This window comes from Solea solea, chromosome 19, assembly GCF_958295425.1.
Source record: "Solea solea chromosome 19, fSolSol10.1, whole genome shotgun sequence".
In the NCBI taxonomy this organism is placed as follows: Eukaryota; Metazoa; Chordata; class Actinopteri; order Pleuronectiformes; family Soleidae; genus Solea; species Solea solea.
In genome coordinates, this window is record NC_081152.1 from 6,048,757 (window position 1) to 6,179,594 (window position 130,838).

The window sequence follows — 130,838 nt, forward strand, 5'->3', positions numbered from 1 at the left end:
GCGTTGGAAAGGGAAAAAACTGATTTTTTACAACTCAGTGGAAAACTGAGGGAGGGAAACACAATTTTTAAAAAGTACTACTGATATTTTAGCAATACAAAGCCACATGCAAATCGGTGAAGTATTAGGGTTGGAGATCCTGGAAAAACTGTTAGAGCAGGCTACATTTTGAATTCAAAAGTCAGGAGGAAGGGAGTTTGATTGATGCATCACGATCCAACGGAGGATTTTAAGAAATACAGTAAAAAATGCTGCATAAAAATGATCTCCCACACTACTTTTAAATACATATAAAAATGATTATTGATTATTATATTTAACTTAAACAAACATTATTATAGTAATATATTCAATTTCTGCCAATAAACCCTCCTAACTTCCTAATATACAACTTTTTTTTGTTTATTTGTTCACGTTAAAGCACAAAGACACTGATGTACACACTTGCTCGGATGCATTTTGCATTTCCTGTGGGTGGGAATGATCCAGAGTGATCAGGCTGCCAGAGGACGCCAGCCTGCAATCAGATTGCTCTGCGCTGTTCAGTGAAATTTCATCTGACATCAAAGATGTTTTTTCACACCCCTCTAGATTTGGCTTTTTGTAAAGGATCTTATTTCAAAAAAACCTCCAAGCTGCCTGCTGGCTACTGTGTACTCTAAAACACACAGGAGGCGTCTGGTTTGAACTGCTTTCATAGCTGCACATTTAAATTCTTTTGGGGACAGACATTTAGGATCATTTGCAACTTGTAGTTTAACGTGTATGACACTATTGTCAGAGAAAGGCAGACGGAGAAGGGTGCTGTATGTTTTGTTTTTGATTTCTCCTTATCAAAGTGCAAATATGTAAGGACTGTGTTTGTCTGCTCAAATTTAGGGTGCAAAGCATTTACACTTTAACTTTTGCATTCATTTATTGTAAATATTAAACATCACACGTCATTTTTAATTGCAAACACACACGTCTAAAATAGATATTTTACACTTAGCATCAGAAAAGGTGTCCCAGTTTGACTCCTGCTTAACTCGACCATTTCAAATCTGTCCATTAGTGATATTAAATGTAAAGGAAAAATGCCAATACATCTCAATATGCCATTCCAGACTAACTATATCACTCATTGTTGCCCAGTGTCTGAATTAAAGGATCCATTACTACAATAAAATAAAACCCTGCACATATCAGTTAGATCTCACTCTTTAAAACTCTTTCTAAACCTTTCTCATTCACCAACCTCCATGAAACACACACACACACACACACAGACTGGCATTTGTTCTTATTCCTTCTGTGGTGGGGAAAATGACTCTTCACTTTTCACTCTTCGGGGTATTTTAGAGATCCGGTGGGCCTTTTCTTGACTGTTGCAAGGAAAGTGATTGTGACTGCACAGCCCCTGAGGCACTAAACAAACCTTTCCATCGCTCCCTGTGGCCTTCACTTCACACAGTAGCTATAAGCAATCATTTATTTACCAGTGATCTCACTCCTGTTTCAGACACTTGAAGAGATGCAGTGAGGATACCACAAGTTTATCTGAAACTCCATCTTACTTGAATATGAAGACGGGGAGGTCATGAAGGGGTTAAGAGCAAATGACAAATAACAGCACAAAGAAGCCTGTTTATATTTTTGAACGATGGTCAAGCTTAAAGTTCATTAAAGAGCTGAAACAGAATAATCTCAGGCTTAAAAGTCAATAAATGCAATATAGTTTCCATAGTGTGGATTATTTCTCTAGTAATTGAGCTTTTCCACTACAAAGTTGTAATACGACTACAGTTTAACCAGGTTTCTTCAAAAAAAAACAGCAGCAAAATGTACTTTTGGAACTGTTCATGGGTGCTACTTTGTGTTTTCAGTCATCTGACTTTATTAGCGCAGTATATCTGTTGCCTCTGTCTGTCTTGGAGAGTCGTGTGGCGCTGATACGCTTAATCAGCATTGCGTGAACGGAGTTACGCACAACAATTTTAAGTATTAATTCATTTCTTCATTATTCTTATTTAATAAAGTATCTAATTTAATTGCATTTTTTTTTTTACCAATATAAAGAATATAAAACACTGTAAAAAAAAAATACATGAGTTAACTTTCAATGAAACATTCCATTCTACGAAATGCACAAAATTCACATAAAACAAACAACGGCCGCCTCATTGTGATGAAGCTGATCAACATTAACATAAACTGTGTATAAACAATATAAGCAAAAAAACAACAGCAGAAATCCAACTGCTACAGCCGTGCACTACAGTAAACCAAACGCTCCTCTCGACAGAGTGAATTTTCTAGTTTTCTGATCAAAAATGACCCCAACAGCACAATCATGGTGTCAATAGGAACGTATTTAACCCTGTGTTTTAGTTTTGTGACAATACTACTGCAGTTTTTTTTCCAAAACACTATAGTGTAAGGTGTTATAACAGTGGAGAAATCGCTCTGACATAAGACACGTTCTCTCTGTTACTCGCACAGTTTCCCCGTGTTAATTATGAGACAGAGGGCGACACAAAAGTCAATCGCTCTCATACTGAATTCCCATTAATCCTCAACCTGTCTATAAAATCAAAGCCAAAGCAGTTAGCTTCAACAGAGCAGTGAAGCAGGATCTATGTCATGCATCGATTCACTCGGTTCAATAAGTTACTTTGATAGAAAACCCAGTGGGTTATTTAAACACAACGAGAGAGAGAGAGTGGGATGAAAGAATGCAAGAGAGAGAGCAGAGAGGGCAACTTAGCTGCTCTCTTTGATGGCTTTATTTACTTAACCCTCAGCACAACCCTCATTCATAAATGTCAGGAATGACTCCGCGCACCATTTAGAAACCCAAATGTCAGCCATACACCAAACATAGGCTGCACTCCTGCGCGCACGCAGCCGCATAATCACGGGTCAGCAGCGACCGTGTCAACCCAAAACACGCCATTACAGCGCGAGGGATGCGTTTCGGCGTTCGTCCCACATCTGTCATCGCTCAGAAACGCTCCGCACGCCTCCTCCCGCTCTCCCGCAAGATATGCCAGCGCAGCAGACAAAGTCTGTCATAACACTTGACTTGTGGTTTAACAGACTATGGCAACACTGGAAGGTGGTAAATGAGATTGCTTTCTTTATTTGTATTTCTGCCTTCACGAATAAATCAGAGCGGGAGCATGCACGTTGCCGGCGCGTCCCTGAATAAAAATCAAGCTGCCGTGTGGTTACCCTGCATTTTTTTTTCCTCATAAAGGGATAACCACTTTGATTTTAAATTCAGTTGGACATTAGGGTTTTGTCATAAAGGCAAAAGTGTCCAGTTTCACGTCGCGCGTGTGACAGCTGAAGGTAACCGAGACGCAGAGTCACACAGGGGGTTGAGAGCCAGCGCTGCTGTCAAACCACTTTGTCAGGTTCGGATGTAACAAAAGGACCGAAGAGCTCAATTAAAAGGCCATTATTGTGTAAGTAAATCAGCGCCTATCACCGCCGCGCCACTTTAAACAAACGATCCCCCCACTCTAATTGACTGTACGCATGATATTTGACTGTAGAGATGAAGATAAAGGAAGCCGTTCATGTTTACACAGCATCAGCGAAATGGAGAGGATGAGGAATTACTTCAGATTAAAGCCGCGTTTCGTCTTCCTGTTCCCGCGCGGTGATTATTTACAGGCTAATTCTGACAAACAAGTGTAGCCAAAATGTAAAGAATCATGAATTATTCTGCTGATCACCCACCATACCTCCTTTTAGATTGTGGTGACAGAGTGCTCTATTTAGGAAGTTGGACTGTTAGATTGTCTAGGGTCTAATTTATCTCCCCGGGATGAATTCATGAATGTGAAGTAGTGCCATATTTCACACATATCCCCTCCCGCGGATGGAATATTATTACCGCTGCCCCAGAAAGTTGTGGAGGGAACCGTTTTTCACCTGAACAAGCATTACAGTGTCATGTTAAACATTATTCACCGTGTGCCGAGCGCTTTGACATGCCGTGAAATATTTTCTGTGCTGCCCTCAGATTTCTGCTGAAGTAGGACAGTTTCCCCTCCAGCTCCAAATGTATGACGAACTTTAGAGGGTGAAATAAAGCCAAGATTTTCCGCAGCATCGTAAATACAGATTACTCTTGATATCACTAAGTATTAGTCTCTTTCCCCCACTGGTGACATCCTGCTGTTTCACTCCCACTAATATTCATTTGGGACGGTGATTCAGTTCAGAGGTTTGGATATTGTCTATTAAAATAATTAAACTTGGATGCATAGCTACAAAACAGAATCCAGGTTCTGCTCATTTAATTAGTTCTTGCCATCAGGAACTTCTGTTGCTGTGATGATAAATAATTCTGGGTCATATCGCCATATGTTTGCCAGCCTGCTTTAATACTTTGGTCTATGACTGTACAGTATATAAGCAAAGATATTTATTGTGTTGAAAAATCTTAAAGAGAGTTACTTAAGAGCGTTGCACTTGGCAAACTCAACCTCAAAGCCTTTTAACTCATAACAATAATAATTCAAAGTGACCAATGCAACATAAATCTCGCCTTTGTTTTCCTTTCTTTTTCCTGTCCTAATTAATCTTTTTGAAATTGTATCTATGTGGTAGTAGATCATATTTTAGAGTGAGGTAGTTAGTTATTGGAGTTATTGATCAGTAATTCCATAATAACCTTTTAGCATAATTTAAATCAAATGATATCAGAGAGAACTAGACTTCCACACCTTCTCTAGGCTCTGTTTCCAGTCTACAGGAAATCTTACTGCATACTTTTAGATAAGACGATGGCATCTCATCATGTTCTTCATAATAACATTTTATCTGAGTCCTGTTCTGTTAGGCACGGTGTTCCACAGGGCTCTGTCCTAGGTCCGCTATTGTTCTTACATTTACATTTAAACATTTAGCAGGCGCTTTTAACCAAAGCGACTTATGGGGTCAGATCATGCACTCATTCGGGGTAGATTTTCATTGTTATGCTGATGACGTGCAAATCTTTTTTTGCCAGTTGTCGCAAGAAATGGGTCTGATACTGACTTACAGCGTGTCTGACTGCTGTTAGAGCTTGGTCATCAACCAACTCCCTGCAAAGACTGAGTCGATCGCTATTAGACCAGCAAAAATTGAGCCACCTGGTTGATTATTGTATGCTGTCCCTTGATGATTGTGCTTTTCGCTGCAAGGACAGAGTAAAGAATCTTGGTGTGGTTTTTTGAACAGGCTCTTTCATAAGATTAGCACGTTAAGGTAACACTCGGGCAGCGTTTTTTCTGTGAAAAAATAGCAAAAATCAGAACATTCCTTTCACTGAGCTAGACTATTATATAAACTAGCTGGACTATTGTAATGTGCTGCTGTCAGGGTTGGCCAAGAAGAGTTTCAGAGGCCGGCAGATGGTCTAAAGTACATCTAAAAAGCTTATAAAAAAAATACATTTTATATCATATAAATTACAAACCTACTTATGGGTAATATGTTACACAGTGGACCTGTAACGAATGAGCGTCTATCTGTCCATGCTCATTTGTTGGAAGGTGCTTAAGGACAGAAAAGCCTGAATAACAAAATTTTACAATTCAACATTAACCTTAACAGTCACATCAATTTCTTTTCTCACGATCTTTGACTAGGCCTTACCGACAGATGTTAATTAGCATGCTAGCTCCAGTTGTCACTTGGGCAGGAGAGTTCAGTGGTTGCTGGCTAGAAATAAGAAACCAGCTGCCACATCTGGTAAAAAAGCCTTAAACTTTAATGTGTTATTTTGTGGCTAAAGGTGCAAGTTTTCTACTCACTTCCTGCCAAATGGTGCCGTAAATTACTCACAGCTTGGCTGCATGGAGCAGGCACGGGTCCTCGTGTCCCATGTATCTATGATGTACATGTGTGCATGTGTGTGTGTGCCGAGAGGTTACTGGGTACCGTCACACGGACAACACAGCTAAAAGCACTTTCCTCCGGTGTCATTCATGATAAATAGCTTTCACAACAAGACTGAGCGTATATTATATCAACTGTAAGGTGTACACACTGCCGGGACCATAACTCTACTTCTTTACCTGAAAAAAATTGAAGTATAGCACTGTATATTTCCCCACTCGACACATTTACGAGGCCTCCCTGTTGTATAAACTCAGTGATTGGTATTTCAAAGCACCTTGTCAGAGTGAGTACTGAGTGCTGCCAGCTCCCTCAGCAAACAGCAGGGGCACTTCAGAGAGGCAAAGTAAGACTGAGAGAGTTATTGTCTTTGCAAAGTTGAGTGCCTATTAAAAAACTCTCTTGTGTGTGTAAATTTATAGTGTTTGTGCTCACTGCTGTTAAAATCAAAACCATGGCCTGGCCATGGTCGATCATTCCACTGATCCAGTTGGGAAAAATTTGTGCCTTATTACAGGAAAGCCCCAAATGTTGGGAAACAGTGGCCCAACAGGCAAAAACTACAATATTTTTCAGATAAAAGAGGCCTTTTCTTTATTGACATTGACAGTTGAGATGAATCATCAAGACAAGAATGTCATAACTGAAGTTCTGAGCAGGGTTTTGGTCACATAGTATATTTGGTTTTTACCCCCCCAGCTTTTTCCCCTTCTTTTACCGCATAATAAGCCGCGTCTCAGTCTGTTACAGTCTGTCTGAAAAAATGTTTATATTTTATTGATGCTTCAGCTCAGGGGAATTGTTGTTGTCTAAGTCTTTCCCGTTTCAGAGGATCAAAGTAATGGATAAGCCACACAGTTCACGGCCCTCCATGTGCTGACATGTGCTCAGCAGTATGACACAATATGCACACACACTCTCCACTTTATACTTAGTCCATATATCTCTGAAGGAAAATGGCCGATAAGGTATGGATAATAAAGTTTTGATGGTTGCAACCAAACAAAAAACTAGTTGTGCTGTTACTTGTCCTCATTTTTAGCACCATCACTAAGAATGTGAGGCTAAATAGAACAAACAAAAGCAAAAATAAGCTAAAATTGGCTTCCCTTCATTTTTCCATTGGGAAAAAAACAATGTTCAACTTCCTGGCTGAACCAAAAATAAGTTTTTTCTTATAATTAACTTTTTTCTTTTGTTGTCTTCTTGTGAAGTGTTTTTTCTTGATTTAACTACCCCCAAGTGGGTTTGTATAAGTGTATAATTTCTTCAAAATAAAACAAGTTTAGTAGCACGCAAATAAGCCCTTTATAGTATATGTACTTTAGGCAAGGTCCTTGCTTTACAGTGGCCGCCATCTTGTTGTGCCATGTTTCAAGCTAAAACGTACGACACACCCGAAGAAGAACAGGTCACAAACCAACAAAGAAGAAAACGGAAACAGCAGAGAGAGTGGAGGAGTGAAGGGAGCGTTTACATTTCCAGGAAAGTTAAGGATAAGTGGAGTGCTCAGAGTCTCAGAGTCTCACCATTCGATGTCACCAATTTATACACATTGGACCTCTTAAACCAAGGGTCTCAAACTCTGGTCAAATGAAGAAAATGACATCAAAATAATATAATTTATAATAATATTTCCCATAATTTCAAAATAAAAGTGTTTGTTTAAATATGTAACGATACATAGTTCACAATATAAGTGTATTTATGATGCTAAAATTAATCTATCAATAAAAACATTCAGAAATAACTCATTATAACTTGATATTAAGAGACGGGCCTAATAAAATTGATTAAACTCAAAGAAGCTTCCACAGTTGCTAAATAACTTTGACCTCAGTAGAAAATCTCCTCGAACATGTTTTGAACTGCTCTCATCCTGTAATTGTCCCCATGACTGTCAAGCAAACATCTATCTTTTTTTATTTAAAAATTGTGTGTTTTTTTTCTTTATATATATATCAAAAAAAATTCTAATTACTTTGTCATGTTGTGAATTCAGAAGAGGAGGTGAACCCGTCATTACAGTCAGCCAAGAACAACATGTAAATGGCCACAATCATCAAATGAAGTTTTTAAATTAGGCTGCCACCCAGAGCACACAGAGGAATATTATTTTGACACTCTGTCACCCGCCGGGGGGAAATGGACCTTTTTGATGTGTGATCCGCTGAGGCTTGCATCTGCTGGCAGATTTTATCAGCAAACAAGACAGGCAAGCAGAGCGCAGACTAAATAAAAGGGGGCTGAATGATAAAAATGTCAAGGATTATCTTCACTTTGCGCGGAGCTGTGATGTCGTATCAAAATGGATTCCGTGGAAATGATTTGGCAGGAGGAGAAGGGATGAGGGGAGGGGGAGGTGGGATGTAACAAGAGAGGGTGTGTGTGTGTGTGTGTGTGTACATGTCTGTTGGAGACAAATGATGATCCAAACATGTCTTTGTGAGGACATTTTGGCTGGTCCTCACAACTTTATTTGCTTTTTAAGGGGTAAGACTTCTTCTGTTGTCTCGATGTTTTCTCTGCTTGGTGAGCGGGGCTTAATGATCAATAATACTTTGCGCGCGGTTGCACGCACAGCCTACGCAAACGTGCACTGTGCGTGTTGGGTAAAGGGCCTTTAGGCATTTAGTTGTGATGGTAAAGGTCAGGGTAATGCATTATATCTACGAGTGTCCTTACTATACAAGAATATAATCCTCTCTTGATTTCTCGTCTGTCGACATTAATCCCATTATTGGTCATTTGCAGAAGCAGTGAGCAGTCAGCATTAGGTAGAAATACATGATGCTCCTTCCGCTTTATGCATAACTGGGAAACGTTGAGACAAAAGGCCCATTGTAAGCAAGGAGGACACTTGCATTCCTCTTCATTTTACAACTGACCTCACACACTGTAACTATCAACCATGTATCCTTGTTTTGACCTCTGATCTGGTGAATTTAAAACCTGCCAAACATATGAGCTGTTGATAAATCAAAGCCATTTCCGTGTTCTTCCCTCAAACAGAGGCTCCATTTGTTCCAGGCCGCTCCATCATCAGGGATGTAACGTGCTCTTATATCATCAGCAGCGCTGCCATCTCTCTGACAGAGTGACAAATGAGAGTGTTGCCTCTGGCACATCAGCCCATGTGTAGAGTACATAGAGGTATTTGGGAGCTGAGGTTCCCAGAACTGGAGTCATTAAAGGTGTTACTATTCCCAGTTGATGACCGCCTCCAGGAAATGGCTGGCAGTCAGAGGAAAACACTGTTTCCCACATTAGGTTGTTGGTGATTTTGTTTAGAGGTTTCTGCAATGTTATTCCAAAGATTAGTATCTTCTGAACCAAAACATGAACATATTGTAACATGCATTTTAACAAAGAACAGAAAAAAAAACAAAAAAGAAATAGTGATGATAACCATTTCCTGGTTATCATTGGTTTAGACAGAAAAACCACCTCGTTAGGGCCCAGAAAAGATCATGGTTTTTTTATCATAGTGTCCCAACATCCTTTGCATAGAAACACAGGCCGTGTGTGGTCTCAAACTGTGTGGCGAGGCCTTGCGGAGCGGATTTTCCCCTCATAAAACCACAAAAATCACCAAAAAAATAAAATGTTTTGACATTTGTTGTCAAACTCTCTGGGTCACTTATATGCCACCTCCATGTATAGCTTTGATTACTTCACAAATGTGTCATAAATCAAAAACAAACTGGTGGAGACTATATTCCTCGAAATACATAATTGAGAATGCAACTTAGATGTGTGGGAGCGTAGTTGGAGTTTGGTTCTCGCAGTTAAGGAAGAAAAAGATCAAAAGGTTAACATGTCACATCAAAACATTGCTTAATCTAATAATTAACACAGATTAAATAGATTCAAATAAAAACAACTCAAATCTGTGACACCAGGTGTAGATTTTAACCCTTTAACACAGAGCGTATCACAGACAACACGTTTGCACGAGCACAATTTGCATTACCGTAATTATGCGACAGTTTGTGCCATTGGAACATTTCCAACGGTTTCTGAAAGATGAGAAGTTGCACGTCGAAGCCAACATGGTTATTATGGTAATTTGCGCTGTTGCAGGAAGCAGGCGAATCAGCGTCTTTGTCACCAGAGAGGAGAGAGATGGAAAAACGCCATTATGTTGTTTTTTTTGGCCTGTTTTACTTCATTTTAAATTGTTGATACACAATTTTAACATGCAGTAAATTGTAAATAACTGTCAGATATTGAAAGTTATTCCGTAAAAATGGACAAAACCACTTACTCACAGGGCATTTTCTGGACCTTTTATGGTTAAAGGTTTCATTTGGGGGTAATTCTACAATAAATCTCATACAAAGTCACACTATTGACTCTACTGATTGACAATAACTTCCTCTAGATTCACCTATTTATTAATTTTATTTGGAAATTACATCATTTGGAACACACTTTAAAAAAAAAACCAAAAACTTGACTGTGTTTACTTTCTGTGAGTCAGATTGCACTAGTGAGATGTTACCAGTAAGGGATGTGAGGCATTTAAAGGATTGTGTGATTATTGTTTTGTCACTGCAGTCTCTGTTTGTGTGTATGTGTGCTGCCTAAGTACTGTCATTTTGCCGTCAGCCTGCCACTTAACATTGAGCGCGACATCCCCCCCCTCCTCTATCTGTCCATCACGATGTCACAAGGTCTGACAGGGAGGATTAGAGCTGAAGACGCACAGATTTGTGCATAAGTCTGTGTGTGTGTGTGTGTGTGTGAGCAACTGCAGCAAAACACTTTGTACTCTTCACCCATGACCCACATCTTTTTCAACACAGGGCCTGAAGGAAACGGGAGGCTCTCAGGTATGTGTGCCAGCGCGCGCGCGTCAGTGTGTCACTCCAAACCCTGTCATCCACGCTTGGCTGCATCCAGACTGCCTGTGGATTATCGCTGTCATCACCTGAGAGGAATGCAACTCAGTCTCATTCTGTCATGTTCACTGTTTTGATCTTTGACGCGTGACAGAGACACACGGTAACGTCAGCAGAGCGCCGGACAGGTTAAAGGCTCAATTGTGGATCATTTGAGGGAAAGTGGAAGTTGTAATAACAGGAGGTATTTGCAGGAGCCTGCCTGTTTGTTTGTTTGTTTGTTTGTTGTTTTGCATCTCAATGCTGACAAGCCCTGACAAAACAGGGATGCACAGAGAGGATATTAGGATTTTTGGAGGTAAAGTGAAGAGAAAAAAACCTGTTGCCACGCCAAGTGGAGGTGTTGCTTAAAAAGTGGGAAGCGCATCTTAGCCTTTCATGTGAAAAGGATTGAATGTGTGTGTGTGCTGCGTCACACCTTTCACCCCACTGGATTAAAACAAAGCACAGACCTTGTTTCTGTGGCTCATCGACAGTGACATCTGGAAAAGACGTCTCCGCTCTCCTCGGCTCGCCTCGACAAGAAAACATTTTCTGTCTGGCTGGAGATCAATTGGTTGTCTGACAACAAAATATTTACCTGAAAACCTCTCAGGTCTTTCAGGCATTTTCTTTTTTTCTTTAAAAAGAAAAAAAAAAAAGAAGACTTAGAAGTGGTCCATGTGTTTGTGAGATTAACAGACAAGGACAACACAATGGGGAGGGATGAGAGACGAAGAAGCAAACCTTTCTTAGAATGTAATTGTAATGAAAACGGCTAACTTTTTCACATAACATTAATTATGACATTGTGTTTGTGTTCACCCGTGGGACGTAAGTCCTATTTTCAGTCTCTCCTTACCAATTCCTGAGGGAAATATTTGGCTGTTTAGCCGCTGAGCGCTCCTCTGTGTTCACCAGAGATTCTCTCTCTGTGTGTCGGTTTGCTGTGTGGTGCGGAGCAGGTGGTGTACAGTGGCTTTTTCAGATCCTGTTCCCTGAAAACAGCTGCCGGCTGCGGGCCGAACGCAACGCGACGAGAGCGAGCGGTGTGAAGCAAAACTGAGACGAGCGTTTCATTGTTTCGCTGTCTGGCACAACAATGATCCCAGTTTATCCATGCGAGTGAGCTTTTCACGGGCGGCGATGCTTTCATCTGTGTGCAGCACTAATTTCCCAAATACCAGCTATAGAAAATCACACTGATCATTCCCTTCCACGGAATACGGAGCCAAATGAGACAAATGTCAGTTTCGCAATCTTTCTCTTTCTTGTTTTGACTCTTCCCACCTCTGCCGCCCCTCCGTGCTGGCCTGCTGTCCAAGCAGCACTTTAATAAACAAGACCCGGGGAGCAACATGCTTTTGAATGGCCGCGTCCTGCTGGCAGGATCTGAGCAGGCTGTTTATGGAGGGGCTTGTCAGCTGTTACCACTGCGATGTTGCAGCATGTGGAAACAGTGGGGTGAGTCGGCCTTTGATGCCTCTCCCTCTTGGTCCTCCTGCTCGACTCTTCTGTTCTTCTGTCTTCTCTTTGATGGAGTTCTGTGAAGTGTTCGACAGCGACAGGAGGCCGACATATCAACACCCACACAGGAGGAGGACAGACGAACACACACACACACACACACACAATGTAGCTACAGTCATGGACTAGCCACACACACATTCTGAGGCACACCTGTACAGCTCAGCCAGGCTTTTTCCTCCACATATTTTCCTCTTGCTACAGTAAAAAAAAAGTGCTCTTATACCACAGAATGTACATAAAAATGGATATTGTCGCTGGGTCTAGGAAATGAGGCCAATATGGAAACCTGTGTTCGCTTGAATGGTTTTAATAGGGCGACTCCACCGGTTGCAACTTGAGAAGCAGACTGTCAGGATGCCGAGGACTGTCCATAGCCCTCGTCGGGACCGGGTGGTCCTTGTCAAAATCAGCCTTAAGGCCCTGGTATAAGTGCGTGTCAGGGTCCTGTCGTATCCCACTTCACCATCAGGTGGCGTTACAAGTCTGGACGCAGGGAATAGGACACATTCCAACCAAAGAACAAGAGAACGATGCTACAGCTCCCTCAGACACGTCTGGTTCGAGCGGCTCACAGCTGAAAGGTGTCTGGGTGTCAGCTGGTTCGAGGGTTGCAAAGTCGAGGCTCGGATGACTATCCTTGGCGAGTACTTCTTCCGTTGTCCAAATGGTTTTCCCGCTTGGTGAGCGGGGCTTAATACTCCACCTACTGGTGAGGCGAAAATTCCGTTTGAATGCAGCTCCAAAATCTGGAAAGCCTGTGTGCAGCCCGTCAGTTGTGCGTTTGATGCCAAGACATTTAATCTCCTGTATTGTAAACAAATGTTGACTTTCAGTCTGTCAGCCAGTGGTGAGCCTTCTCATCTGCCCTTGATAGGAACTCACTTGTCATCTTAACTTGCTAGTATATATAGGAGAGTCAGGTGTATGGACATTGCTTGACTGGCAGCTAGTATCATCTACTACGAGATGTCAACTTAATAAGACAAAGTTAAACTCCAAACAGAGAGGAAGTATTTCACCATTCTTTTAGGAAATATGAGCTTTAAGGGAAAATAACTTGGACAGTGGAAATTACAATGACTGAGCTGAATAACAATTACAAAAAGTGCAGTGTCGAGCGATAACAGTCCTCAGAGACGAAATTGGTTCTGAAAATTCTGAGCCGACAGACCTCTACTCATAAACCCGCTGTGATACGGTTACAAGACGTTAGAATTAGGGGCATCGTCAATGCCAAGTGGAAAGAAAACATTGTCAAGATGACATTTATGTCAAGATGCAGTGAGGGTGATTTGAAAAAGGAATGACTTGTCAAGTGCCCACAAATGTGTGTGTGACAAGTATTAGGAGGAGGAGGACGCAGAGGACAAATACTTGAAGCAGAGGTCAGAACTGTTCTGTCAGCATCACAGTCGGGTTAATTTGACATATTAAAGCGAGCTGCTGGTGCCAAAAGCTCGGGTCAAACACAGAGCAGCTCCACATGCTGCCATGTGTTCTCAGTTTGGCGAAAGTCCACAAGGTCAAGTCCTCTCATAAAACATTTAATTGGGCTTTGAATGCAGAACACACAGAGTGCGTTGATAAATGTGGCGATCGGCCAGTGTTTTCATGTCTGGGTAAAGTTGTGCATGACACTGTTCAACATATGCACTTAGTTTTTTGGCGTTTCAATGTCAATGCAAAATTGCTTTGCCAAAAAGCATTTATATCAACTCTGCATTAATGGAGTAGTTTGACGATTTAGGAATATTTACTTACTGAATTAGAAGAGCTTAGTGACTCTCATCCCTGTGGGGATGCACGATATTGAACTTTTTGCCGATATCTGATGTGCTGATAAATCGGGAGAGCCTGGTCCGATAACTATGGTGGCCTGGAAGTGCAAGCCATTATTACAACATTTATACAAATCCCAAAACAAATCCCTTTTCCTCACGGAAAGGGAATGCACCAAATGCTGCAGGTGACCCGGAATTGATAAAAGCGGTCAATTTTTTAAGACACAATATTTAACATACAAACTGCCAAGACGAGGCTTGTGGAATAAAAGAAAGTGACATATATGTATTTTATAGAATTAACTAATACAGTGAACGTTACAGCAAAAGTTTGTATCAAAAAGACGAAGTTTAGTGCCTCTTATTTTGAACGCCAGGTTGAAAGGAAGTGGTGCTAAAAAAACGTCCAGTCAGTCGTACGTTCCCTTTCCGAAAGGACTGTGGCTTTTGTTAATTTGTTATGAGGGGGTTTTAAAAGTGTTGTTTTGTAATGATGATTTAAACTTGCTTCTCTTGTCACAGCAGAAAAATAAAGAATAAAGGTAAAAAAATAGAAATGTTGTAGAGGACACCAGCCTAGAGTCACTGTCAAGGAGGTAGCAGCCTATTTAGCCTAATATTGCAGTCATTGTGTTTGCCGTTAGCCGATAATAAACTTTAACGCTAATATCTGTGAATACCGATATCATGCCGATAACATCGCTCTGTTAACTATAAAGTCTAACGATAAAAAATAGCACCTAAAATCTACCTATGAACACTCAAAGTTCTCTGTTTATATAAAAACAAAGACTCAGTAATACCCTGCATATTTCCCAAATTATTTAGTTTTTGTGTAGACTAAACAAAGACTTTTCTGAATGCTGGTAGGTGCATTGTGTTACTCCAGTGAGCTGAAAGCTAAGCTAAGTAGCTGCTGGCTGCTAGCTTCATATTTACATATAAACACGACAGTGATCAATCCTCCTTATCTTTAACTTGACATGAAAGCAAATAGTTTAGCTACTTGTATCATGAAGTTTAATTAAAAGAAACCGACTTCACTGAACAAGAATGTCTATATGAAGCCTCAAGCTGATCATTTGGCTACATGACGGAAACCAAATTTACTCAACAGTACGTGCACACGGTAAAAGTGCCCCAAGGATGTGACTCCTGGCTACATCTCCAGTTCATATCTGCATGTACGATCCTTATAATCTGAGTCATGTGGATTTACGTGGAAAACAAAACCGACTGCAAGAAAAGAGAAATGTTTCATAAACTCAGATTCCAACAAACTGTCTACGACAATCCAAAAAGTTTAGCCTTCGCACAACACAACTGATTAGGACACCGATAATCTATTTTTAGGTTTAGAAAGAAAACTACTCACACAAACACTGATCCTTAGGACGATTTGAAAAACATTTTTTATTTTTGTTTCATAGTAGATAAAACACCCAGTGTTTAAGTTTCAGAAATACGGGTAAATGAACTTCAGGTATGCTCCTCTCTCTTCATTTGATTTATGGCACTTTGGAAATGAACTTTTCACCCAGAGAGAAGTGCAGTGAAGCTCAGCTGCACCCTGAGCAGCTGTCCCATCTGGCAGAGGAACACAAAGCAAGCTCATGGTTTGCGTTAGGGAACTGATGTCTGAAACGACTTAAATCTGAACACATTTGACTTTTGGCACCCTCGTCCTCTTCCAAGGACACAAATCTAAACCAGCGCGAAATCTGCGAGTTAAGAAATAATCTCTCCTGACGTTGGAGAACAGTGTCATGCATGTTTTTCTTCACAGGAAATGTTGAGAATGACTGGACTTCAAACATCAGGGCTAAAAATGAAGTGCTGCAGATAATTGCACTTTAGAAGTGCTTGAGATTTCCCATGTAATACCACTTAATACTTCTACTCCACTACATTTCAGACATAAACAATTTACTCCAAACTGAATCTAAAAGATGTAGTTGCTCTGTAGTTGAACATGCCAGCCTCTAAAGTATGAGCCGCTGAAAGCTGCTATTATATCTCGTTATCGGTCTTGTATAAAGTGCCTAAAATGGATACTTGAGTAAAAAGTACAAGTAAAAAAAAAAAAGGTACAGAAGTTTTAGATGTAAAAGAAAAATTAATTAAAAAAAGTGAGGAGTTCACTTAATCCCACATGTGAATGATTGAGAGAATGAACGCCGTGTGATAGAAAATGTGAATGGGTGAATGGCAAAAATGTAGTGTAAAGCAGTTTTGAATGGCCATCAAGACTAGATTCCAACTCTTCTTCTTCTGATTTTATTTGGTAGTTAAGAGCGACGAAGATAGTTAAGGGAAATGTGTCGTAGTAAAAGTACACAAAGGTTTCCTGTTGACCTTCATGTCACAGAAAATCAAACAGCAAACGGTGAGATGGATCTGTGCTGTGGATCTATATGTTTATTAGATGTTTATTAGACAAATTAGATGGAGCGCGGCGCTCGTAGTTGCTGTCCAACTAAGCGTATGGAGTAATCAGACTATGAATCGCATTATCCAGGTATGTTAGTCTGACTAAGACTACCTCGACTTTAGTCGGACTAACGTGTTTACATGACACTGGGAAAACCAAATTATTGTCTTAGTCCGACTAAGAATCAGACTTGATTAGTTACATGCCTGTACAAAACAAAACTAAGTACTTGCAGCTTCAATGCCAGTCCTGAACCTGTGGTCATAGTGATGGACAAGGAGGTTCTTTACATTCAGTCTACTGCAGATACTTTTTTGCCGTTTAAGGTATTTTTAAATGCATATAAATTCACTTATGATATGTCATAAAAGTTTGACATTTCCAGGATGGGAATCAAAAACACAATGCAGTAGCCTTGGGTTATGGGTTTCCATGGCCAGGTTTGGCCTGGCTCAAGGCCTAGTGCCTGTAATGCACTATTTTCCACTGCTGTGAACAGCACCAGATGAAAATTTCAAGGAACCAAAAGGTAAAATAAAATCATCAGTGGTAAGTTATAATTAACTTTGAATCATTAATTTTACGTTAAGCAGATGGATGGCCATAAAGAGACCCAAATACACCAGAGGAAAATAAAAAACGTCCATAAATAGACAAAGATAGTTTTGTGAGGTCCTGTGTTGGAAGAGCAAGGTGCCTATTACCTCTCTGTGCTCATGGGGCCGGGTTTTTAATCTGCCCTTCCATGAAGCAGAGGTCTTCCCTACTCTTAAATTGGTACTTTGGGGCATTTCAGACTTAATTCAAAATAGAATTCTTAAAGGATTCTTCCAAAACTGAAAAACTGACCCATGAGTTGTCAACTTAACCAGTGTGCGAGACGCTTCAGATCTCATAAAATTAACCAAGGCAGACAGTGAAAAGGAAGATGAGACACAGGCAGAGAGCAGACTAAATCATTAGGACAGCACTGTACCGAGTAAACCCTTGAAGCATTGTGTGATGAGAGCAAATCTCAACACCTGACACACAGAGAGAGACAGATGATTTACTTCAGATTAAAGAACAACAGACACATTGTTCTCTCATCTTTCTTCCTCTTTTCTCTCACCCCGTTTCCCCCCCCTCTGTGAATCATTGATGCCATTCATGCCCCTGAAATGCTACGCCGTTGTGATTTTCTTCTCCTTCTCCTCCCTTTGTTTCTCCGTCCGCTTTTTTTCTCCCAACCCCAAGCGTTCCCGGGGCACTGGAGGCTCTCCTCTCAAGATTTTCTTTCCGCTCGGATTAAGTGTGACAGATTAGCAAAAGGAGCACATGACAGGAGTTCAGATGGCAGACAAGAATAAGATCAGACATGTGATGTGATATTAAGAGGTCATAAGAGCTGACGTGCAGACACACACACACACACACTCACATACAAACACGCACTGATTATGACCAAAGGATCCATCGCCGCATTATCAAAGGATTCCATATTTGCTCTTAGTAAGATCTTATCTCTGGTTTATCACAACAAAAAGGGAGCAGGAAAGTGCACGAACCGTCAGCAGCATGGGACTAGAATTTAAAGTGAAGGTTTGACATTGGCTATAACAGCTGTAATTTGATTAGACTTGGGTGACATTCTTTCACACAACTCAGAGGGGAGAACGGCATCTGCTACTGCCAAACGCATTAACTTCTATGAACCCGGAGACAGGAAGAGTGAAGTATTGTTTGAATCTACTCTCTTTCCATTTGGTCAAACAACAGGCATTTTAATACTTTCAAGACACTCATGACAGCTCGGCACAAGATTTATAATGCTTAAGAATTGTGAACACATGTAACTGAGGAGGGTTAGATAATATTACCCAGAGGAGATAGACGAGTAACAAGAACCTTTAATAGTGAATGTGCAGGGGATTTTCTGCATGCTGGGTCTTTAGTTTATTACATTCATTGTGGTAACAATGAAATACTGTCTTCAATATTTGATGAAACGATGCTCTAATTTTCTTTTTTTTTTTTTTTTTTTTTTACAGTCCTAAAACAGGAAGAAGAAAAGACGAAAATGCAAAGCAGTGGATAGTTCCACAGGGAAGAAATGTGGCCCCGGCCTGCAGGGTCCAGCAGGAAATTCAATAAAAACTCTTCAAAAGGCCCGGCCCTGACATTGAAAAATAGCAAAATTATAAAATACAGCAGGGTAACGAAAGAGAGGAGTTATTGTATTTGGCACAGGATTGGGAGGAGAGAGCCCAGGGCCGCCACGTCAAATGAGCCGTCACTGACAGAGGGAGTTAAGCCTTGTGGTGATTAAATATAGGCCTCAAACCTGCTGGCTGCCAGGCAGGCAGAGAGCAGACATGTTTGTGGACAGACAGCAAAATGGACAGAAAACAAAGAGAGAGCGAGAGGAAGGAGAAGAACTCATTTCAAACTCCAGCACAGAGAACAGGAGTAATAGCTACGCCGAGGTAAAGGGGAACGACTACTCAGTTGTGTGAAGACAGTTTTGGTAACGAAAGAGGAAGTTGGATGATGAGGAGTCAGGTTGTTTTCGGGGGGAGAGAAGGATTAATTCAGTTTAAGTGAACAATCTGAAAAATGAGAGCAGTTACTCAAAGTTGTTACATCAGACGAAGGTTGGATGAGATTAAAATGGCTCTCAGCGGAGCAGGGATCTCTGCCAAGGCCAATCATGGATTCAGCTTCTTTCAGATTGGGCTTAATATTCAGATCTGTACCAAAGATCTTAACTTCAAATAAATATGTTCAGGAGTTGAGAAATAGGCAAATGGACTTACTTTATTTAAGTTGAAGACTATTTTTTTCTGTAGGCTAGAGCATCTAGAGCAAAGGTCTCAAACTTGTGGTCCTTGGACCACATGAGGCCCTCCAGTCCATTAGATGTGGCCCAAACTAGATGCTTGGTGACCCCAACATCATTTCAGTTTGAGCCCTGGTCTATAGAGTCATTAGCCCCTTTTCCACTACCTCATAATTTACTACTTTGCATCGCGCTTGGGAGGAAGCGCCGTGATTCACAATCTGAATTATTCGCACTTTAGAACAGACCTTTAGAACAATACATGCTTTCCACGTCAGTTTCTCCAAAAGTCTCTAATAACACCAGAAAAAGTCGGTAGATTTGTCGCTAGTCGAGTTGTCAACAAGGAAATGGCTTCAAAATGTGTTCCACCAATCAGTGTTCTTCAGCACACAGCCTCATCCCATTAAAGTTCCTGGTAATCTGAAAAGTCCCATGTCACGAGTAGATACTTCTTTCCGGGAAAAGTTTGGGGTCGAGGGAAAGTTTTTTCCCCCAGGTAATTTTAGTTTTTAAAATCCTGGGTAAATGAGAAAAGTTCCTGCTGTGCAAAAGGGGCTCTTATACCTAAAAGTCCACCTATATTCCTGCATTAACCATAAATATGTTACTTCCTGAGACACTGATGGAACACGGGAAAGGTCTTTCCTGGTTCATGGCCCAGGTTCAGCTTTTTTTCCATAATTCAGCTCATAAACATACACACACTTTACTCAACCTTCTTCAAAGAGTTGATAGGAAGGGGTGCTTTGCCCCGTCTGAAAGGATAAAGTAAGCCTGATCCCGGTTAGGTTGTGAATGCATCATCGAAGGAATAACATTCAAAGATTTCAGATCCGGCCACACCAGACAACAACAGCTCCCGGAATGTCACCATCAGTCGTGTCTCGGTTTTCAACTTGTCTCTTTCTCACCGTCTCTGTCTGTCTCCTTTTTCTCGCTGTCTTTCTCTGGCTCGCACTCGCCCTGCCGACGAGGTTACTGGATACTGTGTGTCCTAACTCCACCTGACAGGGTGTCGCTCCAAGCAAAGCAGCTAGTGTTACAGCACGGCTTAGCAGCCAGACGAGGTGGTTGAAAATAATGAAAGCTCACATTTGGCATTTGACATTAAAGATGACATCTTACTTATTTTCCTTCTCCTTTCATCACTCCTCACATCTCTTGATATTGAGAGGCTGGCGGGGTATCAGCTGCTGGAGCCGGTCCACCCGTCTGCACACGACGCTAATGGCGCGTATTTGAAGAAAGACGGCAGAACAGAAAGAGACAAGCGTGCAGTGTTTTACACAAAATCTGCTGCAACACCAGTTTGTGCCGATAGCTCGGAGCCAAAGTGTGACACTGGCAGCAGAGTGTGTTTGACAAATCTTGGAGAGTGACAGAAAGAACAGGAGCAGAGAAGCCTTTTGTGCTCCGAAAGCTTATTCCGTCGCAAGCCTCTGTCATCAAAGCTCTCCACATCTATTTCATCCTCCTTGTCTCTCTTGATTCCTGACTTGGAATTTCGACTGATAACCTTTGAAGAGGAGCTTCGTGGTGGGGACAACAAGGAGGAACAACTCTCTGTCAGCACCACCGTGATGTGAAAGGAATTAAGCTATCGAGCATTTTCGAAATCCCCGGAGTGTAATTAATTCAGAGTCTTCTCATCTCGCTGGAATATAAAGACGGATAACGCAGACAACGACTGTCCTAGATGGCATTGCGTCAGCCTCTCTCGATATGGCGTGACTGGGCCACCTTGTCTGTCTGACAGAGCTAAAACGTGTGATTGTTTGGCTGATGTGAGCCGGATGATCCTCGCTGTCACACCCTGAACTGAATCCTCACTTGAACATGGCCTGAGGGGGAAGGAGCAATTTAAGGACAGTGGCCTGTCTCTCAACTCAAGCAAGGCTTCACATGATGAGTTAAGACCCCTCTCACACCTTCTAGGAAGAAAGAAAAAAAACTAATCAAAGGAGGGCTGATCCAGCACAAGCACGCACGCATGGTGAACTGTGGAATCCTGCTTTAAGATGATGTCTCTGGACAAAACTTGCTTTGAGTCTACATGTCAAAACGAGCATGTGACAAAGAAAAACCCTCCTCACACATCCAACAACAACAAAACTGGAACCATTTCACCACAATCCATGTGATTATTGACTAAAATAACACAACAATGAGGTAATTACAGAGTGAAATGCTGAGTCGGCAGCTTAGCCCGAGAACAAGAACCCTCAGAAGAAAGACATCAGGTAACATTATTTAAAGCAGAACTATGCAGGGTTTTAGCCTAATCCTTAGCCTAACCCTTCTGTTATCTCATTACTGTAACTCCTAGACCTTTTGTGATATCTCTAAAATTCAAAAACTATGGACAGTCCAGCGTGCACCACACCTTTCGCCCTATGTCAGCTGAGATTGGCACAGTGGTAGAAGACGGATGGATGGATACCGGAGAGCAGAGAAATAGGGCTTTACACCCATATACTTGTCATTACGGTAGCCCTCAGGACTTCCGCAGAACGACCGTCCTATCACAGACAAGATTCACCAGAGCGTCAGATGTTTGTGTATTCCTAAACTTGAAAAAAAAAAAAAATAATTTGACAATTCTACAGCCATACAATCAGAATAAATCCAGGCAGCCTGATCATGATAGCATCATGATGGTCATAAGAGGGTTAAACAGCTTCCAAATCATTGCGATGGTTAAACCTAGCCTTGTAAGATCAAGGCCGCCAAGTTCTCAGAATCAGAAGGTATTGCGAAGTCTCGGCAGAGCGGGCAAAAAAAGAGCCGAGAAAACTATTGTTGGAGGAAGCAAGGAAGAGGAAGCGACTGTCTGACCAAGCGAGGGGCCACACACACGAGTAAACATCGGACTGGCCTTTGTCAAATTGCGAGAATTGAAAAACACGGAATCTTGCAAAACGGATGCCGACTGGCATGGACAGAAAACAAATGGGGGGAAGGGAGGGGGAATCATCAGCGGTGAGTTTTTACAACAGCAGTGACGATAAAGTGGATGGATGTATGTATGTTTACGGTGGTGTCGCAACACTATCTACTCCAAAACAGTAGGGGGAGCTCCATAGAGAAAAAGTCAAAAAAGGGACCATAATCGTTAAGTTCCACTTTAAAGCTGATTTAACACCTGTCATTTTAACTACAGGAAGCAACAGTCAGCTAAATGAGAAGATGCTGCATTTAACTGAATGTTTTTTTGGTCATTTTATTTGTTCATGAAAAAAAACAGATTTGGTAGTGCTAGAGTTTAGGAACCCCAGGTGGACAGGTCTGGGACAAGTATGTGAGAAGAGACTAAGTTGTGATTTTCTGTCACAGCAACCACATGCTGTTATTTATTTATTTATTTATTTATTGCATTGAGGTGCCTTTTGATGGTTTTATACTGATCTATTTTTACACTTTTGCTTTTATAGTCGTTTTATTTTTATAGCTTTTTTACTTACAACAGATTGAGTACACGTTCACCGACAGCTGAGCACCGCGTTTTGTACCTCTCGTGTCTTTACACGGTCAGATTGACAATAACGCTTCATTGAATCCCACGTTCTGAAGAAGAGACAGGAGAGTCAATTTCAACAATCCAAGAATACTGAATTTTGCTAAATTTATTTTCATTTCGAGCCGCTTTGGTGTCAAAATGAAAGAAAGCATTAGTCGAGGTTACATAGGAGAGCTTTTGTGGCCTTGTACTTTAATCAGGTAATGCTTTTCAGGTCAGATTGCAATAAATTACAGTTTCTAAAAGCTGCGTGTTGGCGGTAAATCACTGGCTACTGCACAGGACGCCTCAACAAAAGGAGCTGTTAACACGGTTTAATAGGGCTCTTTGAGACACTCAAAGGTGGGACGAAACCCTAGAGACCTCACAGCCAGTGAGCAGGTGCTGGCTTAGTGCACATGAAGCAGCTTTATCTTTAACGCAGCCACATCTATTGGTCCGATTCTAACAACAAAAAAACAAAAGCGAGAATCGCTGTCAGAGTAGATAAATGTGAAATGTCTGATGAAGGGGTGAAAAGATGTTTGATATCTAATTAGCAAGTGTCTGCTCGGTAACAGAGGCAACTTTCTGCCAAATGACACTACAGAAAGCACCAGGGGTGTAACAATACGTGCATTCATCGCTTTCCGTCGCGGTAGGAATGTTACGGTTCATGCGCGCGGCTGTACGGCGAGTACATCCGACGTTGAATGTGTCAAAGCGGCAGGCACTCATGACAGTGCCCACGCTTTAATCCAGGGGTGATGGTCGCCAACCACCACTGAACATGAAACGGAGAATAAGTCCACATGAGACAACACGGCACAGAAAGAAAGAAGTCTAGCGGGTGAACAGAGCAGAGTAGGAACATTCAACTTAATGTCTCTTCTATTATCGTACCTATCTATCTATCTATCTATCTACCTACCTACCTACCTACCTACCTACCTACCTACCTACCTACCTACCTATTCAGAGCAAAGAAACCAGAACCTATTCTCTTTTAAAAGTCGAACCAATTATCCAAGTTGTTCTCAGAGAGACTTCTCTTCCCCTGCAGGCCAGAAATCACCCTAAAAGATAAGTAGAGTGATATTTGATATATGTTCATATTAATTATTAATAAATATTCCCCCCCATGTGCTTTGCTTATTAGATTTTATGCACAAGCAACACTTTTTGTACCAGGAGGAGCTGATGAAGAGGGTCAGCATCTCGAGTCCCAGTGTGTGCTTATGTTTGTGTCGCAAAAAGCTATTAGTGTGACTCCATCTATTTTTGGAAAACGCCCTGAAGTTATAGAGTCCAAACAATCTGTGCAGCTGGTGCACACTTCAGAGAAACTCTGCAGTTCCATGTTCTCCCGTTTGGCCGTTCACAAGCGAGATTCTTGCTCCTAAATGGCAAAAACACGATAAACAAGTTCCACTTCTGTGATCCTCACAAGCACAGAAAAAGACTGCGGTGCTGTGCAGACTCCACACCTTCATTTAAATCGACCGACTTTGTCATACATTCTAACAAATCAGACTTCAAAAAGCTGAATGCAATAAAATTATACAGCTGCCTGTCCTTGGGAAACATAAATCCATCACTATGTCTCTCTCATATGAAAGGCTCTAAAAAAGCACTTAGGTTAAAGTTAGTGACAGAACTGTGGCTTTGGTTTATGCCCTTTAAAAAGTAAAGTCATCATGTGTCATAGTTCAAGACTGTTGACTTTTTCAGTGGCAAACCAAGATTACGATCTTTTCCCTGAACTTCACCATAACCACAGGCAAGTCCGATCATGCCTGCTATGGCTGGATTTTCGGATTGCATAAGCATATACAGTAAATGAAGCAAGTTTACTGTTTTTAAAAACCTTCAATATCGACTTTCTGTGCATTATTTGGAGGGACATTGACCGTGTCACACAGCCACTACCAGGAAAATCCCAAAATAATTGTTCAGTTAAGTCAACTGACCTGGTAATATATAGTTCTTTTAGTAAAATATAAGAGCTAAAAAGTTGGTTTTTTTATTGATTCACTGTGTAAACTTCAATAAAGTATATGAGTGTATGACGAGTAGAATCTGATGAGTAATTAACCTAGTGTCTCCGCGTAGACGCTGCGTTTACTATTTACGACAGGCGTGTGAACGCATCACGGAGGCTAGTGAAGCGACCCACAATACTTTTCTGTACAACTCAAAATAAAACCACGGTTGGTTGGATTTTATAAATAGTTATCAGCAGTTACAGCTCAACAAGAGTTAATGAGGAAGAACAGATGGTCGTTCACGGTGAGTCTGAAATTTTATGACACTCGTAAGACCTGGCGATAACTCATAAGGTGTGTGACGCGTGTATCTGTGTGTGAAGCTGCTTCCTCCTTGGCTGTAACTATAACCTTTGTTGTTGTTTTTTTTTCCCCCACTGTGACAGAAAGCGTAAAAAGCGTAGCTTTCGCTTTCCATGACTGTGCCAGATTTCGGACAAAAAATATGTCACGCCTGTCTGGCAGCTGTTCAGGGGGAAAACGACCGCTGTAGGCGGAGCATTTACATGTTCGAATCACGTTAGCGAGGCTAAAATCATTTTAATCATGATAAAAAAAAAAAGCTACGATTGTGAAGTTTATTTTTAGCGGTAGAATAAACTTCTGAATCTTTTTGTGGGGGTTTCTTGTTGTTTTCAGCTATACGAAGCTATACTGGCTTTACTCACACTGTGTACTTCTTTTGCCTCGCTTGCTCAGTTGCGACGTAGAACGCTTCACTCTCTGTGCGCTCTCTTCAAGGCCACCGCCGCCCCATCGGCTTCAAATTTAACAAATGAATTGGACAGTAAAAGGTCCATGAATGTGTGTGACAGAAACTTGCAAAAGTTATAGTCACAAGAAGGGAAGAAGCAAAAGTAGCTTGAGCATGAAGAACACCAGAGTGTACGATTGAAGAACAACAGGCAGCCCATAGCTGAGAGGAAAGAAGGTTTCCTGTTCAAATCCCAGGACGGCTTAAGGGCTGGGCTGCCACTGAGCAAGGCACTCAATTGCTCCCCCGGGTGCAGATAAGTGCTGCTCCCTGCTCCTGCCCCCCAGCTTGTATGTGCAGAGGTCAAATTCCATATCCTTAATTGTTGTGTGTGCACAAATAACTCATTAAATTAAAACAGTTGCAATAAGATATGTGTAAATATAAGCTACAAAGAGATTCACAGGCAGAGCCACATGTCATTTTGCGGTAAGTGCCAGTAAACTTCAGTAAAAGGAGGATATACTCTTCTTTTATATACTCTTCTGGTGTAACCAGCTGCAATCTAATTGCAAAGTGTGGAAGGAGAACTTTCAGGACATTAACAGCAACTTCATCTGTATCTCTCTGATCTCGCCGCCTCGCTGTCAATGGAAGGGAGGCTCCACAACATGACGTAGGTATAATTTAGCATGTCAGCCTTCCTGATGGCAGCCGGGGTGAGGAGTTCACCGAGACAAACAGATGCTGTGTGCGCAAACAAGCGCAACCCTGCTTAGATTTACTGTATATGAGGGACATTTACTCTTTAATTACGGCAAAAAGAAGCATCTGAGTGTTTGACAATTTACAAAACACAGGGGCGATTGTTCGGAGACGTGGCCACCAAGAGGTCAAGCACAACTGTAGCACAAGCACATCTATTCAAAGCCTTGAAAAACCAAGTGTGGCCGTCCAACAAACCCCCTTTTATTTAGATCCCAGCCCATTACATTGAACCTAGTGTCTCGTGTGCTATGTAGTGACACTAAGAGAATGTCTTTTGACAAGGGTGAACAGAACTAAAACAGAGGATGACCCAAGGCTGGAGCAGCACAGACTCGACACGGCGCTGGGGGCCCCGGAGGCTGTGAATCCATGACAGTCGAAGAGGCCAGAAAAAGAACAGAGTGAAGCCACAAACCGTGAGTGTGATAATGGATTCCCACATTAGGTCCATCAAAGTCTGATGAGAAATGGGATATGGCAGCAGCTTGGCACAAGAAGTAGAAAATCTGGTTTGAAGCGAGGCGGTTAGAAGGCCGGTGACTCTGTGCTTGGTGGCAGGCGCTTGGAGCTCGTGTTGGGGATTTTGGAGACACCGTCAGGTCACAGTGCAGGATGAAAACACATGGTTTCCACTCTCCTATATTCAGAGGACATTGGTTCTGCATCAACAGCTATGGAATTATTTAAGACACAGTATATGCTTAATGTGGGAGACGGAAATCACAAGATTTCAGCATTTCTACTCCTGTGTATGTACTGCTCAATCCCAGTATGTTTGTGCGTGTGCTGAATTCCTGTAGAGTTCATAGGAACCGCTGGTTGCAAGCCTACAGGGTTCAAAACCATAAATCACCTGAGAGGGACATGAAGACACCAGCAACCATCAACATTTTTACTGCGAATTTCAGAACAGCAGGGCGGCGTCAATCTTCAGTCATGTAGACTGGAGGGGGTAAACGCACAAGCACAAGTATATACTGCACCCCATGCACATACACAGAGCCAAAGCACTTTTCTTTCAATAATTACAGGACAAAATGTGATAGATGAGCCAAGGCAATCAATCCATCTTTGACACTCTGACTAAAAATAAATGCACATTCACTGTCAGTTATACATCTACAAACGCATTCACCACCTGATTCTCTTTTACTCTCCTTTTTTTTTAGGTTTCTTTGCAGCACAGGCAGTTAACAGTTATGCATGTGCTGTCCTAGCATGTCTGCAGAGAAGCTGTACTGGATAATTCCAATACAGGACAAGCAGTGGATCAAACCAATGTGAAGCATATTAGAAGGGGAGCGCCAACTTCCAAAACTTAAATCTTAATGTAGATGACTGTACTATTAACATAGTCATTTTTACAATGATACCGAGGAGGAATACTCAATATCACCACTGCAAAATCCGAGACAACCAAGAAATCTGTTGTTTTTCCTGCTTCTTTCTAACATCAAAAGCAGTGTTGTAATGTAACAAAGTAAAAAATACTTAGTTTTCTGTACGCAAGTACAAAATTCACATATCTGTACTTTTACTTTGTTATTTCTAGCAACCTTTTCTTTTATTCCATTCTATTTCCTCCTTCATCTTTGTTACTCGTGACTACCAAAGAAAATCAGAAGAAGAGTTTGTAATGGTCTGTATTTATATAGCGCTTTTCTAGTCTTGTTTACACTACAGTTTTGACATTCACACATCTTTCATACCCATTCACACGCTTCAACATGGGGTTTCGGGTCTTGCTCAAGGACACATGTAGACTAGCAAAGCCAGGAATGGAACCCACAACCTTGCAATTGAAAGACAACTCGTCCTACCACTCAATCCTAACTCCTTAGTACATTTTATATCAGAAAATTACTTTTGATACTTAAGTACAGTAAATGTCATATACTTTAAGACTTCTACTTAAGTAATAATATAAAAAGGCACTGCAACTTCAGCCAAAGTCATTTTCTGGTAACATACTTTTAGATATTTTATACAAGACTGATCACAAGCTCATAAACTTGGCATAGGAATATGGCGAGAGCCTCGGCGAGAAGCAGTAACCTTCTCCAGCTCCATCAGAGATGGTATCGTCCTGTCAATCCAGGAGAAGTTCACACAGATGTACCCTCATGCCATCCTGAGGAGAGGAAAGCTAGACTGCTTTGAAGCACAGGTGCTGGACAAAACTGAACCACAAGAGAGATTTGTGCGCCTTCTCAGCCTCCGAGTGTCGTGCGTGTGCCAGCACAGTCGAGCATCTAAACAGCAGATGTGAGTGTAGCGGAGGCCATTCCCATAGATCTTGAAGGTTTAAGTGAGGAGGAGGATCTGGAGGAGAATGCAGGTTCTACCAAACAGCCAAATCCTTCGCCTCCCGCTTCTGAATCTGCTGCCTTCTGCAAAAGATTCTTGTAAACAGTTTGGACTACATTTCTTTTCTTTTTGTGCTTCTTGTGCCCCGGGCCCAAAGATGCAGATTTATTTATTTATTCTTCTCCATTCATGTATTTATTTATTTATTTATTTGTGCATATAAATAAAATCTTGGTTGCATTTAAGTTAACCTGTTCAACTTTGTCCTTGCACCTTGTCTAAGGTATTTAAGGTAAATTCAAAACATTTATTTTCCCCATGACCACATGCACATATATCTGAAACCAAAATATATGATAGAAAAAATGTAATAACTCATTTATATTTTTACAGAGCATCCACACACTCACCTAAAGACACTTGCTAATGAGTTCCAGGTGGACGTAGGAGTCGTAGGAGTTTGTGTTTTCGTTTGCCCCCAGCAGGGTGTTTGGGCCATTGAAAGGGTAAAAAAACAGAACTCTCCAAACTCACATACAGACGCCTCAAGACATGAGGAAAAGAAAGGGCGCTCTTTTAGTCTTGGTTGGTCTAGACCCAGGCTTGAACCTCAAGCCCCGGGGCATGCTGGGAGTTTAACCAGGGTTATGGAGGTCACAGTAATAGGCAGCAAAGTGAGGTGACAGAGGGGTTAAAGAGGGGTGAGAGGGAAGCGCAGCTCTTTTATTTGCCACATGACATGACGATTATGTTCTTCATTATGATTTGCTGTGAGTCACTAAGTCAGCACTGTTTTTATTTTATTTTGACCCTATGGAACTATGGGATGACAGCCACGGTCCCCGGGGAATGAAGTTTACTGACTTCAGTGATTCACTGAATATGGACGGCGGCAGTTTATTAATATTCACTCATTTCCATAAACCTACGACATGTTTACAGCCGTCTCACAAATATTAGCACGCTAACAGGGTAAAATTAAGATGGTTAACATGGTTATATATTTTCTTCTCCTGCGAACCGTGACAAACGTTGCATTTGTACACTGTACAGGGGAAAATGTCTGAATGTTCCATGTTGTTTCACTTTATTTTTTATTGTTTCAATTGTTTCAACATGTTATATCAACATTTTTAACTGACAGTTTTCGCTCCCTCTCTCCCTCTCTCTCTTTTTGATTTAGATGATAGGGGACTATAAATATAAGCCCTGTTTCATCTTAATAAAATGTGACCAATGCTGTGTATAAAGAACATCATGCCGCAGCTATAACTTGCAATCCTTGTAAATGGTCTGTGTTTGTTCAGCGCTTTTCTATTCTTGATGACTGCTTTTCACTACAGTTTTGCCATTCACTCATTCACACCCATTCACTCACTGCCAGCACAGCCATCAGGAGGAACTTGGGGTTAATGGCACTTTTCCATGATGCAGTTCTAGCACCATTTTTTTGTTTTTGTGAGGTTCCAAGCGAGCAGAGCCGATACTAAAATGTGACATCGAAAGACTGTCGGCCACTGATTGGTCAGAGAGTGTCGTCACTGGAAGAGTCCGACACAAGAATCAAGCCCAACAATGCCGAACTGTAGACCGGTTAAAAAGATTGTAAAATCCTGAAAACATGCATTTATCTCCAACATTTAGCAAGAAAATGTCTAAAATTTCAATATTTAACAGAGGAGTCTGGTGTGTCACGACAGTTTCACGCAGCCACGCCCACGTCGAGGAGGTACCATGAAATAATGGAAAACTACGTGCCAAGTCATGCTAGGACTGTAGAGAAAAGTGGAAAAGTGTCTTGCCAAAGGACACATGTAGACTAGCAGAGCCAGGAATCAAACACACAACCTTCCAGTTGAAAGACGACTCGCTCTACCACTGAGCTACCGTCGCCCTTGTCCTTTTAAGAATAAGACACTTCATATAACTGGAGGTGAAAATCCCACACAGAGGTGGAAGGTTCAAGCAGCTGACCACAGTTCAACACATCACTGTGTCATCCTGGTGTGTGTGTGTGTGTGTGTGTGTGTGTGTGTGTGTGTGTGTGTGTGTGACTATGCTTGTTGCAAAAATAACTCACTTTGAATGTAAGTCTATGGGAAAATAACAGCACTTCTCACTTGATTTATAACGTCAGTTCACATTTTCCATGAGGAGTCAACGGTCTCAGTCACCAGTTTCAGGCCCTCCAATAGCACACGAGGTTGATTCTGCAAACGATGCTGCCATTTAGAGGAAAATAGACGATAAAGCACGACACAAGAGTGGACACCAGTGTGATCGCTTCAAAACAAGAGTTCAGATCCCTATGGGTGACAATCACAACAGTTTACTACTTGGTTTTTAATTCTTTTCTGTTTTAAACTGAGTTGAAGGTGTTATGAGAACATAATCCTGGCATACTTTAACCCTGTGTTGTTTTTATGAAGAGGATGTTCACGCTTGAGGAAAAAAACAGATTTTTTTCCTGGCCTAACCATCAGTTTCCTGGTCAAACCCTAAATACAGGTTTCCCACTGTGCCAAAACCTAACCTCGCTCATGACGGGGAAGTCACCCTTTCAATTCAATAATAAGGAAATAAGTGTGCCGCTTCACTGTTCCACACGTGGTTAAAACACTGTCTTGTTGTAATGCACATACGTAAACAAGTAAATCATTTTTGTTCAGAAATCCGAGTTTCACGTATGTAACATCCCATGCCACGACAAAGCCACTGCTCCACTTGTATGTTTAGATACACAGAGTGGAAAAGGTCAAATGGTCAGTAAGTCGTTTTCTTTAAATAGAAATAGAAAATAAGTTTTTGCTGTACGTGCATTTCTATATTGAATCCTGCTTCCACTGATGTGGAGTCTGGCTGCCTGTAGCTGCACGCCTCATGGAGCCAGTCTGCATGAGATGAGTTAATACACAGTCTCAACAAGGTCCTCACATCACACAGCCATAAATCCCCTTTATGACAGATTAGAGAGAGCAATGGCTTTTCCACTCGTTTACCTATAAATACAGCAACACGCTCAGCTGGTTTATGCCTCTCTGCTCAGATGATGGAATGGGTGAGCTGATGTTTATAGCTGTCATGGACCAGCAGTAAAAATGTCTCTTACTGGCTATAGTCCAGTTGAACTTCAAAGCAATAAGAAAATAGAGCCGCTTCATAATGGAAAAGCAAAACAGCTGTGTGCAATGATTTAGCTGATGTGATGTGTTTTGCCGAGAGAAAGAACAACCAAAAAACTTTAGAGAATATTTCCTGCTGCACACTGAAGAGAAAAAAAAATGAAATGTTTCCCATGCCAGAGTTTTCAAAGTTCATGTCACACATATTTTATATTTTTGAAATTGAGTGAGATGCAACAATGTAGAAAGGGGACTGTGTGCGAGACAGCGAGCAGGTTAGAGAAGGAGCCTGGCGAGCTGTCAGATCTGATGTAGGCGTTTTTTTTTTTTCCCCTGACAGCTGTAATTCTCCAGCCTACAGAATTTCATCAGCAACAGCAGTTGCATTTAAGCTTTGCCGCAGGGCAGCGGCCCTTTCAAGTCTCCTTCCACTGACAGGTAGATTTATTAGTCCTGAAATTTGTACAGCTCACACGTCACTCACGGCGAGCTGTCGGCGTGTCAGAGACGCCTTCTGGCATTCTTAAGGTGGATCTGCCCGGAAGAGGTTTATCCCTTTCTTTCTCACTCCTCACCTTACTTAGTTTGTACCCATCAATTTTAAACGTGTGTGTGTGTGTGTGTGTGTGTGTACAAAAAAGACTGAACTTCAATTATTCCAGCAGTAGACCAGGTACTTTGACTGATAAGAAAACTACGGGGTGTAAAAAGGACTCTATTAGAACATTTTTAATACATGTTAATGCTAATGTAGTCTGTGGTTATGTAAAATATAAAATATAAAAAATGGACTTTGGGTATTGAATTCAATTTTAATCAGATATAAATTTTCAGGAGAAAAAAGTTTCAAGGGAAAAACTGGTGACTATTCAGCCTCTGAACAGAAAGGATGCAACATTATTCTTATGGCGTGTCATTCATCTCAAAACATCTGTCAATCATTACTATCAGATGTGACAGAGGGAGCATGTGTGTGTATACAGAGGCAGCGCAGTGGAAGATGGAGGGTCTGATTTATTTTTGGAACATTCCATGGGTGTTTCAGTCATACTTGTTCGCAGCCATCTCGCTTTACTAGCACAATGCTACTGTTGCGTCCCCTTGTCCCAACATAAAACGAATCACTTCCTGTGTGCAGCGTGGGTATCGAAATCTAAACACTGCTACACTAAGAAATGTTAAATTAATAATCTGGTTTTCTTAATGTTGTGTAAACACGTTAGTCCGACTTAAAATAGAACTAGTCTTAGCCAGACTAATGTGATTCATAGTCCGATTACCCGTGCATGTATATGCTTAGCAGCATCCAATTTGTATCACGATTAACAACAGGTACGAAAACATACACAACCACAGCATGATCCATCTCACTGCTCGCTATTGTTTTTTCTGTGACGTAAAGGTCAACAACAAACTGATTCAATACACACAAGCTTATAGAGAGATACAGCATCACCTACGAGTCAGACGTGGACTTGGACTTGGTAAATTGTCTGATTGCTCGTCTTAGTCAGACTACGACTTTAAAAACTGTGCATGTAAACATATTGATTCATTAATTTGTGTGTCACCATGTTAATAATTGATAATCATGACTAAAGTGTAATTGTATTTGGTTAATGAAAGGATGATTCTGCCGGATGTCTGCATGAACAGTTTTGGTAAAACTCGTTTGACTACATGTCCACTCTTAAACACCAAATAACTGATTACAATGAAGTATTACAGCCAATCATGGAATTTATGTAACACTCATGTAATCATTTGTTTAGTTGGCAGGTATTTTTTATTTTTTTTTAAGTTGACATAAATCCAAGTTTGGAAAAAAAAAGAAAGAAAAGAAATGGAGTGTTTCTTTAAGGCAAAGTCATTTATTTAGCTGCTTTCCAAGTCTAAAACTAACAGCTGTGTCGATTTGCTATTTCAGTCAGTACAACATTTACGTCCACGTAAAACACCCTGTCACATTATCAGCAGAATTATGGCTGAATGTTGAAAAGGCACAAAGAGAAGAACAAGAAAAATCACAAGCAACAGTTAGAAAAATGAAAGAGCAAGACGGAGAGGGGGAGAGAAAGCACTCTGGGGTCCATCTTTCAGCTCCACATCTGGCCCTGATATTTCAGAGTTAATTAGTCATGCCGGGGTTGTGTGTAGATAAATCTATCATGCTGCAGCGCACAAACCATTTGAGAAATGAAAGGAAGTGAGGAGATATACACAGTCCGAGCTCCTTCATAAATCACTGGCCCAGATTAAAAACAGACACAGCAGTGATGAGAGGGAGGGATCAGGATGAGGCAGGCCCTGGACTTTGTCACAAAAGCACATTTTAATGCACACACAAACATATATACTGTATATACACACAAAGAACATATAAATAAATGCTCACCATACAGTATACACATTGTAACACGAGCAAAGCGCCTTAGAACTGTTAAATAAAACACAGTATTGGTATGTTATTAAAATCAACAGACAAAATGTCATCAGTAGGTCACATGGTGGATTAGTGGCTGGCGCTGTTGCCTCACAGCAAGAAGGTCACCAGTTTGAATTCCTGTTCAACTGAAGGCCTTTATGTGTGGAGTTTTCATGTTATCCCCAAGACAATGAATGAATTAATAACCTCATTAGTTTTAGTTTAATTAAAAAGTAATTCAGGAGTTCCTGTCTCATGCAGAAACAAGTTATCAAAGCAATGTGATTCTGGATTTCTCCCTCTATTTAATTATAAAATATTCTATGTATTAAAAAAAATTAATATGAGACTGAAAAATAGAGATAGAAATGACCTAAAACTTCATGTAAAATAATTAGCAAGCAAGTACGGAGCTAATACATTTGAATTATGGAGGTTATGCTTAAATATAATGGATAAATACTTGAAATAAATAGCAAATGCACAAATTACAACAAATAGACTTGGATAATGGATAGTGGAAAACAAAGGAAAAACTAATGCGACTGGTTTAATGAATGACTTTTTTTGCTAATTTGCTACTTGCTAGTTCCAATTAATTGATCACGAAGAGTTAATTATGAAGTTTTAGAAGGTAGAAAAACTGAAGTCACGACTACTGAAAGTAATCTGTCAATCTAAATACTAGAATGAATGACTGGAATCAGTGATGTTAGAGCGTAACGGTTAGTTAAAAAGAGTGCACGTGGTTGATGTCTCATAGATGTATGAATGCAAACCTGACCAACCATTTTAAACAATGACAGTTAAATTAAAATGATTAAACCTTTTGTTTTACATCAGCAGTGCAATGTGTGCATACATTAAATCATACATATCTACACGCTACACATTATTAAGGTAATTAAAGGGGGGGGGGGCATATAGTTGAAAAGTAAATCTAAATTAAACTATAGATTCAATACACAGTTTCGCCGCAGGTTATATTTCAGTGACGTTCCCACTGTACTGATAAGTTAGAGGAGCTGTTAGATGTTTGCACAGTTAAACAAACACGTGGCCTCGCCATCTGCTCCTGAACCTGACAGCAGCTCAGACAGCAGAGGGAGGAGCTGAGGGAGTGACCACGAGGCGGAGTCACAGCAGACAGTTTAGACATGTCACGGTAGGACAAGCACAGGTGCTGTCAATCAGAGTGACTAATTAATATCATCATTTACACCTGTGACACATCCAAATGTCTGCCATTAAAAACACTGCACCTGTCGCAGCATGTCAGGCAAGACCTGAGGACACTATGCTCATATTCTCCGTAATATTTCTGTGAATGTGTGAGATTGAGTGTAATATTTTCAAACAAAGATGTACGACATGTAAAGGAGTTTGCGAGACATGTTTGAGGGCAAAAAAGAAAGACTTCCAGCAGCGTTTCGGTCAGTATGAACTTATTATGTCATGGTGAAAATAAACCACACTAACTTACCCACACAGACCAACATGCAACATGTTTATAACATCATTATAAACCTGTTTCCTTTGCTCTCTGTTACTTAACAACCAGTCCACTGAATATTGTTCAGTGTCAGAATAACCAATAAACAATAAACAGTATATAATGAAGTTTAAAAAGCAACTGTACAAATAAAATAGTTCTGCACTTTTACACTGATTAAACTATAAATGATTAAAACTATTATTCTAATTCTCGGGAGTTCTTCTGGAAAAAAGTAATGTTTCTTTATTTTACCAAAGATCAAGAGTAAACAATTCAACAAAAATGTACCTTGTTAAGTATGTGGAGAGTTAAAAGCAGGTAACTCATATATTTCTTTGGAAATGTGATAAAATAACACAATTTTGGAAAATTATATATAATTTATTACTGAAAATACTTGGCTATAAGATGTCAGTATAGTACTGTATCTGTGGAACCTATGTGAAGAAAATATACAAAGGGCAGATATTTAGCTAAAAATATTACTAACAGAAAAAAAGCTATTACAAAGAAGGGGAAAATAGGATCAATGGACACAGATTGTAGAGGAAATTTACATAATGGAAAAGATGACACAACGGAAGCTCAAGTTAGAAGAAAAATGGATAAAATGGACATAATTCAAAACAAGAACAGTGACGGAGACCATGGGAAAGAAAGAAGAAAACAGGAACATGGACAGATAGCTTAGAATGTAACTCCCACTTGTCTGTTTTTGTATATATATATACAGTATATATATATATATATATACACAGTTAGTTTGACACCTGTATAAAAGAAAAAAAAACTTTCAATAGAAACTCAAGTTTTACCTGATAATTAGGCTAGAACATAAATAAAATTGTAGCTGACAGCTAATGAAGTGAACTTTAAATCACCTCAGCTTTTATTTCCAGGCTGGTGTTGGATTTATAGGTTTATAAAATTTATGACGAGGTTGGGTTTGGGGTACGAAAGAAGGTTAGGAAAAGGACAAGGTCAGAGGTTAAGGCAGGGAAAAGTACAGAGCATTGAGCGGAGCATGTGGTTCAAAGTGGCAGTGGAATGAGGGTAAGGTGGTTTTAAAATAAACAAAACTTGTTTTGATTTAAATACTGCAACAAAGACAAACACGTGGCTTTACTCAAGATGATAATGAAGCGATTTCAATTTTAACTGTTAAAAATAAAGACAACTGAGCTCCGTCTAACATAGTCTCATCTCTGAAGCCGCAGATTTAAGGTTTACAGAGGTGAAAAGGTCATAGGTGATATTAGACTTATCTGGTGCGCATTTTGAGCAAATCTGGGCCTAATCACACAGTGTGGACAGGAATAATCCCTGAGTAAACCTGGAGACTTTGTGGGCCCCAGGGCACTTACCCAATTTGTTTGGGTGATAATAATAATAATAAAAGGGTTATATATTATAACATAAAAATGTTAGTATAAAACATCTGAGTGTTATAAAATTACAGGATTTATTCATGATATATTGATGCTTTTATCTTAAAATCAAGGTTTTAAAGACGGGATCTGATTCTGTCTTTAAAAACAGAAGAAGCAACACATTTTTGGGATACTTAATTTGTTTGAAAGGAGATAGAAATAATGACTTTTTACGACACTGAGATTATTCAGAATGTTTTATGATTTATATCTTGTGTCATAAGAAAAGCCAAAGCTTTCATTGCCTGGTCCAGCACTATTTGGCATCGACACATGTACCCAAATAAAATATGATTCCCAGTGATGGAAACTATTAGCGCTGCTCTTGAGTACAGTTTTATGGCACAGTGTGTCTATGTTTTGTTACTTAATTTTATGTCTGTTTTACACACTGTTAAAGGTAAAATGAGTGGATTTCCAATTTGTCTACCTTGTAAGACGTGTAACAGTTTTCAGCAGTGCTACTAAAGGGACATTTATTTATTAAATATTCAGGTCTCGGGAAAAGAAATAAAGCATATAGTGGATCATAAAATCATAAATGACTCATTTAGTTTGAGTTAACAGCTTTTTAGCAAAGTAGTTGTTTCATCTCACAAAAAGACACTTCTCAACAGCAAGGATATGATCAAAACTGGACATAATAAACTCCTTGTACATCATAAAATACTACATTAGAATGAACAGTCTCATATTCTACCATAGAATACTATATCACAGGGAATTTTACATTAACTTTTGAAAATGTCAGTAAAAATCTCCTCTGCGTGTGACACATTTTTTCCCCGTATTCTGTCCTACAGGAATAGAGCGGACGTGCAAGGCGACCGATAGCCATCTGACTGGGAAACACTAAATCAAAGATGAAACAGCAGGGAGGAAGCTGTAAATAACACGTTACAAAGAGCCTGGTGAAAGCTCAGGAACATTGTTCTGCCATGACATCGTCCCTCATCGCCTGCCTTCAAAGCCGACTCGGGCAGGAAGCCGTCATCCCTTCTTCCTGTCTGCGTCACCCAGGGGACGACGCCACAACCGAGGTGTGAGGGGAAAATCACATGTTTTAATGTTTGGATATATTCTTCCTCTCAAGGACATGCGACTCTTTTGTGACTCTGCTCACGACTGTTGCTCTAAGGCGATGAAAAGGGATTACAATGGCACCGGAATCACATTTTTATGAACGTGAACTCTGACCATGATAAAGCTGTTGTCGTGGAAACACTCATGATGGGGTTTGTTGACGTCAGGGTTTGGTTTAGTTCAAACAAAGGAGGACAAAAGACTTTTCCAACTATAAACACTTGTGTGTGCTTCTGTGTGTGTGTTCACGTTTGTATATAATGTGCAGTATGTGCACATGTGTTAGTTTTGGGGGGAACATGCAGATGCAAAACTGCTGAGGCAGATTAGAAACGTGTGATTTTGGACAAAGGTATTGGACAAATTCAAATCTTGGCATCGAGGTGAGAGGTTAAGAGATTGTAAGCACATCAACTATTAAAGGAACCTGTACTTCTGTTTCAATTTTCATGTCAGCCGTCCAATTGTTGGGGTACATTTCAACAGAGGCGGAAAGAGTACTGACATCTTGTACTCCAGTAAAAGTAACACTATTTTATTTAAAATTTACTCAGAGTAAAAATTACTTTAAACCTTTACAAATTAAAGTGCTGACAAAATAAAATATGTAAAAAGATAATGAATCAGTCAAAATGGGTCAAAGGTCACAGATGCTTCAACTTTCTCACTCACACACTCAGGGACCTTAATTAATGCCAATTTACCTGTCACCGTTCACCTGTTCCCATCATTCATTCACCTGTCATCATTCATTCACCTGTCCTCATTGTTCACATCATTCATTCACCTGTCCTCATCATTCATTCACCTGTCCTCATTGTTCACCTGTTCACTTCGCTCACCTGTTCACATCATTCACCTGTCCTCATCATTCACCTGTCCTCATCATTCATTCACCGGTCCTTTTAGTAACAGATGTAATTTAAAACATAGAAGTACAGTACTTCCAAAACTACATACTTAAAAGTAAAATTAAAAATTTAAAAAACTGACTAACAAAAACGTACGTTTTTTTTTTACAGTGACGCGAGTAAATGTAATTCATTACTTTCCCCCAATTTCAACAAATCAACTGCATGGCAGCACTGGGGTTAGCATCACCAAGGCCAAAAAGGTACATTGTCATGGTGCCATGACACAATTTATACTAGTTTCATGGTTAAACATCAAATAGTTACTCATATAAGGTTGCTTTAAACTACTAAAGCAAGTTCAGTTGCCATTATTCAAGTCTGTAGGACACAATGACCTGGGTGACAGAAAGCGTCAGAGGCAGAAAATGCTATGATAAAGGAACAGGGAAGCAAAAGTCTTCAGGCAGGATTGGTTTGGACATTTCAAGCTTGTATGTGTCTGGTTCTTTAAATCTGCTCGGCCAGTGCTGTGGGTCTTTAATACCCAGACCCAGAACTGGGTGAATTCAATGTACAGGTGAAAATGGACAATGTGACCTTACTAAACGGTCTTGTGTACAGAATGAAGAGAAAGGGACCAAGGACTGAGCCCTGGGGAACACCACAGAAGACAGAGGCTGTTTCTCAGTATGCATACTTCTCTGTACTTGCGTACTCATGAAACGTTATCAGCCTCAGTCCAACTACTGTTCTCAAATGGGCGGAGCAAGTGTTCTCGCTCCGCCCATTTTGCATCGGGTGGTGACTTCATCGGGTGCATACTTACATGTATCCCAGAATGCATTTTGCCAGAAATAAATATAACCTTAAAAATAAATCTTTTCAGATTTAAGATCGTTTTAGGTGGTTAGGGTTAATTCAAAAATGTGGTTTGTATATTAAGATATGATGTAATTATAGTTGTCGGAGGTGAACAGCTCCGCCTCTGTGGACGCCCAGTAGTTTATACAGTACATAATACTCTACACTGCTGTAATATATCTATGTTCTATTTCCCACATGGTACTGTTATACATCCTTGCATACTTGGGTATTGAGAAACGACCAGAGACTGAGGCAGAGTTACAAATTTCCAATTATCATTTGGCTGTTTGGTTATAGGAGGACAAACAGTTCAGGGGAAAAGACACAGAAAAGACAAGCTCATTTTTCAATTTTCAAACTTTTCATAAAGCCATTCATTATGGTGCATAAACGCTTTAGAAATGCTGACTTATCAGACAGTGCTTTTAGAGACAGAGCTCTTGTAAGGCAGCACGCTGCCCAGAGTAAGGTGTTGCTAATGATGCTGATTTTGGGTGTGTTTGATACGTGTCACATTACCAGGATGCAGTTGGTAAATGTGAGCTCCATTAGCCCCAGATCACCAGACTTGTTAGCAGCGGCAACGTCCGCAATAATTTACAGCCCTTTCATTTCAACAGAATGTGTTTCTTGTAGACTGTAATGGAAGTAATCCATTCTGCCTGTCAGAGCTGGAAAACACTTTGTTTTCTGTACAAATTGTGTTTTGGGTGGAAGACGCTGGTCAGGCGGGGGCGGTGGGGTTGTTTGGGCGGTGCATGGTGGAGTGGTGGTGATATTTTGCCATTGGTACATCGCAAATATGCAGGGTTTTGTTACCAGGAGTCAAAGAATAAAGGATTATGGATGCAGTAAATCTATTCTATGAACTTAAAGGCTTATGCAGAAACATGGATATTACTGAGAAAAGACAAATCATCCACAGATGTTTGGTTTCAAAAACAGGAGATAATCAAATAATTAAGACTGAGGTAAAACTGTGCTGGATTTTACTGGTCCTTTTTAAAGATATATATCATAACTTGCTTTGATTTAGTAAATTAAAAAACTATGACAATTTGGTAGTGATTATACAGTACAAACACATGCATTTATCATATTATAACATGTTTTCTGTTTCAAGTCACTTTGATAAACCACTTCAGTGAACAAGTAAATATCACTTAAATAAGTAGAAAAAAAACCCAAAAAACATACTGCTTCAGCAAACATGGCGCAAAGTTAGTTTTCATTAGGAATCAGGTATCGAATTTGGTCGTCACCATCTCCTAAGTGAAATATCAGCCTCTTCAGCTGCTAAACACTGCACTATTTCCACCAGACATTTGGTGCCGGGCAGATTTTTAGAGCTTTTTTTTTATTTGTCTATTTATTTATTTTGCTGAAACAACACTGTGAAGAGAGTCGAGAGGCGTGAATCAGAAGCAAAGCTGCAGGAAGGGAAAGAAGTTTCTGTCGAGCGAAGGGGGAAACTTTTAATCAGGTTATAATTCAAACTAATTGTTTCACATTGAATGTGGCCATTTAATCCAGAGGCCCTATGGAATAGTGTGTTTTACAACAAATAAAAATACATGGGTATTGTTTATACAATATCATCACTTTCTGTTTTATATAGTTTTCCTATGTGTGGAAACATAAATGAGCTTTCTTCCCTTCTTTCTGATCATGTCGCTGCTGTACGAGTGCAGACTCGGCTGCCGATGTACTGCAAATGATGTCGGAACGTTAGGCCATTATTCAAGATTACAGATTAAAAATTGTACATGATTTATAGCCTCACAATTAAATATTTGTGTACGTGAAAACAACACAAGATTTGTGGCTAAAGCTTTTTATTTACAGCCTACTTTATTTTTATCCCCACTTTCAAACCAAAGTGCACCCCAAAAACAACAATCCATCTCTCATCCTCGCTCATATATTCCTCCCCCTCCTCCTTTCTCACATCCACCCACTCTCTCCCTCATTCCTCTCCTTCTGTATCTCCCTCAGCCCCCACAGTCCCCTCCATAAATCGTGGGACAGCAGCGCTTTAATGGATAATTAATTGATGCCGCTGCAGCACTGTAATAAGACAATAAATTACGACACAGGCTGGTGTGCTGTGTCAGTGTGTGTTGCTAATGGCCCTTCAGGGCTGGGGCAGGAGGCTAATAAATTAGACAGGTATTAACTGTTGTGTGCTAAGTAGCCCTCCACCACTACGACGAGAGGAAGTGAGGAGGAAGAAAGAAGAGGAAACGAGGTGCAGGAGAGGAGTGAAAATGAGCACTTTGAGTTTACAGTCAGACTGAAAAATGATGTTTATTTTTGCCACAAAGTTAAGTTGAGAATGAATTTTGACTAGACAATCATGAGTCATATCACATCCCATCTCCATTGTTTAAAAAGAACTTCATGCATAGTCATGAAATAAGGACTGACCCCATTCATTTTAATGGGAAATGACAAGGAAATTACTCTTAAATCACAGAAACTGTCTTTCCAACTCTTGATTAGAAGTAGGGTTTTCTTGGATCATTGAAAAACTATTTTCAACGGAAAATACGCATATTCAAGGTCACTTTAATGTTAAATACCTTGTATTTCCTATTCTGTTGGAATTTTACGATACTTTTTTGTGGAAAAACAAGAATCAAAATCTCAGAATCACAAAAGATAAAGTTCATCTGAATGGGAATATGAATGTTTGAGTGAACAGATACTGAGAATCTGAGACCCTATTTTGACTCACTTTGAACAGTATTACAGTATTTAGGGCAGCAACAATCATTCAATTATTACATTAATTGTCACCTATTTTCATAAATGATTAATCGGTTTGAGGTTTGTTTCATTATCAATACTAGTTCTCTGATTTTTCTGCTTCTTAAATGTGAACATTTTCTGGTTTCTTTGCTCCATATAACAAAGAAATCATTAAAACTAAATGATTTTGGTTTGAGACCATCATCATTTCCAGATTTCATCCTATAGCTTTGACTCTAATTAACATTAAATTAATATTTTACAAAGAGACAATGATGTTATGGTGGTGCATATTATACTTTACAGTATGTTCACTACAAACTCCAGATTTAGACTCACAGGTCCCACTCACAAGTGAAAGGGATTGCGTCGCTTTCCAAAGAGGGAAATCACATCTTGGCAAAAACAGACAAAGACAATATCTCTCGCTTGGAAATGTGGAATTTCAGCAGATAGTCTCTAATCCCATTTTAATGGTTGTCTGATTAAGAGGTGAGAAGGATTAGGGCTGTGAGTGTATCCATGTGCATGCACACCACGTATATATATGTGCCTATTAAAAAACTCAAAGACTAAAAAAAAAAAAAAATGTACTAAAAGAGGAAACCAGGAGAAAGTGAAAAATGGCAGAGATTAGAAGTGAGAAGCAGGAGAAGAAAAATGGCTGCTCAGTTACGTCGCTACAATTAAAAAATGCTGCAAATCTCTCATCTGCTAATGTTAGCGCTAACGAGCGGAGCTTAGTGGCAGTTATGTAGATAAAAACTCTTTCTGATTGATTCCAACGGGCCGTTGAAATTTGCCTCACTTCACCTTATTGATCACAGCCAGCTGGTTGAAAACTGCTAATTAATAATGATAATAAAAGTGCCACAGCTCATTAAAATCAACCACATCAGGCTGAACGTGGTGCCGGCCTTCATTTACCTTCTCTCTCGTAAATATCTCAACTGTTCACATCAGATCCAGTCGTGTTTTCAGGCTGAACACGCAGAGTGCTGAATCTGAGATAACGTGTGATGTTGGCAGTGTCCTCCCTCCCCCACACACACACACACACACATACACACTCCTACGTAAACAATAATAATGGGCAGCCCAATAATAATAATAATAATGGCTTCGGAGTTTCGGAGCGATAGCTCAATGGAACTCGTTCCCCCAGATTTTGCAGATAAGGGAGAACATGCAAACTCCATGAGACCCTTGTTCCGACCGGGTCACTAACACAGGTATTCTTGCTGAAACAGTAATAGTGCTAACTACTACACCAACCGTGTGGCCTGTAGTTATTGTAAGAATTTAAATAATTGCAAGTATCTTAAGTTCGTTAGATTATCTCCGAGATATTAAAAACAAGTTCCAGACCCACGGACAGCGACTCCAAGCCCAAGTGTCTACTTCCGGTCCATTGAGCGGTCGCTCCAAAGGGTCGAGAAGCGAAATTCGCGATTATTTCAAACAAAAAGTGTATTTTCAAGCACAATCATTTCGAATGATTCAACCGATATTTTAATTGCAATTTGATTTTGTGGTTGACTTTTGTTTGGCTCAGTTCATAAAGCGTTGCTTGCTTCGTGAAAAACGTTGTTGACACAAATCTAGTTCCACACAAATCCACTGTCCCAATCCACACCAGCGTGTTCATGATTTACATGAGCATTGTCTTAAAGTCTGATGTTGCAGACGTAATAAAAGCCAACTGTAGGTTTTGACAGAACACAAAATCCACCTTGCTACATAACCATTAAATCTTCTATTCAGCAAAAAAGAAAGTTTGCATTAAGTTTAAGGATTCTTGCTGTTTTTCCTGCGGTTACATTGTCCTCAGAATCTGCCAAAGTCTCCCACTGACGTGGAGCGTGGAGGTGTCAGCGTGGAATGAGGTGGTTGCTGCACTTGCGGTGACTGTGGACGACGATGACGATGATGAAGCTATTTGACTGTGTCACAGGCAGTCACGCTACAACCGCACTCTGCAGGGAAGTGAAGCGCTTCATATATTATCAGTGGACACGAGTGACACCGCCAAAGACAGAGTGCCCGGTGCAGAGCTCTCGCAGCCCGAGACCTGGAACATTCCCCCATATTTTTCACCGGCTGTCAGGACGTCTAATAAAGCGGGGCAAAATGGAGGGACGGTGCAGAGCTGAGGGTGGATGAAGTATCTTGCACTGATGTAATATGGATTATAAATCTAATTTAATTACCCAGTGTGGGGACAGGCTGTAGAAGCCATGAGTGGATTTATTGTGTCTTAACTTGGCATCTTAACGACTTTGTGCTTTTAATATCATTACCCTGTAATTTATTCTTTTTCGTGCACTCGCTCACACACACATACACACACACACACACACAGTACATCCACAGTGCAGTCATAATCTTTTTAAGCAGAGAGCTTTACAGATCATCAGACTCCGGAGCAGTGACAGCTATTGATCCATAAACTCCCCCTTTAACTCATCCCGTGCTTCTACTGTATGTCATCGCGGTGAATATCGCTTATGCAGGCTTCATTTACATCTCACAGTAACATTTCATCACTGAAGAGTTCAGCGAGCCCTGCGCGTGTCACCATACGCAGGTTAATATCTGTGATAATCTGACATTAACAATCCAAGAGGTAACTGCCTTCACCAAAGCCTTTGAAAATAAACTGAGTAAAAACAACCCTCTGTCTTAGGTGGATTCATTCTGTATTTACCTACGATGATTTATTCCAATCCAGTTGTTTTAGTGTGTTGTCATACTCACGTTACACCAGTGGTCTCAAACTCACTTTTTGTGGCACCCAATCAACTTCATATGGCCGGTCACTTACTGCTGTATGTTTTTTATGACAATTTCAAAAAGTATTTATGTATTTTAGTGTGAAACCTCAAGTTAAAGTTAAATTTAAGACAATTCCAAGACATATTTATGTATTTTAGTGTTAAATAGAGTTAAATTTAAGAAAATTGCAAATTTATCTGAAATTTCTACTTAAATTTAAATGTACGACAATTCTGCAAAATAAATGTGTTTTTATTGAGAACTATATATCATTCCATATCAAAACAAACCCTTTTATTTTGATACTCAGTGAAATATTATCAAAAATAACACACATTTTTGCACTAAACATGATGATATAGTTTTAAGATCATATCACCAACATGTATGGAAATGCTGCTTTTTCCCTAAAAAGTTTTTTTCTAATTGACCGTCCCCCTCGTGACCAGACTAGACGTCCATTGGCCCCCCAAGTCATTTTGAGTTTGAGACTCCTGTGTTACACCATGAAACATGGTATGATCCTTATCAAAAAACACTATTTCACACCTAAGGATGAGATAACAAGCACTCACAGATTACATCTTCTATCAACAGGAAAATTCCCTTTTTTTTTCCTTGGCTTTTTTCACACTGCACCACTCTTTGTTTGTCCCTCATTCTCCATTATTGTTTCTATCGCTGCAGATCACCCAGCTGCTCGTATTTCTTCTCATTTCATGCGTCTCCTCCTTTCTACTGCCGTTCTCTCGTCCTTGTTCTCTTACCGGCCGTCCCACGCCCTCCAGTTCAGCCTGTCGGCTTCAATATAAAAAGACAAAAGGTGGACAAATAGACAGAAAGAATTAGAAAGAGATAGAAAATGAGGGATGGGACAATGAAGGCAGCTTCACTACTCCTCCGTCTTCTCCTTTGCCTCCCACCTTGTCCCATAAATAGTTTCCAGAGGCCCCTGTTCCACATTAGCTTAGCTTGCTATTCAGTTGAGCTATCGACTTAATGCAATCCCCTAAATGCCTGCTGTATGGCCTCAGTGACAGTGACATATTTGTTTTGCAGTCTTCTGCAATCTGATGTCTGCCACCATACTAAAGGTTTGATTAATGCGGCTGCTTTTGAGTCCTGTAATTGGCCGCGACTGAGCTGCCAAACAATCACAAAGTCGTCGCCGCCTGCTATTGGTTGGCCAAGTGTTGGAAAAACTAATGAAGCAAAAGCTTAATTCAGCCGCACTCACCAGAGGCGACATCTGACAAGAAACAACCAATCACTCAAAGACCATTTGTTGCACATGGAGTGTCCAGATGAAGTGTTGTGTGTATGTGGCTGTGGTGAGGGCAAGGGTGCCATCATTTACTATTTTATTCGTTTGTTTATCTGCTGACAGTAGAGCTGCGATCATTAGCACGAGAGTTGTCAGTGGTTAATTGATCATCAGTTAGTCGCAGTTTGTAATTTAATCAATTATAAAGACATTCACTGATAATCGGAGACAACGGGGACGAGCTGTGCGACTGCGGTCGTTGCTAAGTAACATGTACAGTTGCACAAAAAAAAGCGAGGCGAAATTAAAAGTGAAACACCAAAGATATGTGGGTACATTTGATAAAACTGTTGGATGACTGGATGAGGAAAATGAGGAAAATGTGCTTGGGATTGTCAACATTGACTTATCCAGGGACAAGGAAGATTTGTAAGTGTGTTTACATAGAATTTTATATAAATAGTTTTTTTTGAATGACTGTAATGACACAAGCACACACCTGTGCACAATGTGCATTGTGTAATGAGCTGTACTGTACTGTAATGAAGTACAAATACTTTGTTACTGTAATTATATTTTACAGAATTCTATAAATCTGTACTTTACTTTTACTTTTTATTTGTCAACTTTTACTTTTACTCCACTACATTTCACCTCACTATCTTCATTACTTGGTTAAGCGGAGCCGGGAATCGAACCCACAACACTCCATTCGAAAGTCGACCACTGAGCTACCCTAGCTCAATTCCAGCTCCTCACTTTTTTAATATTTTTACTTCAAAAACCTAAGTACATTTATAATATCAGAGAATTACTTTTGATACTTAAGTACAGTAAATGTCATATACTATACATAGACTTTTACTCAAGTAATACTGTAAAGTGTACACTGTATAAACAAAAAAACCTTATATAACCTTATATTCTCTGCTATAAAGGGAATTACAAGTGGTACAAACCATCAACTATTAGTGACCACAGTATGCTCTTCTTTTCCATTAAGTGGTTACATTTGCATTGAAGCAGAAACTGACAATTATTTTTACTTGTCAGACAATTAATTAGTCCACTTTTTAAAAAATATTCAGTTTAATATCTTGAGTGACAGAAATTAAACAGCATTAAACCATTGTTGTGAATGATCAAAATAGTTGTTTCATGTATATGATTTTAATTTACTGATCAGTCAGCGCTAATGTTCCTGTTAGTCGTTTAAAATGTCACTTTTAAGGCAGTGGAAGGTGCTGTTGGGAAAACTTGAAGCTCATGAGATTTAACCTCGTGTTCAGGACGCGACCTTATCGGGTCACACAGGCCATTAAAGAGAGGTCAAGAAGGGAATTATTGACCCATTTTAAAGTCAAACAAAGAAGAAAAAAGAAAAAATACTGAGAGAAATTATTTAATTTGTCCTCATTTAAAAACTTTTTCATGCACCGAATACAAAATGGTGCATGTAAAAATACTTTCCTTGTGCTCATATGTGGTTGAAAAGTGAAGATAAATCACATCAGACTCGATTTATGAGCTTCTATCTTAAGATCCCAGGGTTCTAATGGGATTTATATGTTTTCTACAATTATGTTGTTTGTTCTTTGGTCTCTTGGGGTGCTGTTTTTTTTTTTGGTTTTTAATCACACACAAATAAATCTTAGTTTTATGGCTTTTCAAACTTCTCCCAGCTCTCAGTATTTTGCGGTTATTGCCTTCACGCATCCATGTGACCCAAACACTTTAAGAAAAGCGTACGCCACAATGTCCTCTATTGTTTGCAGCGTCGCTAATGCAAGTCACATTCGGGCGCTCTCGCTGTTGTCTGTGGAGATCTCATGGTTGCATACAGTATGACTTGCATCACAGTGATGATTTATACCCCGATTTTTCGCTGTAAACACAATGAGCGCGAGCCACCATACTGCGCGCACGCATGCAGCCGCCGTCGTATTTTACATCATTAAAACACCAGCTGTTGCAGCGCCGTCTGCATTTATTACACACAATAGGACTATTCACACAAGCTTGTCAGTGTGCATACAGTAATACACACTCACTGGCAAAACACACGTGTAAGCGATTAAAAGTCAAGAAGCGAATGAGTGGACGAACACGCCGTGTCTGCATTTCCGTAGATTTGCAGCAAATAAAACTGCAACTTAAAGTAATTTATGTTGTTTTGCAATTTGGTTGAATTTGTCTCACAGGATTCAAGACGTTTGCAATAATTTAAAAGTAAAAGTGAAAAACTCCAATAACCCTTAGAACATAGAGCATTTCGGCTGCTTTTTTTCATTACTATGTCAAAAAGTACAGAGGCTATAAGAATGTGCAACATAAGTGAGTGTCTTTTATCCTTTTTTTTCCAGAACAACCTAGGTGATCTGATGGAAAAAAAATTCTATATAAACACTGGAATTAGATTTGCGTCAATATTTTCAAACAACACTTTTTAAGAAGCTAATAAAATAATGTATAAAAGAACAAGTGTCCTTTTCAAACAATAAAATACAATATTTTTGAATGATTAAATCGATATTTTATTTGCTTCTTAAAGTGTTGTTAGCTTCTTAAAAAGTGTCGTTAGCTTCTTAGCGCGTTGTTAGCTTCTTAAAAAGTGTTGTTCGCTTTTTTAAGTGTTGTTAGGTTCTTAAAAAGTATTGTTAGCTTCTTAAAAAGTGTTGTTTTAACGTGTGGTTAGCTTCTTAAAAAGTGTTGTTAGCTTTTTTAAGTGTTGTTAGCTTCTTAAAAAGTATTGTTAGCTTCATGAAAAGTGTTGTTAGCTTCTTAAAGTGTTGTTTGCTTCATGAAGTGTTTGCCTTTAAAAAAAGTCTTGTTTGAAAAGCAAAAAGTACTCAAAATGTTTAAAATCTGACTTAATTTGGAAAATCGTTCACTTGACTTGTTTTTATGAACAAAAAGAAAAGAAAAAATTGGTCTATTTTGTGACTTCTGCACAATTCTGCATTACTGCGACTTTATATCATTACTAAGAGTGCAATATAAAATTAATGATAACTTTGACTCAACAACGAAAGCGAAGACAAATGCATTTTTTAAAGTCTGAATATGTGACCTATAAACTCACCCCCCCAGGATGTCCATATAAGGAGTTGTGTATTATTCCCACGGCAATTTACCATGGATGCACCTGCGGCACAGGTCTGTGCTGTGTGAGCACTAAGGGTTAAAGAGACAACTTTTGTGTCCCTAGCGGTTCCTGTTTGGACGCAATAACGCAGCACGAACAAGAAGCTGGTAAAAAAAACTGTACTTTTCATTGGAGGTAGTGTTGTGTATAACACGTGTCATAATATCCAGCATGCACTGTCTGAAAAACATGAACCTGATGAACACTTTGTTTTGTCCTTATTGTTTTGGATAGAGAGTGATCCAGTTTCGCTTCGGCTGTAAATCAGCTTGACATTTGTTGGCAAAAAACCTGTCATGATGGCCAAGAGAGTGCTTAGAGGAAGCTACAGGGGACCAATATAAATGTGAATTATGTCATTTTTTCCCTATCGTGAAAAACGTTTTAACAACAAGCTATTTCAGCTTTAACTTCCATGATACTGAAATAGCTAAAGGCAGATTAAAAGCTCTTAAAGGTGGGATGGAGCGGGTTCCTTTTGCCCCCAGAAGAAACAGTTGAGTGCATTCTCTCCCCATTTAATTAATAGTTTCAGAACGGTACCTACCTTGATAATCACTGAAATAACAATGTGAAAGAACACCAGTAAAAACATGAGGGCAGCCACTCCCCCACTCCCCCACTCCCCTCCCCGACCTGCCCGGCAGCCATGGTCAGCGTGCGGTGCTCTGTCAAAACACGTCAGCGCAGAGGTCAGGGCTAGGCGAAGAGGAACTGGCACTCCTCACCCGCTCTGGGCAGGGGAGGAAAGTGGGAGGTTTGTGACTGACAGAACCCACAGAGAGACAGTCGATCAGTCACAGAACGGCCGGCCTTGGCCACAGAGGAACAGACGGAAAGAGCAACCCGGCCGCTCTGCCGCCAGCTAAGTATTACTGGACTATGAGTGGAAAATCCAAAAAGGTTACAGGAATATTTGCTTCTTTTTTTCCCCCCTTCATCTCACACTAGTCCTAGACGAGACTAGGCCTTGGCATGAGAAATACAGAATGGAGTTAGAAGTAATAAGATCCTTCTCTTAAAGAGGAAATAATTGAATTCAAGCCAAATTACTGACACAGCAGTAGGGAAATATACATAAAGTGGCATAAAGGAAAGCATATTAAATAAAGGATTAACACATGGGAACCTAAACTAACCTGCCTATTTCTACCAGACACTGTAATAGCACTTTTCCATTATGCAGTTATAGTACAGTATCTCTCCACCGCTCTACTCTCTACTCTCTCTTCCAGTGATAACACTCTCTGACCAATCGGTGGCCAGCGGTCTGTTGATGTTTAAGCAGGTACTATCACTGATGGAAAAGCCAAAAAAAAGGCTCAGATTAGCATGTTACATCATGTTTGGTTAATCCAGTCATTCCAATTCATTCTTATATTCTTATAATTTGTTTCATAATAACCCAAAAAAATTGTCTCTTCACTCTTGATCAGTAAAACGTTTTCCACACTAAAATTAGCATGTGTACCGAAGATTTTTTAAACCCGAGTGATGAACTAATTTTCTGCCTTCACCCATGCGTGAATCGCAGCTTCACGGCCGCGCCCGAAACAAAACAAGCTGGAAGAACAATTGCATGGTTCTTAATGATAATGTTACCATAACTACTTTGCATCTTATCTAAATATAAACTACTGAGCACTGTCCCATGTTTTAGAAAAGTAAAGATTGCTACACAACATTAACACAAACGGCTATGCAGAAAGCCAAAATATGAATGCACGTTACAGAACAGAAATGGAAGAACAAATGATAGCATTCACCCAGATCCGACGTTGCTAATGATGCTGATCGGAGAACAAAGCTGATAAAAATCTGCTTTGTGACATGGGAGTGAATGCCAACGAACACATTCCTACAGGTGAAGAAATGTTTCCTTATCTAAATGTTGGCGAAACAAGTTCCTCCAAAGACACAGATTTTTCATTTGTTTAGCAGCCACAAGCCAAACATTAAGCCAACTACAAATTAATCTTTACAGTAGGGCTGCGCGATATGGCAAAAAAAAGATATCACGATAAAAACAGTCAATCAGTCAATATCATCATGTTATATGACATACAGTATATGTTATAAAAACAATTGCCAGCGTCCAGCCCCTACAGTGATATATTACATTTGATCCCCGTTTAATTTTTAATGTAAAATCTTAATTTGCAATCTCACTGTAGCTCCAAAATACATGAAATTTCAACGGTAAATTGGTTCCCAGTCAAACGTTAAGTAAAAATACCTCTGAACTGTTATTGAGAATAGTAGTGAAGTAAATGAACACGGTTACTTTCCACCACAGAAAGAAAGAAAGAAAAAAAAAAAACACCTCCAAGTGACCAGCGTGAAACAAAAGACAGACCTTGTGGAAATAAGCTGTAGGAGATGTGTTTTTTGTCCACATATAGGTTTCTAAACATGTGTGTGGCCACATGTTTGTGTGCGTGTGTGCGTGAGTGAGTGTGTGAGAGTGAGAGAGAGTGAGTGTGTGTGTGTGTGTGTGTGTGTGTCTATGCTGCCAAGTGATTTATGGGCCCTGTCTTCCTCTGCCAGCAGTCTGTCTCCTCTAGCATGGAGGATGAATGGCCCACTGTCAGCCCTGCCTCAACCTCTCCTACTGGCTCTCTCTCTCAAATTACCTTTCTTCTTCTCTGTCCCCCACTTCTCTTTATCTTATCTCCCCACATGCTCTTCCTCTCCATGCACCTTGTCATCCTCACTTCCTTTTACTCTGGCCTATTCTCTCCTCTGCTCACTTAGCTGATTTGATCCTTATTTCCCCTGTTTCGTGACCCCACCCCTCCGCTGCCCCAGCGATCTCCTCGTCTCCTCTGTGGCTCTGGGATGTGTTTTGACCAGATCACGACCTCTAATCTGATTTCAGGGACACTTCATTTGAACTGGACGTCGAACATTTTGGCAAGTCGGTGTCGTCGCTGTATCTCCTTTTTCCTGCACTCGTGATGTTGACTTTGTTTTTTACGCTTTTACAGAGCCATGAGCAAACTGGAGGAGGATTTGTTCTTCTGTGCCATGATGGACTGCAAAAATGTTCACCAGCTAAAACTATACTCTATTAAATGTACATCCCCACCAATCAATTGCATTTCGAAAAAAGAAAGAAAGTTGCGACTACATCAATATGCAGAGTCCCGGATCGATCCACCAATTAATGGCCCACTTTTACAGAACTTCGATTGATTAAAGACCACACTATAGCCAAAGTGGCATAAAAGGTCAAACTTCTGCACAAGCATCAGTCACAATCAAACAGTTTCATTCAGGGCTGTCAAAGCTAACGCGTTAATCGTTGCGATTAATGCGGCCGAGATTAACGCGATGAAATAATTAAACGTAGTTAACGCAAGTTTGTTTGTTTGGCGAGTGTCGACCTCTGACATGAGAGCCGGGAATTATCTGCACGAAACAGTCACTTGGCCTGCAGTCAGTCAGAGAGGAGAGACAGAGAGATGGTAGCTGAAGATGGAGAGAGGTGAGGGATTGCCGGGCGGTTTAAGGTTTCATTTTAAGAAACGGGTGTCACGGTAGAATTTATTGACAATGACTGGAAGTCACGATACTTTGCCTTGACTGTCAAAAAAAACAGATTAACTACTGCAACTAATTGCTGAGACCTGCGCAGAGGAATTCCTCGACATCATCAACGTGTGGAAAGTGAGTGGCAAACTAACCACTCCAGGCATCGATAGTGCCCGGAGACTTCCATTAGGACACCTACCCTGCGTGGCTGGCTGTTCTCTCGCTCTATCACGTAGTTCTGTGTTTAAAAATAAAGATGCAATTAAACAATGGTGTCTGAAATGCTCATTCATTTAGTCATTAGAAGAAAAGAAAACTTAATTCTCATTTGAAAATGTGAGATGAATTAGTTATTATATCTATTGACAGCTCTAGATTAATTACATACTGTTGAATTCATGTCAAACAATACTGACACAGCAAAGAACTTACAGTCCACCATCAAATGTAAAGTACAATAATAGCATGGCAGAGTTAATAAGAGGTCTCATGAAGTGACAGAAGATACGTGGATTCCCTGGTGTTTTTGAAATGTTTTTTATAGAATTGGCTTATTCTAATTCATATAGGCAAACGTATCCTCCCAGAAAAGGAAAACATCATGACTTGTGTATCTAAATATGTGGTGGAGTTGCACACACACACACACACAATAAAAGGCCACTGCCACTTTCAAAGTGGCCACTAAATCCTACACAGAACTAAATACAGCCATACGTGTCCCCAAGCAACAGGGCGTCAACAAAGATTCTGACGTAAAATCAATGACAGACTCCGCAGCAGTGAAGGTCACGAGACACTTCATAAGTCACCAGCCACCATAAAACAAACAAACAAACAAACGAAAAGGAAGGAAGGTGACCTCTAACAAACCAACCAAGAACCAGAGCACTGAGTGTTACAAGACAGAAGAACAGAGCGCCACGGGGCAGTGAGTCAATGAGCCAATAAATAAACATCTGATCATCTTCACGGCTCTCACTCATGTCTTCCTCACTTACCTTCCTTACTCAGATTAGCCTGATCACAGGCCAGGTAAAGGCAGTGTCTTAGGGTGCATTTACACCACCCTTTCTTAATCCAACCCTAGTTTGTTTTCATGGAACGTCCAGTTCATTTGTGGAGGTGTGAATGTGTAATCGAACCCTCTGGTCCGCCTAAAAACATAGGTCTCGGTTCGCTTCAAGGGAGTCAAATGCAGAAAGCGGACTACAACGCAGGGCATTGTGGGTAAACACAACCAAAACATACGATAGCCAGGAGAAATGGCTGAGCCCATTGTCGTAAGTTCACATAAAACAAAATAAAAAACCGAAGAGCGATAGGATTTGATGCAGCTCCATGTTTTGCTCCAATGCGGCACAAACAGAAGTTGTCCTGCATTAACCAATAAATGAGCGAGTTTTCTTGTTCATCGTTTGTCTTGTCTTGTCCTTCAGTAACCTTTGATGCAGCTCCGCCTCAGACGAGGAGGGGAACACGTTATTCGAAAGGTTCGGTTCGTTTCTCTTAAGTGCAGTGGCTGAATGTGGCAACCCCCAATTGAAAACGACCTTACATTTGACCATTTGAGTAGGGATTGCCTCCATGAATTGGTCCCCACTCAGGAGATTTAGAAGATTAACTGTAACTACTGTATGATTTACAGTAATCTAACCATAACATACTAATCCACATATTTCTGATGAGACATTTATATGTATTTTCTGAGGACGGTGGAAGTCCAACTTTACTTCAATCGCTTTAATACACTTGAGATTCTGGAGAACATTTACAGCAAAATCACTGAACTAACTGCTGGTAAATTACATTTGGATTTACTGGGGAAAGTTTTCTTTATGCTTCAAGATGCTGTTGGATGGAGGTTTGGATTTTACAGCAGGTTCATTAAATCAGCGGAGAAGATTAGGTTCCAATGTAAATGTGAAATGTTTAGGTTTTATTATGATATAGTTGAGGCTATGAACATGGTATCAGTCTGAGTGCATGAAATAATACAGATTGACACAGTGATGATGTTCCAGTTCAAAAAAAAACAAATACTGCAGATCGAGTTACAGCCAATTCAGCCGGGAGTGCAATTTTGTCGATTACTTACTTATTTGTCCAGGAGCTGGTTTTGATTACTCCTGGTTTTTCTTGGGTTTGTATTCTAAAATACAGAGACTGCCCAGGGAGAAAAGTTTGGGCTCATGTGTAATCAGCATAATCACATTTTAGGGAAAAAGACGGATAAACTAACAATGCAATGATTAAGGTCAATCAAGTAGAACCTTGGAAATGGCAAGGATGAAGAATAGCAGCTACAATAGAACGATATGATTAAAAAAGGAAGAAAATGGATGGGACAAAACAAAAGATGGGGAAAATGAGCAAAAAGGCCAACAAGTGTACTAATGTACGTACTAATGTTAGTACATAACATTAGAGCGATTGCTCTAAGACAGCAGGGGAAGCTCAGCTTCTTCTAAAATGTCGTCAAATATGCACTCTGCTGTATTTATGCGGCATAAACATCACTTCCACAGAAGCTCAGCTTCTCTCTGTGTCAATGGAGCAGTGGGCCCTGCCCTGGCACATTAGATGCGCCCAGACCTTTGAGCAAAAACAATGGGAGTCCAACTCAACCTGTGTTAGTTTGTTTTGCTTCGAACTTGCAGGTGGGGGTTGGAAGTTCAAATTTGAACCTTAAAATCGGCTTAAAGTTCAACAAATACAGATGCACATCAGACCTTTTGAAGAATTTCATGTGTGCAGAGGGTGCTGTGAGTGCAGTTTAATTTTAAATCCAAAATTAAACAACCAGAAAAATATTAAAGTGATATAAAATAGTTTGCTGTGAAAATGGAGGTGAGCAGAGAAGGAAGTGTTTAACCTCACATGACTTGAGTGATGAGTGTTTGTGGTAAGGCAAGAGAAGACCTGAAGAAATAGTGTGTCATGTACTATTCATTTAAACTTGATTTTTGGTAAAAGTGACAGCCCGATACATGCATACATCTGCTGATGTACTATGTTCATGATGACTGATGTACTATCTCCTGTGTGTATTCCTTGCAACACATATTCTCAAAGGCAATATCAGTACAGCAATAGGTAAATGAGACATTTTTATGTCTGCTTGGAAATGTCCCAGATACTATTAAATAATGAAGTTGTTCAGTCACTTTAACGTTGGACTAGAAAAGCCATTAGATCAGGTGATGACCTTCCTTCTATTTCCATGTGGAAATCTGTGAAGGTTGACGATCTATGCCAGACTTTGATTAAATGACAGTTAAAGGGACTGTGAGAGCATTATAAAACAACAATTCTCCAGCCGGAGTTACAAAAAGCACAGCTCAACACCTGACTAATACCATCACTACGATGAATGAAGGGGGTGGCCGTACTGTGCTATAGGCTGCTTCTCAACAGCAAGGTGATCATTGTTTAAACGGATAAATACCATCAAATACAAAGAGCTTCTCCAAAATCCAAAGTGCATGCAACCTGATACGAGTCAATAAATTATCTTTCATTCTGACAACGATCCAGTGCATGTACTGTACAGCCAAGACAATGCTACAGTCAAAACATGGACAAGGTAGAGGAAGAGCCTTGAAGCCTCACAGACACAATCCAAGAGAAATCAAGGCTGTAATTCCTGCCCAAGGTAGTTTTACTAAATGCTAAACCCAGGGTCTGAATACTTTTGTAAATTACATATTTTTCCAGTACGGAAATTGCATTGAATCATTTGTGAAGCCACTGTAATTTCAAAAGGCTACTTGAGTTCTTTTCACTTCAAGGTAAACAGATGGCAGTTTCAGCATGAAACATCTGATGCTGTCACTTTACTCGTGGGAGGACAGTTTTGACATGACTGCAGGCATTCTCTCCAGAGCATTTCCTCTAAATACAGAAGATCCACATCTCTGTTCAAAGTTCCATGCAGAATATCCTCGATAGGTCGCTCCAGTATCCATAAGTGTCACCTTAAAGAGCATTAGCACACTGTACATGGCGAGTACCACGAGCAGCTGGGAAACGCCAAAAGGCTGAAGAATAATGTCTCGCAGTGTCATTAATTGTGCTGTCATTACCATAATTTAACATCCTGCTCACCCCTCTCCATCTTTATCAGTGCCGTTGCTGTTCGGTCATTAATCAGACTGCAAGAAGAGGGAGGGAGGAAGGCGGGCAGGCAGACAAATGAAATTAAAAAATGACCTCTCTATCAATCCTATCTCCGACACATTAGAAAGGAAACACTTTCTCTTCTCTCCCTCCCTTTAGCGCTCTGCCATTCAGTGCTAATGGTAGATATACAGTGACATGGTAATGATCTGGCCACGGCTGCAGAGCACAGCCTGTATTGATCACGGGCTGATTTATTGCAGGTTACGGCTGATTATTGGGCCATTAATCAGTCTAGGATTACCCTATCAATAAAACTGCTTACGTTTGTTTGTAAAGTGCTTGCCGGGGCGCAGCGAGGGGCGATGTATGTCCAGGGCTCCAGTGACACACAGCTACTATTTCGACTCAAGGATTAGCTATTTAAAGAGGGAAATTCTTTACCGTGTTCTCTGAATGTTGATACTGGCAACGGAGAAGCACTGCTGTAAAAATAAAGAGGTGGGTAAGTCAAACAGTTAATCTCTCCGACATGTAATGTAAGAGCGGTAAACAAAACAAAAGTCAGGAACACAGAGAACATGAGTTTTTTCAACATTTTATAGACGGATAGAGAAATGAATCAATTGCTCTGAAAATGATAAGCATATTATTCATACTAGTTTCATATCAAACGCTTTTTTGTCTCACTTTCTGTCTTTATCTTGTGAAACAATGAACTGAAAGTCACTACAAAGCTCTCAATAAAGATATGAATCTTGTTTTTGTTGTGTTGGATGAAGGTGTCGCATCCCGTGAAATAATAATAACATAACATCATCTTTCCAAGCTAAGCATACACTGTAAATACCTGTATTTGAAAAAGAAATTATAAAATATAGCCTCGGGCCTTGAGTCAGTTTCAGGGCTTGAATTCAGCAGCAAAAACTCTTTATCGTCTTAAATGAAAACAGAATGGGTTGTTTACTCTTCCTTTCGTGTTCCATATCCTGTCACATAGAACAGAAATGGAACAAAAACAGTCATTACCTTATGAAAGGGGTTTTAAGGTCACATTCACTTCTTGTTAAGCTCATTAATAGATCTGTTCAAGGATTTAATAAGGACACATTTTCTTGCACTTTTTATGTAATTTACAGTCAAAATCATTTTTCACCAACTGATAACGACGCATAAACGACTTGAAGCCTTGGGAAATGACTTATTAGCTATTCGTTGCAAGAATTACGTGCAGCTATTTAACCTCAGATAAAGTGTTATTAGACAGAAATGGCAAGCGTGAAACTAAAAACACTGACAACACATGAGGAAAGAGCGGCGCATCAGGCAAATTCAAGAAAAAAAAAAAAGCCCAGTGCCATAAATGTAATTCACAACCTTAATCTCCTTCCTTAAATTAGCAGCCAGATAAAAAGATACTGCAGCTGTCAGCCTGCCAACAGCTTTACAGCGGGTCATAAAGCATGAGGGTGGGGGATTTTGTGGCGTTGCTTAACCCCCCAACTCACAACCACTACCTGCAACACAACTTTTATAACAACGAGCAAATTGAGAATAGTGATTTTCCAATAAAAGACCTCAAGAACAGGGGAGGCTGGATCCGCCTAGTTTAATGAGAAGGTTTGATGGCTATTCTTGTCACACAGACGGACTTTCCTGCCAAACAGCCGTCTCTCTTTTTATTTGTGAATGTGTTCAAGTAACTGATTAAACATCCCAGAACCTCTTGGGCGCGCCGCCAGCAGTCCCCTCGCTGCCTCCGAGTGCCACGGTCATAAAACCTGACTTGACAGTGGTCTCGTAAAGCAGACATAATGCTGTCATAAACATGTCACGACACCTGTCATAAACATTAATGACTGTTTATGAATGAGGATGATGAATTGGAGCGCTCCGGCGGCTTTCTGGAAGCGGCTGGAGGAACACAAAGCTGTGTTATGGTCCCAACGTTTGGCAGGAAGCTCTAAACAAGTCGGTGCTTCAGCTGCAGGATACAGCCCCGGCGAAAAAAAGTCAAAGCAAAGTCATCGAGTCCAGAGCTGGGCCGCTGTTTCCAGTCTGTGGTTAGCAACGCTAATAACGCTCAACTTCGCTGGATGTTAAAAAAAAACCTGAATGAACACGCCAGCCACTTCATCATCGCCGCTAGGTCAAACAACTTTGCATAACAAAGTGGCAGACAGCATGTGTGCAGCTGATGGAAGCATGTAACTGCACAATCACAGGCTCGGCGCCCAGCATGCCACTGAGGAACAGATAGCTCTAATCCCACTTTCCCACCAGGCGGTCCAGCATGCCTTTCTGCGGTACTTAGAGATAAACATCGGCGTGCACTCGGCATGACCCGGCACACACCTGCTGAGACAGGCTCCATCGTAACACATGCATGCAGGTGCAAAGACGGCAAAGGCTGCTTTATGTGCTTTGTCAGAGTATGAATTACGGTACGTGGCGTGACAGTTTGCATTTAAGTGATGTCAGCAGATCCAATAAGGCTATGTGGAACAGATGTATGTGAGCTTTATATACTTTGTGTGCTTGTGCTGTCATACGTCCCTGAGGGGACAGTCCAAGACAAATGTGTTGGTAATTTACAAGTGTGCTTAAATACCCATTATTCTTTCTGCGGTGAGCTCTCTCAGGATCTGCTGTGCTCATTTATCATCAGCTACACAGAGGCAGACACACACCAATGCGGGGAGAAAAATGAGGAGCGGTGCCAGAGTTGTCGCTGTTTGAATTGCGTCAGCGCGGAGGCTTTAAAGGATCATTTCAACTTGTTATGACGTTCGTCCCATTCTGTGAGCGGGGTGATGATAACATTGTACTCACCAAAGAGAGATCAGGAAACGCCGCGACTCTGCCACAGCTTGACGGTCGCCTGGAAAAAAAACAAGGAGGAAAACAATTGTATTGTTGACATGCAACTGGCTGATTGGATAATTGCATGAATAAGCCGCTGCACAGGTGTTTCTAATAAACTCCTCAGTGAGAGAATTAAGCTTAATCAGTCTGCTGTGCACTTGTTAGGCTCTGATTGGACAATCACTGTCCTGGGAAGAAGTTAAACAAACAATTAATGGAGTTACGTGAAACTGGTAGAGACGGAATATAAAATAAATATGCAGATTTGTATTTATTTTGAGCGTACGATCACCTGAATGTATGAATTGTTGTTTTCATTACCACAGAATGAGGAGCAGGTCTTGTTTAGAGAAGCCGCCATGTTGGACCAGCATGTTTTTAATGGACAAACTAAACAAGGGGTGTCAAACATGAGCCCCCCAAAAACATTACATGCAGTCCACCTCTTAATATCATTATATTATAATGAAAACATGGCCCACAACCCCCTCTTCCTAGAATATAGACAGAATATAATACTAAATATGCTTGTTAGCAATATTCTTTCTTTTAATCACAGTTGACCACATTATTATTTATTAAGTTTTCAGATTTAATTCTCTGTTTTTAGTCATTCTGCATCAGTTTTTATTGTGTATGCATCGTTCCATATCACAACAAGAACTTTTACTTTGAAATTCTGTATAATGGCATCCTGAATATCTTTATTCCAATATCGGAATATGGAATATTGTGTTATAGTTTTAAGCTCATATTGCTCACACACTTTGTTTCTCTAAACCAGTCCTCTCTTGACCAGACCAGACGCTCATTGGCCCCCAGGTCATTTGAGTTTCACACCTATGTGCTAATCATTTAAAGCTAACTAAAGGCTACCATAGGTTCTCTTGCATGCTTAGAAGGGAAGGTAATGTTCTTTTTCACCAATAGATGTTGTTAAATCCTACAAACTTCCCTTTTAAATGCTCTAAACAAATAATTCCCATCCATCCATCCATCTTCTACCACTTTATCCTCCACATGAGGGTCGTGGAGGGAGCTGTGCCAAATTAATTCTATCTAATAAATTATTTTTTTGATTGTGGTCGACACAATTTGAATGAACACGGGACTCTAATGCACAACTCAGACAATAAAAGTTCCGCACGTAAGGTTGATCCGCAAAAGGTCATTCAACACGGCAGAGGCATAAAACTGCCGCAGGCTCGAGTCAAAAAAAGACAAGACACTATAGGTACAAGAAGAAGAACTTGCGAGAAATACTGGGAGCAGGAAAACAAATCTGAATTGCTATTACTCCGATGGCAGGTCGCAGTGACTCACTGCCTGCGGCTGCCTGCTGACAGTGACAGCAGCACGGAGATTGGAATTCGTCGGCGGGCCCCTCATTACTGATAGGGATACATTATGAATGGAGATCATTACAATATTCAAATGAGACAACTGTTGTGAGGATAGCCAGAAAATACAGCGGCAAAATAAGTTTAACACGGGTACTTTTACTCATTTTATTTAAGCACAGTGTATTATGACTGGAACTTACTAACATAAAGTGTGATATTACGGGGTATCTTATCTTATCTTAAATGACAGGGTGAACAACAGGGAAGCACTCGTTCAGAGACGCACTACATTTCCCTGTCAGTTCTTTTTATTTATGGACCGGCGATCTGTGGGTGTACACCGTCTTTTGCCCCATGTCAGCTGAGATTGGCACAGTGACCCCCACCCCCCCGCACGACCCTCATGTGGATTGGTAGAAGATGGATGGATGGATGGATGGATGGATTACTGTTGGAGCAGGAGAACAGGTTCTTCACAATTTCTCAGACAGATTATCGTCAATCTTAGATTGGGGGGGGAACTAGTGAGGATGAGACCGGTTATCTGATTAGTATGAAACACAGAGGGGCAGGAAGTGAAGAAAAGCAGATTGAGAAGGGAGAAACACCCAAAATACGAGGTGTTTGGTACAATATTTTCACACTTTATTATGGTGCTGGAAAAGAAAAAAGAGTGTTGCTAGTTTAGAGGAATGTGAAGTTTTAAGGCTAAATTCTGAGAACAGCACAGCAGTTATTCATCTATTCAACAACTGGGCCTGAATCCTGACTAAGTGAATCTTCACTGCGTTGGATCAGGAGAACACTGAACTCACCCGCGTCTTAAGGACTTAAATGTGACTCTCGGCTCCGAAGCCAAGCGAAAAAACCGCCATTGTATTCAGTGCCGTTTCCATTGTGGCGAAAGCAAAAATGAAATGTAATGTGTGATAGCGTGACGAGGTTGCAACACAAAACAGTCGCTGGCGCATCAATCAGCGCTCCACGGAGGGATGCTGCTGTTTATAGCAAGGTTACAGTAAATCACACGGTGACGGTTTAATCCCGAGGAGAGTTTTACAGGAAGAGAGGGAATTCAATTTCCCAGCAAAGCTTGAGCAAAGGTATGCTAATACAACACAGGCAGGGATACATGGAGGTGGGGGGTGGAGGGGGGTGGTGGCAGGGACGAGGGCGGGGGTTGTTTTCTCTGGGGTCTCACACCTCTCATGCTGTTCGGAGAGATTACATTTCAAAAATGCCACAGACACGGGATAATCAATCACGTGAGCAGCTAACACACACTGCACTGGCTGTGTCTGTCGGCAGGAGTCATAAATCAATGCTCGCGTTGTCAGAGGGTCCGACGTCAGCGGCGGAGAGAAATAAAGCAGTGGTACGGTCCAGCTCCACTCTCTCTCTCTGTCTGTGGCTGTGTATGTTCGCCAGGCCAAGTGACAGAGGACAGATAATGCTGCGTGATCTACCGCGTGTGTGTCCTTGTAGCTGGCCACAGTGGCAGACAGCAACCTCATTAATGTAACACAGTGGAGTTGGCTCATGGGTGACCTCATTATTCTCTTCCCCAATCTCACAGATAACAAAGTGTTGCCAGCATTTGCCCTCTATAACTGTGAGTGTGTGAGTGTGTGTCCCGTTTCACAGCCATGAATCAGATCCACCCAACCAACGTCACACTGTTTTTTAATAGGAGCTCTTTCCTGTTTAGCTCAGTGATTATAACGCGCAGACAGGCTCACATTGCTCCGGTAAATCTTTTATTAAAATTCCACTTAATGAGCGTCACAGCTCCGAGAGAACACAGGTAAACAAGAGCAGACCACGGGAGGATGTTGTGAAAGACCATGAGGAGTTGGAACTTTTTCCAGCCAGTGCTTTGTCCTTAAAATAGATCCTTCCATAACTTACAAATGTGTCCTTCTCTTAGTTGTCACTGCTAAAAGGGACACTTCAGTAAAAGTACAAATATGTTACCAGAAAATGACTTTATAATATTACTTAAGATAGTTAGAGGAGAATTTTGTACTTAAGTACAGTAACAAAGTATTTGCACTTTGTTACGTTAGATTAAAACACTGCATATTGCTTTGGTTTTGTGTGTTTTCGGGTATTCTGTACTTATCTGATATTATTATTGTTGTCTTATTGTCTTCCATTCACCATATACTGTCTGCAGTCCAATGAGCAACAGGGACGCAAGAATGGGGTTTGGGTGAGACAATATCAACCACTGTATTTCTAAAACTAGTAAGTGTTTGGCCAAACTTGATCGACAGTATCAACAGCATCAAATTGCAGAGACATTGTAATACAGTAGGTGTGTTCTGTCTCTTTTGTCCTCCACACTGACTGTTTACAAGCACATTTAACGTGATTGGTCAAAATACAAGTGGAAACCAGAAGGCTCTTGTCCCTCAACTGCAGATGTCCATATGCAAAATATAGCAGAAGGCCAGTGCTGCTACTCTACTGTTCGTCTTCTTTACGTAACTTAAATGACAACCTTGTGTCAGAGTGACCTGGTTTTGCTTGGTTTTACTTTAAAACTCTAAAAAGTGATTTAGACAGTTTTAGTAAGTAAATCAACAACAGACCTATGATTTCCTTTATTATCAGAATAGCACTGACTGCCAATTTAAGATAAAAGTTTGAGTTTATCAGTTGCTATGTTATATAACCATACAGGAAGTTATTTATTGTAGTTCCTACTTACCAGAAGGAAATAGCTTGGGAGATGTTATAATACATTACATTACACCTTTGTTGCTTCAATTATGTAATGGTTGGATTGACTGCTCTGACTCCACTTGTGACTTTAAGCAGTTGATGACAAATATGAGTAAAATGGTGCATGTTGTGCTGATAAAAAGCAGTTTTTTTGTTGTGGTTTTTGCATGAGACTCAAAAGATGCACATATGGCAAAAAAAAACAAAAAACAAACAGCAAAAACAGAGCCCATATCTAAATGTCCAATGCAATACTTGAATGCCACCCGTCACAGTTAAACGGGCATGTCAGACCAAAACAAAAGCAATTGTGACAGCTGATTTCCAGGCAGTTATCACGGCCCATTGTTGGTGGTCACCACTATAAATAAACATGTAACATAATGCAGGCAACGAGTTAGTCCAAGTCATTTCTCAGCACGTAGCGCTTTTCATCTTTTTAGACAAACAATGAGTTTTCTCTGGAAGTAAATCCAGGGAGTCACGTTCAGTTTACTTTCTGTGTCTAGAACCACACTCAAGTAAAAATACCACTATGTTGAGAGCATTTTACTTCAGTACAAGTAAAAGTACTGGTCTAAAAATGCACTCAAGTTAAAGTAAAAAAAGTAGCTTGTTTAAAATGTGTGTAAAAGTTAGGGTTCTAGGGGACACAAATCTCAGACAAACCTTTACAAAATTAAAGTGCTGACAAAATTAAATATGTAAACACATAATGTATCGGTCAAAATGGGTCAAAGGTCACAAATGCTTTAACTTTCTCACTCACTCACTCACTCACTCACTCACTCACTCACTCACTCACTCACTCACTCACTCACTCACTCACTCACTCACTCACTCACTCACTCACTCACTCACTCACTCACTCACTCACTCACTCACTCACTCACTCACTCACTCACTCACTCACTCACTCACTCACTCAGGGACCTTAATGGACACCAGTTCACCTGTCCTCATCATTCACTGCCAAAGTTTTTTTTTACCCAGTAACGGATGCGATTTAAAACATACTTAAGTAATGTTAGAAATTACTAAGTACAAGTACACAAAACAACTACTCAATTACAGTGATGGGAGTAAATGTAAATGTAAAATGTAATATTGCATATTGGATCTTTAATGGCCAGTTGTGACTCTGAAAACTGTGATTCGGTGTGGGGGGGGGGGGGGGGGGGGGGGGGGGGTAGTGGCCCTTTAAGAAGCTACAGTGACGAAGCCAAATGTTTTTAATGCAGGACATTGAAGAGCAGAGCTCTCTGGGTAAGTACATGTTTGTGCTGTCAGTGCTGTGATGTGGACAGCTGAGAGCTGTTGTAAGGAGATCTGCTGCTGATGATGGTGATGATAGTGTGGCTTATTGGCCTGTAACTTTGCTGTCTGCTGTAATAGCGGCGCTGACAGATACAGACCACCCACACTCTCGTGGCCAGAACACATTCATCATAGTCCTAACTTTTGTTTCCCCCCCCCCCCCCCCCACCCCCACCACCACTACCACTACCACGCCAGTGTCTCAGCCTGAAGCAAGAAAAATATATACAGAACATGCAACATGCACGTTCCACTGTTGAAGCAAAGGGATGTTATAGATTTGCAGGACGGCCAGAATAACACAGTATCGTGATTTCAAGGATCTGGTTTATATTGAAGTGTCAGCCACAGCACAGCAGGCTTGAGTTGTGGTATGAGATGTGGGCAAGTGAAAGGAGTTTCTATCACGCTCAATCTTTTGCTTTTATTTCCCCTGTCTTTTTTTGTGTAACATAAAGTCCAGCTGTAAATAAATTGCATTTCTTTTCTGTTATATAAAACATATCTGCTAAATCACATGTCTTTGTCAGAAACTGAAAGGGTGCAACTTATGAGTTGTATTTTCCTTTTTTCCTTTTTTCCTTTCATGGTGGTAGAACCGGCTGTATCTCTTTGTGAATCCAACGGCTGTTTGTGGCAGGACGGTGCCGACTATACACTTTACCATTTGCACCGCGATGATTGATTTGTGAAACATATTAAATGAAAAACCTCAATCATTTGAAAACACAAACGAGGATTCCCTTGTTTCTGTCCTGTAAAACAGTCTCATTAAATAAAACAACGCTGGCCAAGGAACAGAACCTTGAACACAGAACACATTGTGTGACAGCGGTTATTTGTGTTTTCAGAGGACTGCGATGAACACCAGTTTTCATAAAAGGCCCTAGACATAAACATCACAGCTCAACAGCAGAGCCACGTTCGTGAGTGAGGTGACGGGTAACGGTCAGCCCAGACACGGCTCTCTAATAACAGAAAACACTCAAGTTTCTTTGTTTTGTCTTTTTTTAAGACATTAGTAGAAAGTGTTGGTGAGGTTTATGGATATGAATAAGTTACACTGTGCCCACACTGCTGCAGCTATGTCATCACCACTGAAACTCTGAGGCTCAAACAAAACAATGATAAGAGACCATGATTGAGGCGAGGGTGTCCATCAGGGTTACAGATGTCTCTTTTATAAGGGGCGGTCAAAGGGAAAATCACATGTGACAGGCTGCACTCACCCAGCCTTCCTTTAAATGCTACTTGGGATTTCTGACAATACAATCGACTTGCAAGAGTACGTCAAAAGGTTCCACATCTGATGCATAAACAAGGGGCATGAATCCAATTTTGGAGCGTAACTTTACTATGAAGCTATTCTTACTGTCCATAAATGTTCATTTCCTTTCAGGTGACGTCCCTTGAAAAGGAAAGAGGGAAACCATCCATCCATTTTCTAGAAAGATGAATAGATGTCATGGATAGATGTTGCTAAATCCTACACACTTTACCTTTAAATGCCAAACACAAATTAATTCCATCAACCCACCCATCCATCTTCTACCGCTTTATCCTCCACGAGTGTCCCAGGGGGAGCTGTGCCAATCTCAGCTGACGTAGGGCGATAGGCGGGGTCACACCCTGGACAGATCGTCAGTCCATCACAAGGACACATACAGAGACAAACAACCATCCACTCTCACATCTATGGTCAATTTAGAGTGTCCAATTGACTTAGTCCTCAAATCTGCATGTTTTTGTGACTGTGGGAAGAACCTGGAGAAAAACCCACGCACACACGGGGAGAACATGAACCTGAATATCTCAGGGGAAGAAGGAGCGAAGTGTTATTCACCCGATCTGACTTCTATCTGTCTAGCAAACTGAATTCCCACTTGCACGGTTGTCATTTTCAGAGCGATGACGAAGGAACCAAGCGCAAGAATACGTTTTCTCTTGTGCTGTTTCCTGAGTACGTCAAATAACTTTTACCTGTGTACATTCAGCAGACTTTCCCGGTCCAACTTTTTGTTATTTGCCACATGTTAATACTGGGTTTGAAGAGTTGACGTTCCGGCTGGAGTCTTCTGGGAGCGGCTCGACTGGTAGTAACTCAATGCACAATCCATATTTGTTTAGTGGTCAGAGCGTGGTGTATTCACTTCTCTCTTTTGACCAGGACTTCGCCGCTCCACTGACTCACAGCCCTTCAGGATGTGATGTCGCAGCTTCGTATCATCAACAAAGTGAAGGCCGCAGAATGGGCTGATTCATCTCATCTCTGCAGAGAGATTCCTGCCATGTCTGCTGCGCTCCATCTCGCATGTCTTTCATCTTCCGTTTCTCTCCGTCATGACAGTGATTAATGACCTTCAGCTGCTGTGTGCTTCCTCGCTGACACTCCCATCTTTCTTTCTCCCCTCTTTTCACTCCGTCTCACAAGAAGAAGGATTAAAGTGGAAGAGTCTCGCCAAAAAAAAAAAAAAAAGAGAGAGAAGAAAAGATTGATGCCACATGTTCTCGGAGGGGGGAAAGAAAGTGGAAAAACCCTGGTATTGGTCAGCAGAAACAAATCCAGGTTATTTCCAGACGTATACAGTAAATAAGTGTAGAGTCAGTGCCGGGACAACAGTTGGAATGAGGAATGTCCCCGGGTTTTGTTGTGACTGAGCGAGGATCAACAGGTCAGACTGTGCACGGCATCCCTCCTGATGCCAAGATGAGTGGTGACCAGCAGGAGAAGGAAAGATGGGCAGAGCTGCTTGAGAAAGGAATGATGCATACACTTAATATCTGCTCCATCCTCATCCATGTCATACTCGTCGTACAAATCAGTGGAGAGCGCAGTAAAGTGACATTTCCAAAAGCACATTTCCTAGGGTTTTGTTTTCTGCTCCTCTGCAACAAAAACATCGCGACCTGGATTTGTGAAGTTAATTAAAAGAAAAATATTATGCCACATATTGCTTGCATTGCTGACAGCACAAGTGTGCTAAGCTGCCATATTGGAAGAAAATGATACAAATCTGAACACAAAACAAAGCCAGTGACTGAATTTTATGGTAAATTATTGACTAAACAAAACTAGGGCAAGGAACAACCTATATTTGTGATATATTGTGCAGCCCCAGTGCGACCTGCACTAAACTGGTGCATTTACATGTATGAAAAGTACTATATAAATAAAGATTTATTGAGTGATTGATTGGAGGAACACTCTTTGGCTGGACTCTTTAAGAAAATAAACATTTTGGTTCTAGTTGTTCCAAGTTTAATCTCATAAATACAGAATTATTCAGATCTAATTCATAGTGTGGTTTCCATTGACACTTAAAAATTGCAATGCAGTGAATGAAAGCTTTGTGGACAGAGATAATAATAATAATATCAACGTTGTGCACAAATTGCAAGCAATAGTACGTCTACTGTGATTAGAATCAGACGGGATGAAAAAAATATCATGAGATTACGGTTTTAAAATGTAATCAAATAATATCCAAGGGAATTGCAAAGATTACGGGGTCAAATGTTCATGCAAATTACAGTTTGGTGAACTTTTCACTCTTAATCACCACTGATCTCTGAGGTCATGAGAACCAGGAGTCAACAATCTAGAAGTCAAGAGAATGCTACAGATGAAGGGACACAAAGACAAATGTTGAGATTATTAATGGTTCATTATTGTTCATTAAAGTATTAATAGATGCCTGAATTTCTGAGCCTGGTGCCGACAGCAGTTACTTTCACCTCCGTCTGCAGTGACAGATCTTCAGTGTCTCACCCACTAAGTCTCAAACGAGAGGTTTTCTTCAGGATGTGTAGGTGATGAGAGGCTTCCCGCTCTCTGTGTCACTTCCTGTTTCTCTGTCATTTGTGTTTACCTATGTCTGCGCCTCCATTTGTCACACAGAAGTGTCCGTCCTCACTCAGCTGTCCTGGGAAGTGACAGAAAGCCGGGGCGAGTGGTTGGTGAGGACGCAGCGTATGCATTTGTCACCGTTTTATCTCCATATATAATCCATCCAGTCTTTTCTTTCAATCCTTCACTGTGACTTCACAGCACAATGCATCAGAGGGTCGGCGAGTAAATGACTGTATGTTTCCATCCATGGCCTGATTGTGCACATTTATGCTTTTAAACTTAATGTGAGCAGTCAAATCTGATCTACTTTTTATATGAATTGGAAAGGTCGACCTCAGTCTCAGCTTTTGTGTCACAGATTTGGCTGGACGTAAAAAAACGAAATGACTCAAAATGCTGTATTAAATATGCCAGGCCTGTAAGTGGCGCAGTAATGCTCCACCAGTAACGGAGAAGAAGGCATTACACATTAGACATGACAACAGAAACTCGCTGTGGATGTGCAGTGCAGCGACCGCGTGTGGAACGATCTGTATTGTTGACACTATTCAACTGAAAAAGGTGTCTGTGAAAATAGGTTTTTGTTTTCTCGCACTTTATTTTACGATTCAGCTTCACTGTTAATCTTCAACACTTTTTTTTTTTAACTCTGTGTGTGAAATCGCTAAAGACAAGATGTGTTCTAGATATATCTAGGGTCTTCGCAGGCTGATTAAATTTACTTTTCATGAGTTGTGTTTCAATTATAGTTTTTCACAAAATAAAAGCAACATTTCTAAAACTTCACCAAAGTACAACTGCTACTTGCAGGTGTTTCCATTGAAGGGTGTTTTGCGTATGAGCCATAATTCTAGTCTTGCGTCATCCCATTTTTCTCATAAAATCACGTCCTGCGATTGTCGCTACTGTTGTTGCTATGATTGTTTTCAACAGAAGACGAAGGCAGTGGGTGAACTACATACCACGCCATCTTGTCTGAAGTGAAGTGGTCATGTGACCCCCGTACGTCATGTCCGGTGAAGTGTAAATAAAAAAAAGTGTTTCCATTACACTTTTGTGATCAACTTTTACATGCTTGAAACAGTGTTTCCATTACCATTTAGGTTTTGGGCATTTCTACGGGTAATGGAAACACAACAAGTGACAGCAGTTGGTAACACTGTCAAACAATCTCCAACCCGAAGACAACAAATGTCAGCGTTCACCGTCTACACGGAAACGCAAGGCAGGCGTCTTGCAAAATGACATGTGGACGGCCCCTAAGTCAACGCATACTCCGTCAACAGAAAGCAAATCACGTGCTCCCTAAACTACTGCCTGCATGTGCCAAGTACAACAAAGCTGCTGCTGTTCACTGCACCACGCAGCTCCAAGTTTCATAGATATGGTCTAGACAACATATGCTAAAAATAAAAAAATATACAACACATACATTGTGTGTGAATGTGGGAGGGAAAGGAGGGGGCGGGGGTTTGGCAAAGTTACACAGTGAAGCTTTAAGTAGAAAATACAGATGAGCGATTAATCCATTGTTCAAGCTTTGATGAACACTGTTTTATTTGCATGTTTGTTGGGGTAACATCCGATCTACAAGCATAATATACTAACAACAGCCTGAATAAATAGTGTGAAGAGAAAATAAGTGAAGACTGGGTCCTGGTATCAGCACCCGCTGGTTTCCACAGGGAAGGAGCAGCGAGATAAGATGCTAAAGCCTGTGACCGTGAGCTCAGGATTATTTCAATCAGTGTGAACAAGCAGTTTTGGGGAGAAAGGGGGGAGGTTTAGAGACGATTAAGCCCTGGTCACTCAAGCATGTCTGCAGAGATAATATCATATGGTTAGATGCCAGTCCCAAACCTTCCCCACAAATATTTAGGTCAGCGTCGAGTCTGGCTCTCACACTTTATCATGATTCCCCGACATCCTTCACACCAATCCCCATATTTCTGTCCGCTGCCCACTCATCCCGGCCCTTCTCTTCCTCTCAGCTGTTCAAACACGTTGCTCTTCTATTTATATGCATTACCCTGAGAATATATTTACTCATGTCCAGTGAAGCGGTCCAGTCTGAAAGAGGATCAGTTTAGCTTGTCAAATTACCCCTGTGCCTGCGCTGCGCTGCCTGCTAATGACAGATAATTGAGCTGTTGGCAGGTTCGCCCGTTTGGTTTTGTGCCGAGATCCGAGCCTCACATCACTTCACTGTAGCTATGTTAGCTCGCATGGAGACGGCAAAAACAATGATGATTTATGTGCGTCAGTGGTGAAAGTGTGTGCCTCTCAGGTATTTACGTTTTATTTGATTCATAAAGCTAAATCATTTGTTTCTTTATATAATTAGTTCTCTGTGATTATTGGAGGTGATTCGCAAATCGTCAGAAATTCACCATCTGGATGACAAAAAGTAAGAATTATAGAGTAGGACTATTTATATCATGTAGTGCAGTTAGAACCTTTTTACCTTAATAAAAATAGGAAATCGAAAAACAAAATTAGGGGATCAAGTGGCTATATCTGACCCTATTGGGGTGTCTGACCCCATACGCTGTCTCCGCCTCCTCCGCCAGCTCCATGACGGCCCCCTGCAGACTTGCGCCTGCCTGTTGTTCCTGTGATTGTCATTATGGAGTATTTAAATTACTTGGCAAAAACTGATAAAGCACACACTGAAACTTCACACATTCCCTGAATGTGTGCAGCAGATGCCTTCTTGATGGAGCAGTGAGCACGATTCAGTGTCACATGACTACACAATCACATGACCAGTGGACACAAGGAAACAAACACGACAGCGGAGCCTTTTCTGCCTCAGTCCTGCGATGGATTTTTTTGCAAGGGAAGTCTGTCGACAAATAGCTGGTCGTAAATAAAAACACTATTATAGCATTTCAGTTTTACATAATTAGCGCTTTTCCTTGTTCTAGTTATTTGTTTGCAGAATTCATGTGTAAATAACTGGGCCTGAAATGAGCTTCCCCTGTTTTAAAGACGAGCACCTGCCACTGCACATGACCTAGTTCAAGTTACAAGTCTTTGTATTTTTATTTGAATGCTTAAGTGTAAAGAAAATAGATTTGATTAGTTGCTTACAAAAAAGAATTAGTAAGGAATAATTCAAATTATATACTGAGATATTGTTTTTCACTCATATCACCCACCCTTTATTCTTGTATGTATGTATATATATATATATATATATTTAGAGAGAGAGATATATATAATATATCTATATATATTATATATAAAAATATACGATATATCCACTATAATAGATAAATATATTGACTTACTGTTTCTGTATTAAGTTTTTAAATGAAGATCAGCAGTTGTTTATGTTTCAAAGAGACAGGTGCTTACAGCAGCTTTGGGACTTGGACGCATTCATAATAAATAAGACACAAAGCGAGGAGGAACATGCAGGAGTCTGTGTTATTTTATTTTTTTTTCCCCTTTCTTTTCGCATCGTCTGTCCCCCTTTACATTCTGCCGTGCAGCTGGAGCCAGTTATCTGAGGTATTCTCAGCTTTTCCTCCTCCACTAGTGTGGGCCACACAGGCCAATTTATAGTTAGTTTGCTCAATACATCCAGTGTAATTTAATTCATTGCCAACAACCTGTGAAAAAGTTTAATGGCGGTATAGACCAAAAAGAATTAGTGATAGCAAAGGAGATTAGAGAGGCATTAGGATGTGGGAGGCTCGGTCACCGTGCTTAACGACTCCTCTGTCCTGAACAAATCAGTTTTACAAAGCAAAGCTGCTCTCAGCAGAATTACAGCCACTGTTAGCCACTCTTATTGCCTGCCCCCATTAACTGTGTCTTACCTGAAAAGTGATCTCTGGAATAACAACATTAATCCAGGCTGCTGCCTAACAAGTTAGTTCCTGCAATAAAAAATAGCTCTTCTGGCTTTTTCTCCCTATAATTGCAAAAGTATGACTTTTTAGCCCCTATAGCTTTGGTATGGTCCAGACCAATCTCAGCAACATACAACCATTTATGTGTGCGTGTGTGTGTGTATGTATGTGTATATATACACATATACATACATACATACATACACACACATGGAAATCTGAAACAAAAACAGTAACTTCTGCTGCGTTTTTTTTTAAATAAGTACTTAAAAAACAAGTATTTGTAGTAATTGTGGGTAAGAAAGAAACTAATTTGTTGGTACATTTATTTTTCCAATGCGGGTGCAGGTGAGAATTATGTGTGCACGCCGAGCTGCTTATTTAAACAATAAATAACAATACAGGATAATGGAATGAGTAACAAATACTGACTGGGGTTTAAATGAAGCACTTATTCATGTTTATTCGTTTGGAAGTCAATAACAATAAACGCTACGAGACCGGGAAACAAGCAAGGAATTATGCAAAACACGGGTAAAGCCGTGAAACGCACAATTAGCAGTGATGTAACGATATGGTTTGGTTCTGGTGCTTTGGTGGACCTGTGACGGGGTCTGGGAGTGCATTTGTGCAGATCTAGTGCAGCTAAAATGGCTGATGCTGGAAGATATAATAGATGTAGGAAAAAGGAAAAAAAAGCATATGGAAGCGTTTGGTTTCCTTGAGTCAATACAATAAGAAAGGGGAAAAATGCAGTGGATGAAAAAAATAATTAAAGCGGACACTGCCAACAGTGGTGACCTTGGATGTGGAGTAATATCACAATATGATGATAATTATCATACATTTGACTTTTACCACAGTTTTATCATATTGTGAGATCTTGATACTATTACATCCCCAGTAATTACCAATGAAAAGCATAGTTTGGCAAATACAGAGCCACATTAGGTGGTGACACACTTTAAATAAACGTGCTTTGTTGCATTCCACCGCTGCACATGCGACTCCAGGTCCTACTCCATGTTTCAGGGTTCTTAAAGGGCCGACAATTTCTGTTTTCTCACATAAAACTGGGCAGCAAAGACGTGCTGACATGTAAGAAATACAGTGCAGAGTGGAGAAGGAGGCGGAGGAGAAGCAGGGGTGATGTGGCAAGAGAAAAGAGCACGGGGTGAGGTGGTGGGGGGAGAGGGGAAGGGCTCGTATTGATCATCCGCCAGGTGTGATGGATAGCGCAATAAGTGGCAGCGGCCAGCGGAGGAGAGGAGAGAGTGATTTCTGCTTTTCAAAGTCCTGATGAATGAGAGCGTCGGGAGGGAGGCTGGCGTCCAGAGCCCGGCGAATGATGGACTGCTGTGTCAGGCTGAGAGAAAGTGGAGGAGAAAAAGAAAGGTGAGGAGAACTGAGGGAAGACGGGAGGTTTTTTTAAAGACAGCAGGAGAAGAAGGGGAACTGAGGGATAGATTAAAGGGGAGGAGGGCATGAAGGAAAATGTAAGGAGAGCGGTAAGTGAGACGGGGTGAGATTTTAGGAGGAGGGTCAATAAAATGCAAAGAGAAGGAAGACGACGGAGAGAGAGAGAGATGAGGGCAAGAGGCGACAGCAGAGTGAGTTCATCTTTATTAATGGCCAAGGAGCAGAGAGGGAGTTATTAAAAAGGAAAAAGATGAATGAAAGAATGAGTGTGAATGAGGAAGGGGGGGGTGATGAAGGGAGATGTGATATATGCCTCCTCCTGGCTCTCTGAAATCCAATAATAATAGTGAGGAATGGGCCAGCTGCTGGACTGAGGGGAGGAGGGGGAAGAGGAGGCACGGTCATTTAGAAAGAAAGCAGCCAGTGCAGACCAGGCAGGGGCAGCAGAGATACTCACACACTGATAAATACTCTACATTTATACTATACATTCATTTAGTCCTCTTTATTATAATACACTACAGTCATCAGGATTCCTACCACTCATCACCTCCTTCTCAGGACAGGACGACTCAGCCCTAACAGCAAAATGTTAATTGCACTGTTGTACATAAACTAAGCACTTTACCTCTATCGATGTAAACAGTGAAATAGAATTTGTCCTAAAGCTGAAGCGTGTGACTTTGTTGTTGTTGATGTTTTTATTCTGCCTCCGTCTGTACAGAAACAATTCAACATGATTTAAATTCAGTTTGAATGTTTGCATGATTCTAAAAGTCCACACGTTTTTAGGTCTTTTTGCATCCACACAGTAAATGTTGAATGTGCATTTAAAATTGACGGTAAACTAATTCTGACATTGTGTTTCTTTCATTTTATTTCTGCGCAAAAAAATGCACACGCTTATTGTATATGACCTCCCAGTGGTTGTATAGAATATAATTTTGTAGAATTTGAAAGGACTTTCTAAAGATAACACACTCCAGTGTACTAGTGGCCGGTCCCAAGCCCAGATTCAATGAATCAGGAAGGGCATCCGGCATAAAACCTTTGCCAAATCAAATATGTGGATCACTGAAAACGATACTAATGTTGACCAAGAGGGTGTCGATAGGAATTGTGGTTACTTCTGGTTGAAGACTAGAGGAGAGGAGGAGGGGGAGGGGCATGTGTGGAGGTGAGAGGAGGGACTTAAAAGGGAGAGAGCTGTCTGATTTGATGAAGAGAAGAAACACAGATACACTAAGAAAACACCTTCACAGGGCAGAAAAAAGGTGTGTGAAGTCACAGCGGACGGACTGTTGACTATGTTCAGCCTTGAGTCTTAAGTTGCATTCACACCAGCACTTCTTAATCGAACCCTAGCTAATTTGCTCGGAAAGTCCGGTTCGTTCAAATACTACAAATACTACAAAGACTACAAGGCAGGGCATTGTGGGTAAACACAACCAAAACATGTGCGTGTGTAGAGCATGAAATGGCTGAGCCCATTCTTACAGCGTATAAGTGGAGTTCACATAAAACTGAATAATAAACCCAATGCAACGCCACGTTTCGCTCTTATGTAGCGGAGTCTTGTTCATCGTTTGTCTCGTCTTCTCCTTCAGTAATCCTTGATGCAGCGCCGCCTCAGGCGAGGAGGGGAATATGTTATTACTGAGCAGCTGAATGTTCCAACCCCCAGCTGAACCGAGTCTAGTGGACTATAAGGTGTGAAAACGACATAAGTAAATGCTAAAATCACAGATGTTCTGAATATATTGTTTGACTTTATTCACTTAACGTTTATTTAAAATGATTTAAAATGATTTCCCTTGAGACATTGGAGATATCACATAAACGAGAATGATACAGACAGACAGACGGAGGAATGGAATGACATCATGGCTCCAGTCACAGGTGTCACCAGTGCCGAGACAGTAATTAAACTTTTTTTCTTTTTCTTTTTTAAATAAGGAGGGGAAGGGGGAAATATTTAAAGTGAACACATAATGCTGACTGTGCAGATCCAGCCCAGAGTCTGGAGTCAGAGTCTTCAAGACTGTGATGCAGACAACTTGACAGTCCTGACACCAACGACCCAGACATCCTGGACTCACACTTCTGTGGTGGTTCATCACAGTTCAACCTGCCAACCTAATACAGAGACATCACACACTCGTGCCACAAGTCCGGTCCTGATTCTCTGCACAAACTGTTGCCTTTGCATTCTATTAGAGTTTATTTATGGGAGGTACAGAAAAGTGTAATCAAAAACTAAAAGTGCTCATTGAAATGACACAGGTTTTACCTCATAGTCTACGAAGGGCTACGATCAAAGACGAGATTATCATCTGGATTTTCCATTGTGGGACGTTTCAAATCACGGGCCTAAAAAGACATTCCTGCACTCGGATGCCAGGCAGCTGACAAATGCAGATGTATTTAGCAGCTGAAAAACTATCTCAGTGTGACATCACTTGATGCATGCCTGATGGTGTAATAGTGAAGACAAATGCAGCAATACGTACAGCATCTAAATGGCTCCGGGACAACAAGCTACATCACCATCGGCTTTTTAAAGAGCATATTTTAAATAGTGTTTCAGGATAAATGTTCCCCCTGACGTCTCGCTCCCCTGCACAAGAGACAATCAGCCATCCAGCTCTCTGCCAGTCTTTCATGTTTCTCTATCCACAGGACATCATCCATCATGGCTGAGATTTCCAGCCTTCAGGAGCCTCATATGTCTCATAAATCACTGTTGGGAACTCATTCCGGACTGAAATGACACCAAAGCATAAATACAACAAGCTGTGTGGAGCTCGGCGCGGCTTTACGTTCAGTCCGACTCTACTTTCCACTGTCGACGGTTGGAATTCTGTCACAATCATTCAACAACTATTCAGCAGACACATACTGTATGAAGTGACCAGGTGACCATGCCATTGTTTTCCACGGTGACTCCATATTTGCACAGCTGCAAACAGCAGCGTGCAACAACAAGCACGGGGTCAAAGAGGCGGGGATTATATGTGACTACAGCGTCCTCCTCACCAATGTGCAATGTTAAAGCTGCTGTAATCAATATTTGTTGACTTAAAATTGAACAAATGACTACCAGACAAAAAACATTGAAACTTTTTTAAATGATGCAAAGCATGTATGTTTGTGAGGAGTGGCAGGCCTGGTTGTTTTTTGTTTTTTTGTCTCTGTAAGAATTCAACTAAATAATTACCTGTCAAGCAATAGGCTACACAGATATATTCATTCATTCATTCATTCATTCATTCATTCATTCATTAATCCAAATCCAGTTTTTTTTTCTTTTCTGCCAAAAAAAACTGGCCGTGCATGCAATTTTTAGAAATCAATGTCACTTTTTTTCTGAAAATCAAATTATAAAAAAAAATATTATGTGACACACTACTCCTTCAGAGATGTTCCCATATATTGTCCATCTTCCTGCACACACACACACAAATGTGTTGACATTACTCTCACTACTAGTCATGCAACATTTGTTGCATTGTCTTGTTATTCTCACCCTCTGATTGGTTGATGTGTTTCTAGGCTGTATAATTTGAACTCAGATGGGGTTTTAAAGCATTTCTGACAATACAAACTAAAACCGACTAATTTTTTTATCTATAGAAAACAAAAGACCAGTCAGGAAGTTATGCATCCATCCACTGGGAGAACACACACACACACACACACACACACACACACACACACACACACACACACACACACACACACACACACACACACACACACACACACACACACACACACACACACACACACACACACACACACACACACACACACACACACACACACACACACACACACACACACACACACACACACACACACACACACACACACACACACACACACACGGGAGAACATGTAAACTCTATGCAGAAAGGCGCTTGTTCCGACCGGGTCGTGAACCCTGGGTCTTCTTGCTTCTTGGGCCCAGTCAGGAAGTTATGTTATCTGTAGTCAATTACATGGCAACCAGGACACAGGACAGGGAAAAATTGTCCCATAGCACGACTAGATGCATCATTGTTGTGCTAAACATGCAGTCCACTGATGGAACTGGGACATGGGAATTGACTTAACACTGAATTTATCAGAAGGAAACGTGGAGTTTATAAAAACTGTGCAGGAGGAGAATTAAGAATAAAAGGCCTGGTTCTGAAGTGAATAAAAGTCCTGGCCACTATTTAAGAACTTCTGGTAAATTTCATTTAGTTGATGAGAATTTTTTTATATTCTATAATTTTATTTTCAAACAAATTGATACCACAAGGGTAAGACTTTCATCATAAAACTTATGGCCTCGGCAGCCAAAGCAACAAATGTGGTCTACGTAACCAGCACAGAGCAGTTAAAACAAAAACCCCCACCACCACCACCACCACTCCCACACACACACACACACACACTGCTACGCCTGTGCAGAGCTGATGAGGTGTTATGTTGGGGATCCATGCATCACCTTTTGTGGGACATGTAAGGTGACTCCTGGCAGCACAACTGGAAGTAGCAGCACATATATCTCTTAATAGAGTCAGTCACTCAGGGCTCCTCCCTCCCTTGTTTATTTCTCTCTCTCTCTGTGTTCAACACACACACACACACGTTCATGAGCTGGCGCACAGCTCATTCATCTGTTCTTCCTAAAACAGATTAGCTGCTCCAGCACCGTGGCAACTACTCATCTACCATTATTACCTTAACATGTTTTACTGCCCGTACATATTTACTGGCCCAGCAGCATGGCTCTACACTGTCTGACACTATTACCCACTGGGAGTGGTGAGATGCTTTATTGTTTCTTTATACTTTGCTGCATTTTACGGATTATATTAACTCCTCGTTTACTGCCGTTACTGGACGGCTATAGCCTTTTGTTACAGTGCAACTTAGTGTGCAACTTTTAAATATAAACAAATTAGTGACTGAACGATTTGGGATAAATATCTAACTGATTATTTTGACAGGAATTGTGATTACAGTGATTACGATTATTGTGTGACATTTGTGCAGATCTGTGAGAACCAAAGACGTTTTCTTCAGTCTGTAGAAAACGGTGTGTATAGATCAAGACAATTATTAACTAAAATGATAATGGCTTTAACAAATATTGCGCCTCCTGCGAGTAGGCTGTATTGCGGTTTCAATAAAATTTAGAATTTCGTGCCATTCAAACCACTGTCATTGTCGCCATTAATGTCACAGAAGAGGTTGTGACAAATTTCAGAGGTGAATTCTACTGCTGCCAAAAAAACAAACAGATGACTCAGCAGTTTGACGAGATAAACACTGCTTGTTCTGCACCTGTATACACACAAACACTCCCTGAGTCAGGTCTGATAGTATTGCTTGGCAGAGTCGGCTTTCAGACTTTCATTTCTGTTCACAAAGACATAACAGAGGCAGAATAACAACAACAACAACAACAACAGAAATCACCACCAAGGTATAATGCTTTTAAATGACCTGACTTAACAGATAGGATTTTCTGTTTTCTTTGTAATTATTTACATTTAATTTTAATCACACCATAAAAATATAATACAATATGATACTTTATTTACTCCCCTTGTTTATCTTGTCGTTTTTATTAACTATAGCACCTCTTCAGAACATTATCTTTTCTTACATTAGTGCGTTTGCTGATTATATCAATAGGTCAATTAGCAGGTCACATTTATCTGCATCCTCCACATGTTTGATTCTAAATTGTGCCTCTTTTCTGCATGTCACTATCCTAGTTTTAAGCTCAACCTGTCCCCTAAAATAAAGGCAAAATGAGTCAGACGATTAAGGCTGAACCCCAGCCCAGTATCACCAGACTAATTGGCCTTAGCAAATGGGTCTGGAACGGTCCAGAATGCCTCTGGAAGTAATTGGATAGACCGAGTCAGTGCAGAGAAATGTGTGACACTGCCTTCAATAAACAGTGTGTGTGATAGTGAGTTCTTCTTTTAGACTAAATATACCATCCAGCCTACTTTACCGGAAACTGATACTTGTAATCAAGAATTCCGAAACAGTGATATTGGTGCTTTTACTCGAGTAACTGATCTGAATACGTTCTGCTCAAATGGGTGACTTAAGCTTTCCTCCACCCACTGTAAAGCACATCATTACCTAAATAGAGAGAGAAGTCAGAGGTAGCTGACAGTGGGACAAGTGTGGAAGGGGGAGAGGGGAGAGAAAAAAAAACGTGGATGTACATGTTAAAAGATTGGAACAGTCAGCTGAACAAGGGATGAGAGGTGAGAAGAAGAGAAGGGGAGAGAAAAGAAGGAGCTGAAGCCAGACAAGCTCATTAAAGAGAGGGCAGCGGTGTGACAAATGATGCATGGAGATGGCAACACCCCCACCCTCACACATCTATAGGGAGACTGTCTGAGTAAAAGGACGTGCATGGAGAAGTGCATGTGTGCAGGACTGAGAAATACTGTGGTGCCACGGCTCTAATGGAGAGGGCCAGGGCCGCCAGGCTGCTGACGGATGACTTGTCAGTGGAGGTGGAGTAGGAAGGGAAGAGAGGAGAAAGAAAAAGAGGAGAGCTAGTGATTAGATAGTTGAGCTAATGCTTGACCTCTTCTACCCCGGTGTCTGTCCTTTATGGAGGGTGAAGAAGGGGCGGAGCTGAGGGGGGGGGGAGAAAATGAAAATGGGGATAGGAAAGTATGATATTTTATGCTGAGACTCTGGAGGGAACGTGGAGATTTTAAACCCAACATTAGCTCATTAGTGGGGATCTGTTTGTACAACATGGATTACATTTAAATTGTCAATAGTCATAGTTCTGTGCAGTCAAGCATCCTCTTTACTCAGTATATTAAAACTATTCCTGTGTATTGCATACTTGTATGTGGGGTTTTTTACCACTTAAATACTTCATAAATGGTATTTCAATTCAAAAAATAAGAAATGTATATTATTTCATCATAAAATCCCTTCTAATGTTCATGTGATCGTGCACCATCTACAAAAACAAACAGGCGCGTGCAGTGGAAGGCAATTCATGTGGGCTAATTTGAAACCATTAGTTTCAATTAGTGTCATGAATCCTTCAAACCTGAGCGCACACGCGCGTGTAACACATACTTTTACATTCAGTGTGACTCACAGCTTCAGTGGGTGTCATGCTCGTCGGTGTCCATCGTGGAAGAAAGTCCAGAAATGTGCTTTTAGATGTCGCGTGGGAGTTCACTGCTGAACTCGCCTGAGAATCCTCACGTTTTAAGGTTTTCTTCGTCATAAAAGTTATTCGTTGACAGTTTACTGTTCATCCGTGAGTATGTTGCAAACTGGAACGTCTGATGGCGTATTCGGCATACTCTATAATGTGTCAACATGCTATCATGTCGTGAAATTTGGCATTTTAGGCTAAATTGAGCCCTCGTCTTTGGCGTGTGCTTCCTGATTGCGTCGCGCGATACCTTATGGGAAGTGTAGTTTCAAAATGTAAATCGACAAATGACTAAGTCTGTTCAGAGTATTTTATTTTAAAAAAAGAAAAAGCAAAGGTTTAATAATACATTATAATGAAACGGTTTCAGATGCCATAATAAATAAATTAGGCCCACTTTTCACTCCTATTGCTGGGTTTAGACTATGTATAATATGTTTTATTTGTAAAATTATATTTGTTGACTGTGTGGTAGGCTATTGCATCTTTTACTTGTGTATAGAAATAAACAACAATCTCAATTTTTTAACTGTCAGATATGGAAAAATCAGTCAAGTGTATTACAGAAAATTGTATTTCATCATTTGAAGTTCAGCTGACTTACTCAGTCTACACATTTTTGACAATTATTAGGCCATGAGTTTTGCATTTTTTATTGAATATTCCGTCCTCCACTGCTGTACTTGAGCCGCATTATATCTTGAGGTACTGAATACCTAAATTGCAGCCTAAAAAAAATGTGTGAGGAGATGTACCAGGCACGGTGCCACCAGTTTGTGGTTGGCTAAGAGCAGTGACTGAAGCAGTCTCGCGACTGGCAGCACCAAACAGGCAGCTGCTGTGAGTAACATCCAATTTCTTAGGAGAATCTTAACATTATCAAAAAATCGAGTTAAACGTGGTGCCAAACTAACAATACTGGAGCTGAAAGTGACAATATCACTACTGTCACTATCTTATAATATCATTTCATGGCCCACTTATTTTTATGACCACTATGCTGGTAATTACAGTGAGAACATGTACACAACTTTACAAATGTTGCCCTTTTCTATTTCATAGGTCAAGTTGCTCTTTAGATTCAGATTAATACGATCAATAAATATATGTACAACTTTTTTGTGTATCTCAAAGACAATTTAGTTCTGAAATGGAACTTTTTTTTCTAAATAAAACGTTTACTTTTATCTTTTTACTTTATATTTTAATGCTCATGTTTTGTACTTTTACTCAAGCTTAAAGTGTTCCTGTGACTGCATTTAAAGTGCTGAACTGCAGTAAAATGCTGCTGACTCTTGATTAACTGTATTTAATATAATAATGTTAAGGTGTGAACTGACATCATTTAAAAGGTTTATTTCGCTAAATATACTTCTTTACCTCTACTTAACAATGAAAGCAGGGCTTTGTGTTAAAAAAAACTGTAGTATGTAACTTTTAAAGGGTCAAGGAATTGTATGGTTCTTTGAAAAATTAGGTTTATTCTGGGGGGTTAGCGACACTAGCAGTGCGTTAGCGATAGAAGTTCCACACTGAAGCTTTAATGTGTGATTATAATATATTTAATTCACACAAACTGTCTTTGAAGAATACAAAAAAAGAAGAAGTTAAAAAACATAGAACATGACCAGCAGTAGGATATTATATGTTAGAATAACAGCACTTCTGTGTCAGAGTATTTGATGGTTACATGCAAAGATACAAATGTGTGTGTGTGCAGGAGATGAGACAAGACAGCTGCGGGAGCAAAACAGAAAGAAAACAGTTTGCAAACGAAAAGGCAGCAGTCATCGAGAGAAAGGAGGAGGAGAGAGGGGAAAAAAAAGAAGAAGTGGACAGAAAAAAATGAGTGGCTTTGTTGCAATTCAGGCAGCCACACTGGGACTATCATTACCATACATCAGGACAATGAATGAGGCTTTCAGCAAGCGGTAATAAGAATTTGATAAATCATGAGCCAAGAATTAACTAGACGTCAAAACAATGAGAGCACCCCTGATAGATGAAGAGAGGATTATGGCGTAGATTAGTCAGAGCAGAATGTACAAGACAAGCCCGGGTGGAGATGAGAGGAGATGAGAGGAGGAAAGGTCACACGCAAGGTCAGGTGAGGTCGGAGAGGGAGGGTGAGGACGGTCCGGCCACAAAGAACAGACAGACAACGAATGGAAGAAGGAGAAAGAGTGTGGTACCAGAGAAGAGGCGCAGTGAAGATGTGATGGAGTGGAAAACGGGTAATTGGGTAAGGGTCAGGAAGTGGTGAGGACATTATGATGATACAGGAATACCTGCACATTTGCACCTCAAGAGATTATGAATTAAAACTTTCACACCACCACGAGCCGATTGCAGGTGTTCTTGCGGTGAGTGCGGCTAATGAAAATGTGCAATTAATCTTCTTTATCATTATAGCATGCTAAGAGTGGAATTTTAGACATTTTGTTGTCAAATTCCAACTTAAACTCTACATGTAATGATTGTAATGCTACAACCGGAGTCCTCACACAGCCCGCCTTCCTCTTTGGACACTCCTGGCTATCAACAATTGTCAATAATGATTTGTTTGAAAGCACACAGACACTCACAGGTCAGCAGCAACAACAAACTAGCTAATGAAAGGTAAAAAAAATGATGTCCTGCCAATGCTTCCTGTGTGTATTGGTCCTGAAGGGATGAGGAGGAAATGTCAGCAGGCCAGAATTCCTGTCATGTCGGAAATTCTTCTGCCGTTCCAGAGCAGATGATCAGTCCTCACCTCCCACTGTACACTGCACGACAAGCTGAAATCCAGCCAGACTCTCAAATGGGTGGAGCTGACTCAAAATTGGGTCAAAAATATGGGTATATGCCATGAATTCATGTGGAAAAAATAATGGCAATGCATCATCATCATCATCGTCGTCCTCTGTTGATGTTCTTCTGATGAATATTGAGATATTTCACACGATAAGTTGAAATGTGCGGTGCATGGACTTAATACATTATTTGGTAAGGAGTTATGCGTCCAAATGCAGCCGCACCACATTTCTCATGGGCCATGGTAACTCTGGACACAAATGGACACTACAAAGTCAGAACTGTGATGGATTTAATGGAATTTCATTACTTTAGCAAGGACATTTATAAAATCTCAACATTTAGCGACAGCACTGTCGAAAGCCGGCGATCGTGAGCTGAATCACAACCCGTTCCGCGGTATTTTAGTTCAGTGACTGTGTCGGACAGGAAGTACTGATTCTGTGAACAAATCTTTTTGAGTTAACTGATTGCCCAGTCACTAGTTTTAGTGTTTGTGTATCGCACAGCCATGCTATGACGACCTCGCCCAGTAATACTAGAACTGTATAATGGAAAAGCGCCACCTGTGAGGATCATGAATAGCCGTACAAAATATCCTGCCAGGTCGTTCTGGATCCTGACTCAGAGGAAACTGGCCCGGCAAGCCATTCCATACCAGCGGCAACGAAGATTTCGTAACGGCTTTGACTTTGACTGACATGTTTTTCATTAACATTCCACTTTATTGTCCGTCTCCCTCATAATTTCTCTCCGCTCACCCCCCTCTGCCTCAGTGACTCCTCTACTCACAGGGTGAGGGATGTGACAGGAGGATGTTTATTTAATGAGAGTAGTCTGGAGGGGGTAATGAAATCTACCCTAACACCATTAACAACCAGCCTTATCAGCTCCTGCGACACGCGTCAGCATGCTGCAGCCTTTTGTTCTCTGGCACGAGGCTGCCATGGACCCAAAGGACAGACAAAGCATTCTCTGAACGGCCCTGGCACAAATGACAAGAACTTAAAAACTGACCACCAATCTCTGTTTTGAGGGATCATTTTTCACATGCTGTGGCTGCTTCTAAAATGCCATGAAAGGCAGAGACGAGACAAGTTAAGAGGACAGGTGTCTGCCGGGGACATGTAAAGTATCTGTACTGTGTGTGTTCAAGTGTGGGAGGTGGTTGGTTTGTTACCTGACCACACAGACACAATCAATCCACCCTCCATGTCACGGTAATTGATGCTGATGGACAGACGTTGACTTTGCCTTTGTCTAACATACAAGCTCAGACAAGTCTGCACAACAACACACAGCACCGGACGTCTGTACATGTACGGGACTGCAGAGGCGCGATAAAGGAACGTCTTCCTCCTCGCGCCTTCTCTCCGTTTCCCCGTCCATGTGTTTTGGCCATAAGTGCCGTCCTGTCTCCAACCATCGAATCGCACAATACTCTCTCTGAAAGGCTCATTTGAGCAGCATTACATTAAAGCGGAGCTGCTGATGGCCACACAAAAGCCATGTAAATGAGCTGTGAGAGAGGCCCATCAGTCACTCTGCCTGCCTGACGCATGCTTCCATTATTATTTATGGCCATAATTGGCCTGTGTTTCCTCAGGCAGTGACTCTGCACTGATGGATCTGATGATAACTTTGCTCAGCCCGGCAATCAGACAGCAGTCAGCGGGAAAGGAGGATGAGAGCGAAAGAGGAGGTTTGCATGTAAATAGGGCACTGACAACGAGCTGGAAGAGAAAGGCTATGTTGACATGTGACGCAAAAGGTTTTCTCAGGCTAACTAAACTGCAGATGGAAATCTGGCCCCCCCTTTACACCTGGCATTAAAATGCGTTTTTGTGTAATCTGATAGCGCCTGACCACTTGTAATTACAAGACGCACTGAGGACGGATTGTTAACCGATCTGCCAAACCACTTCGGGAGGTGGTCGGAGACGCATTGGGACCGCATAGAACAGACGTTTAAATGCAACGAGTCCAACGTGTGAGTGGAAATACATGAAAGTGGTGACTAAACTGCAGTGTCCTCAGCTCTCATCAGTTTCCCACTTCTTCAAAGAGGAGTCCATGCAAGAGCACGACTTCATGTAAATGGTCTGTATTTATATAGCACTTTTCTAGTCTTGCTGACCACTCAAAGCTGCTTTACACTACAGCCATTCACCCATTCACCCATTCACTCACACTTTCATACAGTGCATCTTCTATCACTCATCTTTCATACTCACGCTGCCGGCACAGAAGTCAGAAGTGTCTTGCCCAAGGACACATCGGTATATAGACTAGTGGAGCCTGGAATTAAACCCACAACCTTGTCTTGTGCGACTAATGTTGTTGTTGATGTGGTGGCACACAGGATGTGACGCTGTGGTCTGCTGCTGGAAATCTTTGCAGAAGATCGGCAATTTGATCTAGATGTGGACACCGGAGACCTTTGTGAATACCAGGTGTAAATGCATGTGGTGAAGCGCCAGAAATCGCATTCTAATGCCAGGTGTGAAGGCGGCCTCCGAGTTGCGAAAAACTAGATTCATCCAAGTAATGATGGAATCAATTTGCTGATTCCAGTGGTTTCTGTCCGTTCGGGTCAAACACTATTAGTCTGTGAGAAGAGTGACTGTGAAAAATGCATCCCTCTCATTTTATATATCTGGTGATACACGGGCCTCTGGCCAAAAAACTTGTTCAGCAAAAAAAGTTCAACCAGGCTCATTTTTAAATGCAACACAATTGAACTTGGTCCAGTAAGTTGCTGCATCGGCCAGTCAAAATGCAAGCCCACGTCCCATAGTGGACTGCTTCACACTGGCTATTGTATCCCCGCTGTTTACCACAATAATACAGCAGATGTCACTATAACTTTGGGGTCACTAGTGGAGTTTCCGTGCATGTGCGCTGCAAATGTTATTCAAATACGCCGCATATCAACAAAACAAAATGCAAATCAGTGTGTGTCTCTGTCCACCATCACTTTGCTGCCCACACCAAGACAAACAACATGCATCAGTAAAAGTCTAACTCAAACTATGAGGAACAAAAAACATTAAATAGAAGATTTAATAATAATAATTGTGATTAAAGCAGCTTAAATATGTATAAAAATATAATAACGATTTAGAGCGTCTAATTAACCTCTGCGTGTTTTTGCACTGTGGGAGGAAAGCAGATTACACGGGGGAACATGCAAACTCCATGCAGAAATGCCTTCGGTCAGACCATGCCGTGAACCCAGTAGTCTTCTTGCTGCAAGGCAAAAGTGCTGGCCACTACTCCACCATGTCGCCCACATGTCACATTCAGTTAAGCGCAAAAAATGTATTGCTTGTACAAAAATTCCACTCACTCATTCACTAGGGAGCAGCTCCACCATTAACATCTATTGATTCTCACAGTGATAATCCAGCACAATCGGTTTACTCTGAGGATTTGCTGATTCAAGGATATTTTATATTGATTATATTTATAGGTGAGATTAATTATTTGAAAAATGCAACTACCAATATCTGCCAAAAACTGTAGCGTGCCATTTTTAAATATTTGTATTTATACATTTTTAAATATTTGTATTTAGAGATTTTTAAATATTTGTATTTAGAGATTTTTAAATATTTTTATTTATAAATGTTTTAATATTTTTATTTATAATTGTTGTAATATTTATTTATACATTTTTTAATATTTTTATTTATAAATGTATAAATAAAACAACTCTCTGCATGTGCCAAACACAACACGGCTGCTGCTGTTCCTGCACCACGCAGCTCCATATTCCCTGGATGAAGTCTGGAAGTGTAATGACTTCAGTAGTGAGGGGTTAATTACTGCTGCTTGCACAACACAGAAAAGTCACTGCTTGTCATTGAAAATGCACCCCGGGGGGGGGGGGGGCCCTTTTCTTCGGGGCCCCAAGCATTTGCCTGGTATGTCTGTCCTGTCAGTGCCTCTGGTGTAATGCTACGTTACGCTGTCTCTGAATGTGTGCTTGAGTGTGAAGAGCCACAATGGGAGAGAGAAGCCACAGTGTTTTGGTAATAGAAGTTACACACTGGAGCTTTAAATCACTGAGATGTTTTCAAAGTGCTATTCACTGAACATCTATTTGTCTGAGGGCCTGATTGACGACTCTTTCCACAAATTCATCCATCATTCAGGGCTGATTTCTCTCCCTAAAATGAGTCAATGTGGACCAGTGTGCATTCAGTGGCAATCATGAGAAACAGTGGAGGGATTGAGACGTGGGTTGTCAGGGAATCGAGGATGAATTTAGTCGGCCGAGTCTGGAATTGACAGGCAGAGCTGAGAGGTTGTTGGGTAAGTGGTCCCATCATGGCGTCTCTCTGTGTGGTCCCGCCTCAGCCTGGGTACGAGTTAACAGCTTTCTGTTGAGGCAGACTGAGTGGGGTGTTTGTATCGAGGCGGCAGAGATCCTGCGTGTCACAGTTTGTCGTCAGTCCTCACAAACGTGTTGACACGTCCTGTCAGTCTGCCTCTACCTCCTCCAGTTGGCAGGTAGATTCCTTGTTGGCAGGTTTATTTTCCCCTTGTCTCACAGCGAAGGGCACCACATCATATCAGTGTGTGTGTGTGTGTGTGTGTGTGTGTTGCTGCGTGCAGGTGCAGTGACTATGCATATCTAATATGTGTGACTGTGCCAGGCTGGCTTGGATAATGTTTTCATTTGGCCCAGAAAATGCTGACCTCTGAAACTGATGATCAGTGTTTCCTCCAAGGTTTTTCCCCCCTTTGAATGTTTGCTCAGACCGAGAGACAGTACTCTGCGTGCAGATTGTGGTCACCTCTCCGACCTCCTTATTGCACAGTTGATGGATTCAGACATTTACTGTAACTCTATGTCCAAGGACGCTACAACATCAAAACACTGAAGTGAAGATAAGAATGGATTTATATGCTCTGTCTGGATTTATAGTCCAACACCAAGTCAGCATAAATCCTGAAAGACTGATATGATTTAGTTTTATGTGCAATCACTCATGAGAGGAACCTACAGTCCAGACACAGGATATTTTCTGTTTTCACTTTGGAAAAATGTTGGTCTTTTGTGGACCCCTCTCACACGATGTTATTCAGGATCAGAGGCTTTGTTTTACTTTAGCATTTAGCGCGCGCACAGAACCAGGGAATGGTTGCCCTCACTCACTCTATTTGTATATGTAAAACAATGTTAGGGGGATTGTTTCACCTGAGCCACAGATGTGTTCCATGGAAGAGACAACAACCTAAGCCTGTTTGGTTTACCAGAGAAACACCAGGCTGCTACACCTGATAATCATACACGTTATTGATCTTTAACCTTTAATGTGCTCGAGCCGTCCATCCAAATCCAATGCACTTGAATGTTTTCAGCTACAGCAGCAGAATGGCTCAAGATTATGATGAATCCTAATGACTTTGAACATCCTCTAACTTTCACTGTAGCATCAAGCAGCAAATCAGGGCAGGCAAATCAGGAAATTGCCTGGGGCCCCAAGATGGGAGAAGACCCCCTTGAACAGATTGCACCCTTAAATTTTATTTTCGGGTACTGTATGTACAATTAAACTTTGGTTGAAGACATCATAACTAGGCCAGTGGCTACTAGCAAGATTAATTTTTTTGTGTCATCAACCTGCAGCCCAGATTTTGGAGCCACACGCAAAGAGCGTGTTCTCTTCTTCTTTGGTAGGAATACGGCCTATTCCCTGCGTCCAGACTTGTACCGCCACCTAATGGGGAAGTTGGATACTGCAGGACCCTGACACGGTATGCAACACGCTTTGGCAAGATAGACGTCCAGTATAGATTATGAAGAATGAAAGAAAGAAAGAAAGAAAGACAGAAAGAAAGATTTTAAGGCTATAAAAACCAAACCATTTCTATAGTAAAATCATTGTTAAGACAAGGTTTACTGCTCATTGTTCGATGCATACAGCTGTACAAGTAACATGTGTATTGGCTGACACAGACTGATAACCTTGTTGAAAGGCCTCTGTTTTGTTGCTCGCAGTATTTATTGTAACGTGTGTTATCGTACAAACATAATGACACTTGAAGATGATGAAAGCGGTGGCCAATTTGAGTAAACAGTAGATGATTGGTTTGATTAATGGAAGAAAGTCCATATTATAGTAGTATGTGAAATGAAACATCTGCGGTGGGTCGTTTCCAAATGACGTCACCCCCCCCAACTGAACTTCTAACTCTCGCAGAGGAACTCAGCCCAGACGGCAAAGGACACAGTCCGTCACAACATACATTGTAGTTTATAAAAGTTAAAAAGTGAAGTGAACTTTGGTGTGTAGGTAACAGATGTGACAGATGTGCAGTCGTAGTCTGTAGGCTGTATCTTGGCTGCTTCCACTCACTTGATGATATAATAACACAGGAAGACAAAGTTGCCATGGCCATGAACTGTGTCATACTCCACAGTGATCGGAAGAATGACCTAAAAGTCAAATTTGCATTGCCAGCAGCATGGGATCAAGGGATTGCATTGATTATTCATTATTTCGTTTGAATAATCATTGCAATCCCTCAATATTGCTTCCAACACTTCAATAAATATCAGATGGATTTCCATTAATTGTATGAATATGCATGATCAACATCAATCCTGACTATTTCTCTGGCACTTTTATCTCCTTTTTATTTTGTACATCTAGTGTCAGAAAAGAACAGAATATGATGTATGTACTTGAATGAATTGTTGATGGTAGTTAGTCTCTGTGTGTTTGCCCTGCCCAGTGAATGTCTTAATGTATGTACTTTATTTAACCGTGTAGTACATGATAGTAAGTTAAAGGTGCAGTAGGCGGGATATTTCTGGCATTACTGTATGACAATAATTCTATATTACTGTTTATCTTGGGATCACACAACAGCAATCTGTTCAACGGTGGACTCACAAGTAAACGCAACCGGATGTGCTCGGACTAGTGCCCGCACCAGGAGGCGCTACGGTGGTGAGAGGAGTGGTGAGGTTTTCTGATGACATCATCAGCATAGGGAAGTGCCGATCCGCTTCGCAGAGCCCAGGAAAACAATAAAACCCTATTTTCTCAGCAGTGGCTGAAACTTTAGGGTTTCATAAACGAGGTAATGACGCAGATACACACACACATACACAGCGTTAATTGGAGCTTCCGGTCTATGTCGCCTTTAACACTCGACAATGGGCAGGACTGACGCTTAGTTCTAGAAGGAGCTGTCGGAAGTGAGCAGTGTCTGCCATGGCCAGTGATGTGATGTGCACTATGTCCACCAAAAAACATCAACAACTGGGAGAACACGTTTGTCCAAGAGCTACATTTAAGCCGTATAATGTTAGCGCTAAATGCATAAATGTGATTTGATTGGCTGACGCGAGCTGGCACAAGCACGCACTTGTGCCACAAAGTTATTCAACCACGCAATGCAAGCAAAGTGAAGTTTCAGTCGTCGACGCCACCAACACCACCTCAGAAAACCTCGCTCTAAAATCTCAACGAGAAATACTTAAAGCAGAATGTCACTGTACAACTTTCCAGCACGAACACGCTTCCCTCTCTCCTCACTTGCAGTCCTCCTCCCCTTTCACTCAGGCCTCTGCTGTCTCTGCCTGTAACACATCTTTCAAGTGACGGAGGAATCTCCCCGTCAAAATGTGCTTGCTATTCCTTCCAGGAGAGGATTGATGTGCCTCCCCGTCTCTGTGACTGACAGAGCATAAAAACAGCTAAATGCATGGCTCAGAGCTGGCTGGCAGCCGGGCTCTGTGCGCAGGCAGCGGCTGCACTCACACTGATGTCCTGGGGGCCTGTGAGAGATGAACGAAGGCCGGGGGCTGGCACTGTTCTCGTACGCCTACACCCCTGATGTAGAGACACACAGCGCGGGCTTCTATTCTGAGCCGTGCATGTAATTTGGCGGGACGTTTCAGTGGAATTAACTTGTAATCTTAATTAATTCATGAACATTTGGACACATTTTGGAATCACGTCCAATGTCTCCAATGATAGATGTCACAGCACGTGTTCAATTCCTGCTTTGTGATGCCCAGAAGGGAGGAAGACTGATCCAGACAAATTAAGAAATGCAGTCATAAACCTAATTTTATTCCATATTAGGACATTTTGTAACACAAAAACAGAGCACAATGATATACAGGTTACACCAGTATCAGTCCTATTCTCAGTGATTCCATTTGCCCTACTTGTTTGCTTGCAACTCTTTGTTAGGCCACTCTCCGCTTTAGGCAAGCTTATGTCTCCACCTGCTGGTGACATTCAGTATCTCACCATAAGAATTCAGAACTGTTTTATGCAGCAGGAATTACATCAATAGATGTATATCTATGTATAATTTAATCATGTAAAACTAATCTAGAGTACCTTGGGGTTTTTTTTATAGTCAAAATGATTTTTCCTGTACAGTATATCATTAAAATATGTAGATAGTTTATTGCAAATGCTTCATTAACCCCTTAAATGTTAATATTTGGTCAAATGTTTCGACAATTCGAGAAAAGGAAAATGTATTTTTAGTTGAGAAACTGTTAAATATGACAATATACACTGTTCTGTATGCGGTGTTTGTTTTAGTTTTTGTCTGTTTTATGAGCTTTTCATGTTTGTTTAAGTTGAGAGAAAGATTTGGATGGTTATAAGGCAAATATTTAGGTAGCATTTCAATGTAAAATATTCTTTCCAGCACTGCAAAATAAAGAGACATCTTCATCCTTTCAATGTTTTCTTTATTTTCTCTATTGTTTGCATCAAAACAAGAGGGACTAAAAAAAAACATACAAACATACATATTTTCACACATTTAGGGAACGTTAACAAATGGGATCAGTAACTTCATGTAACTTCATGTACATTTGTGTACATCTTCAAACGCTCCAGACTCCGGTGTGTGTGATCTGTCTTAGACAAACATGTTCTGTTAATGAACTATAAAAAAAATAAAACATTTGCAAAATCTATATACAGAGTGTGCATATCTGTCGTAAAATAAGAACCTCACAACAAAAACAAATACTGTCGTTAATGGACTCTAAAATTGATTATCCATACGTTGCATATTGTAACACAAATACATGTGTGAGACATTAACTCTTTATGTCAATGACAAAGTGACTGCAGCCGGACAGACTGGAGGACCGTTAGTCGACCACCTGCAGGACGTCAACAGCCTTGATGTGCTTGGACTAGGTGGAGTCGGCCTTGTTACGACCCCCTTTCTCTGCTGCACTCGTTTTTTCACAGTAGTCTTGCTGACCGCTCTTTTGGTGACCAAACTCAAAGCCGATCCTGAGTTCTCCCATCTGACAGCGGGGGAGAACGTCCGGGATCCACTCGATCACAAACGGACTGGCCTCCTTCTGCTCGGGCGTGCCGGGTCCTGGCGGACACACAGTGTGTAGATGTGTGAAAACTGAGTCTCGTATCACCTCATTTTGAAAATGTGTGAAAATGTGCGATCTTAAGGTCGCGCAGGAAGTGAAGATCAGAGACGGAGCTAATTTCCAAAAGGATGGGTGTGATTTAGTTTTCTCCAGGTTCTCCGGTTTCCTCCCGCAGTCCAAAAACATGTAGATTTAGGGATTAGGCAAATTGGACAATCTAAGGTTGTTTTCACACCAAATAGTCTGCTAGACTCAGCCGGTCAGAGTTTGCTTTCACACTTTTTGAATAACGTAATCCACTCCTTGCCTGAGGAGCTGCATCAAGAATGACTAATTATTACTATTTATTATTAATTGAAGGAGAAGACAAGAAAACTCACTCATCTATTGGTTAATGCAGGGCAACTTGTTTCCTCCACATGAAATCGGTCTTGGGTTTGTTTTTATGCGAACATACGACATACGCACTGCAACAATAGGCTCAGACATTTCTCCCGGCTATCGTTCTACACGCACGTATGTTTTGGTTGCGTTTACCCACAACACCCTGCATTGAAGTCCAGGATAAAGTGGTAGAGGATTGATGGAAGGATGGATGGTGTATCGATAAATGTATCGTTAAGGAATCAGTATCAAAGTCCAGATATCAATATCATATTTTGAATCAATGCTCAGCCTTAACTGACACTCACCGACTTTGAGGAAGGTGCGGAATTCCATCGGTCGTATCGTCTGCGGCCGGTCGGTCCTGTATCCCTCTGGTAACTCTGGTTCAGGCGGAGGGTCGGGGCAGCGGAAACATGAATAAGATCCATCCATGTTTTTGACGAAACTCTGATGGAGCTCCAGAGGAAGCTGTGTACGGACGGAGAGGTGGAGAGTTTTATTGGCTAACTGGGTAATTACAGGAATCATTCTCTAATAAAGCTTCAACACAGGCAGGGCTGTATGTAGCTTAAATCCAGAGCCTTTTGCTGAAGTTTATTGCCCTCGATTCAATTTTGTATAAAAGTAGATGAACACTAATACATGAATCAACTTACATCTTTGACAGCTTTATCAAACAAGAAAATTATCATTCAGCTATAAATGTCGTTGGCAAGTAGAGGGTTTTATAAAGGACACGTCGCTTCATTCTCAGTGATCGTTCTCAGTGTGAGGTAAAGTGTGTTTACCTCTGGAGTGTCAAAGATGCGTTTGACCTGCATGAGGTTGGTGATGTGCCAGGTGTACTTGGAGAAAGAGCTGACAGGAAGTCCATCGTTCCTCACAAACGCTGACGTCCACAGGAAGAGACACAGAGGATCCACATTTATCAGAATATAAAGAGATTTATTTAAGATCAGTGGTTCACAACATAGGGGACAGGTCTCTTTAAAGATTCATAGGATAAATATGAGCAGTCAGGAAAGGATTTTCAGGTAGACAAATGTAGAAAAACCTAAGAAAATCTACTGATCATAACTTAGTGACTATATTTCCACACCTGTTGTAAAGTTTGGCAGCCTCCTCTTCTTTGATCCGAGGGACAGACGATGCTGCAGCGCGTTAAAGAAGTCTTGGGGGACGTGGTACACGAGAGGCTGTGGTTTCCCTGATGGGCAAACATGGACGACACACTGTTAAATTTGATTTCACATTAGATGAGAAGGATTATTCCACTTTATATACATATATATACACATATATATGTATATAAAGTAAATATACATATGTATATATATATATATATATATATATATATATATATATATACATATATATAAAGTAAATATATATATATATTGCTCCTTATTGTAGCAATCCTCTCTTCTTATCCTCTCTTCTCTTCTTATATTCTTATATAGCCTTAGCTTTACCATCACACTGGTAGTGCATCATCTGGTGGATCCTCTCTGTGACGCTTGCCAGCCACTGTTGGAAACCCAACGTCACTGTGTGCTCGTCCACTGCCTGTGTCCCACCTGGAACAGAAACACACACACACACGACACGATCAAACATCTGCAAAGTCTCATTCACCTCTGTAACAGTTCCGTTACAGAGGTGTGTATGTGCTCTAATACACGTGTCAATCACACTTTTATTAAAACAGTGAATGAGAGTTAGTGCTGTGGGACCAGACGTCTGAGATAGTGTATTGCTCTTTGACAAAGTGGTTTTTATGCAGCAGCAACACAAGGAGGAAAAGAGAGGGAATGAACATGTGGGACAGAGAAGTATTCATTGCCTCCAGTTCACCAGCACCAAGTATTCCTCCAGCCCAGAGGCAGAGATCACTGAGGAGACTCCACCACAGGCAGGAAATTAAAAGAGCAACAACAGAAGCAGAAGGAAGGAAAACGGAAGCTTCAAACAAACATGCAGAGCAGAAATGGCATACATTAATAAGTGAGCATGCTTTTTATCAAGTCTCTCAGTAGGCATCATGATGAAAGTACCAGAAAGGGATTCATCTTGACGAAGTTTCTTTGCTTTATGAAGAGAGTTGGCTGGTTCGGCCTGATGCAAAGTCTTATCGCTGTGACCGGTTAGAACAGTGGAAGCAGCCGTCTGCTCAACTGAGTGAGAGGAGAAACACACAGTGACACAAACAATACTCAACAGTAGTGAATTAAAGGAGCCATTTCATGCCACAGTTGTTATTGCTTTCTTGCCAAGGCGACAAGATTATTATCTTATCTTAGCACAAAGACTGGAAAACACCCTTGACACTTCAATTTATCATCACACTCTCTCATAATCTTCAACCTAGGTGTTCCTCTGAATAATTGAATAGCTAAGGATTATGAGCATGGAGAATTTAGGTTCTTTTTTGTCCTATAGAATATTTCGCAGTAGCACAACTAAATCAGTGACATCTGTAGAGATTGTGGCTCCATGAAGTGTAAGAATGAGTAGTATGCAAAACGCTCACTCTTTCTTTCTCTATTCAATTTCTGCAACTAAGTCTTGCTAAATGTTACGCACTGGACCTTTAACAGATACTGTCTTTATCCAGATAAAGATCATTTAATTTATCCACAGCAAGCAGGGTTTCCAGCATGAACACAAATAAGAATGTTTCCCAAAATGATTATTCTCTTAAACGGTTTGACGTTGACAGTGAACATACCACTGGGCGTGTAGCCGATGAACGGAGCGAACTCAGAGGCCAACTTCTCGTCACTCGCAAAAGCGCACACGCAGGCGTAGAAGTGGAGGCAGGGCTGTGGCGCCGTCGAGCTGGTGGATGAGTGAAAGCCGGCGACTCCACCTGTTCCATCAACACCTGGTTTGTTTCTTCTGCTGATGCTGACCTGGCAGGCACAGTGGAAGATGCCGTGCTGCTGCTGCTGCTGCATCTCTCTGCCTCTTTTCTCACTCTTTAAAGCCTCAGACAGTCCACCCGCACCAACAGAGAGATGCAGAAGCCCCAGAGGATGCTGGGAATCTGTGTGACACTTCACCACCAGCGTGTCCTTCGAAACGCGCTGCACCAGCGGTCCTGGAGACTCCGTGGCCAGCCTCCACAGCTCCTCCCTGGCCTGGATGGAGGCCTGCAGACCCTCAAGGACGGAGCTCTTCAGGGTGAGCGGTGTTGCGCTGCTCTGACACTCAATGGCTTGTTTGATGTGGACGCAGAGACTGTCAGAGGACTGTTTGGAGCTGGTCACCGACGCGTCTGCCTCACCCTGGTTCGACCGCTGACCCTGTTTGCAAGAAGGCAAAAAGCAGCGGCCGAGGTTGATCCGGGTCAGCAGGGTGGCGCCGTCACCGGTTGCGATAGCAGTGTCTGTTGGGACGAGCTCAACAAAGCCCAGCTGTGTAGCTGTGGAACCTCTTCCTCTGTGGCACACCGAAAACACCTGAACTCCTCCCCCTGAGCCACCGCCCAGGACGCCTCCTCCCTCGTGCTCTTTCCCGTCTCTCTCCTCACTGTCTATTATCACTTTCACCACCTCCACCGCACATTTCTTTCTGTTTCTACCTGCTGCCGAGGCATTTCTGAGGGACACGCCGCAGGCCTTGTTCTTGCAGCTGAGCCCCCGGGTGCCATTGTAGACACCACACTGGGGACACCTACGAATGCCCCGCAGGGTGGCCCTGCCCAGGTTGGAGAGGAAGGCAGGAGTCATGGATGTGGTCTTTCTGCATTCTCGCTGCTTTGAGGCCAAGTTGGCCTGAGTGGTCAGAGTCTGTGGCATGGAGGCTGAGACCAGGCTCGGTGAGGAGGACATCATTACTTCTGTCTCCATTTTGGGTCTGAGAGATTAACTGGAAGAGAGGGGAATCAAAAGAAGGAAAAAGGAAAGATGAAATTAAGGTGGCAGGAGTGATTTGATGTCTAATTCTAATGAGATAATATATCATCATTATTATTATTATTATTATTATTATCATTATTATTATTATTTAATCACTGTTTAATCAAGACCTGAAGTCATGACTGGATTGTTTACAAGTCAGAAATATTCTGATTTGTCCTCATTCGTGATGGAAGAAGTGTTTAGATCATTAACTACAATAACAGTAGGAATTATAAGTATAATAGAAATGTCTTAACACTCCATTACAAGTACAGGTCCTACAGTATTAGTATTAGTATTCATGTACAACTTAAAAACATGTACTGGGTTGAGTGTTTCATATTCCTTTGCCATATATGATATTGTTTATGAGACAAAACAATATTCGTTATCAAGTAATATGCTATGGCGTTTCATAGTGAATTCATATCATTCATTTATTTATTGAGAAAATAAGCTGCAGATTCTTGCAAAATGAAAATAACAATTACTTGTAGCTGTGCTGTGTATTATTCTCTAATAATATATATAATGAAGAAATAATTGCTGTTGAACGTTTAGTCAAAAGTGATGACGTTATTATAGCTGTGGAAAAAAAAATGTAGTGTGGTATAAAGCACAATATTTCAGTGTGACATGCTAAAATGTACAAGTGTATTTAATTTACGTATCATGAAGAGGAACTACTGCACTTCAGCGTGTTATTGCTGAATTGTTTATTAATATCATAAATTAAAGTTAGAAAACATTATTTTTTTAAAAAAATATGCCAATAACGTGGTTCAACTTAAATTAAAACCCACACAGTTTTGCTGTCAGTGGTTAAAACGACATCCCTCTGACGTCGCACGCGCAGGTTTTCAACACACAACCTACTGCGCATCTGTGTGTGAGTGTGTTTTTAAAAATCATACGTTCAAACTACCTGTGCTCTGCTGCCGTCTGGCCTCCAAAAACCGCCTCAACCGTCGCCATTCCTCCTTACATCCCGACAACTGCATTGCGCCTGTAACGACAGTGCCCATTGGCCGGACAAGACCACGTGACACGGGGGCTGAAGCACACGTGGTTTGGAGGGGAGGGAGCAGGGGGCGGGACGCGGGAGAGGACCGTGAAGGCCTCATGGGAGCTGTAGTTTTACATACGCTGACGCCAGTTTTTTTTCATTTTAATTTGGAATATCAAAGTCTCCGGCTATTCACAGCGTTTTTTATATTTTAATTTGGAATATCAAAGTCTCCGGCTATAAGATAATAGTAAGTAGTGATTTTTTTTAATGTTATGTATATAAATAGTGTAATTTAAAATGTTGTGGATGTGAGATTTTTTGCCCTTTTAATCCAACCTAAACCAGATTTTAATGTACCCTCCATTTTCCAGCAGATGCTGGATACATATTATGGTTGTGTCTATTGATCTCTCATGAATTGATTTCATCTCAGCTTGTAGGACACATAATAACAGACCATGTTGCTCCTTGACATGATAACAGAACCTGAATGAAGTGGATCCTGCTCCTGAATTCAACATTCTCACACACTCTTAATCTGCATCTGATCGGAGCTGCACACTGTACATTCCAGAGTGCAAGTATTTAGACTTTTTTTCTTATTATTGTAATTTATACTTTATCATGCATTAGTCAAGTAGTCAAATTAAAAAATTATAAATGTTTTGGGGGGGGTTTTAAACCTCAATTTCATCAACAACTTTGTGGTGAAAGATACAAGATTACTGGCAATTATGTTTACCATGTATAATAATACCTTCTTCATCACCAAATATTCTGTGACTCAAACTTTAAACTGAATAGCACACATCTGACATCACACTAAGTCTCTGGTAACTGTGCCAAGCATCTTTCTATCATCACGTTCACCAGTTGCACCAACATTGTTACCAAACACATTGGACACAATGCTCTGTAAACAAAATCACACCAACTGTCAAATTCCACCTGGTTTTAAACATCAGATGCAAACATTGTAAATGTGAGCTGTTTGAAGCATCAGCATTTTTAATGGGACAAAGCAAAAACACAAACCATGTGACTGAAGCATCAACACAAACTGCCCTTTGCCAAAACATAGGTTGAAAACATTCGTAGGCATCGCCTCCTCTCACATGATTATTACTTTTTTTTTTTTTTGGTTAAATTAAAAGTAATTCATTGATAAGGCAACACAATGGATTTTCTCTACTACATTAAAAAGAACGGTGGCCTCAGTGCAAAAATCTGATTCTTGTGAGGTTTCTCTACAAAAACAATCGTCATTTAGGTTTGAAAGTAGAATAACTTAAATGATGCATTACTTATTAGTCTAAAGGCGTTTGCATTGCATAGCAATGCTGCTTGTCCTCCAAGCGTCTGGAAGAATCAGATGTTGCACTGTCTCTACTGTACACAGACCAGCACTGGACAGGGATGCTACTGTCAAACAGCTGTTTGTGGAATCCATTTCCCCAACCAGAAGCAAGCACGCTTCCTTTTATTAACATGTTGTCTTTATACAGATTCAGTACAATTGAACAGACTGTTTGGTTATTTACATAAAAACAGACTTCCAAATGAAATTACAAAAGAAGGTGGAATGCAAAAACATAAAAAACCCTAGTATTTCAAATTATGTGAAAAGATAACCTTAAGTATTTGTGCAATAGTTGTCTGCCTAAAGTAAGGTAAGAGTGGCAGTAGTCCCTGCAATTGGTTTATTTGAGATATTGAAAATCTAATTCAAAAATAAGGTTGACAGTTGACAGCCACTTAGTGTTTTATAAACAAACATAAAAGGTTTCACATCTCACATGGTGTCACTGCAACATTTCTTTATAAGACAGTCCTGAAATGAAACAACAACAAAAGAAAGAAGCTTTTATACAATGTCATCAATTTGCTCAAAACAAAAAGGGGGAAGAGAATGATGCTTTGTCGATTATAGCTGTAGCAAAAAAAAAAGAAAAGAAAAAAACACGGTGGTGCAGTCCTTTCTGTCTCAGGGGAAGATGAACTGGACGTTGTCTTGTGTGTAAAAGCATCAGTTCATGCACACACATAAGCACACACACACACATTTCATATCCTCAGACTGGACTCTCAGTCTGTTCAGTCCGTTTCAGGGAGATGACGTGAAGGAGAGCTGAAAATCTACTTGTTTTGTTTCTTTGTGGCGTCTGCTTTCCCTAACCCTGCCTGTCTCTACTCAGTGATTCCCTACGTTTCACAGAATGACTTTACAACAACCTGAGAACTTCCTTGGACTTGAGTTTCACGTTAGTAACAGGTGGTTCAATCGAGGTTCCAAATGAGAATGAAGTTTTATTTTAAATTACACTCCTCACTTGACTCATCTTTGTGACTTTGTTGTATTTGTTGTAGTTGTTGACTGTGGACTGTAGAGTATTTTGTGTGGCAAAGTTGTTTGTCTCTCCTCCCTGCATGATTGTTAAACACTGGTATTAATCTCTGCCCTTGCTCTTTGGCTCTGATGGGGCTGAATACAAACTACACCTGCTGTTTGTTTTACTATCAATTTCCTTTGCCAATATTTTTTTTTAAATTAATTCATGGCTGTGACAGAAGAAATGTTGCTGTTGTATAATTTACATTTGCACCAAATAATAAAATGGGCCCAGGGACACACAAAAGCTGTTCTGACAGTGTGTAAGTGTTCTGGCGTGGAGAGTTTTCATTACACAGTTGCAGATTTGGGCAGTGGGCGAAGATTATGGGCTGGTCAGGCTGATATAAAAATGGTGCACCAGCCAGCCTAACAGAGAATAATATTTGTGTGGTAACAGAGAGAGAGCACATCTAATGCACTTCTTCCCCAGCAGAGTATCATCCTTGAGACCTCAGAGGCTTAGAACGAGGGCTACGGTGATCGGTGATCAGTGGGTGTGGTAGCCGGCGGCGCTCATGCCAGCCTGGTTGGTCAGCATCGTTCCGTTGACTCCCTGCCCGGGCTCCACCATGCCACCGTTGCTCATGGCTCCCACTCCTGTCCATCCGGCACCAGCATGTAAATGACTGTAAGAGCAGACGGAAATACAAAGTTAAACAGAATGGAGGGTTTCAAACTGAAGTTTGTCAATCGCTCTAAGTGATTTTACATCACAGCAAACAGGAAGTTCTTAATGCACTGCTGCCTCCATCAGTTCATTCAAATGTGTTGTCTTCAGTGTTTGAAATCCTGTTTGGATTTATGTAAGTGACCCAAATATACCGAACTATACAGCAGTAAGCCACCCTAACCCTTTGGTTAGTCAGCATTTCATCAAATATAGTGATTTGAACTGGTTTCAATGTGCACATTTTTGGGCGTAAGGTGTGTTAGTGTGAGTATTTTAGTTATATTAGTAGTTTACAATAGACTAAAAATAAAAAAAATAAAAAATGCATAGCCTGGCATACATTTTTAAGGTGTATTTAAGGGAGTGGATTGGTTAGGTGTTTTCCATTCAGATTATTATTATACTTCCTCTTGCACTCGCTCCTCTTTGAGTACTGAAGCTTCCAAGTTTTTTTTTCTTCTTACCTTTCACATGATATAACAGTTAAGCTTCTGTGCTAGTTGTTGTCTAATTGATCAGCTGCGTGCTTCAGGCAGAAGCTTAAGATAAAGCACACTCCTCTGGTACTCACTTGTAGCCCTGCTGATCCCAGGTCTGTCCATAGACTCCGTAGCTCGGCACCTGCCATCCATTGGGCACATACTGGCCAATCTGCTGCGTGTTACTGTACCACTGACCCCACTGACTGTAGGGCTGTGCTGCGAAGCTCACTGTGTTCTGCTGACATTCAGAATAGTATTTTAAGAGGGAGAATATCAAGTGACAGCAGCATCACACAACTGTAAATTTAGGGCTTTGCGGTCAAGTAAACATGCACTTTAACAGCCCATTAGCAGGCGTTTGACATCCATTACATTGTGTTGGAGATGATCCTTGTTCATACCTGTGGCATATGTACCTGCTGAATGGGGCTGACCATGTCTGCTGTTTCTTTGCCCCAGTAACACTTAACAATATAACCCTCTATGGACGTGCCATTGACGGAAACAATGGCGTGAGCTGCCGCTTCATGGGAGTTGAACCTTCACACACACACACACAGAGAAGAGTACAGAAATTAGATTGCGATACATCACGTCATATGATATTATGTAACACTGTCATTCCAAAAGTCATCTCACCTCACAAATGAGTAGCCTTTGTCTGGGAAAACACGGATCTCCATTATTTGGCCAAAGGGTGAGAAGGTCTGCCTCATGATTTGCTCTGTGAACAAAAAGAAAAGGGTTTATGTTATGTATTGTGTTCATATTGTGTATGTAAACGCAGCGTTCTGGCGACAATGGAAAAGTATGTGCATAGCAGTCTGTGAGGTCAAGTTATGAAACGGTTTGGCGCTGGAGCTAAAAACAAAGTACAAACAAAAGCTGAAAAAGATTTGTAGATATCATAGTATAGTCATTATATATGGACGCACACATACACAGGGTATGTGTGGGATATATGTGTGTGTTTTTCGGTCCTTTTGTCTTTCTATCGTTTGCATATTTTCATATATGTGTTTTTATTTTACTTAAATAAAATAATTCATTTACATTCACATCACTTCATTTGCAAGCAAACCTCCCTATGCCACCGCTTCATCTCACTGATAGGAAATCCATGACTCACCTGTAAGACCTGTTGTGACTCCACCACAATACACGGTGCAGTTGCTGGGGCTGGACTGACCCACCACCTCATCAAAAGACAGCTGCTTGGTATTAGTTGCTACAAAAAAAAGAGACAGTTTATATTTAACCGCCATAAGTTGACAGCATATGTTTTATGAACATGTTCAATGTTATTTCCTTAACTGTATGATAGTCAAAATGACTAAGTATGAAAGATACTATGAGAGCAAACCAGAGGGAATATTAAGGCCTAGAATTATTTACAGAGTGCATTTTTATGGCTTTCAAGTATGTAGATACCCTGACATGACTGACAGGCACACAAGTAAACAACTCTTAGTATATGATATTACATATAAATGAATAGACAGCTGTTGATCAATGGTGCTTTTTCTTGGTTCTTGTAGACAGTGATAAGAAAATCACAGCAATTACAGCAAACAATCAAGTGGAAAATGCAGTTCTTGACCCAAGTTCATCGCCAGCATTTGATGCATGTGACTGAAACACTGACATATACTTTATATTATCCATTCAAGGCAAAAAAAAGCTTGATCACAGGGTGTTTGATTCCTCAGAACAACGCTTGTCTTTGCATGCAAGTATTTATACTCCAAAACTAAATCATGTATTGATGCGTCAAATATGCAATCATTCTTTTATAAAGGAATAAAATGCATGTGACCAACACAAACTAAAACTTGAGCATTTACACAGTTTATACATTTATTGTTAATAGTGCTATGACAAATCAATGGATAATGTCTGTAAAATTGCCAGTCAACAAAAGCAATCACTCTATTCTATTCCCTGCCTCAATAAATTACAGCGAGGCAGTGTTTACAAAACACAATAAAATGGAATTGTATTGACGCTGGTGATCTTTTCCCCCCCGTGGCAGTCGAATGTCTGCTGTGAATCTGTTGTTGTGCACAAGGCACAGTGGTGTGATGGACTGATATTTGCTGCATTCTGCAGTCTCACCTTTAGATGTCACTGATTCTCACGCTTACAACACTTGAACGTTGTTTTAAAAATTTAAAAAAGAAAAACATTCCAAAAATAAACATATTTAGTGTATGGCAGTGGGTAAAATGTTAAGGACATAAACCAACCTTGAACTGATGCATTCATAATGTGTGTGTATGCCTATGGTGCACCACTGAGAGCTGCCTGAAGCAAAGGCCACTGTTCAATCTAAATGTAATTACAGCGGACTTACTTTCATTCGTAGTTTTAGGAGCAGGCTTCCTTGTGGCCCAGTTGGTCCTGATCTGCCTGCCTCCCAGCCACTGCCCTCCCATCTGCTGTATGGCATTCTCTGCATCCTGATTACACAGACAAGGGAAACACAGTACATACTCTTGAGTCACTGACGTTAAATTCAAAGCATGTCACTGTGAACTCAACACACAAAGAACCTGCTAATGTTTTCTTAGTCCTCTAACCCACAAGCACTACAGACACACTTACCCATTTGTTGAAGAAGGACACAAAGCCATAGCCTTTAGATTTACCTGTGGCCATGTCTTTCACCACTCGACAATCCCTGTAGACAAATATGACACACCGTTTGTCAAGAAATGCACAAACTCAATGACATTTCATCTTGTTTGTTTTTTACATACGTACATATACACATTGCAGGTGAATAAAGGTTAATAACAATTAAATAATACTAATATATGTGTATTTCAAAGCCTGATATTAATTATTCCTTGTTGCTACAGAGAAAAATCTGCGCTAAAATTCCACAATGTAAAAAAGACATAATTATAAAGACCAATAATAATAATAATAATGATAATAATAATAATAATAATAATAATAATAATAATGGTGAGAATTAACTCACGATATTTTCCCAAAAGGAGCAAAGGCTGCTCTTATGTCATCCGTGGTAATCTCGGGACTTAGATCTCCAACAAAAACATGGAAGTGACCTAAAAACACAGTGTGAGGGAACTGTTTTACTTACAATTTAATGGGACAATGCACCTTCTGACGGGCAGGTTTTGTTTCCCGAGAGGAGTTTTTATTACTACTGCGATGTGCTACTTACTGCTTGTGTCTTTCTTTTGGCTGGTCGGCGTCGTGGCCCAGTTGACCTTGACCTCCTGTAAGAAAGACAGATGTAGAGAGCAGGGAAGAAGACAAAGGTAAGATGGAGCACATGCTTGCAGAAGGGAGGAAGGTGATTTTTTTTGTGATTAGAGGTCTTGTCACACCACTTTTACTTAGGTCATACTTTGTGATTGAGAGCTTTTTAAATTAGGTGGTCTGCTCTGTGAATGCCACAGTTGGGTTGTTAAAGCCACTACTACATATTGATCATTGTCTAATTTACATACCTTTGCATTAATTAATGAAACAGTAAAACACAGTGGAGAATATCAAGGGATATCAAGATTTCACCTTCATAATCAGGAACATTTCACTCTCAGTCTAGTAAAAATTTGGAGTAAAACTGAAGGAAGTAAGGTCCAAATAACAAGGGACTTACAAACAAGTGATTTATACGAACTTGTTATACTCCTCAAATGGTCCTTCAATACCTGTTGAGGATAAAATATTTTCAACTGAATGTTTTTTTCTCAGAGTTGCTCTTATGTGGAGTTTATGTGGAAATAACTTTGCAAAAGTACACACAGCAATAAAGATGTAGGGGGAGAGAGAGGAGCAGCACGTTAAGTAAATCAATGAATCTTACATGTAGCATGATTAACACAGCACGGCCACGTTATATTAGGTCATACACAGATGGCAAATTCACTCAAGGAGAATCCTCAAAAACATCAGAATGGAGCATGAAGTGACAATGAAAATCAATCCAAACAAATGGCACTTTATTTATACCTGTGTAAACACACCTATACTGATTATAATAAGTAATATAATAAGTTCAAAAACCCTGCCTGTAAAGCTCATTACTGTTGAGTATTTGTTGAAACTGTGTGCAGTGAGAAAAATAGCAAACATTTTAATCGGTTAGCATTAGTAGCAGTTTATTAGGGCACCTGGCAAAAAACAAAACTAGTGTTTAACAGTCAATTAATCAGCATCTCTGTGAAACCCAACAAACATTACAACATTCATAAATGTGGGATTTAATAGAGGACAAAATTTGTTTTTGCTGGGTGTACCTAATTTACTGGCAGCTGAATATATAATTTAGTAGTCACAACTGACATTAATGTATCACGACATTTAAATTAACTCTGGCTTATGAAAGTACCTCCACAATCTTACTGCTCTGGCCGATACAATCAATTATTAAAAATTAGGTTTTGAGGCAAAGGGGATTTTACTGGCTGCAGTGTCTTAGGTGGGCAATGTTTTAGTTTTCTGTGATCTTTAACTAAATATTTGTACACCGAAAATAATGCCATAGCCACGTTTGTTTATTTACCTCTACATGCGCCTGTCATTGTGTGCATGACAGAATTGTTCAGTGCAAAACACACGGATGAGTTTAAATAAAATGGAGTCAATGCTAATAATACAAAGTCTTATCTTTTCAAGAGAAAAACAAAGACACTTGACACATGATCTTACTCTCCCGCAGCTCTCAATGTGAGGCAAATCACCACAGGCAGAATACAATACTGACTTGATGTGTGAATATTTTAATGCAGGGGAAAAAAAACTCACTGTATTGTGTGTTGGGATTTTATACTTTAAGAATTCTTCATAGACACCACTATTAGATTTCAGTGGTGTTCCCATAGGGGAATTAAACAAATTAAGTTAAGTGGGAAAGGGATGTAACATTAGTTAGATAAGGTTAATATAGACAAGTTTCTCCAGATGGTTCATTTTTAACCGTGCCCACCCAGCCTTGCCCTAGTTGACTCACCCAGGAGTTATGATAGCTTACCTTACACAGTATTTTCCGACCATTCATGGCTGCAATTGTGGCAGTGGCATGTCTATGCTCATAGAACTCCACAAAGCAGTACGGATCATGACCTGCTGTCTGAAGAGGACAAGAAACACAAAGTATGTCACTATTGGCTACTATACATGTCCATGACCTCATTTGGTATAAAAAGTAGTGGGAAACAAATGCGGGCTAGAACTGGCCATATTTATTACAAGGCTAGCAGAAAAGTACAACAGCGAAATAAACGTGTGCATGCCAAGTATATGACTATAAAAGTTGAATAAGACACCCACATGTCCCCCTCAATAACTACATTTAAGGGATCATTTTGAAATTCTTGTCCCATATGACTAAGAAATCATTAAAACTGATTAATTTTGGCTTGTGGACAAAATAAGATATTTAAGAGCACCATTTCCCAGTATGAGAAACACTGGTCAACATGTTCTCACATGTTGTGTGTGAAACAAGTACTCAACACTCAAGAAGATAATTGACAGATTAATCGATCATGAAAATAATTGTTAGTTGCAGTCCTATTTTGTGTACTTTATCTTCACAAAGAAAAAAGCATCTGTGCTGCTGGAAAAATGATTATGAATCAACAGGATGTTCATAAGAAGTAGCAAAAAAAGATTGCTTAGGCCCTTGGCCGAAAGCAAGGTGCATAACAATGAGCACTCTGAAGAACAAAGTTGTTGTAGAGGTTTAGCATTTTCTAAAGAAAGAAAAATTGAACAAGTGAACTCACATCTACTATCATTTTACAGCTCTTGCACGGTCCAATTTGGCCAAACAACTCTAAGATGAGGGCCTCTGTCACATCTCGGGACAGATTTCCCACATACCTAAACACAAACATAGGCAGAAAAAATACAACAAATTAGCAATTAATGATACAGTGATACAGACAGACTCTTAAATACATGGAAGCCTATGCAGAGCAGTCAGGCAGTGCAGGTCTTAGTGGTAGATGTGCTATAGTCGTCTAATCGAGTATGAGAAAATTCTATGTGATATTCTGATGATTCAATAATACTCCAATCAGCAAAAAAAATAATTTCTAGCATCTCAAATATCGGGTACTGAATACCGATGTTTCCTTTGTCACATTATAGTAAACTTAATGTCTTTGGATATGTACGGATGTAGCTATAATTACTCCTACAACTTAAGAAAAAGCATTTTTATAACCTATATTTACACAGATATGACAATTCAGACAGCTCCCCATCTACAGTATCTTCTCCATATAATATAACCAGCTTCTGGTGCTGTCCTTACCTGCTGCCTAAAGGAACCACAACTCTATTGTCATAAGAATAGACAAGAGTAGCCCTTGGTGGAGTGCATAGCTCTGCCAAGGCCAAACATGTGTTCAGGTATTAGGTTAAAAATTTAAAAGAAGAAGAGTAAAACTCTTAGTATGGGAAAACTGCTCTTTTAAGAAAGGCAATGATTACAAATAATAGATCTGCTCCTTGAACCACAACCTACTAATTTAACAGGTTCTTCCATGACTTGTATTCCACCCCTCCATGTTTGGTACAGATCAGTTAATTATAGTTATAGTTATTTTGGTCTTAATCATAAAATTAAACAGCAACTATTCTTGCATATTTTTTTTAAAGCAAAAGGTATTCAGTTTGTATGGTAGTTTGCAGCTCAGTAAATATGATTTGACATTTCTCTTCATCAAAATGACAGTATCTTTGAGTGCTAGACTACTGAACAGACCTAACAAGGCATTTTCACCTTAAAACAACATTTAAACATTTAAATTTGACAATAATAACAATGATAATAACCTTAGTTGTTAGGGTGTTAGCTGCAGCTCTATACTGAACATTACTTATATATAGAATTTCATTATTAGACCAGTGAGTGTACATCATGGACCATCAACTGGTGGCCCGCGGTCCAAATCCCACTCTCCCAAAGCTTCCAATCTGGCATGTGAAAAAAATATCTTGTGGTCTATGGTTAGGTGATTGAAGGAATAAGCTGCAGCAATGAAGGCTGCGCATATGTACACATTAACAACAATGGCCAGGATTACTTAATTCATTCATTTGTAGAAACCACCCTTTGAATAAATGTTAACCATGTGAATTGTGCCATGACAAAGCAATGAACAATGTTGACCATTTAGATTCAAAAATGGGGACAAGCTTGCCAGACTCATTTAGCATGAATAGTTTTACATGCTGTTCTTATTTGTGCATGCCCTTACATCACAATTGTTTTCTCAACAACAACAATATATATATATATACATATATATATATATACATACACATATAAAATATTAAAACTACAATTATACAATTTACATTTTGGCCTAAATCTGACACTTCGACATATATAGTTGGTGACCCCTGACCTACGGGCACCCATCAATTAACTCTATCTTTCAGGGTCAAATAAATGTTAATGTCTGAAGAAGACATTGGAATTACAGGCCAATTATATTAAACAATTCTATATGGAATAATAAGCCCCCCGAACATAGTGCGCAGATTTGATCGAGTATGGAAATCTCAGTTGCTGGCCTTGCTTCACCTCACAGCTGGCTTTAAATAGAATTTGGTTAACCTCATGCAGGTAATAAAAAATAAGCCCAACATTAGCGAGGTAACTAGTGGCACATGCGTCCTTAAGCCGGAGCAATAACATTTATTTCGTCAAATAAATAACATTGAGAAGGCGATGATACACCAAACTCAATTGAAACACTTATAGTTCAGTGTTTTACAGTGCATTGCTAGTCTTTGTCACATCTCTGCCGAGTTGTCCTTCCCTGGACGTACACAAAAAAACGGTATTTAACCCGCTTATAATAAAAAATAACACACGCGTTTATTTTCGGTAAACGAGCAATGAAAATACATGCGTTTTTGAGCTTTAGATTTTTCTGGAATTAGCCAGCTAGCGTTAAACCCTGTCGGGGTTGGATCGTTACCACTTGTGTGTTCAGTGTCACTTCCAAGTGTTGGCTTGTGTTAACCGAAGAACAACGTTAAACCGAGGGCTCCCTAAAATTGATTTAGGGCTTCAGCGTGTTTATGCAAGAGAAAATAACATTTTGAGAATCCCATTTGGTCTGAGAAACTAGCTACCGCTGCCCGTTATGTGACGAATACAAGTAGTTAGCTAGCGGCAACGCAGACACACGCTCACTTACAGGGTTTTGGGCTGGTCATCGTCCATTCTGTTGAACTTGCTGGCCGAAAACAAGTCGCAACCCTGAGAGCAAATCCACGACTGTCGCGGGCAGCTGCCTGTGACACCGTCAAGTAATATTATTGCGCAGTATGAACTGATTTTGCGCCGTTGTTGTCTCCACGGTGAACAATGGGGTAGCCGACAAAGATGGCGGAGTGACCGGGCCGACACAACATGCGCATGCGCAGTAGTTCTGCGAAGGCCACTTCTATGCAAAACACTGACCAGTAACCACTCAGTACTGCATTCAAACACACATTTGAGGCATTAATACTTTAGCTATTTCCATTCCATACACTTAGATGTGTAAAGGGTGTTTGGTTTTCAATGCTGTTGATATTGTTGGTATGATAACTTAATTTAGCAGCTAGTAGTGTAATAATAATAGCCATACAATACATTCTAATGCATTTTTACTGGCTTTTATTGGATTACATAAGCTTTTTGGATGGGTTTTTACCCCCAAAAGGATAAGGGGGTCCTCTGGCACATGACTGTATTATCCATCACAAAGATAAACAAAATAGATACTAGCATCATCTCCCAAATCGCTGACTGTCAGATAGGCCTCAGCATGCTTGGCTGTGATGGTTGGTAACACTGGGCTGCCCAAGTGTCTATTCTCCATTTCTGTACACCTATATTTCCCGTGCAACTCAAATGCACATATCACTTATATACATATAACTCTGGAGCAGTTGAGACGAATCATCTGTAGTGCAAAGGCCTATTAAATGCCACAGACTGCAATTAAACACCAGCCAACATTTAAATGATGATGTATGATACAATCCCCTAGAGACAGTATATCATGTTTCCTGTACTTCCCAGCATTACACATGTGTATTTCTCCTATGACACGGTTAATGAAATAGAGCTTAGCTATTTGTAAAAAAACAGCAGGCATGAGAAACTGAATTCAATGCATTTTAATACATTAAGACCTGCAATTTGGAAGCCTTAGATACAATGACACAATTTAAAGTAGTTTTTTTCCTCCATATTAGGAATCTTTGGTTGTTTATAAATATTTTTGTAGATTATCTGAATAAAAAAAATCTGTAAAATCAGCCCTTTGCATTTTTGACCAACTGCAACAATACACAGTGCACTTAATTACATCACATTCACAATGTTTACAAAAGAAAAAAAAAAGATTACGTCAATTTTTTTAAACACAAGAAGGTCATAAACTAGATTTGACACTTCCAACTTCAGCGTTGTCATTTTAAATGAATGAAAAATACATACATTTACTTGCCTCAAGCAAGAATAAATATTTTAAAAAATCCCTAAAAGTCCAGAGGATACCAAGCCTGTACCGTGGCACTGTTACACCTCACTGTTACAGTGCTGTGCCGTATTTACAGAGATGAGATGAGCCTCCTTTCTCTGCTCAGTCCTTTCATCATCTTGGGCAGATGTTGTAATCAGTGACAAACTTCTCCAACCTCTTTATCTTGCGCTTGTTTTTGGGCAAAGGTTTGTCGTACATGCCGTTCTTCAGCAGATGCTCCTTGCTGTGATGAACCTGAGCACCGTGCTGCAGCTGGAAGGAGCACAGGGCTGTGAGGGGCCTCAGCAGGACCTGGACAAACAAACGGCACAGGAAAGAATGACGAAAACTCTGAAATTATATTAATATTTATATTCCCATTGAATTGAAATACAATTTAAGGTCAAGTGTGTAACATTTAGTAGGGTTATTTACAGAAATTGAGTTTAATACCCACAAGTATGTTTATATAAAATGAAGAGTCATGGAATAACCTTTTATATGTACTTTAGGCAAGGGCCTTGGGATATGTTGTTACAGCAGCTCAATTAGAAAAACAAGCTATTTTCAGCAAAAGCGCAATTCACAAACAAAGAATAACAGAATTTCAGTGATGCAAAAGCCACCAAAGTTCAGACACATTTGGGAAAAGGGGACCATTTGTATCACCATTACATGACACCGATTGCTAGACACTGGACATTTAATATATGATAATGAGGCTGTACTTCAGCATTATAACTCCAGCACTTGTCTGCATCAAAACAATGTATACCCAAGAGTACACTGCAAACAGGAACTGCTAGTTCCCAAATCTGCATATGTCTAACGGTGCCAACTTTCCAAAATGTGTAGACAAATGTGGGCTACAAATAAATTAAGTAGCAAAGCTCAAGTTTAGTCTAGCAATGCTTAAAGAATGCAATACTGCATCTGTGGAGTGTTCTTTTACAATAGTAGCCCTCAACACCAAAGGCTATAATAACTCGCAAGGCTTTTTACAACATAAACAAGAAAACAGTTTGCTTTCATTTTTAAAAAACAGTGTTTACGTGGGCTGAATAATTTTACTTTGACAGGTCTCTAAATTATCCAAATAAGTGAACCTGAAAAGGAAAACCATAACAACTAAAAACTTGCCCTCTATTGCCACTTGACTCGACTCTACTAATTACTTCACCCCACGGAATGCAATATGTACAACAGAGGCCGACAGAGGCTTCTGCACGAGTCACTTAACGTAATGGGAACGATATGTGTACTGGTACTAATTCGTTCACTGAGTGTACTGTGAATGAATCGGGGAATGAAGCCTTCTTGTACACTGGCCTGTGCCCTGAATGATATTCAGCGGTCAGAATCAGCCTTAGCTGTAATTCAGTTAAAAAGACCATTCAGCCGCCTGCGCTCCGGTCATGCAGGAAGTACTGATCGATTCAGTGAACTAATCTTTTTAATTAACTGATTCTAATGATTCAGTACACTGAGAAGAACTGCTGTGTGTTTGTGTTGCATATAAAACATCGTCATGGCAGTTTCACACAGCTGTGCTATAAAACGCCACCCACATTGATGAGCTACAATAAGTATAGGTAATTGAAAACAATGTGCCCGATATCAAACTGAGTCGTGCTAGAACTGTATCATAGTGTTTTTAGACCAGGCAAACTGACTGCATGAGTAATTTGACATTAACTGTACATTTTGTTGGACAAAAAGTTTGTGGGGTGCACACTTTGATACAACAGCCGATTATTTCACCCAGTCACCTCAAGGATGTCGTCATTCCGCTCCATGATGGACAAGGCGACTGCAGCACTTTCCAGCGTGGACAGACACATGTTGGAAGGCTGTGTGCGGATCACGTACTGACTTGTCAGAGTCCTATTGAGCTGCACCTGATAAAGCCAAGCAGAAGTGTTCAAATCTGACCACACCTTGAAGGAAAAATGTGACAGACAAACTAAATATCTTAAATATCCATAGGTTCTCCTAGAGGATTGGAAGAGATGGGTGAGATGACTTAGAATTGTCTTTTGTCACATTACAGTGACCACATGTGTTCAATCTCTTAAAGTGTTAACAAGCTTCCTATTCTCTTTACTCCTCATCTTACTATATTCATTATTATGATGATATAGTTATACACACCTGTTGAGGCAGGTGTAACAGGCTGTTATGGAGGAACATCTTTTTAGCCTGTCTCCAGGTGCCATCTATGATAATTACATTATGATTTACAGTGTCTGCTTCTTCTTGTTTCACTATATCCTCCAGGTTCTGGGATTTGGGGCCGGGGAAAAGGATCAGTGTCCTGCTGTCCCGACACACTGAAGCCAGCTCTGGATGCCTGAGAGGAGAGGAGATGTATTTGAGGATTAAATGACTGTGATGTGATACAAGGGAAAGTATGTTAAGAATAAAGTGCTCCTTACTTTCCCTCACTGAATCTCCTTCCAACTATGACATTGCATTTTCCTTGAGGCAAACAAGCAGCAAGTAAAGGAACAGTGCGGAGTACTCTGCTTTCCTGAAAGCACAAGAGGGGTTTGAAAAGTTATTTGATAATATTTATAATGATTATCATAAACTAGCATGATTAAGTGTAAAAAGCACATTCAAATGAGTCTATGAAAAAGGAGATAATTGTATACAATATTTTGTTGATTTTAAAAGTAAATACAACCTATAGAGCAAATAAATATAAAGATGAACATCTCCTCACTTCTTTGTGCAATGTCTTGCAAGCCTGGGCATCTTACCCAGTCAGTACCACCTGTCTGAGTCATCTGAAAGTCAAAGGTCCAATTCAGACCTGGCATTAACATCCATACAGAAAGACTAGTGGATAGCGTAAGTACAAGTGCTCACATCTGGCAGCAACAAGCCTCCTGGAGGCGTGTCCTGTGACCACCTGTGAACGGAGCTCACCCGCGTCACCCGCCCAATAAGAAAGTAACCACAGACATCATGTCATATAGAACTAAATTGTGTTTTCAAAGAGTCGGATGGCACAGATGTGTCTGTGGTCTGCCGTCGCAGGTTGCTGCTCATACCTAAAGAGTTCATCTCATCAGTGTCAGTGAGCCAATTATCATGCATCCTGATGTTTGACTCAGATCTAACAGTGTCTTCATGTGTGCGGGAAGCCACAATCGGAGACGGAGATAATTCCCCCAATGGAGAAGTGAATGAGAGTGTGTGTGTGTGTATGAGTATGTGATGTCATGTGTTATGAATGAAGGTACAATATGTCAAGAAGACGGTACATTTTTGGTTAAAAATCAATGTCATAAAGTTGGTATCAAAAATTGTATTGTTCAGGAATCGGTTTCAATATTTTATCAACATTTTTTTAATCAACACTCAGCCCTACCACAAACAACCTTGCTTGTGATTGATTCACTAAACTTAATACATGTGTGTGTCCTTATCCATAACTGTGGTCACACGTTTGATTTGATTTACATGTTAGTATGGCCATGTCAACAATTACTGCCCATTAAACAACAATTTATAAGCAGTACCAGTTTCTGAAATACTGTGTGATGACAGTTTTAAAAAGAATGTTATAACACTGTGTTTTTTCTACTTTTACGTTAATAAATATGAATATTATCAATATTATTAACCAATAATAACAACTCACCTCTGCTGGATGCTGCACTATGTACAAAGAAGTGTTGACATCCAGGGGTTGTGATGGAAGAAAGGGACAGAGACACACCTTCTCTGGGCGACTTTAGTGAGGAGAGTAGGAGGAGAGTTAAAGACGTGAAGCTGTGGTTAGTAACATTACATCACCATATCTCTTTGAATAAAAACGTGTCAGTAACATGAGGAGAAGGTATTGTAAAGACTTGGCCAACGCCACCACATTAGCTCTGCTAGCTATGTAGCACGAGATTCACATTCATGTACAGCTCACCAGCATCGTAAACACGTCGGTCTTCTCCCTCTCTCCTCGTCCTCAAACGGGAGGGCGGCCAGCTCTCCGAAAGCATCGACCAGTCCGTTCTCCGTCGTGGAGTCGTCGAATGTTTCAGACTCGCTTTCGTCGGAAGCGGCCGAGGAGCCAGGACTGTGCTCATTTTCCATCGCGAAGTGGCCAGAATACTAATTTCTCCAACTACTCAAACACACCGGCTTTATTTTTCTTTCCACCGAAGTCGGCGAGAACCCGCCCCTGTCCTGCCTGTGATTGGCTCAGGACAGGACCCAGGCTCCGTGATAGGTTCAGGCAAGAAGAGAGATGATTGGCTGCAGGGTAGGAGCAGGACCTAGCCAACTTCCGGTTCCGTTTACGAGCTGCGGATATAAATAAACCAACTGACTGAAGAGCCAGAAATTATGTAGTGGTGATTAAAATTAATTTTGCTTTCCACGCGTTAGTAATGCGTGATATTTTGTTTTTTCCACAAACGCCCCCCCCCCACACACACATACTTGGGCATGCAGATCTATGTTAGCTTTGTTCTTAACCTGGCAAATAAAATGAAATATAATAAAGTTACAAAGCAGCATTTCACATGGATGTTGAGATGGGTTGAATTACCATCACTTAAAAATGGAATGATGCATTGTATCATAAAATGATTCGATTGATTTATAGCTGGTTATTTTAGAACGTCTATGTAATATGAAAAGAGAGCCATGTTTCATTATTAATAACTCACAACAAAATGTATAATTTATTATTTTAGGAGAGAGAGGCCTCAGAGGTGGGAACATGAAACCTCTTAAGTGTCCCTTTTTTGTCTTCTCTTCTGAAAGCACCGGTGGTTTAAGTCATACCAGCAGCACTCTTGCCAACTGTCTGTTTTAAATGATCAATTTAATACATTTGGGTCTGTCTACATTCATCATTCACAAATTCTAACTGAACTTAAAATAAAAATAGTAAAAAGCCCCAGTTCTCCCCCAGGAACCCTTTGCTCCAATGGCCTCTCTTAATATTCAGGAAATAAAAGAGTAAAAACAACCACAACAGCAATTAACAAAGGTGTCATGTAACTTTGGTGAGCGCACATCTTTGTGGTGGACAGTGTCATAAACATATCAACCAGGATGGTGGCTCTAACAGCACTCCTTCCCACACTTATGAGTTCCTCCTGATGATGGCACTGCAGGATAAGGAACAGGAAAAGCAGCGCTCCACTCCAGAATGTTGCCAGAATGTCTGTTATGACACAATGTGTGCACCACAACTCCCTCTCCACCTGCAGACCATAGTCCCAGAGGCCTTGACCTCTACCATAAACTACTCGCTTCTACCAGCTTGGCCGAGCAGAGGTCACATCACCATCGTCCCGCTGGATTTTGTGTAAAAGATCTTTCATGTCTCCTAGGGGAGTTTCCAAATATGTGATGCCATTTGTCCTCATGTTGGCTACAATGGAAGACGGCTGACCTGCATGGACAGGCTCTGAATTACCTGCTGTCCAGGGAATTCTGTGTGGACAGTGAGACTAATGCAGACTGCACATAACGCTGGGACTGCGTAACGTGAAGCCATGCACTCATTGACCATATGAAACAGCAGCTGAAGCGAACATATGTATTCTCTTAAAAATCTAAAAGCCCCTTTCATGCTCTAGTTTAATTTAGATAGTGCTATAGATGCATTTGGGTTTGTCCGTCTCTAGTAGAGACTGATTTCTTGGATTGTTAGAGGGTGTAATACTGTATGAACAATTGCACTGTTGTTTCCTAAATTAATAAAATAAATGAAACCACGATTAGATAGAAATAATGGGGGAAATATTCAGATGCAATTACAGTGAAATGTTCCTCCTCATAAATTGCATTAACCTGAACCTGAAGAGTGCAAGAAAAGTTAAAAGAAACAGTTTTCAGCTTTAAATGGTGATAATGTGTTCTCAAAATACTGTCTACGAAGTGGCAACAAAAGTCCACATATGCATGTTTTGTGGAGTCCGGATGAATAACAAATTTATATTGTATTTCATGACCCATTGTCAAAAAAGGATCTGTCATTTGAAATGGATGGAGGTCACAGAGAGGTGCCGTGTTGCTCACCACATGGCAGAGCCCAAACATGGGGGAAATCCCTCATCAGCAAGAGAATTCAAACCAAATGTTTAGGTTTTGTCCTCAGTGTTGTTATATCACACACATATAAAAACCTTTATGGACAGTAAAGCAATGTAGGTTTATCAAACAGGCCAAACACACAGCCCAGAGAGGAAGGAAGTGTCCATTTGACTCAGATAACCTGGAACAACTCTTAGCTCAGTACAATACAATGTCTAGAGAGTCGTTTCAAAAACGTAATGTTTCTCATGTATTTCCGCAGAAGTGACCTGTGTCAATAAACATGAACAGAAATGAAAACCCTTTTTTTTTTTTTAATCCTGCCACAGACGTGACACAATGACAAAGGCAATGCTCATGCTCCAAATGGTTTCCTGTGGCACTGTGCAGAAAGTTGAGTGTTGGGCCGCAGCATGCAGCACAGAAGTACTGAGCAACAAAGGGCTAACTGCAGCTCTGCTTTGAGACCGCGAGAGAGAAAACAATTCAACAGCACAATGCTCGCTCTTATCCGACAAACATGCCTTGAGCTGTGCCTATTGTGTCAGGGGCCCCTGTAGACCAGCATGTAAACATCCCCTCTGTACCCCATCACGACTATATTCAGACCCTGAACAGGAAGTGATTTCATACCCAACATCCACCCCAGTCTTCCTCTCTCAGGTGGAGAGCTGCATTCCTGGCAGCAGACCTCCCAGATCAAGGAACAGGATGATGGAGAGTGGACAGGGCCGAGCCTTTTCTCCAAAGCCTCAATAACTCTGACAACATTACTAAAGATTCATGACAGATGGTTTTTGGTGATTTGTTCTTTTACCAACATATGCTTAGTTCACACAATGTGTCCACATCTATCTTTCTGAGAGTGCAAAGAAAAGAAAAAAGAAAACAAACATAAAGATGTTGTGACATCATCACCTACTCATGTACAGGTCATTCCACATGGGATGAGGCCTAACAGTAAAGGTACAGCCCTGACCTTCTTTAACCTTAAACAGGTTATTGTCCGAGAAACTCAGGCTGGCCGGGAAATAATTTAAAAAATATAAATCAATAAAACATTAAAAAAAAAAAGCTTAGCAATATGATCTTTGTCTAGGTTTTTTTGTTGGATGTCTAACGACATCTGTTGCATAGAAGTGAGGAAAGAAAGGCATTAATCATTACAGAGAAAGAGTTGTTATAGTGAACTCCCTTTTCAAAAAGCTATTTTTCATTCATTTATTTTAGATGTAAATTAATTTCACTTCAATGTCCGTTTGAAGCATTTAATGGTACAGCATTTGTGTTGCATTTAAGCCATCAACAGTGGTTCAGTTTTGTTAAAATAAGGAGTTATTGCATTACATTACAAGTTATATATCTTTCTTTATATCAAGGTAAAACAAAAAAAAGGCATACCACACTCACCACAAACTGTCATATGTGAATAGTTATTAGAAAAGAGAAAATCAAAATCAGTCAGTGGTCGCTGTGGAAATATCAAGAAGGAGGAAGAGAGGTTCAAATCAGAGCCAGACCAAGGCTAAGGGCCCCATGACCACCAGGGGGCATCCTAGAGCATTTCATTATTTTTTTCTTTGTGTGATGATAACGTTGAGTCTTTTGCACAGATTACATAGTTTTCAGACAAAAGGTTCTTAAACTAATACATAATAAAGAGATGGCACTTTAACAAGATAAAATAGTTTATTTTGTGACTTGGACTTTCATTGTAGTGTTGTTGTTGTGCTTTGTTTTTCATTCCATTGTCATGGTGACAATAGATGCATTGTCTATTGTTTTATTTTGTTACGTTTTGTAGTCTGACACCATATTGGTATCTTGGTATCGTGCCATTTTGAATACAAAGTAAAAATCAATACCAGTCCATTCTTCTGAGATGTAATTAAAAAGCCAATAATATAAGGGTAAGATCATGCCAGGCAGCAACATATAAACATTGATATGATATAAACATTAGTATGCATAAAAGTAACTTAGGAGGAAAGAAAAAACCTTTTTGTCTAAATGCAGGACTTTTTTTAACTACACAGTACATATTTTTTGTTGTTTTTCAAAGTTCTTTGGAAGTAATTAATCACTTTATAATTCCCAGAGAGGGTCCTAACCCCCATGTGAGCTTTTACATTTGTAAAAGCACTCAAGCTGAACGATTGTGTTACTTATTATTTTTTAAAACGCCTAACTTGATCATGACAAATCTGACTGAAAATCACTGAGCTGTGACCACAATGAAAAAAAACCTCAACATTTGAGCAAAGCATATATCTATACGATGATTAAAGGTTTATGGTTTCTTGGCAAACACTGAGATACACATGTTGGACTTCTGTCAGTGACTCCGGTCTGTGAGGAGTGAGTCAGAGCAAAGCTAACAAACCAAACGAAGACCGCCGAGCGGAGACAAAAAAACGGTTGTTTTTCAAGAATGCATGGAAACACCTGCAGTGACCTTCAAGGTAACTGGGCCCTTTCACTCATGTTTGCTTGGGTGTGTGTTTGTGTATGTGAGTGTCGTTCTGGTTTGAAAGCTCAATAAACACACGCTGAACTGGGGGTCAGTCATTCTATAAACAGGTGCAAACTTGAGTGGAAGCTCGAATCAAAAGGTTAACAGAATTTTAAGTTGCAGGTCAATCCCACACATATAGATCACAGTCATTGGGAAAATGGTACAGCTGGATCAGAACCAGTGCCGATTCTGAAGCACATCCTCCATCTGTGAATCCCCGCTAAGGGGGGAGGGATATGAGAGCAACATCCTCTGTCAGGGAGAGTGAAGGATGAAATGAGGAAACCCAAAATAAATAAAAGGAGGAAAATAAAACAGGAGGTGGGGCTGAAAAACAAATAAACACACGACTAGTTTTACACCCACCTGCTCCACTGGCTGTCATTTAGCAGCTTCTGACAGAGCCCTGACTGCCACATGTGGTACAAGACACATCCTCCTCTTTGTTTAAGCATAGCAGTGTCTGAACCTAAAACAAAGCCAGTATTTTTAAACAATGCACAACATGGCTACATGAATTATCATCCATACCATTGCATTGCTCTATAAATAGATAGATTAGGTCCATAATGTACAAATAGATAGACAACACAAAAGAAATAAAAGCAAACATACAATAAAAAAGAGATTAGATTTCTTAAAACCATCTGTAAGGTGTTGAGCAGTAACAGTTCACTGACACTAGTCCAAGTGGTTTAGAGCAATAACATAAATGAATTCAATAATAATAATAATAATAATAATATAATATAATATAATAGAATAGAATAGAATAGAATAGAAATATTTTATTCATCCCCAAGGGGAAATTGTTTCGACATAGCAGCAATACAAGAAAATATTATAAACATTAAATGTAAAATAATAATAATAAAAAAAAACAACTGAATGGCAGAAAGACTAATTTAAGGAAAAATCAGTGAACATTGAAGCACTAGTAGAGAGAGAGAGAGTAAGAAAACGCTAATGTCTGCTACATGTGTCAGAACCCAGTGGTACTGAAAAGTTCAGCATACTTAAACCTGAAATATTATATCAGTGTTGTTTGAACAGCTTGGTCAATCAGTTAATGCAGGTTTAAAGCTCCACTGTGGAACATCTATCGCCCCCATGTGGACTTCTGAGTAACCCAAACACTGCTGTCTCTATGAGCGAGTTTTTTCTCCACTCACTCACACACACACACACACACACACACACACACACACACACACACACACACACATGCATCATCTATAAGAATGGTTTCAACATAACAGACATTTGTTCATATAAAAAAGTTACATACTACTGCTTTAAGCAAAACTAGCAGCACTGGCCAAGTTTGGGCAACCCCTGGATAAGTGGAAAGGGAACTTGGCTTGTAACCAAGGGGTTGCTGGTTTGAGTCCCCACCAGGTCAAAACAAGAGCTGGTGTACCCTTGAGCAAGGTACCCTACCCCCACATTGCTCCCCGGGCACTGCTCAGGGCTCCTAATTCTAGGAAGGTTTCGAGTAGAAGATAAATACTGTATTTCCTCGTCTCAGGACTACTTTAATTTGATATGAAAAAATCTTTATTTCCCCCCATCAACAGTGGTTAAAAAACATATAATAGCATAATAATGTTATTTGAAAATCATTTTCTTGTTTGCAATTATATTTATACCACAGTGGGTGTTTATGAGCCATATGTGTATCTTTATTAACAGTTAATCACTCAGTTATCTTTATAAATTAGTTATTAATAATAAAACTACTAAACTGGTTTGCAGTCGCCAAGTAGAAACTCAGAAACTGAGAAAACAAAAGATAAGTCACATTGAGTTTCACATTTGAGCACATCATTGATAAATGATGTCCTTGTTGATAAGAATTTATTTTAAGAATGGATCTTGTAAATAATACATTAAACAGAAAGTGCAAAGAGGTTTTTTTTAGGTGGAAGAACTGTCAAACAGATAAGTCGGCTACTTCTACACACACACACACACACACTCACACGCATTACTCCTCTAAAGATCAGTCAAGTGACACTGAATGATTCAGTGACGGTAACCAAGGCTCAGCTGTGAGATAAGAATTAATTGCCGTACGTTTCCTGACGGAGACGAAGAGCGCGAGGTCGCTAAAGCAACCTTTATACCTCATAACTCCAAGAATCCTTTTTAATTTACTCTCCCACCTTCATTCTTTGACCCCACGCCGTCACACAAAACACACACTCTCTCTCTCTCTCTCTCACACAATCACACACACAAGCAGAGATGACAAGCGGAGAGGAGTAACAGGTTCAGTCACTGACTGGTCGGTGAAAGTGCAGAGAGCCAACAGACCGAGACACTGATAAGAGCTCAGTGTGAGTGGAGCTGGAGATCAGTGGTTACAAACACCATCTCTGCAAGTGTGTGACATGATGTTTGTGCTTCTGTTTAAACTCACTGCACTGATTAACTGCCACACATACACACACACACAGTGTCCACATACACATCATGTTATAGGTCCACTGTGTGAAAGTTAGGTGAGATGATTTTCATTTGGCAGGAATGGAAGACAAAATAAATTATACTTAATATTTTATAGGTGTACATTCACCTGGTTGTATTGTTGTTTTTAACCCAAAATAATCCTTTTATATTTATACCAGGAGCCAGAGGCCGTCATGTTTGACCACCATAGCCCACATCTTTTTAGTTTTATACTTGGCCAATAAGAAGAATGCTTATAAAGATCAGAGAAATGTCAGTCATAAAAATGACACAAGATTTTAATCAGACTCATTTGGATTTTCTTCATGTCATGTAAACACGTTAGTCCAACTAAAATCGAGCTAGTCTTAGTCGGACTAACATACCTGGACAATGCAACTCATAGTCCGATTTCTCCTGCATGTATACGCTTAGTCGGACTTGGCTTTCTGCGCATGCAACAACATATCCTCCCTGGCTTTTTTAGCCGGAAGAAGAAGGAGACAATGTATAAACTGCAGCACTGTTACCGGAAAAGAACAGACAACGTGATGGCGTTGGCGAAGCTACGGAGAAGATCCACTCTTGGACTGATGATTAAAATGTACAGTTGGTACAAAACAACATACAGAACCACAGCACAATGTCACCGTCACAGGAAACTGATTCATTACACACTAGCTCAATAGAGAGAGGCAGATTTTCTCCTCCTCATGTATACTTGGATTCTGCAAATTGTCCAATTGCCTCCCTTCGTCGGACTCTGACCTTAGCCCTAAGCTGAGGGGGGCCCTAAGCTGAGGGGGGCCCCTGAAAACAATTGATGATCAGCTGGGACAACTATGTCTCTTTAAATTTCATGATCAGCAGTGTTCAGGGGACGTCGGTGACACCGTGGTTGGAACACTCTCTAACTTGTGGTCAAATGCCACTATCGTTTGCTTAGTTTTGATTTGATGTCGGACCTCCCTGGTCCCTTTTGCTTGGGGCCCCATGATTCTCTAGAAACACTCCTGCACAAAGTACATCAATTAATGTGTCACTTTCTTCCACTACTTCCACTCCTGCAAAACTAGCCTGACTAAAGTGTTTTTAATCATTTCTTAAGTAACCACAACACAATGCAGCATTTACCATAAATCTTTTTCTCCACCGTGGACGTCTCTTGTATTAAGTGCTGGTTTGTCGATGTCATCATGACATTCTAACTATGATTTATGTGCAGTGAAAAAATGTAATGCTTCATAAAACGCACTGTAAATCCGAAACGGGGTCATCACACAGTTACTGAATCATAAGATTGCTGTGAAATCCATTAAGGCGAGAAATGTTTTTGGCGTAACCTTATCATTATGATGTCAAACCTGATTACACAGTGTAATGGAGATAGAAAAATGACATTGGTTCCCTATATAAGCCTTGTTTTCGTGATGTTTTTCTCTTTGCCACTGGGACACTCTCAGAGATTTGGGCCACATAGAAAGCACGTTATAAAATCACTACAGAGAATATGTGAGGAAAAGGATCTAGTGTCTTGCTTTTGTCTTTATGACAGTGACCAAACAGGAAGGTAAGGATCTTCCAAGATCCAAGGGTCTCTCACATGTGTCTGCTGTGGCACTTATGTGCAGCTTCCGTTATATTTTATATATATATATATATATTTATTTTTTACATTTAATGCTCCTCCGTTCCTGTATAATTACCAGGACTCTTCCCTGTGAAGACGTGCATCCGTCGGTTCTGCACATATTTCACAATAAACATTTGTTGGGAAAATGAATAGCTTCAAGGAGTGCTTTTACTTTGAAACCGAAACAGGATGTGTTGAGATTGGAACATATGTGACAGATATAGACATAAAAATGGCCACAAGACACACAAATCCAGTGTGAAACAGGCTTTGGGAAAACATACTACTGAGTAGTATATTTAATTTATGCCCATAAATCAGACTAAATGTTCCATTTTGGACCTTTAAGATGCTCCAATAAATGCAAAATAAACGACAGATGGGATGTACCTCAATTTGTTTCCACATTAGTGGGACAAAGTTGTGGTTTATCTCTGAATTATCCAGCAGCTGAGCACTCAGCTCTGCGCCTGCGACTTTCAAAATCACGTTTGTGTCAGTGGTGCCCAGTAGCCTCTGATGTGAGACCTGGGTCATTTCCCTGCCTGATAAATCCCTGAGCACAGACTGACAGGCTCTCTGGGAAGACGGATGGACCTGCAGAGACTTGTGAAAGGGAGGAGGAGGAGGGGGGGGGAGAAACCTCACCGCACTCATCTGGACAGGAGCAGGAGGAGGCACTCCCACCGGGGGTCATCATCGCAGCCATTAAACCTAACCGCCACAGTCACAGTGCAGCGTGTATTCGTACAGCACAGCTTCATGGAGGAAATACCTGAACTCATATTAGCTCGTGTGCTCGTGTGATTGAACTGTGGGGTTTTTTTTTTTGGTTTTTTTCCCAACTACACGAGATGTCAGCACTTCATTATGTCTCTCAGTGGGACGTTTTGCTTCATGAGAGATGTGTTTTTCAAAGTGTACATTACATTTTGGGGAAATGGCGCAGATGGTGCCAGTGACAGAGACCCCAGAGCATGATTAAGAGGCGGAGAGACCGAGACATGAATGTCTGCGTTCATGGCAGCATTGAGCAGCACTCCTGCAGTGGACCATACTGTAGATGTCTCTCTTTCACTCTGCATGAGGCCTTTATGCTACGTTAGATTCACAAATCTGTGCCAAATTGGGCTCGTGCAGAAAACACCACAAAAGGTGTCTATGTCACACCTTTTGTTACAGTCCAAAAAGACCACCGTCTTTGCACATACCTTGTGCGATACATTTATAATTCCACTCCCGCTGCACGGTGGGGACTTGTACGTCCTTTATCCTCGTCTCAGTCCGCCGTCCCCTCCTGTTCATCTCCTCATCTATCAGCCTGTGTTGTGACTCATGTATTATTGTAGCGTTAACACAGGGAAGCACCCGTTGACCGGAAGATCTGCTTCTGGAGATTGAGGAGCCAGTAACTAAATGACGCTTCCTGTCTCCCACCCACCATTCCCCCCCGCTAATGTTACCTACACAACCATTACATCAACATTAACAAGTCACATGCCATAGCTTCGCTAAATGATTTCTAATCCACTTGAACTGGAGATTAGAGCGCTGTGCTTTCACAGCCGACACTCGAAACAATATTTCCATTCATGCTGTCGCGAATCCATCATAGAGTCAACCGAGTGTACCTGCGCATGGGCTAGAACAACAGAGACGGTGACATTTTCCATTACGAGACCAGACGAGGTTTGCATATTTTCCAAAAAAAGTGTAGTTTGCATGATGATCTGTCACATTTCAGTGAATCATGACAAAAATAAACATTTGGGGGGGAAAGTATGGGAGCCGTGAGCAGCAAGGCCAACGTGAGACACCCTCCTTCAGCTCTGTCATGAGGCTTTTTGCCCACCGCAGTCCCTGCAGCAGAATGGCATATGAATCAGAGGTCGCAGGTCACAGCAGGTTTGCATTGAATCAAGCGCCAAATACACCCTGACACATGTTGCAGATGTATCCTCCACTTTTCACCACCAACGCGTCTACATTCACGTCAAGAGGTCGGGGAGAAATGTAAGTTTGAGCCGACCAGGGTGGATAATCACAACCAGGCCGGTTTAGGCTGAGAGAGATGATGACGATCAAAGGAGGAGGTGGTGGTGGGGGGAAAGTCGTTGCTTTGCTTGATGTGAAACGGCGGGGTTAACTTCATCGAAGTGTGTGTGGATAAAAGGTCGGGGTGGGGGGGGGGGGGGGGGGGAGTAGAATTTGCCCCGCTGCTTTTCATGGCGTTCGCCTGGGTGCGGCCCAAACAAGCGGGAGGCGCGGGCGAGCGAGTCTGCAGGATTGAGATAAATTCAGGGGGGAGTCGATAGGAAGCGCTCTCACATCACTTCCTCTCTTTGTTTTAGCCGCTATTTTCAAGGCTTGGAATGTAGTTCCTGCAAGAGGTGAAGGAATTCAAAACAAGTTCATTAACCTCCGCGGGGGGGGGGGGGGGTGGGAGTGACGAGGTGAGAAAGGACGCTACGTGTGCGTGTCGTGAATGAATGAGCGTTTAAAAAGGGCATCGATGGAAGTGCATGAATTTAACTATTTCTTTTTCCTTTTTTTTTAAATTTTCTGTCGTTTGCATGAAAAAACCTGATCATCAACTATAGTTTATGTTGCACTGTATGTCCTGTATGTGTCCCAGGGTCTGTGGGAGAATAAAAGACCTCGAGCACCACACCCTCATCACATCCTGTGGCAGTCCTGTCCCTGTGTGTGTGTGTGTGTGTGTGTGTGTCAGCCTGGGGTCCAGAGACATACCACAATCCCACAGTCCCACAGCACCCTGACATAAACACTTGAAAGGAAACCAGCATGTACACATAGATAGATGTATAGTATGTACATGCGTGTTTACGCGACTATCAAGTACAGGGCTGAACAACGTATTGTTTTCAAGTCGAAACACTTGAGACAATGGAATCAGCAAATAAGGGTTCAGACTCCACTGTATGTAAAAAAAAAAGCAACTCAAATTGAGTTAGAAGCTAATTGTAAAGGCTGCAATTAATATTTAAATTGTTCCATATCATTTAAAAAGTATCATAAAAAATCTTACAAGTTCTTATCCTTGCGTTCGAGTAAAGTCATGACTGTTTTGAAGTTAATGTGCCAACTTGATTTAAAACTACATCACAGTTAATATTAAACTGAAGCTTTAATAAAAAAGAGAAATCACAATTCCATATTCTACCAAAATCATTCTTCAAGCTACAGTATTTGTTCACTTTGTTCCCATGGAACTGCTTCCAACACCTGACTCTTCTCCTCCGCTGCATTGTTACAGACAGGATGTCAATCAGTCCGTTAGTCATGTCTTCACCTCCACCACCGCCATGTCTACAGGCTTTTATTAGTCAGTGGGTTTGTCTCTCTTGGGGGCCTCGTCGTCAGTGCCCACTTCTCTGCTCACAGACGGCCGGAAATCCACCACTTTTCTCCAGAAAAAGAAATCAGACGGACAAAACTGTAACGACTCTCTAGGAAACTGCAGTCGGGCAGCAGGAGGATTTCAAGTTGTGAACCCAAACTTGTCAAGACCATGTGTTCTACCTAGAAATGAAGCATGAATTCACAACCTTATGGGCTTGAAAATTATATGATGTATTTGCAACCTCGGAGTTTTGAGCCGTTCAGTCTATTTTCCTTCAAAATATTATGTAATATGAATAATTGTTATACTCTGAGGAAATAAAACTGTCCAGTATTTCCCCCCAAAAAATAACTGTGATTGTCCAGAAATGCTTTGAGGGATGTCGTGTGACCAGTGGACCGGATAGTCTTTCAGCTTTTTATGGTTTACACATTGATTTGTATGGTTTGTTGATGTTTTATGTCATCTCCATTGTCTTTCAGAGTTATGTGTTGTTCTGTGTTCTGTAATTAGGTCAGAAGTAAGGTTCGGAATTAAGAGTTGATCAAATACCATGTGAACCAGGGAACACATGATACAAAGTTTCCTAAAAGATGTATACTGGATTATAACATGATCACATTTGTTATCAGATAAGGATGATTTACTGAACTGTTGAATAAATTGTTAAATCTATAACATGTTATTACATTTTTACATTAGTTACCACCTACAATATTTCTTTTATCACTGCTCTGGTGAAATTTTAAAGAAAATCTTGACTCAACACTAGAAGAATATGATTTTTGTTTTCTAAAATTTGACTCTTACTCGTGCTGGCATCAAAAATCTGAATCAATAAGAACTGGAATTTAGCACTTGTGTATATTCTGTTAACAGGCGGCTAATATTACCTAATATTTTATATGGTTAGGATATATTTTGTCAATTTTGCTCCATTGTAATTGTCTTTAAATCCCAACATCACGCAAATTTTCTTTTTAAAAACTGCTTTGTACATATTTATGTACTGCATATCAAATGTGTTGTTTGTAACATGGTGAAAACTTTTGTTTTAATTGGGTTTTGTAAAATGTTACTCTTACATTGCACAGAGAGTCCATTTTGCCCACAACAACACAGACTTTATAACATGTTTTAACTGATCTTAATGCCACACCTTATCAGATCTCCTTTGCCCCTCGTTATTCCGCTGCAAATGTCAGTTGCGTTTAAAAGGTTCGAAACACTTCGACACACCTTTTGTTTGGAGCATCCAAGTTTTCTCCACATTCCAATTTCAAAGCGTACGAACACAATGACTTAGTAACTGTGGAAACAGGGCCCGTCCAAGTTGCATGTGAATGCACCATTACACCCATGCATTTAAGCACATAATTAAAGGAAAGTTTTCACATCTTGGCACGTTTGCTTTCATGCCAAGGGTTAGCTGAGAAAAGGGATGTAGCATTTCATGGCTGAAAATGCTGCTCAAGCAACTGAAGATATTTTGTAGAGATGAAACTTGTCCATATTTATTATTTATGTATTTTTGAAAAGAGCCCAGTTAGTGCTTTAGTGGTAAGTACAATACAGCGACAACAGATTTTGGAAGCTCTGAGTGTGGAAAAGTTAAAAATGTTCTTATTAGTATGGCTAATGCATATAAAAAAATCATAATTATCATAATTAAAGCAGCAAGCTGCATTGTGACGGCCCTCACAGCCACTGTGCTGCCAGCAGGAGGTGCTGTGCCCTTGACATAATTAAGTTTTTTGCAGATGTTTTCTGTTCTTTTGTCTCACTCTCAACTTCCTGTTGGGTGAAATTCATGTTTGTAGACGTGTTTCGGGGTCGGGTCACTTGATCGGTCAATGTACGGCAAAGTTACAGGGTACTTCCTGTTTCTTGACGAATTATCAAAATTTGCTGAAGTTCCAATGGTTGCCGTGGCCACGCCCACTTGAATCTTTGATGTGTTTAGTACAAATTGGAACTTTTTTTTATGTTGGTATGGTTAACGTGCTCAGATGAGTATGTACATGTACATGAAACATGCAAAATGCCAAGATGGACGCCAAATTCAAAATGGCTGACTTCCTGTTGAGTTGAGGCCATGGTCCCAATAGATTTTTTTGTTCGTCTTGGGCTGTGACATGTGTTTACTAAGTTTGGTGAAATTTGGTGCAACTTAGTTTTGGCTCTGTCCTACTGGGTTTCAT

General features: G+C 40.6%; 3 protein-coding genes and 1 long non-coding RNA gene across 7 annotated transcripts; all 4 read right to left on the reverse strand.

Annotated features, from left to right (window-relative positions):
- Window positions 1-45,744: 45,744 nt before the first annotated feature.
- LOC131446646 (uncharacterized) lies at window positions 45,745-82,269 on the reverse strand. The gene is made up of 3 exons (XR_009233948.1): window positions 82,017-82,269; window positions 60,324-60,372; window positions 45,745-46,230 (listed from the first exon to the last, which is right to left on the reverse strand). It is a non-coding gene; the product is annotated as an uncharacterized LOC131446646 (long non-coding RNA).
- Window positions 82,270-93,055: 10,786 nt separating this feature from the next.
- On the reverse strand, window positions 93,056-99,576 carry c19h2orf42 (chromosome 19 C2orf42 homolog). Its single transcript, XM_058616563.1, has 8 exons — window positions 99,478-99,576; window positions 97,379-98,520; window positions 96,705-96,824; window positions 96,123-96,227; window positions 95,750-95,857; window positions 95,439-95,539; window positions 94,956-95,118; window positions 93,056-94,259 (listed from the first exon to the last, which is right to left on the reverse strand). Exons 2-8 carry the CDS (start codon window positions 98,499-98,501, stop codon window positions 94,066-94,068), a joined length of 1,914 nt encoding a protein of 637 aa, XP_058472546.1. The 5' UTR covers window positions 98,502-98,520; window positions 99,478-99,576; the 3' UTR covers window positions 93,056-94,065.
- Window positions 99,577-100,535: 959 nt separating this feature from the next.
- Window positions 100,536-111,512, reverse strand: tia1 (TIA1 cytotoxic granule-associated RNA binding protein). Of its 4 annotated transcripts, none has more exons than XM_058617799.1 (12): window positions 111,304-111,512; window positions 108,871-108,967; window positions 108,114-108,212; window positions 106,299-106,353; window positions 106,092-106,179; window positions 105,710-105,785; window positions 105,459-105,564; window positions 104,235-104,333; window positions 103,745-103,829; window positions 103,522-103,645; window positions 103,195-103,340; window positions 100,536-102,579 (listed from the first exon to the last, which is right to left on the reverse strand). In XM_058617799.1, the coding sequence occupies exons 1-12, from the start codon at window positions 111,327-111,329 to the stop codon at window positions 102,441-102,443; spliced, it is 1,140 nt and encodes a 379-aa protein (XP_058473782.1). In that variant the 5' UTR covers window positions 111,330-111,512; the 3' UTR covers window positions 100,536-102,440. The 4 variants fall into 4 exon arrangements, with proteins under 4 accessions (XP_058473782.1, XP_058473780.1, XP_058473779.1 ...); XM_058617797.1 differs by having other exon boundaries at window positions 103,195-103,343; XM_058617796.1 differs by having other exon boundaries at window positions 103,507-103,645.
- A 745-nt stretch (window positions 111,513-112,257) lies between these two features.
- On the reverse strand, window positions 112,258-116,813 carry dtwd2 (DTW domain containing 2). The gene is made up of 6 exons (XM_058617447.1): window positions 116,549-116,813; window positions 116,270-116,360; window positions 115,056-115,150; window positions 114,772-114,970; window positions 114,390-114,518; window positions 112,258-112,932 (listed from the first exon to the last, which is right to left on the reverse strand). Exons 1-6 carry the CDS (start codon window positions 116,716-116,718, stop codon window positions 112,753-112,755), a joined length of 864 nt encoding a protein of 287 aa, XP_058473430.1. The 5' UTR covers window positions 116,719-116,813; the 3' UTR covers window positions 112,258-112,752.
- Between the last annotated feature and the right edge of the window lie 14,025 nt (window positions 116,814-130,838).

Bases quoted from the DNA above. Each gene is read 5' to 3' on its own strand.
- c19h2orf42 (XM_058616563.1), bottom strand. From the start codon at position 98,501: ATGGAGACAGAAGTAATGATGTCCTCCTCACCGAGCCTGGTCTCAGCC. The intron at 96,825-97,378 runs GTATGTTCACTG...CCTCTCACTCAG, and splicing joins CATCGGCTACACGCCCAGTG to TTGAGCAGACGGCTGCTTCC. The intron at 95,540-95,749 runs GTGTGGAAATAT...TGTGGACGTCAG, and splicing joins GCTGCCAAACTTTACAACAG to CGTTTGTGAGGAACGATGGA.
- tia1 (XM_058617795.1), bottom strand. From the start codon at position 111,329: ATGGACGATGACCAGCCCAAAACCCT. The intron at 105,565-105,709 runs GTAAGTGTGTCT...CTGTGTAATCAG, and splicing joins TGTCCTTCTTCAACAAATGG to GATGCAGAGAATGCCATACA. The intron at 102,580-103,194 runs GTGAGTACCAGA...CTGCTCTTACAG, and splicing joins TGGGATCAGCAGGGCTACAA to TCATTTACATGCTGGTGCCG.
- dtwd2 (XM_058617447.1), bottom strand. From the start codon at position 116,718: ATGGAAAATGAGCACAGTCCTGGCTCCTCGGCCGCTTCCGACGAAAGC. The intron at 115,151-116,269 runs GTGAGTTGTTAT...TTGTGCTTTCAG, and splicing joins TAGTGCAGCATCCAGCAGAG to GAAAGCAGAGTACTCCGCAC. The intron at 114,971-115,055 runs GTAAGGAGCACT...CTCTCCTCTCAG, and splicing joins AGGAGATTCAGTGAGGGAAA to GCATCCAGAGCTGGCTTCAG.